At 52.8% G+C, this 141,094-nt stretch overlaps 4 protein-coding genes and 1 non-coding gene across 8 annotated transcripts in view; all 5 read right to left on the bottom strand.

The window, feature by feature from the left end:
• The window catches only part of LOC104376018 (bMERB domain-containing protein 1), an 18,734-nt gene extending 15,186 nt beyond the window's left edge, over nt 1-3,548 (bottom strand). For both annotated transcript variants that reach the window (XM_086624211.1, XM_086624212.1), the window contains exon 1: nt 3,473-3,548. In XM_086624211.1, the coding sequence (XP_086480337.1) occupies nt 3,473-3,548 (76 nt within the window). The remainder of the gene's footprint in view (nt 1-3,472) is intronic.
• An 8,088-nt stretch (nt 3,549-11,636) lies between these two features.
• Nucleotides 11,637-13,580, bottom strand: MFSD6L (major facilitator superfamily domain containing 6 like). Its single transcript, XM_009986829.2, has one exon. It carries the CDS (start codon nt 13,566-13,568, stop codon nt 11,637-11,639), a length of 1,932 nt encoding a protein of 643 aa, XP_009985131.2. The 5' UTR covers nt 13,569-13,580.
• A 7,246-nt stretch (nt 13,581-20,826) lies between these two features.
• On the bottom strand, nt 20,827-41,633 carry PIK3R6 (phosphoinositide-3-kinase regulatory subunit 6). 3 transcript variants are annotated; one of them, XM_086624127.1, is made up of 20 exons: nt 41,621-41,633; nt 38,229-38,312; nt 36,726-36,817; nt 34,333-34,401; nt 33,736-33,868; nt 32,358-32,427; nt 31,672-31,855; nt 30,696-30,872; nt 30,425; nt 29,448-29,534; nt 28,524-28,977; nt 27,631-27,730; nt 26,812-26,934; nt 26,210-26,320; nt 24,639-24,729; nt 23,869-23,939; nt 23,528-23,618; nt 22,975-23,045; nt 21,776-21,888; nt 20,827-21,027 (listed from the first exon to the last, which is right to left on the bottom strand). In XM_086624127.1, the coding sequence occupies exons 1-20, from the start codon at nt 41,631-41,633 to the stop codon at nt 20,871-20,873; spliced, it is 2,292 nt and encodes a 763-aa protein (XP_086480253.1). In that variant the 3' UTR covers nt 20,827-20,870. The 3 variants fall into 3 exon arrangements, with proteins under 3 accessions (XP_086480253.1, XP_009991432.2, XP_086480254.1); XM_009993130.2 differs by lacking the exon at nt 30,425 and having other exon boundaries at nt 30,725-30,872; XM_086624128.1 differs by lacking the exon at nt 30,425 and having other exon boundaries at nt 27,637-27,730; nt 30,725-30,872.
• A 26,384-nt stretch (nt 41,634-68,017) lies between these two features.
• On the bottom strand, nt 68,018-68,089 carry TRNAM-CAU (transfer RNA methionine (anticodon CAU)). The gene has a single exon. It is a non-coding gene; the product is annotated as a tRNA-Met (tRNA).
• Nucleotides 68,090-74,919: 6,830 nt separating this feature from the next.
• Nucleotides 74,920-137,701, bottom strand: PIK3R5 (phosphoinositide-3-kinase regulatory subunit 5). Its single transcript, XM_086624112.1, has 18 exons — nt 137,678-137,701; nt 102,728-102,837; nt 92,443-92,543; nt 90,994-91,062; nt 90,096-90,234; nt 86,908-86,977; nt 85,280-85,454; nt 84,430-84,583; nt 83,499-83,582; nt 81,573-82,323; nt 81,320-81,473; nt 80,888-81,139; nt 80,043-80,136; nt 78,671-78,747; nt 78,058-78,151; nt 76,516-76,598; nt 76,185-76,294; nt 74,920-75,121 (listed from the first exon to the last, which is right to left on the bottom strand). The coding sequence occupies exons 2-18, from the start codon at nt 102,822-102,824 to the stop codon at nt 74,980-74,982; spliced, it is 2,646 nt and encodes an 881-aa protein (XP_086480238.1). The 5' UTR covers nt 102,825-102,837; nt 137,678-137,701; the 3' UTR covers nt 74,920-74,979.
• Nucleotides 137,702-141,094: the final 3,393 nt, after the last annotated feature.

Genomic DNA, 141,094 nt, shown 5'->3' with positions numbered 1-141,094 from the left:
AGGGAGACCTTCCAGCAGCCTTCCAGTACCTAAAGGGGCTACAGGAAAGCTGGAGAGGGGCTTTGGACAAGGGCCGGTAGTGACAGGACAAGGGGCAATGGCTTTAAACTGAAAGAGGGGAGATTCACATTAGATCTAAGGAAGAAATCTTTTACAATGTGGGTGGTGAGGCACAGGAACAGGTTGACCAGAGAAGCTGTGGCTGCCCCATCCCTGGAAGTGTTCCAGGCCAGGTTGGATGAGGCTTGGAGCAACCTGGTGTAGTGGAAGGTGTCCCTGCCCATGGCAGGGGGGTTGGAACTAGATGATCTTGAAGGTCCCTTCCAGCCCAAACCATTCTGTGATTCTGTGACCCACAGGGGGTATCACCGGGGCTGCAGTCCCTCTGCGACACCCTACTGCTGTGTGCACACTCCCCTGGTCACCTCCCCTGCACAAGCAGGGCAAGAGGCTGTGTGTGCTCAGCACTTCGCAGGGTCAGCCTAAGATTTCCTGGGATTCAGGGCAGAAGCAGAGGAAGAGCAGTCCCAGGAGAATACTCCTGTAAAATGAAGTCCACAAACTCTGGGAGAGAGCACCTGGACAAGGGAACACAGAGCTATGCCTCTGCACCAAAACCATCCCCTAAATCTCACGAGGAATCAGTGAATCTGTACAGGTGACTAACAGGCAGCTGACAGGATGGGAAAATGAACTGATGCTGATGGACACTCCTTCCACTTGCCAGCATCTGCCCAGGACCACAGGTCATCATGCCAAGACCTAAACAACTGAGTGAGGGCAGGAGCTGGAGCACAGGACAGATGAGGAGAGGCTCAGAGAAGCAGCTTGAAGCGTTGTTCAGACACTGGAACAGGGATCAGAGGGGATGTGGGATCTTCATCTTTGGTCCAGGACACCTCCTAGACAAGGCTGTGAGCAACCTGGTCTACTAAGCCTGCTTTGAGCAAGGTGTTGAACTCCAGAGGCCCCTCCTGATCCAAATTCCTCTGCCATTCCATGTAATGAGATCAGTCCGTGACAATCGATTCGGATGTGCACGGATCTTCCCTGCTAGCTCAGGAGATGCTTTCCCCAGGCAGATATGCTGTGGTGATGCTGAGTTCCCAAACCCCAGCAGCTACAGGCATGGGCCAGATCACAGCTTTCCTGAGACAGTGGTGAGAGTCTCCCTTCAGGGATGGAGAAGGATGATGTCCATGTGTGGCCACGCTGCCCGGCGGTCCCTTTGCTCTCGCAGCAGCACACACGACAGCGGAGCCAGACACAGAAACCAGCCCTGTGCTGCTGGAGCAAAAGGACCCCCGACCGGCACCATTTCCACCCGGCAGACCAAGGAAGGGGAGAAAGCTTCGATTTGAACTTGAAGATGCTCTAATCATCACACATGGCCCAGGGGAAGCAAGTATCATTAATGTGGAGTATAATAGCCAGAGACTTCCACTCCATATGGCTCTGGTGAAAATATTTAGACAGCCAGCAGCAAGCCTGAGATGAGTCACAGCAGCAACCAGCGCAGGGTTGAGTTTTGAGTGATTTACTTCATGATTAAAGTTGGGCGATTGATTGACAGTCCCCTGCGGAGGCGGTCAGAGCTCTTCACCTGGGCTCCATCCCAAGAGGCCTTTAACTCAGCCGTGTGCTTTCCTCTGCCCTGCAAGCAGGACGGGCAGGGGACATTCACCCTGTCAAAATCAGCCCTTGCTCCACAAGCTCAATAATGAGAGCGATGGTGACCCGCTGCTCTGGGGCAGGTCCCCGCCACCCACCCTGCCTGCCAGGAGGGACACAACCTTCCAGCCCTGCCAACGCACAGCCAAGCACGCTGGTCCCAGAGGACAGCATCGCACTCAGATGGAGAGTTCACAGCTACCGGCAGCCTGTGAACCACAGCACCGTTTCCCTGCCAGTGCCCAGCTGCCCCCTCTACTAAACCAGGGAGAAATGTGCAGCCTTGGCCCGTTGCAGCCATGAGGGATCTCTCTGGCTGTGTTTGTACAGCCCCTGGCACCGCTGGCACCACTGGGGCCATGTTAGACAGCCATAAAAAAGACCAGAGTCCACAGAGAAGGTACCCCAGGATGACTTAGAGGGGGTATCACCAGGGATGCAGCCCCTCTGCAACACCCCTGGTCACGTCCCCTGCATAAGCAGGGCAAGAGGCTGCGTGTGCTCAGTGCCTCGCAGGGTGGGCTTGAGATTTCCTGGGATGGCAGCAAACAGCACTGACCATTGCCATGTTCTCGCCCAGCCTGAGGGTCCCCCAGGAGCCAGAGTTTACAGAACTGCATCAAACGTTGCAGCCATCACAACCCTGCTCACAGGCACCAGAAGGGGGATGCCCGGATCATACCCAGCACCCTGAGCCCAGCAAGTGTTTGACCCTTCTCTGGACCACGCTGACACCAGCCGGCTGCTGGGAGCAGAGGATCTAAGTGATGGAAGTTCTCAGGCCCCACCGAGGGCAGGATCTCTATGTAGACACTGTTCCCAGGCAGGGGAGGTGAGGGGTGGGGTGGGGAAGGATATACAGTGCTGTGCTGGAAGACACAAAGGAGAAGGACTAAAACTTCAGGCTGCTCACCAGGGAGCTGAGCAGCTTCGCAGGCAGCACAGCGGTACCAAGCAGGATGCTGGAGTTGGCTCCATCCCTCCATCCTTGCCTTTCCAGCTGTCTGTCCCTATCTCGCCAGGTGTAAGGGATTCAGCGGGAGCAGAAAGGGATGGGGAAGGGGAGAGGCCGGAGGGATGTCATGGCAGAGGGGCTGCAGGAGCCTCCCCTCCCCAGGATGCTGCCCAGCATTGGGCCCCCTGCTTCCACCCCAAGGCTGGGGACTCTGCCCTGGACAATCCCAGTTGTCGGTGTCCGCCCCCTCTGCCCATCCCGTTTCGTACTGGAGGAACTGGTCAGAGAGGGGAAAAAGGCAGCGAAGGACAGGGTGGGCACCCCAATGTCCCGGTCACAGCCATGCCCGCAGCCGGGCATGACAGCACAGCGGCTCCGTGTCTCTCCGGGCAGCACCAGCCGGATGCCGGGCTCCATCCCTCCTCCACCGGTGCGCTCCCCGCAGCCAGCCCTCCTTCCCTCCATCCCTCCCCTGCTCCAGCCATCCCTCCTCCCATCCAGTCCCTTCTACCCGTCCTTCCTCTTCCCGCATGCCCCCTCCCCTCCCTCCATCCATCCCCCCCATTTCATCCCCTCCTTCCCTCCGTCCTCCCCCCCTCCCCCCCTCAATCCCTCCTGCCCCACTCCCCATGGCCGCGGCGCGGGGGCTCCGGCGGTGCCGGTACCGACACGGGAAACACCCGCGGGGCTCCGTTTGGCGGCTAAAGCCGCCAGTTCCCCGCCAGCCCCCGGGGCTCAGGTGCCGGGGGAGTCCCGGAGCCAGCGGGATCGTGGGCGAGGGGAAGGGAAGGGGGGAAAGTTTGGAGCCGGCAGAGCCCCTGCCCGTCCCGGTCCCGCCGCGCTCACCTGGCCCCGCGCCGGCGGGCGGCCACCGGGTGGACTCCAGCGATCCGTACCGGGGGGGGGTCCGGCTGCCCTCCATGCCGCAGCCCTGCCCGTTCCGCTCCTCCGCGCCGCTCCGCTCCGCGCCGCTCCGCCGGGGCGGGCGGGGGCTCCCGCCGCTCCGCGCCCTCTGCCGGCCGCCGCCCCGCCCGCACCAGCGCCCCGCGCCCCCCGCGCCCCCCCTGCAGCCTCACCCGCTTTATCGCCCCGGGGCTCGGGCCCCCCGTTAGCCCACACCGTCCCCCCCCCCCCCCCCCCCCCGCCGTGGGGCCGGTCTCCCGCGCGGGCGGCAGCCGCAGCCGCGCACCGGGGCGGTTTTGGGAGAGGGCGAGCGGGCGAGCCCCGGCTGAGCCCCGGCTGAGCGTGGGACGGGGGAGGCAACGAGCTCTGCCCGGTTTGTGCCCACTTCGAACACCCCCCCCCGCCGCAGCCGCCGGTCCCACCCGATCCACCCCTCGCGTGTTCCCAGAGGGGTCCGTTTCGCCGCTTCCCGTCTTGAAAACAAAACCGCAGCACTAAAAATATCCCCAAAAAATAAAAGTAGCCCCGTCTGGCACAGCAGATGAGGGGTGGAAAACTCTTCTTGGTGGGTACGCCCCGGGGGGCATACCCGGGGTGTGCTGTGGGGTGAGGCAGCGACAAACCGGCCCCCCCAAAGCGAGGAGGGAAGTGAGGGGCAGCTGTGCTTTCCAGCAGAAGCCGCTTTTCCCAATGGAAAAACCCAACAGCAAATGTTTAATAAAACGGCCAAAGGTCTGTTGGTCTGAAACTCAAAGGCTGGTTGGTAGCACCTGGGTGGCACCCACAGCAACGGGGATCTCGGCAACGAGCGCTGCCCCTCTCCTCCCACCGGACGGGCTCTCCTGCCGGACACAGCAGTGACCAGTTCCACCATCTCGAAGGCTTCTCCCAGCAAACTGGCACGGGCAAGGCGAGGACAGGCCATGGATTTTAAACCCTCCTGCTTGCCGAGTGTTACGGTTCTCGCTCACTGATACCAGAAGCGCTTACTCCACTGAGGATCAACAACCTGCTGTCCTCCATGGAGGCACAGAACTCAGCACCACCTTCCCCAAAACACATGGAAGGGGCCCGTGTCCTCTGCTAGGACACATTTCTCTGCTAGGACATGCCTGCAGGTGACCCTGATGTCCCCACGCTGGCTTTGTGCAAGAGCACAGGTCCATGGCGGGGGTGAGGCTGGGCTCAGGGACACACGACCTTCAGGAGACCTTCAGGAGACCTTCAGGATGGGGATCAGGGACATGTTTTGGGAAGTGCCATGCAAAGTCACTGTGCCAGAGAGCATCAGGGTCCACAGCAGCAGAGAGGTGAGGGCCAGGCCTGGGGGAGCAGCTGCAGAGTTCTGCCCCCTCATTCAGCCACCCAGCTGTCCTGGCTGGCAGGGACATTGTTAAAAGTTGAGAGTCAATGCCATAAAATAAGCCATCAGTGAGAAAAACAGGCATGACAACGTCAGGGATGGGTCGGGAGGACCACCCCCTGCAGAGAAATACCAGGCTGTGTTACCTGCTCTCAGTACCTTGCAGCATCCTCATCTCTAGCTGCTCCCCTCCCCAGTGAAACAGGCTGTTCAGCTAATCCATATGAAACATCCTTACTAGAATTGGGATAAATCTGAGCAAAAGCTTGGAATTCCCATCTCTGAAAACCACAGAGCAGCTGCTTTCAATCTGGTCCAGTGTTTTAAACCAGAACGTGCGCAAGGGAGACGGTGCTTCATTCATTGAGGATAACTGCGGCATGTAAACAAAACAAGGAGACAGAAATTAAGAGTCTGTGCATAAAAAAAGGGAGGAGGGAAAAAAAAAGACATTGGAGCTGCTGCTCTGGGTTAGAAATGCAGCAAGCAGCATCTGAGATCCGGTGAACTGTAACCCACTCCAGAGCTGAAACGGTGTTTCTTGAAGAATCTAAAGTTTCACTATTCCAATGAATTTTTCAGGAATGCCCTGAGTTTCGTTAGGCAGCCGCACTGTAATTTTGACTCCTGCGCTCCCAGTTAGGACGGGCAAAGCGCAGCTTGAGGGACACAGCCACTTCAGGGTTCTGTGGGCTGGTTGTTTCAACGTGCAAGGTAAGAATAGCCCCCAACTGGCTGTTGCTCAGCTCATTAAATGATGAGCATCTGCCCTCACCGTAATTATGAACGCAGGTCTGAAGTGACTCACCTTGTTTTGATTGCTCCACAATGCAGAGAAAACGAACGTGTAAATATTTTAATCAGTTCTTCAGTCAGATACTCTACAGGATTACTTTCGCCATCAGCAGCCAGATCTGCCGTGGGCTGCGACTTGAATTCAACACATTCTACACGCTCACTTCATTCTTCATAAAACCACGGGATTAAATCAAACAGTCCGGAGTCAGACCCAGAGTTATGACCCAATTAACACACACTGTTTGGTCTGCTGCATTGAGGGTAATTACTACGTGCAAATCCATTTTGCAGAGGTAAATGCAAACCAAGTGGGTACAAACAGCAGATGTGCCCCATGCAAACTGCCTGAGAGGTGAACCCCGCGGTGCTTCCTTCACCCAGGTATGCTCCGTGTCCTCGAATCCACAGCTGAGAAGTTTTACTGGCTCTCGAGGTGACTTTCACATTGGTCTACATGAGAGGAGAGTCAGTAGCAGCAAGGCTTTCAGGGCCCTAGCAAAATATTTCTTAAAAGCATTAATATTTCCCTGTGTACAGTCACTTCTGCAGAAATCAAGCAGCTACACAACAGAAAGCATGCATACATTGGAAGCTTATAAACAGAACATCATCCAGCACCAAGCAACACTAACACAATCTCCCAGGCTTTTGAAAGGTGCTGAGAAATAACGAGAATTAAAATGCAGCTTGGAGAACGTTAGGATAGACACAGTCATTTGAAGCTCTTTAAAGAAACAACCTGAGTAGGCAACGGCAAACAACAGACACCGCTAAGGCACGTTCAACAAATTTGGAGTCTTCAAAACCACTCTCAAGGTGATGCTCACAGGGCCCTTCGCTGCCGACTCAATCAGGCACATCTTGATGACGGAAGGAAGCTGAGTGTTTAAATTTGTCACTTCTTGAGAAAGGACTGTGGTCCCAAGGACCTGAATGCCTGCTCCTGTGGAGGGACGCACCTGCCAGAATTACTAGTTTGGAGTTAAATTTATGAAGTTTCTTTTCCTTAGGATTTGTCAAAAAATCAGGTTGATGTTTCTCAATTCATGCTTTGAATATTAAAATTATTTGAGCATGTGATTGTGTTTCCTGGCTCAAAATGTCTTTTACTAACAATAAAAACCCATGTTAATGCCAGCCTACTATTTTCGTGTTGTAACTACCTCCATAGTTCTGACCTTCCAACCTGATTGAGTAGAAAGCTTCTCAAAGTTTCAAAAATTAAGTCGTGTTACCAACAACCTCCCCGATTGCTGTACTGGTGAGGTCGTGATAAGATAACTACGTTTTCTGCTCCTTGAGTTCTTCAGGCAAGATTTCTAAATACTAAAGGTGAAGGAAAGGCTAATTTTCAAGTTGCCTCATACTCACCTCTACATTTGGGTTCACAGTTTTATGGTCTCAACATACTCAATTTAAAGTAAAAAATTGCCCTTGGCCAGAAAAGTCATTTGTATTCCTGCAAAACCAGGCCCCAGGGAGAAAGTGTGCTGAAAAAAAATTATCTGTTCCCTGGGAGGTTTTTTTTACAGTCTAAATTAGAAGAGAATCCTTTACATTTTCTCCCTCTTGCTAAATACAGCAGTACGGACGCCAGGCAGTGTCAAGACATTTCAAGACAGACTCTTTTTTATCCCCCCTGCATTAGCACTACTTAGTGCTCCTGCCAGTAATGGTCAAGTGCTGCCTAATACTTTTAAGAAGTCTATATGGGACCTATATTATAAACGTAAAGAATCTCAGTATGATGCTGTAATCATAATTCACCTGAGAGTTCAAATCAGATTGTCTGTACTTTAAAAATGGACAAAACAAGAAATATTTTTACTAGCAGCACCTAAGGCAGCGCAGATTGTGCCTCAGAAGCATTACGTTCCGATGCAGAAGAAAAGATGATTCTTGCTTTTAAGATTCAGAACATGCTGACTCCACAGCTCTCAAAAACATCACTCACCCCGTCTTGTGAAACTACAGCTAAATGGACTTACCTTAAATGGACCATATCTACGGTTTTGGGAAACGACTCATTACAAAAAGACAAAAACCCCTCTGAGAATTCATCTGGGCAGATTTCACCACAGTTTTCCGCAAAGAAACACGCTGTCTGCTGAATTATAGAAATCTTTGGAGAACACTGGAAAGGATCTTATTATGCTGATAAGATCCCCAAGAAAAATTAACATTTAGAGATCAGTGCCCACTGAGTTTTACCTAATTTCATATTCTGGAAGTGCCACACTATTTAAGTCAATCACGGACGCGAGGTGCACACAGAGAGGAGCTGAAAGAAACATTTGCAATATCCCATTCTAAAACAACGGCCAGAAAGACAGAATCTGCAATCTTAGTTCCCTTGTAACTTGGGAACAAATTTTTAAAAAGCGAGATGATGTTTTAAAAAACGTGAGCCGGCAATGTGCGCTTGCAGCGCAGGAAGCCAACCACTGGAGTGGGTCCAGAGGAGGCCACCGAGATGATCCGAGGGCTGGAGCACCTCTGCTACGGAGACAGGCTGAGAGAGTTGGGGCTGTTCAGCCTGGAGAAGAGAAGGCTCCGGGGAGACCTTCCAGCAGCCTTCCAGTACCTAAAGGGGCTACAAGAAAGCTGGAGAGGGGCTTTGGACAAGGGCGTGTAGTTACAGGACACGGGGCAATGGCTTTGAACTGAAAGAGGGGAGATTTAGATCAGATCTAAGGAAGAAATTTTTTACACTGAGGGTGGTGAGGCACTGGCACAGGTTGCCCAGAGAAGCTGTGGCTGCCCCATCCCTGGAAGTGTTCCAGGCCAGGTTGGATGAGGCTTTGGGCAACCTGGTGTAGTGGAAGGTGTCCCTGCCCATGGCAGGGGGGTTGGAACTAGATGATCTCTGAGGTCCCTTCCAACCCCAACCACTCTGTGATTCTATGAAGATAAGGTGCCTGATGCAATGAGTTACTCAGATTCCAGTCCAGCTGCATCAGCTCGGTACCGAAACTACCTGCAGGGCCTGTAACTCGTTTCACGATAAGCAGAGAGGCCTTTGTCATTTTTTGGCGAACGGTCTCACCTACTAAAACTGCTGTCCTTGGACCCTTTGAAACCTCTCACCAAGTGCACATACATGGAGCTATGTGCAATGTAAAAGCTGAGAGCTACAAAGACGGTCATTGTGCGGAACTTGTTCCTCAACGCAAACTACGGTTTGCTTCCCGAGCTCAATTAAATCTAATTGTATTCCCAGAAGAAGGACACGGCTCAGCTTCGACCCTGGACTGACATCAAGAGGCAAAAAAGTATTTCTATATAGAAGCCTCTGAAATTTGCTTAAAGTTCACCGTGAAGTAGGCAAACAGTAAAATCTTACGTGATTTTATAATCACTTTTAACCTTACAATTTCTGTTTGAGAAAACTTAAGGAAACAGAAGTTTCAACACCAACTTTTTTGGCAAATAGTTGCAAAGTAATGCAAAAATAACCGCTGATGTGGTTGGAAAAACAACATGAGAGTCTATTTTCCCCAAAGGCAGTTTAGTTCTTCTCGGTTACATCTTATTCCCAACAGCATTAAATGTCTTGGCATGTTCTTACTTCTGCAAGAACAATCAAGCCATGCTCAGGGCGAAGAAGTCTCACACAGAACAATTTAAGTCTGCCTCCTCCCTCACCCTTTTGGCTTGCGGGACCTGTGACCATCAGAGAGGCAGAAATTGAGTCCCCGATGTGGCAGAGCTCACACATAGGAACTGTACAAACCTCAGTGGAAAATGATTTAATTAAATTGGTGCAATTTCTTCAGCCATTGAGCCCTCTGCCACACTCACTTCCATAGTGGTTTGCAATTCAGAACATATTTGAAACTATATAAATATGATTCTTCCCTGAATCAGCACCAAATGTGTTTTGTGGATTAATAACTTAAAAAAAAAAATCTTATTATGGAAGATTATTACACTGAAGTTAAGCTTTGGGCCATACCTTAAATCCTCCCTGTTCACAGCAGCACTGGCTGAGCACATCCAAAGATCCGTGGCCAAAACGACCACGGAGGTGAGAGCCCAGGGGAGCCACACCGCGGCTCTGCCAGGCAGCCGTTATCACAGGACAGATTGCACAAGCACTTTCCATTTCAAAACTGGAATTACAGCAGCTGATTTTGTGCTGAAGCAGATAAAAAGAGCACGTATTACCCATTTAATTGGCTTCAAATAAGGGCAGTCACTTCCAGCTAAAGAAGAAACTGCATTTTAAACCACTCCAGCTGTTCCTGCAGCGTTCATCCCACAAAAGCACACGTGGCTCCGTGATGTGCACCTTGCAGTTATGTTACTCAAGGCTGAAGTCAGATACTCTATTAACAAGTCATTAGAGTTCCTGAGGTATTATATGATAATAAGGCTGGGATAAATTCTTGACACTAAAATTGTTCTCGAGTTTGAATTCCTGGGAGAAGGTAACATCTTCATAAAATGTTCCAGCTATTCTTGGCACGAAGACAGTTCTATCTATAGAGTCATTGTAGTGGAGTATTCTGTATGGCATAGTGATTTGTGCCAGGAAAACAGAGAGCTAATTGCCCTGAAAGCATCTGATGTACAGATAATCTGGAATCGATGCATACAGAGAAAGAGATTACCTTCAACGGCGTTGCTTTTCCTTGTCTCCAACCACTTTGACCGAGTCCGGAACACCGTGGGGTGACAGACTGCAGTGCCACTTGCACAATGTGTATTAAATATGCTGCTTTTTGCAGCTGCCCTCCTCCTGACTTGTAAAACACCAGGGAGATGTTATTAAAATCTATCCCTCTGCAAAGGAATTATGTAGTTTATTGACCAAGGAAGTACCTAATAAACTGACAACAGCTTTTGATGGCAGTAAAAAGGACTGCAAGGCTCAAAGCTTCTCCACCAGCCCCGTTCAAGGTCTGACACAGACCTTCCAATGAGATCAGACCACCAATTTTTCGCCTGTAAGCAAATCTTACCTACTGAAGAGGTGTTGAAATCTGTGTGCTTTTTTGGTTAAGGCACGGCATGCAAGGCAGCTTGAGGAACCTTCTGGACTTAGCAGGCCTTGTTCAGGACACAGAATTAGTTCTAAATAGGAAATGTGAGAAGTGAGCTGCCCTCAGGCCAAACTGACCAGGGGAGGATCACACGCTTCCACCAGATCAACTCAGCCAGTGCCAAGTTCCTTCTGAAATCGTATCCCACGAATATCCCCCTGCGTTAATTCCCAGCCCACAGAAGTTACTCACATCAGGAGGGCAGCTGCTTCCTGGTCACCCGGAACGCTGGGTGCTGCCTTTGGTAAATACAGACAAGGAAGTGCCCAGGCTGCCCTGCTCGGTTCGGGCAGCCAGCAGGCACTGGCGGTAAGCAGACGTGGCAGGTTTTTTCCAACAGATGCCAATGCAGAAGCACACTTAAGCCCCAAAACATGAGAAGGCTGTAGACAATCTGTAGCAAAACCTGATTTAACGAATCAAAGCAGAGCAAATGAATCATTTTTTTAATTCACATCTCTTATTCAGCGAAAGGAGTTCACAGAGAGCACCTTGGAAAAGCCTAGTGTGTTATTTGCATTACAGTATTTTTCGTTCATCTGTGTCAAAGTACAGGTCACAGCTTTCGCTCACGGTTTCCACAGCATCAGCCCTGGGAAGCAAGAATTCAATTCAAGTTTGCTTTTTGACTAAAAACTTAGCTACATTCATTTCAGCAAATATATATATACCCGAAATACCTTGTTATCATTTTGGAAGCAAAAATCATTAAGTTAAAAAGGAAAAATTACTACAAAATGCTATAAATTAAGAAAATAAAAAGATTTATAATTTTTTTTCAAATAAAAATCTGTTCTGTCAGATATATACTGTATATATTTAGCACTTTAGAATTAACGGTCATTTCTGGGCATCAGCATGACACCACGTTACCACTCCAGCCCCTACATTCAAGTACAGATTAGTTGATCCCACGCTGTTGTGACCAATTCCTATTAAAGCTTTCATCCTTCATGGCGTTCACCAGCCAGTCCCTCTCGTTCTCCTCGTCAGAGTCACTCATATCGCTGGAATCGGCAGCCAGGAGACGAGAATAATTAATTTTTTTCTGCCGTGGCAATTTAGACTGGACAATTAGGAACAAGAAGAGCCACAGCAGCAGGCACACACAGCACGCCCTGTACAGAACTGCCAGGCCAAAGTACTTCACGACAAATCCCCCTGCAAAACTGCCCAAGCTCGCTCCTCCACCACGGCAGAGGCCGTGGAGAACAGCGTGCAGGGACCTCTCCATGCCTGGAGTGGTTATGTCATCCACCATGGCGTTAACCACCCACCACAAAGCACCGTTACTGAAGGCGGATAAAACCTGGACAAGGAGAACCGACCACGGAGTCCACAAAAAGGAGTAGCACAGAAGCTGTACCGCCAGGAGGCTTAGACTGACTGCGACAATTCTGCTGCTCGAGAAAGTCCTCAGCAATTTCCCTTTGAAGAAAGAAAGTAAAATTTCAGCAAGCAGCCCAACGGACACAGAGAGCCCCATGTACAGCTCACTGCTGCCTCGGTCCTGCATCTGCCAGAAGAGAAAGTTCTCCACCGCAGACCCCGCCGCGCCGGTGAGGAAGACGGTGATGGCACACAGGATGGCTCGGCCGTCGCTCCACAGGAGGGCCAAGGCTTTGGCGGTTTTGTTAACGCGGTTGGTTTTCTTGGGAATGTGGATGGGAAAAAAGACACTGACGAGCAATGAGAGCGTTACCAGGAGCGCATAGCCGTAGAAATGGACGGCGAGGCGGGTGATTCTACCGCTGAGGAAGCAATCCAGTTGATCCACGAATATGGCAATGCTGCAGGCACCTACAGATGCACCCAGGTGACTCCAAATCCACAGCTTGCCATACCTGTCAGTCGCATCAACGAAGTCAAGATACTCATAGAGACTCTCATCCACTGTCCATTTGAGAAAAGTAGCCAACAGCTCCCACAGCAGGACAACACCCAGTACCATAAGGAAAATCTGGTACTTTCTGTCCTGAAAGATGTTTTTCACTGCTTCAAAGCTGAAATCTTGACCATCTCTCCCGTGATGTGAAAGGTTCCCAGGCAAGTAAGCATCTCCAACAGTAGGAAGAGTTGTTTTAAACACAGAGAGCTGATTACTTTCAGTAGCATTAAGGCCTTCTTCAGCATTATCAGCAAGATCTACCGCAGCAGAACCCAGGCTGCTCACTTCCTTCTCGAGCCCACGTAAGGCAGGTCTGTAGGGAGCCAGCGTTTCTGGTTCCCGTGTCTCCCAGTTAACTGCTTCCACAGAAGGTGTCCAGCCAGAGGGACCATCGGCGTAGCCGTTTGTCTTCGCATCCCCTTCACCAATCCCTCTGCCTTTTTTCTCAAACGCATCCGTCGGGCCAGATAACCCCTGGGGAGCTGCGCTGCTGAGCGCTGCCTTCCCGCTCGCCGCCGAAGCACCGGCACCGGTTTGCACCGTTTCCTCCCACCCAGCTCTGGCGCTCGGAGCGGCACTGGTGCCCAGCACGCTGCGCTCCCCGGGCGCCCCGCTGGCGTTGCAGGGCGCGAACGCCGCGTCCCCGCGGGCGGGCGGGATGAGGGCGAGCAGCAGGCTGGCCCCCGCCGAGCCCAGCAAGCAGCCGGCCACCAGCAGCCGCCGCTTCCCGCGGCCCTTGGGGCAGCGGCAGCAGAGCGGAGCGCCCAGCGCTGCCGCCAGGTGCTTGGCGGCGGCCGCGGCGCCCACCAGCGGGGCCGGCAGCCCCAGGTGCCGCAGGTACAGCGCCAGGAACGGCGCCGCGCACGCCGTGCCCGCGCCCTGCAGCAGGCGGAACAGGCCGGACAGCGCCAGGGCGCGGCCCACGTCCCACTGCCCGCCGCTCATCACGCCGCCGCATGCTCCTCCCGCGGGCACCGGCGAGGCTGCCGCGCACCCCCGGCAGCCCCGCTCCCCCCGCGGGCCGCGCTGGCCGTACCTGCGCGCCGCCGCCCCGGGCCCGCCCCAGCAGCGCCGCCTGCCGGCCGGGAGGAGCAGCGCCGCGGCTGTGCCGCCTCTGGCGCGCAACAACAGAATCATAGAATCATAGAATGGTTAGGGCTGGAAGGGACCTTCAAAGGTCATCTAGTCCAACCCCCCTGCAAGGAACAGGGATATCTCCAACTAGATCAGGTTGCTCAGGGCCTCATCCAACCGGGCCTTGAACGTCTCCAGGGATGGAGCATCCACCACCTCTCTGGGCAACCTGTTCCAGTGTTCTACAACTCTCATGGTAAAAAATTTTTTCCTAATATCCAACCTGAATCTACCTCCCTCTATTTTAAAACCATTACCCCTTGTCCTATCACAACAGGCCCTCCTGAACAGCCTCTCCCCATCTTTCTTGTAGAATGGCAGAACGGTTCGGGTTGGACGGGACCTCAAAGATCATCTAGTGCCAACCCCCCGCCACAGGCAGGGACACCCTCCCTTAGATCAGGTTGCCCAAAGCCTCATCCAGCCTGGCCATGGACACTTCCAGCGATAAGGCATCCACAGCTTCTCCAGGCAAACTGTTCCAGTGCTTCACCACTCTCATTGTAAAAAATGTACCCACCGGAACTATTTTGCAGAGCCGTGGAATCACAAAGGCATCAGAAACTTGCTAAGCCCAACATTATAATCTGAATGATGACGCTACACCCTTTCTTTGTCATGAATTCCACAAAATGAACAAATCTGAACTTATAATGAGAAATACATATATTTTCAAAATACTTTGAACCTCACGCACAAAGGCAATCCTTGCCTAATGGAAGCTCAATCAGCACTCGGTCTTAGCGGTTGCTTACATTTATATACATAAGGATCGGGACCCTATAAAGTAAAACGAAAATAAGATTTCTCAGCAAATGTGCTTTTCCATGTGCCTTTCTCTATTTCCTGCCCTTCAGCAATGTTGAATTTCCACCTATGCCAGGAAAACTGGATCCCAGTTCAACTTATTATTGCTTCCGAGTTAGTCCAACTTATTTCAGTGTAAATCAGGTCCTCTCAAAGAAGCAGGAGCATTGGCACAACGGTACGGCACCCGCTTTGCCAGGGATGCTCACAGCGGCTGCAGCTGCCACGCCGGGACAGCCCGGGAGAACAGCCGCACGCTCCAGCTGCCTGTCCTCTCCTTGGATGTGAGGTGCAGCTGTGGAGCTGAAATCAGAGATACCCCTGCGCTGGGGAGAGGCAGAGTATGCTTATTAAAATGTAGAGTGTTATAAAACTATAAGAAAACAAAGGACATGAGGGATTTGTTTCCCTGAAGTGATGGCAGGAACATTCCAACGTGGTTCAGGCCCAAAAACAAGACGTTTGCTGCAGTGTTTCCCCACACGTGGAAAAATAAAAGTTTAACTCTGACCCAGAGTTAGGATGGGTTTTGAAAACCAACACCTTCCATGCTGGTCTCAAAGCAGGGAGGAAATGCTTTCCCTTTTTCCTATAAAACCTCATCGGCTCCACACAGCGCGTTTCCCACCAAGGCAGCCCCCCGGCATCGGGTCCTCCCCAGCCCGTTCCCCTGCAAAATAACCCTCCTGCTTTCAGCCCCGTGCTGCAGGACACGCTGACCCGGCCTGGGCAGTGGAGCAGGTCACTGCAGTGGAATGAGGCACCGGTCTGGCACTGGGTTTTGTTTGAGAAGCTTTGCTCAGGTGTCGGTGCTCCCTCCATCCCTCCATCAGGGCTGGCCTGGATCCCCCGCCCGCCTGCAGCATCCCTCCCCTGCCCGCCTGCAGGTGACTGTAATCTACCCCCTGAACTCCCTTGCAGAAGTCAGCCAGTCTGGCTCCCAGGGCTGTGAGGGCTTATTTCTATCAAGGTCAGAAAACAATTTTACATCCTAATCCCACAGCAAGCACCCATCCCTTTTTTGCATCATTCCTGGCTTTTGGCTTATCTGGAGTGTTCCCAAGTGAATTTCACACCTGGATGGTTTAAGCTGCTTTAAGGCAGCTGCCCCAGGGTTGCAGCTATGGCCCCTGGCCCCCACAGCCCTCCGCTCACTGCTCCTCTCTGCTCCTCTCCTTCCGAGCCCTGCAGAGCTGGGGAAGGGCTGGCTGCCCAGCACCGTGCATCTCCGTAGGGGAAAAGTTATTCCGGCGCTAGTGGCCTCCAGCAGTCCCAGCAGACATGGAAATGCCTCTGCTGTGGCAGTGGGCAAGATGCAAGGAAGGAAATACGTAAAAATAGGCTCATGAATCTCTGAATTCAGAAGCTCAGTGCAGTCACATCTCCTAAATCGTCATTCGTGATGGGGAATACACTTCTTTCGGCACGGACTCCCCATTTTTGCTCCCGTGCGTTGAGTGACGTGTTCGTAGTCCTGCTGTCCCTCAGTGCTTCGTAGCCGGCTGTTCTGCGTGTCGTGCCATGCGTTTCTGCAAACTGTTCACAGGAGCCATCATGATGCTGACATCCCACGGAGTTGTTTCCAGCTTCTGAGGTCACCCAGAAAACACACACTGTGTCGCGCAGCACAGAAAGCAGCAGAGCCTCAATTTTAATAAACCCAAACCAAGACACAGGGACATCACGTTCTCCTTGCTTTGGAACACCCATAAGAGGGGCTTTTCCCCTCTTCTGCGTTTATCCCAGCAGTGTTTAGAGGCTGCTCTCGTCTGGCTTTAGCCTGTCCTCTGAGTGCCACGGGCCAAGGGCAGGTAGAACTGCCTGGACACTGGATGTCCATGGAGTGCCCAGCAAGTTCAGCCTAGAAAAGGGGAGAGCTGCCTGAGCTGCTGACACCACCCCGGTGGGATATGGAATATGGATGGCGCTCTGAACACGGCTGTTAGGGCTGGTTTATTCCCAGGTCTCACCTTGCAGCAGTGCTGCTCGGGAGGTCAAACGATGAAGAGACATTGATCCACCGTTAACGGTGACCAGGTGGCATTGTCCTCCCCCTCGATCAGTTCCGGGGTTTTCACACAGAGCAGGTGGAAAATGAATTTTCTTTCCATACGTAAAAGTGATCTATACCAGGATTTCTTATTGCTGGGTTCATTCTGCCTCCGAAGGCTTTAATTTTGGTGCAGAATGCTCCTTGGAAAAGAGGTGATTTTTATTCTTTTTTTCATGAATTGTTTAGTAATTTACAGCCAGTGGTTGTTTTCAGGTTGTCCTAGGCAGGATTTCAGGAGCGGCCATGGAAGAAGGAGGTTGTTCAGAACGCAGAGCTCACGGGCAGCTGGCTGGGGATCGCCTTAACTACCTACAAGTGCCAAAGTGCTGCTTACCGCCCGGGCTGCACCGGGTTTGTGCAGGAGGAGGAGGTGACGGTGACTCACGGTGAGAGCCAGACCTTGCATGATGCAGCCGGGACCATGGGGTGACGCAGCGAGCCACCATGCAGGGACACACACCGCCTCTGGCCGACAGCTTGGTGTCAGCCACTCTCTGCTGGAGAGTTGTTTGTGTCTTCGCTCGACATAGCACTGGGCACAAAGAGAGAGCTGGAGGGCATTTTGGTCTAACAAAGACAAGTGTGATATGATGGCTTAAACAAACGTATGCAGGAGGGGCTCTGAAAGGCTGGGTTTCTCTCCAGTGGGCTGGAGAGAGGTGGTAAAACCCCAAATGCAGCTGTGCCAGAAAGGTTTGTGTCTGCAAGCCCTACCTCCAGGCTCTGTTATTTATGAATGTGCCCTACAATCAGGTATCCTGTGCTCTCCCAATCTCCAGGCAATCATGTCCACCCTCATTGCCTTGAGGCCCACCTGCCATGTTCCTCCAGGCATTTCACCCAGACTGTGCAGCAGATGGACCTGCCCTGAGGCTGGCAATTCCTGGGTACAGAGTGTACCTGAATGCTGTGCCTGTACTATGGATTCTCTGTGGTCTGCCTTAACTGCCCAGGATTTTATAGGGTAAATAAAACAACCTGTGAAATTCTCTTTCTCACAGCTGTGCTAATACATTAACACCAGTTCATGAACTGTTTCTGCTCTATCAGTGAGCAGCTCCTGCGGTCAGTGGGATCAGCAGGCCTTGGAGATGCTTGGAGAAAGCCAGCGTTTCACCCCTTTCCCAGCACAAGCCTACGTGTGCTGGGCCAAGCACTGGCCCCGCTAGGGTTATGGGGTGCTTTGAAGTGACAGACTTTGAGGACAACAGGCTGTGGGGACAGAGAGGCATCAAGGTGCAGCGGGCATGGGAGTTACAGACTCCTGCTTCCAAATTGTCATTTTCACGTTTCTCCCCACTCCTTCACAAAAGAGCTCTTTGGCCATGAAGTCTCTATGTAACATTGCACGTAGCCCCAAGGTGAGGAGAAGACATCAGCCATACAGTGCCTAATGATACTGATGTCTTTCTGTCCCTACCAGCTTATTCCCCACCCACAAGCAAACATAAAAACACAACCAAACGGAAGGTTTCTGTTGTTTTTTTTTCTAATTTTTTTTTAATTGGCATTAAAAGAATTGCACCTTCTGATACAGATTGTCTCTGACACCTATACAAATAACTTATAATCCATCTACATCATTTACAATTGTACAGAGTAAACTCTGACACCACAGACCGCGCTCCAACTGGGCGCACGGTCTCTTGGCTTTGTAAGCATTTGCCTTGTGTGCTGGTGCACATGAACCCCTCGGTGAAGCCGCAAGGACGCAGAGGTGTGAAGAGCCACGGGTCACCCCTTGAACCCCGTGTTACTCAATGCAGCAGCTTCCAGAGGAAAACAGCTGGTGCAAGCTGGTGTTTCCTGACTTGTTTCTGAGCCTCCTGTCTAACTTCAGCTTCCTTCAGGGCCAAAACATTTACTGCCTAAGTCTGGCATTGGTGGGCATCAACAATTGTTGACCTGTGTGGTGAAGAAGAGTACTGAAGAGCCAAACGCTGTTGCGGACACGTTGCAGCCTTGTGACTCCTGTGGGGGGACGTTAAGTCTCAGGGGCTGTGCTTGGCTCAGACGGGAGTGAGGGACCATGTCCATCCGCATTTCACGGTGGCTTCCTTAGGAAATCATCATATTGCTGTTGCCCAACATGTTCTTTCAACTGTTGGTGCTGATTTGGGATTAAATATTTCTTTGGGACCTGGAGGCTTTTTACGTTGCTAAGTAACCCATCACCTGCCGACAGCTCTAGAGCTGCTGTGCCCCCAGTAGTGTATTTCGGCAGTGCACTCAAAGTGAGAGTGAGCAAACCTTTAGCTTGGGAACAGGACATGAAAATGCCTGCTGTGCCAGGTGGCAGTGTGGGACAGCAGCAGGAATACAGCAGCCCTCTGCTTGTTGGCAAAGAGAGAGACCAAGGAAGTTTGAGGGTTGAACCCCTAAAGTCTTGTGCACGTGGCAAGAAACGCAAACAAGATTTCCATGAGGCCTAACCAGCCAAGACAACCCACAAAAGCTTGGAGAAGTTCTGCGGAAGGGAAACTCCCCTCCAGTACCCCAGACTGGGATACCTGGAGGTGAGCTCCTTGTTCCAGGTGTGGGTGGTTAAACAGAAGTTACTGTCCAGAAGTGCAGCTCCCCAGGGCCAGGCAGACCTGGCACGGACAGGACAGAGGGGTGGATTTGTCTCCAGCTATGGGGGCTAACCTAGGGGTTTGCCAGTGCCACTGCAGCTGGGTCGGCATCACCTTGTAGCACAGAGCTGGCTCCAGGGACTGCACACCAGTGACAGCCAGAGATGACTGGGAGTAGCTGCTGTGCACATGTACGAAGCTAAAGGACACTTTTGTTGGGCTGCTGATCCAAGCAAGCACCCCTGAGTGAAGGCAACCCAGGTAACGAGTTATCTGGGAGCCGAGAGGATAAAAAAATGGTAGTGTCGTAGAAGGAATGCCCCCAAATCCCCTCCAACATGAATTTAGGGAAGACTACCTGGAGACACTCCAGAAACCACAGATCACATTCAGAAAGTCAATAAATACACACTGTGTTTCTTCGATTATTTCAGTCAGCCACAAACTGGAATGAAGACAGGGTCCTCCTAGACCAAAATCCTTAACACCAGGTTGGTCAGAACCTGGGTGGAAGCAGGAGCTGTGCTGTCGCTGCTCAGCCTGGCTCATCTGTAAACCAGTGGAGGGTTTCTACACCGTGGTAGCAGCAGAGGAAAGGAACAGAGAAGTCTTGCAGGCATCCTGCCCATCCATCATTCCCAGAAGCACTACTCCACTCTCCTACATCTCTTACCTGCACAGCAGACACAGACCGAACCAGGGCTACGAGGCAGACTGGGATGCAGAGGTATTGCTGGCTGACCTGATGGAGGGGGTCCGCAGCTCGCTGGGGTTGTAGGTGGTTGTTCCTAGGGTGTACAGCTGGAGGAACGCAACCGGCGCTCGTGAGGCTCCAGACCAGACGTGGAGAGGTTGCATAGAGAAGCAACAGTGAAATCCTGGGTGGGCTCAAAGGTACAGCTCAGATGTCAAAGAGCTGTTGTGAAGCCTCTGTTGTCTGCTCAGAGAAGGTCTCTTCTTCAAGCAGATCTATAGCATTCACAGCCGAGCGTATCCTACAGCACTGCCCAGGCAGCCTGAGCTGTTCTTCTCCTGTTCATCACTGCCAAATATCACACTGGGTTTCCCATCTCTCCCACCATTCGGCGTTCCTTTGTGTGGCCCCTTGCAAACAACAGCGGGTTTTCTACGGACTTCCACAGAAGGCGCATTAAGAACACACATTGTGATCAGGCTTACAAGGAGGTTTCCTAAATCAGTCAGGGGAATAATTGCTGGTTTGCCCAAATACCTCACTCTGTGCCAGAAAGAAGAGTTTGCTGTGCAGAACCCCCGTGCAACAGGCCCTGATCCCCTGCCAGGCTGTGAGACACCACCGTCATAATCACTGCTGAGAGCAACTGCTCTGCCGTCAACAGCGAGCACCATCCCCTCAGCTGGATTTCCCCCGTTTTCCTGAAATGAAGAAGCTCAAAGGTTTTCCCTGACTCGTGCAAAAGGTCAAAACTCAGTTCTGCAGCAACGCTCTGCCCCTTGGCAGGGGGTGCAAGCCGTGGTCATCGCTGTCGCTCAGCAGGGCACGGCTCTCCGCCCTGAGCCCTATCAACTCCTGCTCTTGCTGCTTTTTACGCCATTACCGTTGTAAAATCGCTGTTGGTGGCTTTTAGTGTGTTTTCTTTTTCCGTCTCCTCTGTGATGACCCAAGGTCACGTCTCTCACACTAATTTTTTCTCGTTTTCTTCATTGGATGACGCCTGCAAACGTGTTGATGGGCAGCAGCAGAGACTTGGGCATGTATTTCACAAGCCCCACATCTTCTGTTTCGTGCAGGCTGAATTTCATTGTCCTGGTCTTTTGCAAGCAGTAGCTGGGCTCTAGGCAAGGACACACTTCTATGCTGCAAGAGCACAAGAACATATTTACTGCATGCGCAAATCTGCCTCTGAGGGCCAGAGTCTGATCTCACACTAGACATCAGGTCCCTCCACTGGCTGCTGTGGGAGTGCTGTCTCAGTCCTATGGAGATGTGCAGCTGATGTTATGCTTTTTCAACTGGTTTTGGCTGGAAATATGAGCTGATGCGTACCAGCGTTTGATGACAAAACCAGTGTCCTTAGCCTGGCTCAGTTCAATTCTCAGAAATTCACATTTCATGTATGTTCCACATGGCCCATGGCCCACCTGTCTGCTTCCAACACATATGTCACTGCAACTGCTACAGGCACTTTGATCCTTGCTATTTTCACAGGGCTGAATTTTCTCCCCCTGCCTCCCTATGCTTGAGATACCCTGGTGAGGAATGCAGTCAGGGGAGAGAGCATCAGCTCCATGATGTAATTAAGGAGGTCTAAGGTCTTGGTTTGTCCCTGGAGATACCTGTCCTTCTACTGTCTTAATGACAGCACCTTACTTAAAATGGAAGAATAATTTTGTTTCTCACACCATCACCCGAAAACATCAAGGTAGGAGAGCATCAGTCTGCCCTGCTTTCCCTGGAGAAGCAAAGCCTGTGGGTCTTTTGTCATGTATGAGGATCAGGACAAGGACTCCCTGGGAAACAGCTCTTACACCTTGGGAGCCCTTCCAGGGAGGGATGCAAGGTCACCAGTTAGATGCTCAGAGGCTGGTGTGTGGGGCATTCTCACCTGATCACGTTTCTGTAGGTTCTTCTGCTGTCCTTGTCCAGACACACCGTGAAGGGCCTCTGCTCTGTGCTCCGGATTTTGATATTGCGTGTTTTCAACCTGTTTGCCACAGCCTGGATTGAGAGAGGAGGAAGAGCCCAGTGAGCATCTCACTTCCCTTCCCTTGGCTGCACGGTGATGGGTGATGTGTGCATGCTGGGTATGAAAAGGACAAATGATGACATTTCTCTCTTTTTTTTTAACCTCAGGTGTGACACAAGGTGACTTCTTTAAGGAGGGAAGTGTCTCTCTTCTCCTTTTTCTGCAGTTACGACCTAGTCAAATTTTGCAAGGGCAAACTTTCCAAACTGGCAATGCTGGCACGGATTGCAAGATTTGGGATGTCTGATGTGGGGCATGATCTGTTCTCCAGGGCTGTGGTGTATCTTGGTGAGCAGGGTGGGCTGCAGTACCTTAGTGCTTCCGAAAGCCAGGTGAAAATAAGCAACAGTGCACTGGTGAGCTAAAAATGCCAGCTGACACTGGAGGCTCCAGGGCCCGAATGACCAAGACACAATAATACTTAATGCCACCCAAACTGCAGTGACACATTCCCATGGGGCAGTGTGTCCTCTGGGGTCTACTTAACTCTCATGTAAAACAAAAAGGGCAGGAGCCCAAGTTTTCAGTTGCATCTCTTGCATATCTGTCTTCCTGAGTTGGTAATTAAAGTCGCTGAAGTTCCTGCTTCTTGTTTATGCTTTATTAAAATATTTCTCCAGTGCCTTCTATTTTTGTGAGCTCCGTGAGGATTAACACGTGGGGTCTGGGGAGGGCACTGCAGCTGGAAGAGTGGAGCTAATGGAGCTGATTGCAAAGCTACAGACCCTGTCCTGTATCAAGTGGAGCCACGATGACTGGGGCTGAGCTTTATTTCTCCGCTTTGTCCCTGGGGTCACAGCATAACCCCAGCAGCAGCCCAATCCTCCAGGGCCTCCTGAGACAGGATTCAATGTAACATTGACCAGCAGGAATGGCATTTGGGACTTTGGCTTAAAAATCTACACTTTTCCATAGAAAGTAATTGCAAAACACTCTCTGAGCAGGGTGACCCCAAAGCCTTCTCCTCCCCACAGAGTGTTTCCCCTTTCACCGTGTCGTAAAGGATTTCCATGTATTGGCTGACCCCTCCAGGGCCATGAGCATCCACAGCTACTTACTGAGAATGATCGTCCCGACAAGTTGTTGATCCTAACGATTTCAGTGATGTTCACGTTCAGACACACCAGGTCTGCAACAGAAGCAGCGTGTTAGCCTTAGACCGTGCCACAATCTCAGCTCAGCTTTGAGTGAGATCGGTGCCAGATCTCACACTTGGGTGCCCTGCCAGGGGTCCGTGGGATACATAGGACAGTGGAAAAGGAGGACCCTAGCAAGCTCCATGGGCTAAGGGTTTGTGTGGGATCATGCTCAGGGTGGAAACCTCAGAGGCTATGCTAAGGGCAAGGTGAAAGAGGAAGGCTGCAGCAAGAGGAAGATGCTGCCAAGCCTAGATTGCAGTTACGCTGAACCACACGATACAGGGAGCCCCAGGCATGTCATTCACGAGAAAACACAACCACAGACTATGGTGACACCGATATATGTATGTCACTGATTCAGCCCCCACAGCCCAGGCAGGGTTAGCACTGAGTACCATGGTCAGATTTACTCTGTCAAGCACCAGAAAACGCAGCAAACACTCTTCACATGTTCCAAGCAGGAAAAACCCACCTTCAGCCTCATCGGCAGCGATGGCTTTCATCACCAGACCTGTGGAGCGCAGGGACGTAGCCAGCTCCTTCACCCGGTCGCTCACCACAACCTGCAGCAAAGGCTCTGTTAATTCACCCTGGCAGAGGGGTTAGACATGGAGAGGTCTGGGGGCAGTTTTTCACAAGTGCAAGGTTAACTAACAGGCTTTTAAAGTTCACCATGACCTCTCTGTCCTCTCCTGGAGTGCAATTCCAGAGGGAGGAAGGAAGGGGGGCCAGAGCTCTCCTTTTAGGAGATCTGTGCCATGCTGGGGATCTCTGTGAAAAGAGATGTTTTGGGTTGCCAAGCGCCCCACTTACCTTTCTGTATGATACTGTGAGATCTATGCCAGGGCCATCGAGGTTTGTTTTCTTCTTGGTCATGCTTAGCTCTGCAAGGAGGGAACCAAAGTTTCACTCATCCCACCTGTCTGTGGTCAGCAGAGAGGGGTTCTCCCATGGGATGAGCCATCCCCTCCATCACACAGCAGTTGTGATCTGGCACACTGGCCCTTCTCTCCTTGCCTACAGGAGATGAGGCTCTGTGCAGTCAACAGGTCCAGTGAGATGGACTCACTTGAGGGTCTGCCCAACCACAACGGCAAACATCCACTGGATCAGACACCAGGGTGCACTGACAGAAGGGCTGGCTGTGACTTCTGTAACGGTCCAGTCTTCAAGCACCCTTGTCTCATCACTGCCAACTGAAGGAAGCTGAATTTCTAATAGGGAAAATATCTGGCAAAGGGGATGGCTGTAAAGTTCATCTTGTTTCTTCAACAAAAATATGGTGCTCGTCCAACTTCAGAGGGTCCTGAAGCCAACTGAAGGCATAGTCTACAAAACCTGGTTGAGACCAGGAGCCAGTGAACACAAGGTCTCTCATTCAGATATGTGTCATGTGCCCAAAAGGGAGATGGAGATGTTTAGGGAAGCCTCCTGCTCATCAGGGAACAAGGAATAATTGCCCCATGGAATGGCCTTGACTGCTGCAGGCTAAGGGACAGGGTGAGTGGAAACTGGGGCCAGCAGGACCTCTGCCCAGTACAGCAGCCTCTGCTGCAGGGCTCAACTTGAGGGGGCACACACACCTCTGTGGGAGATGCTCTCCTGCACTTGAGTGCGCAACTCCGTGAGGAACACGTCCTCGGCGGGCTCCTGTGCCGGGTCATTGAAGAAAATCTGAAAGAGAGGAAAAATCTCGAAGAACAGCTCCTCCTCAGTCATCCTCTGACGTCACACTGGGCTATAGGGTGGAGAGAACTGCTTGTGCTCTGCCTTCTGAAGCCCAGGAGCATGGCAGGCGTTGGCAGGAGGCCGGTGGACCTGGGAGCAGAGCCCCGGGCAGTGTCCCCTGCCACTTGGTGTCACTGCGTGCTCGCAGATGGGGCTGCTCCCACCCACCCGTCCACAGGCAACCCAGGCCAAGGGGAGCAGCAGATGCTGGCTTAGCTTCAAGGCACGTAATTTCTACCTGATACACCTAAATCAACTGGTCACTTCAGACCTATTAATTAATTATTTTATTTTCCTGGGCTTGTTTTGAACAAAATGGGAAGATAAGGTCCTGAAGAACCTCTCCTAGCCCTACGTCCAACTCTGGGGACACCTGACCCTCACTTCCAAGAAGAGACTCTGCAGCCAAAGAGGAACAGTGTGGTCTTAACCAAAAAGGCAAAACAGGCTCAGTGTTTCCAGATGAAGCAGCATCACAGCCTGTATGACAGCAGGGTAGGTTAGGTGCCTTTATCTGAAAACCACATCTGGAGTCAGTTCCTCTTCCCCTGCTTGAGTCACCTGCTCTCTCACTTGCTTTTGATTTTTGTCTTGGAGGAGAAATGAGTGGAATAAAAATTCACAAAAAAAACCAAATGCCCAGCCACGGAAGGTGAGGACCAGGTGCTCCAAGTGTTTACAAGCTACATCTTATGAGTTCAAGTCCTGGTGATGCTCTACCGGTAATTACCAAAGCTCTTCCAGCTCTTTGCAAGCCACACACTGGTTGGCTCATGTAATGGCTGCTCCTTTGCTACAATAAGTTACCACATTGGGTACAAGTAGATTAAAAGGAGATGTGTACATCAGTGCCACCCTAAGCTTTGAAAGGGGAGAACTGCCAGAGGAGCAGATGGGGGTTGATGTTACATGACCGAATACAGAAGTTCTGTACTGTCACGTCAAACGCCAGGTCTCACTCTGATACCATTTCAGAGAAAAGCTGGCAGGAAATAAATAGAAAGGTGTTTCAGGAAGCCCTGCAAAGCCCCTACGAGGTACAGCAAGGTTTTGGCAAAGCCACTCGGAAAACTGTTTGCTCACAGCAACTAAAGCAGCAGGAGGTGACAGAGCTCCTGAGCAAACCCAAATCCAGTGGAACAGGAAATCTGTGTCCTTACAGAGTAATTTCAAGGCTCACTTTGCTGACCTGTGCGATCCTGAAATAGCCTTCCCGGGATCATTGGCTCCATCTGAGCTGTGCTACAGGGAGTTGCTAGATCCGGGAGCCTGGCAAGAAGGGGACGGGCTGAGGAGCACGGAGATCCAGGCTTGGATCTGCTGAAAACGCCCAGACCCCGGTGACCTTGCACAGCTGTAACAGCAGTGGGGCTCTGCAAGCCCTTGCAGGGCCACGTGAAGGCACAAGAGACGTCATGGTACCCACCTTCACGGCATAGACCTGGAAGCAGACGGGCTGGATCCCCATGCGAACGTAGTAAGCGATCACATCGGTGATGAACAGATCAGTCACAAGATGTTTGCTGGGAGAGGAAGGCTGGGGGCAGAAAAATTGCATTATGGATCAGCCACAGTCATTTCTCAAAAACGCTGCCACGAACCCCCACACCTTCCCAGATCGACAACGAGCAATGAGCTGCGGTCCAGGGCAGCGCTGAGCTCTGCCATAAGTAGTCAAAGCGGATGGGAGACGCGCAGGCTTGCGCCCACCTACCAGCCTTTTTTGAAGGCTGTCGATGGTGGCTCAAGCTGCCGGGAAGTGAGAGCCCAGGGGTATTTCAGCAAATGCCTCATTTACATTTTCTTTCTTGAAATCTGCCATTTCCTGTCCCCTGGCCAAAAAAACCCATTGCAGCAAATGGGTTTTGTGGGCCTGGCAGCCACTTTCCCAGCTACCAGGTCCTGGGGAGGGTTTGCAGGGAGAAAGCCTCTAACCAGGGCACGGAGGAGCAGGAGCTCATCCTCGGGTATGGCAGATGTGTTTGGGAAATGGGCCAGGCTGGGGAGGTGGGCAGGTTCCCCTCGTACCATGGTGGCCAACTTGGGAATCATGTGGCGCAGCGTGTTGATGTTGCTCTCGTACCACGGGTCTGCTCTGCCCAGGTACCCGGCCACCTCGCAGAGCTCCTCTTGGCCGGTGGCAGCATGGTCCTGCGGGAGAAACATACAGCTCAGAGCACGATCACGGCTCCAAATACCAGGAGCCATAGAGGATGCAGAGGGAGGTGGGGCACGAATGCCCTGGGAGCAGCTCCTCCTTCCCTGCTCGGTCCAGAGGAGATGGCAAAACATTTCTTGCAGCGCTCATTTAGCAGGTGCTCAAGAACAAAAATTAAGTGAAGAATGAAAAGAATATTCATTTTTATAATGCACGTTTGTCAGGACTCACAGCCTGGGCTAGTTTGAAATCTTGTGAGAGGTGCCACTGTTTATTTATCGCTATCTCAAGGCTGTCAGAGGGGAAGAGATGTGCCCAAGATAAACTGCAAGGTAGTGACTTGCAGAACTAAAACTGGGGCCACGCAGTAAGGGGTGACCGCTTCCCCTAAGCCTCTAAGGGGTGAGAAAAGCTTTGCTAAAGCTCCTTCCATCCTCCTATAGCTGGGTCATAGAAGCAAAATTACCATTTCTAGGCTGTGAGTTATCACCCATCAGGGTGGTTGGAGCACCTTGCACGTCTCCGGGGCTGATGGATTCCAAAAGCCAGTCTGCAAACTGGCTCCCATCCTCCTTAATCTAGGAACAAGGCACTAACGGGTGTGAATTCCCATAAACTTCCCTGCTCTTCCTCCAAAACCACCGTCAATTGTTGGCGGCAGTGCCCGGAGCTGCCAAGCCCAGACTCACCGTAACGGCCAAGGTGTTTGGTTGCCCCGTCACAACCGGGATGTAGTAGAACTGCAGGTTCAGCCTGGGAGTCAGGAAAACTCGTCGTGTTTCTCGTTTCCTTGAAATGGAAAAATAAATAGCCGTGTCACAAGGGGAAGGCGGAGGAAAATGGCTCTTGGCCAAGGCTGGGCAGCGCCAGGAGACCGCAGCTGCTCTGCGACAGGAGCACGTGCCCTCCTCGCACGCCACCTTGGCCTGGTGTCAGGGGATGGCAGTAATGCCCCTGGGTTCCCAAACTGAGCAAGGGGAAATGATGGGGGTGAGGGCCATTCTGCAGACTGGCTCTTGGCTGGGACCAGTGGTCCCCCCTGCACCCAGCTCTGCTCCCGAGGCTGCTGCCTGCACCGTGACCCAGACCCACCCCATGCTGCTCTCCTGGCCCGGGTGAACCAGCTGGAAAACAGCTTTTCTTTAGGAGGAGAGGTGCTCCAGCCCTCAGATTATCTTCGTGGCCCTCCTCTGGACTTGCTTCAACAGCTCCATGTCCAGTTGGAGCTAGGTGATCTTTGAGGACCCTTCCAACCTTAACCATTCTACGATTCTATGATTTTTCTTATACACAGGAAAACATCTTGCCTTGTTTATTGTTCATTTGACCCATTTCGTGGATAGAATGAAAAACTCCCTGTGTGCATCGTTTGGGCCAACAGAGCCAAACGACGCCATGCAGCTAGCGAAGTCAGATGTGTTTGGGTGCAAAACACCTGGGTCCCATCCTGTCCCAGGTAACGCTGGAGCCCAGCCCCATCCCCAGTCGTCTTGGCTGCTTCAACAGGCTGAAGAGCAAAGTCCCTGCTCTGTCCTCCCTTTCCTCAAGCCCCAGAGCCAAAGAAGCTGTGGCCACCGGTCACCTCAAAGAATGGTAGGCTTGGGCCAGGCGCCCCAGGATCCGGTCGTCCCCCAGCAACACGATCCGGGCAGTGTGCAGCCTCTGCAGCGGGGCCGCGGGCACCGGAGGGATGCCCGGTCTCTGCAGCTTCACCGGGGGCTTCACCCCAGGACCATTGCAGCCAGCCTGCAGGAAGGCCACGCTCTCCAGCGGTGATGGCTTTTTTTTAATGCCACCCTTCCTCTGGAGCCGGGATTGCTCCATCTCAGCGCTGCAAGGGGCAAGGAGCTCCTCGGCTGCCGCGGGCAGATCTCGCTCAATGCCGCTGTCAGTGGAGAGCACGGAGAAGCGGGTCTGCTCGCAGCACTCGCACTCGGAAATGATGTCCTGGATCTCGAAGTTGTCCAGATCCTGGCTTAGGCAGTCAGGCTCGCAGCTCTGCGACAGTGGGCGGATGAACAGCACCAGTTCCTTCCCTGTGGGCAGAAGGGAGCTCGAGGAGGGAAACACAACCAAACCCAGGCTGAACCTGCCCCGGCTCCCCTCTTCTCATGCAAACCGGAGGGCTGATATCTCCACCAGCAGGTTCAAGAGAAGTCAGTCTTTCAGTCCCATTGCACCATGAAGAGAGCTCAGTATCACTCAAATCAGGTACTTTGGGCGCATCCTGCTGCAGCCTGTCCCACAGGGGTCCCCTCATCATCTCCTTCACCTCTCTCCCCCCGAAACATCCCCTGATCTGACCTCTACCCCTCACAAGAAGGAAGGCTGGTGCAGTCAGCACAAGGCTCCACAAGCTTGGCCCTTGGGCCATGGATATGAAACTCATGGCCCAAGAACGAGGGCTACATGACGTATTTTGCCCAGGCTTCCCAACCCCAGCCACCTTGCCAACCCAGGCTTCCCAACCACAGCCAAACTTGCCGCAGCCCCCTAGGACACTCACAGAGCTGGTCGTCTTCTCTCCAGAGGTGAAAGCTGATGGTGGGGTTGGGCAGAGGGGTACCCTGCAGCCCTCCCAAGGGAGCATCGCCTGCAGGAAGCAAGGATGCTTGTAACACACGGGAGCAGGCAGTTTTCCCGGCAGAGGTGCACAAACCCCCACCACTGCTGTGCTTCGGACACCACCTGAGATAGCCTGTGCTGACCCCAAGGGCTCTCCCACACTAGTTGTCGTCTGGCCAGACCTGAGGCTGTAATCACAGACCTCTGCTCTCACAAACTGAGTCACAGGAAGGTACCTGAACCTTCAGCGAAAGGGAGAAGAGAAGATGGGGAAACAGGCACAGGCAAGTGTGCTTTGCTTTGCTGCAGGCAGCAGAGGGATTGCAGAATAAATAAAAGACTCTTCGAGTGCTGGGCCTCCAAAGCACTGGCAGGACCTCCCTTGGCAATCTCAGCTGAGTCACAAGGGAGCTCTCTGTCCCCACCATCAGTGGCTATTTTTAACCCATTACGGCTCTGTGAGAAGCAGTGAGACAATTCAATAGCTCACTGCCACCGAAAGGAAATGGTCCTGCTCCTCTCCCTGCACCACTGACTGCTGCCCCCCATACCTTGCAGTGGGACAGCCTCCAGCTCTTTTCAGGGAAGGGGTTGGGATGCAGGGACCTTCCACCAGGAGTAGCCAGGAAGAGGGAAGCATGATCCCCATTTCCCTCTGGTCTACCCCAGATTTGGTGAGGAGCTGTGATGGATGGGGACATTCGTTGCAGTCAATGTAGCCCAGCTGGCACCAGGCTGGAACAGAGCACTGCCAGGGATGGAAGGAGATGGCAGTACCACTGTCCACTACATCAGTGCAAGGAGGTTTCAGGGAGTGGTGCACAGTGTCTCCCCAGTCTAGACCAGGGCAGGATGTATCTTACACCAGCAGAGCACTGGAGAGTCTGTCCAACTGCCCCTGGTTGACACCTATGGCACCCTTTGCAAACAGCAGACATGTCTCTGGGCCTCAGGGCAGCTGAATTAGCAGCAGATTCCCACAATCCCTTTCCTTAGGTGACAAATCTGCCTTCCACTACCACGTGCAGTTTGCCATCCTGGACATCAGGACACTGCAAGGAGCCAGGCTGCAAGGACCTGATCCCAGTGACGGATGCAGACAGGAGGTGGGGATGGGCAGCTGTAGGAGGGCAACGGTGAGGACACGTCGGAGAGGCAGGGACCTGCCAGCTTGCACAGCTCCTTTAACCCACCGTGCATGGCTGGCTGGGAGCTCACCTGCTCGCAAGGAGCTGAGGACAGCGCGGTAAATCTTCTCCAGCCTCGCTGCGTGCTGGCCACGGTCTGCGCTCACCTCGTGTCCTGCACACTCAACTGCTGCCACCACTTGCCGGAACCAGTGCTCGACGTCGCCCGTGGGCATCGCCTGTCACGAGGAGCATCTATTAACACCCGGAGGCATGAAAAAGAGGAGATGCCCCACAGGCAGGGCCATGGGAGGGGGCAGAAAGAGGGCAAATGAGTCCTGCAAAAATTGTTGTTTCGCAGCAGAGGGCACAAACGTCCTCCTGTCCCTGGGAAAGGCTGGAGGAGGAGAGATTCTGGCTGCACTGTCTGCTTAAAGCTTTTTCCTGGCAGGTTTGCAGCTGATGGGCACAGTGCTCCCAGCTGCCATGAGCCCAGCAAGCCAGCAGCAGATCTGGCAGCTCCAGTGACCCTCGGGAAATGGGGACAGCAGACGCAAAAAGGTGTCCTTGGAGTGGAAATCACTGAGAGCCCCTGCAAAGTTGCCTTTCTGAACCAGACCCTTGTCTTATTGTGGCCCCACAGCTCCTTGAAGGAGGTTTTGGAGAAAACTGGCTGAAACGTTTCCGCTGAGATGATGTTTTTACAATGACCAGTGGCTCATGGAGGAGCCTGTATTTTGGCCGCAGAGCCCAGCTTTGCTGTGCAAAACTGAAGGCTCAAACTGAAGATTCAAACCCTCTAGGTCTGGCTGCAGCAACTCTTTTATATTTGAAGAATTTTTCAGTTTGACACCAGCTCTGCTCATAGCCCAGCCTTGCAAGTAACATTGGGGCTACTGGTGGTGGAGACCAGCAGTCAGGAGCTGAGGGGGGGGTGTCTCTCCAGTTGCCAAAAAACCTTCCCCTGTTCCGAGGTGCCCACCAAGAACAGGACTATTGGAAAACCATACGTGGTGCTGCAGAAGTGGTGCCAGTTACCTGGAGGCTCCTCTTCAAGTCACTGACGTCGCAGCCCTCGCCTAGGGCTGCCTGCATGGCATGGATGATCACGTAGCACATGCATGCCCGGGGGCTCTGGGACATCTGAGCTGCCTCTGTGTCAGTGACCAGTGCGTTGCAGATGGCTTCGGAGAGCAGCTCTGGGTCGGCAAAGATGAAAATCCTACGTGGGGTGGGAGGATAGGAAAAGAGGGAGATGATGAGATGAGATTGAGATGAGATGAGATGAGATGAGATGAGATGAGATGAGATGAGATGAGATGAGATGAGATGAGATGAGATGAGGAGAGGACTTCCCGTTACTGGCATCAGGACTGGCACAAGCAGCTCAGAACTCCATTATCTCATGCAGAGAAGAAGGGTTGCTGCTGGTATTCCCCTTCTCTGCCCTCCCTCCCTGCCAAGGGAGGCTTCCTACCTCCCAGGAGCACAGAAATAGATTGGGACACATGAGACGAACGTGCTCCTCCCAACACAAAGCTCATTTTAGCAAGGCGCTTGATGCCACCAAATTGTGTGCCCCAAGACCATGTGCTGCCATGTGGTTTATGTCCCAGTTGTCCATTCCATCCAACATTAATTCAGAGCGCAGGAAAAGGACAAATTTCACTGTAAGACTGTAAAAGAAATAAGAGTAACAACCCGTTTGAAAAGGCACTACTCACTTTTCCTGGTAAGGGTACGGGTCGCTTTTAAGACTCTGTTCGGAAATGACCATTCTTTGGTACAACGTACCTAGCAAACGCAAGAAGACAAACATGCAGGAGTCAGAGCACGAGAAATAACAACACACTTCACTGGGGCAGCCTGGTGCTCGTGCCAAGTCGGCAAACATCCATTGCTGGAAAGATGGTGCAAAAGAGCCAAGAATCGGGCCCAGGGTTAAAAATAGTCGATGACAAAGATAGACCACGCTACATAAAAAGAAAATCCCTTCTATTCAGGGACGATTTCCTGTATTTCCCCTTCCTTTGTTTAGTGGATTGTGAGCTTGGGAGCAGAGTCGGAAGCAGGAGGAAGAGCCCTACTCCCGGCCTCTGTCCCCGGGGCCACATCGGGGGACAGTGTTTGAGTGAATGTGAAGAACACAACATGTTTTGGAATCAAGAGAGATGTACTTTACCCTCATCCAGCTCTGGGGTGGGGAAGATACGTCCACTCCGCATTGCTCAGGTGCAATCATCTTGTGAACCTTGTGGTGCTCCAAGAGAACCCCACTGGAGATCTCCGTCTCTCCATCCACACTGAATCATTCTCTCACCAGAAGTCAGGTGAGATAAAGGTGGACCTTGGAGCTCCAGACAAAGCGGTACTGGGTGATGGTGATGGGCTGACTACCACGAATGGCACTTTGCCTCTCATTTCCCACCAGGTTTCTCATATTTTACCTCCACCTCACAAGGTGTCTGCAACTTGCACTGTTTTAAAAGATTGCTTTTAAAGACTTTTCTTAAAGAAAACTTTCCCAAGAAGAACTTTAATGAGCAATGTAGAGAAAAAGGAAAATAGAGAGTTGTCCTCTGGCTTGCTTTCTAAAAGGGACTGTTCTCTGCAGCCACTGATGATGTTTTAGTGTCTAAAACCTGATGCACAGGTAGTGGAGGGAGAGTCCGTGCTGGACAGCCTGCAACTCAATCTCAGATGGAGACTTCTCTCCGCAAAAAGGAGACCTCCACAAAATTTACGGAGGTGCCCAGGCTGGGAGCATAAGCACCTTGTTTCCCATATAGACAGAGGGTGTATATATACCTGGCCTTGACTCTGCTGGTGCCTACACCGACAGCAGGAGGACCCCAAAGTTTTCTGCTAGTAACTAAGGCTCAGCAGCCTGAAATCAGAAGAGGGGAACCCTCCTATCCAAACACATCCCTAAGACCCCCAAGCATTTGGTCAGCCCCCTGCAGAAATCCCCACCATGGCTCGCTGCATTAGGCAAAGGCCAGCTCAGGTATGGGAATCCTCCCAACCCTCCCACTCCCATTGCCTCCAGGACCCCGGCCATGCACTGTGCCATGCACGGGCAGAGCAGAGAAGCCCCCATACCCGGTGCTGTCCTTTCCATCTTCAGCCTGGTGGCATAGTCCAAACCAATGGTGCAGAAAGGCTTGGGCAGGGTGAGCAGCTTCTTACAGAAATCGTACACTCTGCTGCAGAGCTCGTCGGAGATGGAGGGAGCCTGGGGTGGGAAAAGGGCAGATAAGGAGATGCCACAGGCAGTGATCCCTAACGGTGCTCTCCCCACGACAGATCCCAGGGTGGGAGGGCACAAAGCTACATCAAATTCAATATGGATTTAAATGCAATATGTGAAGCAGAATCAGGCCCTACAACAGTTTGGAAACCTCTGGCAATACCCGCTGAGGGGCTGTGGACACATATTTTTGCTGGGTTGTGGCTTCCTGCACCATCAGGCACCTAAACACGTCCAGAAAAGGGGTCAGCTGGAGGAACTGTCACTCCCATACATGTCACAGCACTGGGAAATGCACAGTTGAGTCCACCCGTGGCAGCCCCAGGGCTTTGCTGGGCAGATACTGGGATATTTCAGCAGAGGAAAAGGTGCTGAGTGACTTCAGGTGGCCCCTCCTGTGCCTTCTGATTCCCCTGGATCTTGTCCCAGTGAAGCCCGCGGTAGCTTACCTTTATCAAGGTGTACATCAGCGTGTGCAGCAAGGGGATGATGTAATGTCTGAAGTCACCTCGCTCTGCCTGTGGAACCAAAAGGCACGGTCAGCGCAGACAGCACCTGGCAGGATGCTGGGATGGGCAGCAGCATGGGCAGCAGCAGGCACCAGAGCTGGGGGAGTCACCGGAGCCCCCAGGACGTGCTGGGTTCTGTCTGCTCAGCAGCTCAGATACACAAGTTGAGTACGAGGATTCACCTTGGCTTAGGGGTGATGCTCCCTGGGTCAACGTGAGGTTTGGGATCCCTCCACAGACGATGAGGGTGGGCAGGAGGTCCCTGGGGCAGACAAGATCCTGCATGGTGGGCACCCCATGGGAGCCAAGCCCTCGGGAGGGGTGTGGGGGGATGGACCACGCTGCTGTGGCCACTGCCGCACTACAGGGCTGGCGACCGCTGTAGGTATGGGAAGGCTTCAGGAGCTGCTGCAAGTGCATGGTTTGCACACACAAGGGCAAGCAAAAGTTTCTAACTGACCTCATTAAGAAGCAACTTGCTGTTGCAAAAACTCACGTGGAGATGCAAAACCTCTGGGAAAAGCCTGTCTTACATTTGATGGGTGTGGGACCAGAGCGAAGAGGGAGGAGGGATGCTCTTGTGTCCCCATTCCAGCCCATGGGAAGCCAGATGGATGCTCAAGCTGACACAGCTCCAGCCCCTCCCTGCAGCCTGGTGTGGCTCTAACAACAGCTCCAGCAACAGGAATGGATCTGGATAAACCTGGGAAAGATATTTCCACCCTAAAGATATTTCCAGCACTTTTCTTCAGGGCTGCTGTGCTGATGGATCTGAGTTTAATGGACCTGATGACAGCAAAGCTTTAGAAATGATCAATAAAATGAATAACACTGAATTGCTGAAACCAGCTGATGGTTGCCCAGGGCCTCGGAGGAACTCAAGCATGAAATTGCTAAATTATCATCTGCGGTTGGTACTGACTGCTCAGAGCTGCTGCCGTACCAGAGGAATGAAAAAAAAAAAAAAAAAAGTGACATTGATTTCCAAGAAGAGCTTCAGGGAGATGAAGGGAATCCCAGACCAGGAGGCCTGACAACCCTCCTGGGCCAGGGAAGATTGGAGTGGGAGAGCGAGAAGAGGTATAACGGGAAGGGACCAACATGGCTTTTGCAGAAAAGCAGACCTCAAGCCTTCTGGGGGTACCCTGCGTCCCCAGCCAAGAGTGATGTGGGTGTTCCTGTCTATCTGGATTTGCAAAAGCCCCTTGATAAGATCCCTCCCCAAGATGCTGATGGAAGCTGCACTCCATAGCCTGGGACAGATATCCCACAAATAGCCTCGGAGCTGCTTACAAGGCAGGAAAGACAGACGAGGAGTTACTGCTCGATGTTCAGAGTGCTGGGATGTGTGCACGGGGGTCTGCGCTGGGCTGACGCGGCTCAACTGCGGGATACGGGAGCGGTGACGGAGGGAGGTGACAGCCTCTGCAGAGGGTGCTTGGACCCGCCAAGGGTGCTGAGCAGCCGCTGGCTGGAGATGTGGGAGCTGGGCAATGCCAAGCGAGGCGGCTCCATCCTTCCAGCTCGGAAGGAGAAATAGTAAATGTGTAGAGAAGATGGTACGAGGAGGTTTCTGCACAAAGGACAAGTAGCAGGGGCTTGTCACCAGGGTGGGGAGGAGGAGGTGAAGAGGGGACACGGGCTCTTCGTCCCTGGATTGAAAGGGCGCTGGGTAAAATGAGGCAGGCTCGTAGGAAAGAAAAGATGCTACTTCTACACATGACACCTCACCAAACCACAAACCAGGTTTCGCCAGGATGTTGAGGGTGCTAAAGGTTTATGCAAGACCAGAAAATGACAAGACAAATCAATGAAAAAAAAAGCAACAAACCCATCACGAAGTTTCCATCCGAAGGACAGGATACTGGGTTAGATGCTTCTGCCCTGACAGCCTCTGCGGCGGAAATGAGTGACATGGAGGAGAAATTTCCACTCTACCTGGGACTACAGCTGGCTAGGGTGGGACGAGGGAGATCTGGGGGTGGTCGGAAGTGTTTTGCACTGTTATTTGCAAGCTGCCAAGCCCAGCTGCCTTCGGCTGCTGCGGCACCGAGGAGCCCAGGGAGGTTCCCTGCTCTGCCCAGGGCTCACGGTCACTTTTGGGGCAAAACCTGGTCCCTGCAACCATCAGCTGGGGACAAGCTACAGCTCTGCACTGGCGTCCCATAGGGTTTTTCACTCTGTGCTATGAGCCACAGTCCCCAGCCAGGCTCAAAGCCCCTAAAAACACCTGTTTGGGGTGAGGTTGAGTCCCCATCCCTCTGCTCCCCTGGGCACATGCCATGGAGGGATCGAGCCCAACACTCAGGGGACGTCTCTGAGGAGGCACTCACCCTTTCCAGCTCCTTCACCAGGATCTTGATCAGGACGGAGCTGTTACTGGGATTCTGGTCGATTTTTTTATGCAGGGTCCATCGCAGCATCCCTGAGAAGTGAAAGCCAAGAAAGAGGTCAGGTTGCCAAGCAGAGTGGCGATGGATCAGGGGCAGCGTTTGACAGAGGAATCAGGAGACCTGGGCACTGTTGCTGCAGATGCTACACTGATGTCACTGTCAGAGCTAAACCAGGCTTCTCTGCCCTCTGCCTCAATCGTTGACCCCCTGCAAGGGCCAAGTCGTGCTGCTGCCCTGATCCCTGGGTGCAGCATTGATGTATCGTACCTCTAATACTGGGAAACCCATGGAAAAAGGTCCTAAGACTGAGAGACAGAAGAAAAGTAAAGCAGGGCACACCGGATGTGAAGTTTGTTTCCTGTTCCTTCTGATGCTCTGTTTATGACTGCCTGTGCTACTGCCTGCCCCGAGGAATTTGGGTTCCTGAACGCTGACTGCCAATAGCTCACACTCAGAGCAAGGACCACAAAGCGTCTCAGTCCTGCGGATGTCAAGGCTCATCCCACACAAAATCAAATTTAATTAAGTGTAAAATATCCCATGCACTCCAAGTAAAATCAATTTTTCAAAATTAATTGTTTCTGAAGGCTGTAGCAGCCCGGTTGCTGGGTCAGCTAGAGTTTTATTCTCCAAAACTCTAACACAGGGGTTTCAACTGACTCAACTGGAGAGGGACTTTTTACAAGGGTATATAGTGACAGGACAGGGGGCAATGGCTTTAAACTGAAAGAGGGGAGATTTCAATGAGATCTAAGGAAGAAATTTTTTACATTGAGGGTGGTGAGGCACTGGAACAGGTTGCCCAGAGAAGCTGTGGCTGCCCCATCCCTGGAAGTGTTCAAGGCCAGGTTGGATGAGGCTTTGAGCAGCCTGGTGTAGTGGAAGGTGTCCCTGCCCATGGCAGGGGGGTTGGAACTAGATGATCCTGAGGGTCCCTTCCAACCCAAACCATTCTGTGATTCTACGACTCTTTAGTGAGAAGCCAAGTGGTGCATGGCAAAGCAATATCCCTGCAGGAAGGGATGAGGAGATTCCAACTCAGAGGTGTTAAGTGAGTTGGACAGGGCTGTGTGGCGAGTCAGTGTCAGAGCTGGGAACAGCATCCAGACTCTGGCGTTTGATGTCCTACCTCAATGCTGGACCCGCTGTGTGAGCGAAGGGTGTAAAGGATGTAACAGCCGCATAGAGGAGGGTTAAAAGCTGCTGAGGTTGGTGCACAGGATACACCAGGCACTTGCCAAAGATTTAGCACCTCCGAGAGCAGGTTAGAAAGGGCAGAGCTGCACTAGGGAGGTGAGGCCGCCCCGTGTCCCCCCACCCTGGTGCCATCTGAGAGAGGGGAGCGGCAGGGGGTTTGGGGCCAAGCAATATGCCAGTGAGGCAGTGCAGGGGACAGTGGGTGCTGACCCCCAGGAGCTGTGCCAGAGGTCCACTTTGTCTTACCTCGGTCGCACTGGCAGGCAGGGTGGTGCCCGTCCAGCTCTCGCAGTAGTGTGCGGACACGGCGCAGGATGTCCGACTCCACCTCTGCAGGGACAAAGAGGACATGAGCAGCCAAGCCAGCACCCCTGGGAGACTGGCACCCAGGGACAGCCCTGGTGAAAGAAGCACTGGTTTGGGTGTGCAGTGAGTGCGGGGACCGCGTCCTCATCGCATCCCCCAGGATGGCTGTCTCAGCAGACTTCAAGCCTGGATGAGACTTGATAAAAATAGGCCAGAGCCCTCCCCAGGGCCACTGGAGCTGGGGGGCAAATGCCACCCCATGGGCTGATGGTCTGTGGAGCCATACTGGAGCTCAAGGTGTTCCAGCAGGGATGTGGTGGTAGAGAAGCTCTGCAGAGGACTGCTCATGTGCATGAGCTCTGCAGAGCCCCTCTCTCCCCTTGTTCAAAAAAAATTTTAAAAAAATCACACATTAAATATAGAAACTAACAACTTGAAACCACAACTTGGCATGATGAAAGAGTAGAAACACCTCTTGGTACTGCATGGATTCAGCCTCAACCTTACGCCCATCGCAAGAAAAACTCTTGCAACAAGGGCTGCAGCCTGCACGGGCATCTCATTCCTCCTGGGAAACCCTGGCAGAGCCACCAGGCTGGCACGTCACCCCTGCCTTCCACCTGCGACCCCTCGCAGCCTCTCCCTGACGTGTGACCACCCACCTGTGGGCCCTGAGAACCTTCTGCTCCCCCAGGCAGGGACCCGAGGTCGGTGCCTCTGCCTGGTAACCGCCACACACGCCTCCTACAAGTCAAAACCAAACTGCATCCTGCTCTCGGCCAAAAATAAGTCTGACAACCTCAGACCCAGTTTGGGGTATGACTTGTAGGTGGGGTGAGGGCTTGTGATCAGAAGTGAGCTCGCATGACAGCTGGCTGGCCATGCGCACCGACGCACCACAGACGTAAAATGAAAGTCAGCCCTGAAAGCACGTGGGGCGTCTGCCAGGAAAGCTGCAAGGTCCACCACAGCCTGGCTTTGTGTCCCTCCTTACACCAGGCTACTCTTTCCCCATCGACAAAACAATTTTTGCTCCTCTGTAATATGAAAGAGCAATATATAAAGTTGGGTATTATTAGATGATGTCCTCCTTCTGTAGGAAGTTGTAGGCTGGAGCAGCCAGAACATGGCCTGAGCCAGGGGAAGATCTCAGATGTTTGTGGTAACCATATATCAGGGCTTTTTCTTGGGCAGGTTCCTGCCTCCATGTTCACTTTTGAGGTCCGCACCATTGCCAGCAGTGGCTGAGCAGGTCTCCTCTGCATGGCAAGGATAAAAGCAAGGAGTGATTTATCCAGGTCCTAAGGAAGCTCCAGACACATACTGCACAGTCTGAGCTGTCTCATCCACAGGGGATTGTCTTTTGGGATTGGTGTCATTACCACCACATTTCCTGCCCAGTTTTCTCCTGAATTCGCTCATTCCCTCACACCCTCTTCTGCCACAGCTCCATCTTCCCTAACATCGGAGAGATGGCTGGAGGACAGTGGTGGACACTCATCTTTACCTAAGAGAAACAGAGGAGGCAGCCAGGGTGACACTATTTAAGAGCTATGCTCAAGGACCACGAGCCTCCAAACATCCTTCCTTGGCTCTGGAAGGAGGTAAAGCCAATTGGGCTGGGTCCAGTTGGTGGAGCAGGTGGTGCTTTGGGCTTTACAAGGACCAGTGACTGGGGGTAGTGGTTTGGGAGCTGGCTGGTTGGGAGCTACAGGAGGGGAAACAGGAAAATACAGGGGGGATTTTACAGCTCAGCTGGAGGGTTAGACAAGCAGGGACATCTCCAGTGAGTGCTCCTGGGGGCAGAGGACCATCAAGACACGATCACGCAGGAGATGAGTTTGAGAAACTCAGCTTTGAGTTTCTGCCCCCTCGTCCCATGCAGACCCCATGCACCATCACAGGATGGGTTTGGAGCAAAAACCGGAGAACAATTTGTTGTTCTTCTGCTGTGGCTTTTAGAGGGTGCATGGGCCCAGGGTCATCATGCAGGGGAGTGGACATGGCACCCCAGAGTTGCCGCCGCTCCCACTGGCGATGCAGAGCAGAGAGCTTTGCCCCTTGCAGCATCCTCGCTGCTTCCTTGTTGCCAGCCCACAGGGCACGCAGCGTGGCCAGACACATAACAAGCCACTCTTGCCCTCTCCAAGCCCAAGACTGCAGTGCCATGGGTCCAATGAGATGGTGACCAGGGCCCAGGGGCAGCAGACACGAGCCTTGCATAAAAGACAGCTGGGATATGCAAAATTTAAAGTATTGGGGATGGTCTATATCTGAGTACACCCCAATAGCCAAATAATTCTCCTATTTACTGATCCCAGGGAAGTGTATCTCCTTAAGGATGCTTGTACAGAGGATTCATTCATTTCAGGCTTCTGCTGCTGCTGCTGTGGCTTCAGCCGGAGCTGTGTTAGAAAACAACCACACACGGGAGGTCCCATCTCTGCCAGCACAGCTCACACCATCGTACCCGCCCAGTGAGAAACCACAGTGCAGAAATGTCCTTGGAAACAGGATTTTTCTCATTTTGGAAGCGTCGTTTGGGGAAACATCTTGGAAATTTGTATTTCGTCTCCTTTTTGTTTTCTCTCCAATGTGTTGGTTTTTTTTTTTTTTTAAAGCGCCTCAATTTCACTATTATGTTCATTGGTTTTGCACTAGGGAATTGTGCAATAATGGACTTTTTGAAATTTCCTATTCTTTTCATTTGTGTACGTTTCTAATTACCAAGGGAAGTTTTTCCTGAGCACTGATATAAATACTGTCCTCTTTTTCTAAATCAAAGCAACTACAGTCGTGATACACTGAGATGTCTTCATGGGGGTCAGAGCGTCAAAGTGTTCGTTCCAACACAAACAAGGGGCACTTTGATCTAAAAACAGCCTCAACCTACCAGCAACAAACAGTAGTGGCTTAGAAATGAAATAAAACATTTCAGCGTTGATATCCTGACCTCGGGGTGCCGGGAGACCAACACCACCTCATGAAACAGCGTGAAAATAAAACATAGATGGGGAAAAAAAAACGAACATAAAAAATAACAATAAATGGTGAAACAGCTTTAAAATTCAAACGTGAAGGGTTGACAGATCTGATGCTTTCAGAGTGCCCCTCTACAGCAAATTTTTTGGCTGCCCCTCAACTGCTTTTGCCTCATTTCCCAACTACCCAGCAGGTCTGCCAACACCTTGCGAAGACCAAGGTCTGCCCAGTGGCGGTGAATCCTCCTTAGATATCCACAGGGTAATCGAGGCACAAGAAGGTGGATGAGGTGGGTTAATTTGGCTGGGGCCACCTCGTCCCAGCACCCCGGGGAGCTCAGCATCACCCACCTGTGCTCTCCATGGCCGGGCCACCAAGTCTGCAGCACGGGGTGGGCACGACGGCCGCAGGGTGTCTGCAACGATGGGGTGAGTGCGCAGCTGCTCCTCACTCCACATGGGCATGGCCTTGGGTCCTGGGTCTCGCCTGTGGAGAAACACAGCACACTTGGGCTCAGGCTGGCGGTGGACATCAGGATCAGCCTGAACCTGGCCAGGGAGCACAGAGCCACCGGGACACCGTGGGCGTGGGACCCCAGGATGCAGGATGTCCAACAAGGAGGCAGAGCCCTAAGGGTGAGCACAGCATGTCTCAGGGGCTGTGTTTTGCTGGAGAAAGCTTCTGCTTGAAGGTGAACCCACCCGAACACTTAGCCCCGCAAAGCCTCCGGCAGCAAGGAGGCCCCCAGGGATGAGCATCAGCAGCACCAAGCAAGGCAGGATGGGGAACCTTCTCTCCCAAGCATTTAAGAAGAAACATTCAAGGCAAGACAAGCTGAGTCTGAAATGCAAAGTCCAACCAGAAAAAGACAAAAAAAAAAAAAAAAAAAAAAGGGCCCCCGAATTTCCATGAGGTTTCTATGCCTGTTGTGCTGATCCACTGCCATCCTGATCCAGCATCCCAGAGAAACAAACCCCGAGGAAAGCTTGGGAGCCAGTTATGCTGCAGAGGGAAGCCAGCCTGGAGCCAGACAGCTTCCCTTGCCCTCAAGCGTTGTTCTCTCCAGAGAAAGAGGAAAAAAAAAATCTCACAAGCTGAGGGGGAAGGAAGGGAGCTTTGCCTGGCACACGACCACAGGCAGGCTGGGGAGCCAGCACAGGGCAGCTGCGGAGACACCGGCATCTTCTGTGTGAAGCACTGCCGCTGAGATCATAGAATCATGGAATGGTTTGGGTTGGAAGGGACCTCAAAGATCACCTAGTTCCAACGCCCCTGCCATGGACAGGGACACCTTCCACTACACCAGGTTGCTCAAATCCTCATCCAGCCTGACCTTGAACACTTCCAGGGATGGGGCAGCCACAACTTCCCTGGGCAGCCTGTTCCAGTGCTTTCGCTATAGCTCGACAACACAACAACCGGGTGCCTCCCAGCTCACAGCTCCAGTACCTGGTGGTGTGCCCTCGCAGTGCCCACAGCAAGGTGGCATCTCCTCCAGTGCGTCGTCCTCTCCTGTCTCCCCATCCACAGGCACCAGCAGCAGCCATGGGACTGTGCTGTCTGTATTTACAGCCCGAGTGAGCCGCAACACCGCTTTCAGCGTTTCTACATTGAGGCTTTTCCAGCCTGCAGGTTTTGCCCTTTCTTCTTGCCTTTAGGGATGGAAAAAAACCCAGCCCATAGCTCTGAATTCTACAGTTTCCCTGAAACACCCACATTTGTGGCTGATAACCGTCTCCAGTGGTCCTCAAACCGGCACATACAACAACAGCGGTAACACCGCAGTCCCGTCAGTCCGCATCCCTCCAAGCACAGTCAGGCTGTCAGCCCACGCTCATGCTCTTGTCTTTGCTCTATTTAGGATTCACTCTAATTTGCAGATTTAGTGCCTGACTCTACCCAGGTGGATCCTAAATCTGTAAATATCCATCACCAAACCCAAGAGCTCTGCGGCTGCCAGGGGAGATGGACGGACACGTGCGGGAGTGCCCCTGCCAAGCACCACTCGAGCATCCTGCTCTCAGCAGCTTTCAGAAGAAGTTCATTAAAGGTTTCCTGCAGCAAGTGAAGTTTTCAAAACCCACCCCAGACCCGCGTGGCCTCTATTTCTGGCCCCAGGGCTGGATAACAAGGCCTGGCACACAGCCACCGCGGCGGATTTCCACCGCCCGCCGAGCAGCAGCGCCACGGGGGCAGCTCCTGGCTGTGGCTGAAGCAGAGAGGACAATGAAGGTGAGGACAAGGGTCCTTCTCCAGGCCAGGGGCTTGCTATAGGAAAAACCCTGCCTCTGCTTGCACAGCTGGAAGGCAGCTTGGTGCAGGGCTGGGAGCGGGGAGGAGATGCCAACCCTCCTCCAGCTCAGCTGGATGCCTGATACCAACCTCAGGATGGCATCTCTGCAGCATGTGGATGCTGCTGCGGCAATGGACATGCCCTTTCCTCCAAGGCGACCGCCCTGGGGTGCAGCAGGGGTGCATAGCAGGGCAGAGGGTGTCTAGTAAGGTCAGCAAACCATTTCCCCATCCGTACCGCACGCTGATGGCAGCAATGCTGCCTGCGAGGCAGTCGCGGTGCTGCCCACAGGTTGTTCCTGTGCCTGAGTGACTCCCTGGAGATGCTCTCACAGGTCTCAAAGATGCTCTCACAGCCCGGCCACAGCTGACAGCAGTGCTGGCAGCCCACAGCAGCCTTGTGCCTGTGGACAAAGAGGCCTTTGTTTCTACTGGCAGAGATGGGATGTGTCTCCTGGTGTGCCGGGGTCTGGACCAGAGGAGAACATCAATTAGTCCTCCTAGTCTCAAAAATTACAGGTCATCCTCTTGAATCGCTGACTACAGAAGGGAAGCGAAGAATTCTCCTAATCCCTCGCATCCATAAGAGCACCAATTACCACACAGCAGTGTTGCACAGCTGGTGAGCTGGCTGGCACCGCGGTTCTCAAAATGATATTTCCTGCTGGGAAAAGCACCGGGGTCCCCGATGCTGCGGGAAACCCGCGGTGCCTGTGCCCAGCAGCAGAGCCCAGGCTGCACGCTGGGCTCCTTCACCACGCCTGCCTCGGGGCTCGGAGAGCCGCCTGCCAAAGCGAAACACAGCCTGGTGCTAAATGCCTCCGTGGTTTTCCACATCTGCATCCTACCTGCCCGTGCGTGGGAGGGGAGCTGGTGACCAAACATGGAACCTGCTCACCAGCGCTCAGTTTCTAGATTTAGGAGAGGACTCAACAGGGCCAGAGGGACATGAGCTCATCCTGTCTGAGAAACTTCGGTTCTCAGCTCACCTGTCCGCGTAAGAAGTACCAGCTTTCCTCACTGCTGGCAAAGAGGAGCTGAGGTTGAATCCATAGTCCACCTGCCTGCTTTGAGTGCTTGGGTTTCCCAAGAAAATTCAACATAAAATGCCAAAAACTGGTCCCTAGCATGTTCAAAGTCCAGTCACACTGTCCACGGGAGGACAGGTAAATGTCATATGAGAAGAGATGTAAAAGGACGTACATAGAAACAGGCTGCTGAGGAAGACTGGGGTCAGTCTGGTTCCTGCCAGGCACCAGCTGCTGACTCTCACTTGGCCTGGCCATAATCAGCACAGGGACCTAAATGAGCAGAAAATCACCCATTTGCACTGGGGACGTTTTCTGCCTGCTCTGCTCCCCAAGGCTGAATGTACCAGGTCTAGCAAAGGAGGAGGAGGAGGGGTGAAGAAGGGCTGGGCGGCATCAGCCCCAGTTCAGAGCGGCTCAGACAGCAGGGTCACGTTTGCCCTCCCCAGCCATGAGAGCCGCGGGTGCTGCCTGCCCTTCCCTCCTGGGCTTCAGCAGGACTTTCCCGACAGCAGCTGGCCCTGCAATCACCCCAACACAAATCCAAACACGGTGAGGAAGGCTTTGAAGATGCAAAAGCCTGGGCTGTAACCAAGGAGTAAGTTCAGCCTTTGGGCAGAGCATTTAGACAGCTCCTTGTCCATGGAGATGGAGGCTGCTCCCCAGACGAGGTGTGTGGGTACTTCTGAGTGCCATTAATGAAGCCAGGTGATATGACCAGATGCCAGACCAGATCATATGCCAGATGATCTGACCTTGGCACCTCCTTGGCTGAACAGGGAGGGACAGGGAGCAAAGACCCGACCTACACACCCCTAGGATGGAGACTGCCAGCCCCTGCCCTGGCAGTGACACTGCTCTGGGCAGAGGCTGACCATGAGGGATGAAGCCCATCACCCGGCAGGTCAGATTCCCTGACCACCACCTGGAAGCCATGTGTCACTGCAGGGACACAACAACCATCTGAAGCTCCAGTGACACGCTGAGAGCTGCTGGTTTGGGTGAAAAAAGCATTTTAGCAGAGGATGTGTGGAACTGCAGGGACACACCATGGAGACCCCAGTGCTGGTGTTAGGGCAGGCGGAGATGTCACCCACTGGCACCCAGAAACTCGGGCTGCTGCAGGATCCCTATCACTGCACCAGGCTGTTTTCTTGGCCTGCTGGGACAGGATCAGTCCCCAGTAGCCACCCTGGGCACCTCTGCCTGCCAGGCTGTTCCCAGGACCCAGCAGCCATAAATCCCCTGGGAGACCAGATGCGACACGCTGGGGTGTGATGCTGGGATTGCTCCTTCCCTGGAGAAGATGGAGAGGGATGTCCCTGCATCCTCTGCCTGCAGGGACAAGTCTCTTCCTGCTGGCTCCTTTGCCATCACCACTCCATCTGGTCACAGACCACGGGGCTAAAGACGCCGGTTACAGCCACCTCTGCACTTTGTGCCCATCGAGACCTGACCCACCATGTGCCACGAGCCAGCCCGGGGTTCACCTGTGCCCACGGCTTGCTCAGGCGCTGCGTGGGGATGGCAGACACAGAGACATGTCTGAGCTGCGCTGCAGCCCCCGCTTCTCAGCCAGGGATCCAGGTGAGCCAGGTTCCCTCTCCCACGTTTGCACTGCTGGCCTCGTGCCTCGTGCAGGGACACTCTCAGCCAAGGGGACTTCACTGAGTCTCCAGGACCTGACCCTCAGCATTACACAGTGCCACTTCCCGCGATCCCAGCGCAGCAGACGAGTTGCTGCAGACAGTAAGCGCCAGCGCAGTGCCCGGGAAGGGGAGCACAAGACATTGGAGCCCCCAACGACAGACAGCCGTTCCTCCCTGCCTCATCTCTCCCCAAAACGCCTCATCCCTGGGGCAAGTAGGGCGATGTTGTCCCCGTTTCTGGGGATCTGGTCCTAGTGCCTGGTGGACTAACTCAGACCATCCTGGGACCCCCTGCCCTGCTCCCCTGAAGGCTGGGGACAGGATCCCCCATCGCAGCCTGGCCCCACACCGTCCCTGCTGCGAGTGAGAGCAGAGGGACCACGCAAGGAAGGACCTTGTCCCAAACCTTCTCGACTCCGGGCTGCACTCACCTTCCCTTGCATCCTTCCAGCTCCCAGGATCACAGCTCCCTTCGGGGCACAGGACCATCCCAGCAGGCACATTGTGAGGAGGAGGAGGGAGAAGGCAGTGGCAGATCACGCGCAGCCGAAGGCCACCGAGGAGTGGCAGGTGGGAGCTAAACGGCAAAGCAGCAATTCCCGCAGCATCCGCGGCGGAGCCCACGCACGCTGTGGAACACGGACGGGGCTTGCTCCAGCTCTGTGTGCGTGTGTCTGAGCTCACCGCTGACCACGAGCTTTCTACCCAGACACAGGAAGGGCTCACGGGCCCCAGCCAACACACGCGGTCGTGGAGAGATGACAGATGAGTCGAGGGGAAATGTGACAGTGCTGGGCGTAAAAGCAAGCCCAGCAAAGGCGCCGGTGAGAGGTAGAAGCCGCTCAGTTCTCTGATCCGCACCCGTGAGGGCTCCTCTGCTTTCTGTCCCTCTCCTCCCCCCTTGGATCTCTTCCCTTCCCTGCAGCAGACACAAGACGCGTTTCATCCCGTAACTGGTTATTTTGCTGTCTGCCAGCTCAGCAAGACCAGAGTCTTCTCTGCATTCATCCCACTTCTTTGCAGAGCTGCAAATCCCTGCTTCCTCTCTGCAATTCTTAAAATACCCGTGGCATCAGCTGTATTTTATTTCGTTTGCAGGAAAAAATTAGAAAGGAAGGGCGAGAAGGGAAGTCACATTCCTCCCTTCAGTTTCAATAACTATGAGGTTTTTAGTGAAAAAACCTTAGTGACCCAAAGCCACCTTTCCCAAGAGTTTGGGGTAGTGATGGGAACCATCTGGCTATATTCTTAAAAATGAAGAACTTTGCATCGAAAGTACAGCTCACTCTGGAAACCAGCAGATAAGACCATGGGTTAAAGGGCGTTGCAGTCTCATCCTCCTTTTCCAAACTACCAGTGTGCTGGACATACCGGGAGCAGGATCTGGCTGAGAATCAGTGGCTGAGCACCCCATAAACACATCCTCAGTGTCCCACCTCTGCAGGGCAGCAGTTAATGGGGTCCCAGATGTGAGGAATGGCTTGTGATGGCTGCTCTACTTCAGCTGAGCTAATACAAGGTGAAGTGCAGTCCCGTTTAGAGGTGAGGCCACTGAGGTCCTCCAGTTTGCCTCTCTCCTCACCCCTCCATCCTCCCAATGCTCACCCCATTCAACCACCTTCCTCCTTAACAGGGTTTCCCCATTTGTGTCATGCTCTGGACAAGGAAATAGTCACATTCCTCCAGGGCTGTCCCCTCCCCAGTGCTTACAGGCAGGGAGGCATGGTGGGGATACCACACTGATGTCCTCTCCTTTCTCTGAGGGCTGGTCATTAGCAGGGCAGACACCAAAGACGCTGTGACAACGTGGGTTTCAGCAGATCACACATCACCCTGATTGCTTTTTGGATGTGTCTGGAGGGTCTTAGCTATGGGTGGCTGAGGCACCACCGGGTTGTACAGACAGAAGGTCATTGGTCCCTGTGGGGTCATTGGTCCCTACTGCACACAGAGACCATGCTGGACTGCATTGGCTTCTCTTGTCCTCCTTGAAGGAGGGTCCATGCTTACTCAGCCCTTACGAAACTGTTTTAATTATAACATGGGCGAGCACCTTTATAGGTGTTAGGGTACATCACCTGCAGTCCCAAAGGACCCTGGATCAGCCCAGCACTATGTGGTCCCACACCAGCGGAAGGTTCACCTTACCACCAGCCTCCGAGCACCCCTGAGCAGCTGAAGCCTGAGCAGAGACAGCCAGAGCAAGACATGGCACAGTCACAGCCTCACCACCAAGAGAGCCGGGGGATTTTCAGAAGTGCTGCCAACACACTGCCAGAAAACACCCAAGAGCCTCTACAAGTCACAGGGGAATCCAGCCTGACCATGACCAGAGCCGAGTCACGGGAGGCTACCTGGGCCCCTGTAGCCCAGCTCCTCTAGCCTGTTCCATTCCTCTGACCATTCCAACAAAGCCCAGCCAGGAAAACTTCCCAGCAAGCGTGTGGCACAGCAATTGGATTGCCTCCACAGCCTGGTGCACCTGCTGGAGGAGCAGTCCAGCTCTGCCGGAAAGCATGTCCCTGTCCCAAGAAAAGGATATTTCCCCTCTTAGCTCCAATCCATGGCAGGAGTTAAAGCTCAGCCCTTTTTAAGCCCTCAGTATGAGAGGACACTGGGGTGAGATTGAAAATCCCATAGTAGAAGGATGGAGATGTGTCCATCCACGTGAGTCATCTCAACCCCATCATACTCAGTGGAGAGGAGTGACGCAGGCTTTTTCCTGGAGACATTCAACATGGGGATGCACAGCCTCCCCAAAAGACCTGCTGCTCTGTCTCACGGATTATCAAAAGCTGGTGGAAATTACTAAAAATCAAAACCCCTAGACTAGGTGAAACATGTGAGACAGAGACCGAGCAATGAAGAAATATCTGAAGCTGTGAAAGAAAATCTAAACCCACACCTCTTGGTGGTGGGAGCTGGGCTAGCAGCAAACGGGTGGGCTCCCTTGGAAAGCTTGGTCACACCATCCTGCCCCAGCTCTCCAACGTGTCCGGGCATCCTCCGCTGCCCATCGCACCCTGGCTTGAGTCCCAAAAGCCATTGCCTGGAGCTGTGCTGACCATGGCCAGCCCCGGGGGATGTCCCCTCTCCCACCTCCCCGCTTCGCCCAAGGACAGCGGTGACACGGCAGGGCAAGCGCAGCCCGTGGTGCACACACACTTGCCTTCTCCGAGTTATATTTAGTCCCGCTCCAAAGCAAGTCTCTCCACGCCTTCTGCAGCCCTGTATTTAGTTACAAATTCACTACACGGGTACGTCTGAGGTTTCCTGTGGTTGTTTATCAACTCGGCTGCAGACGCTCGCAAAGAAAAACCCGCGTATTGCACAGGAACGAAGCATGGAAAGCTGGTCCCCCGGACGCGCTCCTCCTCTCCCCTCACCCTCATCCCACCACCAGTTACCACCCCGATCCCAACTCTTCCCGTTCCTGCAGCGGACACCCCGGGTTGCTCCCGATGCAAGGAAGGATCGTACAAATACCATGGGCAGCGGCGAGCGAGCTGTTCAGCGCCGGATCATCCCGAAGGGAGACGCGGCGAGCGCTCCGCTGTAGGGCAGACACACGGGCACATGTACCCGCAGCGTTTCGTCATGAGATGACAGATGTCCCCCAGAGCCGACCAGAATTCACCACCCCCTCGTGCTGCCCTCCCCCTTCTCCCTGCAGTTGCCTCCGAGAGAGATCGGTTATGAAAGTAGCACATCAGAGGCTTCGTCTAACGTTACAGAGCTCCGGGGCGGCTGCCCAACCCGCGTTTCCTTTTAGCTCCGGCGAGAGCGGCTGGAGCACATCTATCAGATATGATCCGAAGGGGAATTTCTTCACTGCCTGAATTGAAAGGCTGCTTCCCCGCCAAGTCAACCCGAGGATCTGACATTGCATCCTCTGGGCTGCTCAAAACTGCAGCTCCCCAAACGGTCTGCAACTGCTCCTCTGGATCCAGCATCGTCGCTTAGACCAGGACAAACTGATGCTGCAGCAAAAATCATCCAGGGGAGTCCATCAGAGGCAGGTCTGACATCCTGTTTGCACCCTCCTCTTAAACCGTGTCTGTCTGCCAGTGGAGCAGCTGCTATTTTTGGCCCTGATCCTGACCTCCCGCCCAGCTGCACAGCTCAGGTAGGAAAGCAGGACAAATGCAGCTTTTCAGTCTCCAGCCCTCCTTACCGTCCAGGCAACAGCATCTCCAGGCTCCCCTGAGGACCTGAACCACGGCCAAGGATAAACAGTGAGGGCAGGGCCTGGCTCCATCTTACCTTACGTCAGCCGCCCCAGAGCAAGGTGTCTCAGTTAAAAGGAAAACTAAGCAAAACTTTCGTTATGAAACTCAAAAAACCACATAAAGATCACCTGCCTCATTTCTGGCTTTGTTCAGACGGGTTTCTGGGGTGGAGGAGACCTGCAGAAGAAATGGGGAGATGACACGTGCTGTGGACCAGCCTGGATCCCCACTTCTGGACTGATTTTCAGTTTCAGCTCAAAACCTGGCAGGGCTTGTGGTTTCAGACAGCTCTGATATGAAACCAGATGCTCTCCCTCAGGCTCTCACTGCCAAGGAAACGCATCTCAAGCTCAGAGTCTTCTTTCCAGCAACGCTTTGCTGTGCCTCTTGCCTGCCGGCTGCTCTGGCAGGACACATCCCTGCCAGGAGACTCATCCCCATGGAGGGTGAAGGCGAGAACGGCTCTTGCAGCCATTTCACTAATGAAACACCTTCGCAGCTTCGCACCGGACGTTCATCTGCCCACCAGGATTGAATGAGCCCCGAAGCCCTTTGTTAAAGCTGGTGTGGAAGCTGAGCGGCTTCCTGGACACTAATGACTCTTCGGAGACTTCCTCGCCAACGTCACATTTCATTCTTTCTAAGGAAAGAAACGAGTTTTCCGGAAGCATCAGCTTTTTAGATTTAGCATCTCTTTCCATTCCCAGAGTCGGCTTTGGAAAAAACAATCAGAGGGAAAAAAATACATGGGTTTTGAAAAGCGCTGCCAGATTTGCTCGCGCAAACAGCCCAGGCAAGTGCCGTCCACCTGAGGGGTGAATGAAAGCGGGCAGAGCTCAGGGTCCCAAATGTGGCCAGCCTGGGAGAGGCTGGACAGGGAGCCAGCTGCTTCCATGAGGTACAAGGGGCTGTGGGATGGCACAGCTGCTCCCTGCCTCCATACAGTCCCGTTCCCGGAGCGATACCTCCTTCGTACGGTACCTTCTCCAGAACAGTCACTGGTGGTAGAGCCCCTTCACACTATGGGCACACACTGTGTCACCAGCACTTTTGTGTGGACAGTGAATCCTTCACCCCTCACAGAGAAATTTGGGGTTTAAACAGCAGTTTCAGAGTGTGTTCAGCATGTCATGGACCAAGCAGCTCACACAGGGCTGCAGTGAGCTGCGCTCAGACAGGAGCTCATGAACGTGGCCGAGCTGGTGCCACGGTGCCACGGTGCCGTTCCTCTCAGCACTCCGGCAGTGCAGCTGGCAGTAGCACACCGGTCCCCACCTGCCTCGCCTGACCACAGCCACAATCTGGAGACCAGACCAGAAGGGACCACCACGAGTGTACCTATATCCAGAAGCCACAGTGGTGAATCCAGCACTGTTTATAATTTAGGTCCTTTCACCCCAGATGATGTGACAGTGTCTCATTGTCCAGCTCTGCGTGGGGACACAGTGCTGCTCCCCTCCATAGCGGAGGTGCTTTCACCCAGCGTCTGCTGGAAGCTGCACTCAGGTGGCCACGTCTGCCCGACAGCGGAAGGGATGTGCCCGGGGCTCAGGGAGGGCGCAGAGCAACTGCCCATGGGCTTGGGGGGGTCACAGGAGGAGAGTGACCAGAGCCAGAGAGTGACCCCAGCATGTTGTGCATGGCACCTTCCCCTGCTGTCAGCAGGTGACCAGGCTGGTGGTGTGCTCTTGGCATTGCTGCGGCAGTGGGGAATGAACAACGTGACAACTGGTGGTAGGGCTAGCACGGAGCATAAAAAGAAGTGGATTAGCAGGGAAGGAGCAAGTATATAATGTCGCACTGGGAGGACAAGGTCAATAACGAGATTTAATTACATGGTACGGGCAACAACAGAAACCTCTGCTTTCAGTAGGACCATGATTGCCCTCTAGTAACGCCAGTCTGGACTGAAGAACCACACTAGAGACTCACAAATAAACCCTGTCCCAGCACAGATCACTCACAACATCAGCTCCCTTGGAGAGCTCCTGCCCAAACCACGTTTGATGGATGGTGCTGTCTTCAAGGCATGTCACACCTCAAAATAGAAAGACATGACTCAGCCAACACGGCATCTGCCTTCGGAACAGCCATTAACACCAGCAAAACTCACAAAAGCAAGAAAGCAACTGGGAAAGTAACTCCTGAGAGCTCCTACGTCTGGGTGGGAGATGTGGTCAGCGTCAGGAAGGCTGGACACAACCAAAATGAGCGCCCTCTTGGGTCAGCTCTTTCCCAAACACTTGGAACAGAGGAGTTCTCATTTGTTGTGAAAATCAGAGCTCCCCTCTGTCAAATTCCCACCGAGGCACACAAGGGATGCTGGGGAGAGATGCTGCTGCTGCCCACATCTCAACAGCCGGCTGCAAACCCATATGAAGGTGACTGGTAAAAGTTTGTTATGGCCCTGCCATAACATCAACGTGCCCACCCATATCAGAAGGCGGTGGGGAGGTGGGAATTCAGTACATCCCAGTGAGAGGGCGCATAGGGCAATGCCTGCCAAAGGGGCCACAAACAGGCTTACATCAAGGTCCCTGTCACTGGTGGAGCGAGACCATGTCCAACACGAGCAGGACTGCTCTGAGATAGTGTTCACAGGACTACTAGAGAGAAACCTTCTGAACGCAAAAGAGAAAATGGAAACTGTGCCAATGGGGATGTGTGAGTTGGTGCCTGGCAATGGGGAACAGCGTCCAGTTGCCTCCCCCATGGACCTTCCATGGAGTAGAGATGGTTTTATTTTTGCAGCAAAAAAGAAAATAATGTTTCTGTCATATGACAACCTCAACATGTCCCATAAGGTCCAGGAAACTGCAGTAAAACCATTGCTATCTGCCCTGTGCCATCTCACCCAGTGCCAAGGAGTCTTCTCCTCCGTTTGATTTGGGACCATCCAGCCAGGAATATGGGCTATCCCAGAACGATGGACGGGCAACAAACAGTGAAGTCTCGTAGCCCTATCTCTTTAGGAAACTGGACTAAAAGAACTAAAATATATGGCAAGTTATTTTTGGGTAGAAACACCATCGCAGCTGCTCTTCATAGTAGCCTTGATGTTAGGACACCCCCGTGCCAGTGCTGGAGCCCCGGCATCTCATGGATGGTGAGAGGAGGCCGCAGGGCAGAGCCGTGCAGGAGCCAGTGCCCACAGCGAGCAGCAAGCCCAGGTTTCACCAGCACAGCTTGAGGCTTTGAGAACTCGAGCTATTTTCTCAGGTCAAATTAATGTTTGAGAGAAAACTGCGCAGTTTGAACAGATTCATGTGACAGAGCAGCAGTTGGCCATACATTTCACCAGATGGACCCATGTTTTCTTCCATTGCTGTTATAGGACGTATCTTTAGATGTTCAGTGGGACCCTAAGCTGTATAGGCTGAATTAATGTCTCATGGATTTGAGCCATCCACAGAAGAACTCAGAAACTGGTTGAGAAAACCTTGAGAACCACGTACTCACTCCACGACCAAAGTACCAAACAAGTACACACCTAAAAGCTTGTGTAATACTCAGAGGTGATAAACCAATCCTTGAAGCCAGAGGAATTTGTTTCTGTGCTCGGGCTTAGCCAAGAGACAGAAAGAAAAACTGCTGCTAAGTTGCAGGGACACACAGAGAGCTCCCATGGGAGGGCAACAGCATCCCAGGGAGGTGAGCGGTCGTGGTGCAGTGGCTCAGGCTCGGTGCCCCTGATGCAGCCAGAGGACACAGAGGAAAACACTCAGCAGGGCACGGCGGGGAGGAGGACTAAAACCTGCCTGTTGCACAGCGTTGGCTCATCTACATTTTTTTGAAGCTCAGGCTTCGAGCGCTCGCCTTTTTGTTTCCTTTCTGGACGGTGCTGCTGCACTCACCCTCGTTATCGCCGCTGCCATCGCTGTTTATTGCCATGTCACTGCTGCAGCACTCAGGGCCCCCAAGGGACAGATGAGGCCCCGGGCCAAGGGGAGGGGAAGCCTTGTAGCCACACATCTGCACAAACAGCCAGCGCCGGAGCTTGCACCACCCCGGCCACCCCCAGGCTGCAGCAGAAGCCAGAGCACGGCGCCTGCCGCGGGGCTCGGGGCTGGAGGCAGGAGCGCTGCCCACCCCACAGGGTGAGGAGCTGGAAGTGGGGAGCCTCAGCAATGCTGGGGCAGGAGCAGGGAATGGCTGAGAGCAGCTCTGGGCAGGTGACCCCTTTCCTTGCCACTGGGAGTTGTTTCAACTCATGGAGCACAATGAATAAGCAGCCCCCCATCGGTGATGGAATTCACTCGCCCCATCTGGGCTGAGCAGCCAGCAGTTGCCGGCTGTCTGCCGGGCGTGCACGGGGGATGCGTGTGCAGCGAGCGGCCGAGGGCCTTGAACGAGTGCCAGAGCAGTAACAACATCAAAACTTCCCGCGTCTTTCCAGGGGCACAGGTAGCAAAGTCCCCGTTCCTTCTCCCTGGGACACAGGCCAGGGCAAACCCTGTGTTTCCCACCAGGATCCCGCTGGCTGGCAGGGTGCAGCAAGGGAAGCTTACACAAATATTCCCTTCCTGCAGAGAAACAGCACGTTCCTGTTCTCCGGCACCATCGGGGCCCCCTCCCCTTATTCACCCTGAGAAAGGAAATCAAACCGACCCCATTCAAGGGCTTCCCAAAGTCTTTCATCCGCAGGGATGCAGCCCTCACGCACACACTGCCAACCTCTAAGTCATAAAGTGCTCCCCAGTAAAAGCGCAGCACTGGAGACCAGTAGAGCAGCAGGTCCCCCTTGAAGGAGCAGAAACAAGACAACACAGAAGATGAGCACTGCGTTTCCCCATGCACGGACCCAGGAGCAACGCACCCTCCAGGACTCTACCTGCTTCTTCAGGGCAGGCACCGGGGAGCCCGGCGAGTCACACGTGCGCCCAAGGTCCCATCCAGTGCGGGGCGGGAAGAGTGGAGTCCCAGAGGAGTCATGGCAGGGTCCGCTCTGCCTGGCGAGGAGGTCGGTGGGTGCTGGGAGAGCGCCGGGACAACTGCCGGGCTCTGCAGCACACTTCAAAGTCTGCAAAGTGAAAAGGGAAGCGCCGGAGTTATTTCAAGACAACTTCCTCTTTCATAGAGAAGTCCCGCAAGGAGAAAGCTGTCCCCGCGTGGCTCGCACTCGCCCGGCGCTCTCCGGACGTGGAGGAGTGGATGAAAGAGGGCTCAGCTGTGCCCTGCCTCTAATCCCCAAAAACCAGCCGTGCAGGTCAGGCTGCTCTGGGATGAGCCTGTCCCGGGGCAGATGCAGTGAGTCCTGGCGCTGGCACAGCCTCTGCCATGCCGCCGACCATCCCACCATCTGGCGTGGGGGCAAATCCTCTGGTGCTGCCGCCTCCCAGCCGAGGCAGAGAGAGTGCCTGAGGCTGCACACCCGGCCCCTCAAAATAAACAGTGTTGCTACGAGAGACAAGGAGGAGTCTGTCCAAGGAGACACTTTTCCAGCTCCCCATTCCAAGACGCGGCATTTTGTGCCTCTGCCAGCATCTCCCACCCAGAGCATCTCGTGCACATCTGCTTTTGCTCAGTGCCAGTCCCTGCAGCTGCCCAGAGCAGCCCCTGCCTGCTGCCAGCCCCGGGAATGCAGGCTGGGCAGGGGATGCCCAGCCCCTTCTGGAACGCGTTTGCGGAGAAGTTTGACATCGCGTTGGCAGAGGTGTTGGCTGCGCGTTGGTTGGATCAGGTCTGGCTGTGCTCAGCCAGGCGTCACGTTGTCACCACTCGTGACTCAGTGTCAGGAGTGCAGCTTCCAGGATGAGCCTAAACGGGGCCCCAGGTGAGGCTGCTCAGGGGCTGCTGGGGTCTGTCCGTGCCCTGACACTCAGTTAGGGCTGAGACCCATTTGCACGTTGGCATAAGCCCAAGCTGGCGCACAAGAGGGATGTGTGGACCTGGCAAATCAGGAGATTTGAAATCCCAGAAATCCCAGTCCAAATCAGGAGATGAATGTTCACCCCTATGAGACGTGGGCACAGGGCTGGGGTGAACCCACCAGCTCCGTCGGTCCAGCAGCTGGTGGACCATGTGTGCAGGCCCCCACGCTTCACTATGCAAAGTGCTCAGGAAAGCTCCATAGCAGTGGCTGACCCCTCCAGCCAGCGACTGCCACAGCCAGAGCCATCCCCACTTATGGCCAGGGCCCTGCTACACCAGCTCATCATCCCAGGTGTCATCTAGAGCTGGGCTAGAGGCACTGAGCTTCTCTGGGGTCAGCAGGCTGGGGGGAGAAAGTACTTATAGAGGGAGTGTGGGAACTGCAGCTGGTTCTGTGTCGCTTCCCATCTTCTTTACACGAGAAAAAGCGTTAGGTACAGTTACATACCTGGGCCCCAGATTTAAAAATAACCTACTTCCTTCCTGACTGGGAGAGAAAGGCAGGAGGAGGCAGTTTAACCGGCTGTCAGCGTGACTTGCATTCAATTCCCACTCGTTGCGCTGGTGCCAAGTTGCTGCGCCGAGCAGCGTCCCCTTCCCCGGGTGGGCTCGCCGCCCCGAGCAGCCGTCCTGCGGGCAGGAAGGCTCCGGGGAAACAACAGCAGCACACAACAGCAGGCGATAACATCCTCATTTCCCCTGTCTTGTTTTCATTCACGTTCGCTGCCGGTCATGAAGGGCACACGCATGTGTCCCGGCCCCGGTGCAGAATCGCTGCAGAGCACGGCGGCACCAGCGGACCCTGAGCAGCCCTGCGGGCAGCGTGGTTGTGGCATATACACATGGGATCCCGTTTGCAAAAGCTTTGTCCCTGCTAGCAACAGAATTAGCTTCTTCAACACTCCCAGGCTAAGGTTTTGGGCATCACCGTTCAATAGGTGATTGTCCCGTGCCTGTCCATCGGTTCTGATGCCCTGTTGTGCCTGTCCTTCGCCAGCGGGAGGTACCCAGCGTACAGGAGCTCTGGCCACGGGCAGGAACTGCCACACAGATACTGCTTCCCATGCGACTGCCAAAGGAAAGTGGGCTGTGAAGCCAACGCACTGACACGAGTCGGGGTATGAGCCCCGCAGGCTTGCGTAGGAGGGGAAAAGGGTGGCACCGGCTACATGGCACCCCTGCTTCAGGTGTGCTCTTGCTCTGGTGAGGCTCCACAAGCATCTTTCAAGGCCGGGATCTCCCATTCACTCCCCACCTCTCAGCTGGCCACTGCAGGTCCCAAACTTTCACCCTCCCCCTTATTTTCGATAGAATTGGACTCTCTCCCACCACACAGCTGCAGAAGGAGGATGCCAGTGAGCTTCCTCGAACAGTTCTTGTAGCACACACCCATCACCTTTGGGATCCCAACCCAAAATTCCTAGAGCTAAAGGACCCTTCTGGAGACCTTCCCCTCCTGCCTTTCCTGTACGCGCTGTCTCTGGTCGTAGCAGCAGCTGGATTTCAGCATCAGCCCTCCTCCGAGCGTAGGGTCGTGTTCCCTTGTGGCGACACATGTAACCAGGAGGAAGGGGTTGGTTCTCCACATTTTCTGTAACGAGCTGCCCGTTAGCAGCTGATACCATTAGATGCTGAAACACAGCTGAGAACAGGACGGGGAACTGTCAAACCACCCCAGATAATATCACGCCTCTGCCAACCTGTGCTGGCAACGGCAAGAGGAAGCGCCCGGCACGGCCCCGCTCAAGCAAAGGCTTCAGGCAGAAGACAAAAAAAAATAAAATGGAAGAACCAAAATAGAGAAGCTCTTGTGTGGCAAGCAGCAGGGACCAGGTACAAAACAGCTCTTTGTCCCTGCGAACGCTGTCCCCTGTGATTTACAGGTACTACAGGGGCACCGTAAAGGGCCATGCCTGCACGCTGCTGTGCGTGAACGGGATACACGACAGTTTTGGACCGGTCTGAATCTCCCTCGCGTGGAAGAAGTCTGTCTGCCAAAATAAACAGAAAGACTCACCTGAAGCACTAATTCAGGAGGGGCTTTCCAGCCTGGAGAGAAACTTACTGCCCAGAAAGGGGCTTTCCTGCCATGGCAGCAGCTTCTCTTGTGTTACAGCCGCCGGTGCTTGAACTCGTGCCAGCAGCAGCAACTCCTCGCCGGAGAGCACATGGCACAACCGATGGGCCGTGACGCGCCGACACCGGCCGGGGCTGGCTCCCTCCCAGCGGTCACACTCCAGCACCTCACAGCTGCACACAGGGCCCCCGGTGCCCCATAGCCCCTCACTCCACAGTGGCACTGGTGCCAGGGCTGATAGCAAGTGGGGCTGGTGGAGACAGAGATGCTTCTCCTCCCCATTGCAGCACTGATGTTCGGGTCCCATTCCGGCCGCTGCTCCACGTTCTACAAATGCACAAAGGTTCCTGTCAAAGGGGAGCTCTGGATGCCTCTCCTCCTGCCCTGGCTTCTATTCCTGGATGCTTTCGTTTTCCCTGCTCTAATTTTCCATCATTACGTGGCTGCTTTAATAACATACCTAGCAAGTCGACCAAGTTTCTGAGGGAAGCAAAGGTATTTGTGCACAGAGAATGCTACTGTTTGAGCTCTGCTCCTTCTAAACCCCCCATCCTGCACAGAAACCTCCTCCTGGCAGATGTCCACATCTTTGGTCAGTGGATGATTTTTCCTACAGTTTATAAGGGAATGGGTCACGAACCAAGCAGTTTTGGTAACCAAACCATTTTGGTGTCGCATTTCTGTTTTCCACTCTGGAATTCAGCCTAATTCTAATTTTACTTCAGCTTTAGCAAATATAGAAGACAGGGGGATTCAGGCAGAGGGAAAGCCAAGCAAACAGTCGGTTTGATGGTATTTAAGTTGTCTTTTTCATTTCTCCAGCCAAAGCCATCTCTAACATATTTGTTATGTCGAAAAAAATCATAATAAAGAGATTGCAGCAGCAGAAGATAATATTAATAGATCATGGACTTTTCGAGTCAGAGCAGCATCTCAGTATGTCCTGCAAGGATGGAAAATATCATCTTATTTGATAAAGACTGTACAGGCACTAGGACCAGGAGACGCGACTGCTCACCTACAGGTTTGAAAATCGAAGACAACTTGATTGCGATAAGCACGAGCGAACCGCAGATAAGTGTCGTGGTTTTAGGCTAATCCAGCAACTAAAACTCACACAGTCTCTCCTTCTCCAGTAAAGTAGAGAGGAGAGAAAAAAAAAAACAAAGGAACTGAGGGTTGAGACAAGAACAGAGGGAGCACCCACCAACCATGGTCCTGGGCAAAACAGACAGGGCCTTCTCAAAGCAAAACAGTTTATTAATGATTACTAAGAAGGACAAAGGGAAACAAAACCGATTACTCGAGAGGACAGAAAGAAACAAAACCAGATCTTAAAACCGACACCTTCCCCCCCCCTTTCTTTTTCCTCCTGGCTCTACCTCCTCCCCCCAGCAGCACAGGGGGCAGGGACTGGGGGAGTGCAGGTCAGTTCATTCCGTGCTGTTACTGCTGCTTCTTTCTTAAAGGAGGAGGAGTCCTTACCCCCTTTTCCCCTGCTCCAATGGATCCCCTACCCACGAGGAAAAATCCACAAACTTCTCCAGCATGAGTCCAGCCCACTGGAAACAATCCTTCCCCACAGATTGCTCCGGTGTGGGCTTTACCACAGTCTCGGATACTTAGGGAGTTGTAGCCACTCGCTCCGGCGTGGGTCGTCACGCAGACTCCAGATGCCTCTCTGCCTTGTCGTGCATCCCACATGACCATCCTCAGGCTCAGGCATCTTCTCCCCACGGGCTGCGAGTGGGTCTCTGCTCCACCGAGGCTGTCCTGGTTGCAGGGGGGCCGCCTGCCATCTCACCATCAGCCGCAGGGGAAACTCGGCTCCGGCACACCTCCTCCCGCTCCATCCTCACTGACCTGCTGTCGATGCGGCTGTTTCTCTCAGATCTCAGTCCTCTCCAGGTGAACTCAGCCCAGTGGGCACCCTGGGAGTGGGGTGCCCCCGAGTTCCCCAGCCGGCTCTGCCGCCGCCATTCTCCGTGGGCAGCGCCGGCCCGACGCAGGCAGCTGCCCGGCCGGGAGCCAGGGAGCGGGGGCAGTGCCCTCCTCCCTTCTCTGCTCGATCCTGGGCAAAGCACCTTTTCCGGTTCTTTTGTCCTGACTTAAATAGGGCAATTCGCAGAGGCGCCCTATTGGCTCAACCCCGAGGGGGATGGCAGTGTGATCTGGTGGCCAGAACTAAGTCTAACCCGGTTCCGAAACCGGGGAGGTCGCAGGGAGCAAAACCCCTCTCCTGCCACCAGAACCACCCCCCTCCACATCAAACCATGACAATAAGAAACCAGCAAGCTTTGTCTTACATCCCATCTAGAGACCAGCTCCCACCATCCTCAGGGCTACAATCACACGCCTGGTATCACAAACCGCCCAGCAGTGCAGGTGACGGAAAACCTGCTGCGAGTCAAGGTCACCCACTTGTGAGCAGGAAACTTTGAGGCACCTGTAGGAAACGGGTCCGGTGCCGCTGGTGGGTGCCACATCCGACTCGCGCCGATGAGCGCGCTGGTGCTTGCATGGGGGTGTTGGTGACGTGCCAGTGCCGAGGAAGACATCAGCAGCTTGAGACAATGACAGATAGATTGATTTTTGTCCACATTTTAAGTGCTGCATGCACACACGCCAAGGGCTATAGGTTTCCGCTGCCAGCTACTCACACCTCTCAGGATCTTTTTCCCAGAATTTATGGCTCTCCCGTGGGTACCAAGGTGACAGTTTTGGAATGAGATCAAATCCTCAAGCCTATCGGTTCTGCCAGCGATAGCGTCCAACAGGAAACAGCTCTTTTTGATCACAGTCACTCTGCTCCACTCGTTGAGCTGATAAGCTGAGTGGAGAAGCTGTTTCTGCAGTTGTTTTTCAGGGTGGATGAGCAGGGCTTTTGAAATGCTGCTTGAGCTTCCAACCTGCTGCGTAAGGCAGAAAAAGGGGCAGGTTCTTGCTTAGTCCCAAGACTTGCTTCTTCAGAGAGTCCCAGGACAGGGCTGGAGTCAGAAACCAGCCCACAGTGCACGGCCTAGGCATGTCGACCATCTCTGCTCCCCCTACATGGCTGTCCCTGCCCGTTTGCCCTGCCCATTCGCCCTGCCCAACCTGAATGTGTCTTGCCACATCCCCTATCATCAGCCTTCTCCAGTTCAGTCTAAACATTCCATCTCCACTCAGAGGCCACGTTATCCATTGTTTGGCAGTTCACAGATGAATGAGGGCGGACCTGGCTGTTTCAGGCCAGTGATGGTCCTCTTTACACTGCTAAAGCCTGACCTGTGACACCTGGGTGGGATACAGCAGCCCAGAGCCAGCTCGTGGCGCTCAGCATCCCCACAGCTTTTCCAGCAGGATCACTACCTCCCCGACCCCTACCATGTAACTGCCACTCCTGCTCCCAGGGGAACCTTGGCACTTGTCCCTGTTGAAGAGCAGCCTATGGAGAGGTAAGAAACCTGGACTCAATTCACTTCACTTGCAGCCCAGAAAGCCAACTGGATCCTGGGCTGCATTCAAAGCAGTGTGGGCAGCAGGTCAAGGGAGGGGATTCTGCCCCTCTGCTCTGCTCACCTGAGAACCCCCTGCAGTGCTGCGTTCAGCTCTGGGGTCCCCAACATCAGAAGGACATGGAGCTGTTAGAGTGGGTCCAGAGGAGGCCACCAAGAAGATCCAAGGGCTGGAGCACCTCTGCTATGGAGACAGGCTGAGAGAGTTGGGGCGGTTCAGCTTGGAGAAGAGAAGGCTCTGGGGAGACCTTCCAGCAGCCTTCCAGTACCTAAAGGGGCTACAAGAAAGCTGGAGAGGGGCTTTGGACAAGGATATGTAGCGATAGGACAAGGGTCAATGGCTTTAAACTGAAATGGGCGATTTCGGTTAGATCTAAGGAAGAAATTCTTTACAATGAGGGTAGTGAGGCACTGGACAAAGTTTCCCAGAGAAGTTGTGGCTGCTGCATCCCTGGAAGTGTTCATGGCCAGGTTGGATGAGGCTTTGAGCAACCTGGTGTAGTGGAAGGTGTCCCTGCCCATGGCAGGGAGGTTGGAACGAGATGATCTTGGAGGTCCCTTCCAACCCAAACCATTCTGTGATTCCATGATTCACTTTAAATTCCAGTTCTCTAGTGCAGTCACCATCCTGCACAGCCTCACCTATGAAGGTAGTTCAGATGCTCTTTGCTCCATCTCATTAACAAATAGATTGGAAAGGCTCACTGTGATAGTTCGATGTGGGGGGTGTTCTGGCGGCAGGAGAGCGGATTTGCTCCCTGTGCCACCAGATCTGAGTCCCATCCCCCTCGGGGGGTTGCGCCAAATCGGCACCTCTGCGAATGGCCCCATTTAAGTTGGGACAAAGGGGCGGGAAAAAGGTCTTTTGCTCAGGAACGAGGAGAGGGGCGGGGGGCGCTGCCCTCGCTCCCGGCTCCCGGCCGGGCCGGCGCCACGTGCTCAAGATGGCGCCGGGGGAGCCGCACGGGGGGCTCGGGAAGCGCCCCGCTCCCGGGGTGCCCGCCGGGCCGAGCTCCCCCAGAGGGGATTAAGATCCCAGAGAAAACAACCACAGCGACCGGGTCAGTCAGGATGGAGCAGGAGGAGGGGCGCTGGAGCTGAGGTTTCCCTCGCAATCGGTGTGAAGATGGCGGGCGGCCCCCTGCAGCCAGGGTGCGCTCAGCGGGGCAGAGACCCACTCGCGGCCCGTGGAGAAACCCCCGTCGGGGAAGAGATGCCTGAGCCCAGGAGAGGCCGTGGAGCAGGGGGTGCACAACGAGGTGCTGTTAATAATGGGCAGGGGATGCACGACGGGGCCGTGGAGGCATCTGGAGTCCGTGGGGCGGCCCGCGCCGACGCCAGTGGCAGCAGCTCCCTGAGGGGCCGAGACTGGTAAAGCCCGAACTGGTGCGATCCATGGGGAAGGATGGCAATCCTGCGGGCAGGGCTCACTCAATCCTGCGGGCTGGAAAAGTTTGGGGATTTTTTCCTCGTGAGTAAGGGGATCCACCGAATCAAGGGAAAAATGGTGTAAGGACTCCTCCTCCTTTGAGAAAGGAGCGGCAGTAACAACATGGATGAACTGACCTGCACCCCCCATTCCCTGTGCCCCTGCGCCGCCGGGGGGGAGGTAGAGCCGGGAACAAAAGGAAAGGGGGGTGGGGAGGTTGTTGTGTTTAAGATCTGGCCTTGTTTTCTCTTTCTCCTCTCAATTAACCGGTTTTGTTCCCTTTTGTCTCTTGTTAAGTAACTGTTAATAAATTGTTTTGTTTTAAGAAGAAAGCCTGAGTCATGTTTTGCCTGGGACCATGGTTGGTGGGTGCTCCCTCTCGGTTCTTGTCTCGACCCTCAGTCCAAAAAAACCACGACACTCACTAGCAGGACAAGTCCTGCACAGCCACCTTCCTCCATCATCCCAGCCTGGCAATGAACCTGTGCTCAGTCCGTGGATGCCAACCTCCCGTCCAGCTTGTGGTGGCTGCACCAGGTCTGCCTTTCCCCAGTTCCCTGACAGGCAGTACAGGAGAGGTGGTGCCAGAGACTCCACCGTGCTCAGATGCCTCTTCGATGTCCTTGGGGTTCGTTGTGCTGCCGTAGAAGCAAAACCCCATTGGTTTAATTCGGTTTGGTTCTGATAAATAACTCACTTCCCTGTTGTTTCCGTGTACTTGCAAACATTTAGTTTGTTTGTGCTGGCGTTTTCCCAGCAGTTGAGTTAAGCTGAGAGAGGTCCAGCTCTTTCTCCTTTCTAAAGGCTGGACCTTCACTTGTCCTTCCCCAGTCTCACAACTTCACTTTTTCTCCACCCATTCCCAAAAGCCACTGCAAGAGGGAGCCCTTAGCTGAATCCTGAAGCACCTGGGCAGGAATTTCTTCCATGTCAGGTGATCTTAAATGATTCCTGTTGGCATAAGGGGACCTGGCCCTTGTCCTGACAGCTGTACTGAAACCTCCAGCTCCCAACTGGGCTCTTCTCAGTTCATACAAACATGTCTTTAACACTTTCAACATCGTCCATGGATAGCTTTCCCTCTCCAGCAAGGACTTTACCAGCTTTTCCGTGTCTGTCTCTCACTGCCTACATGCTCCCAGGGACAGCGTATGTTGCTGTTGTGCTCCTGGAGCCCAGTGTCTCCTTTGCCTTTCCTAAGGCTGAGATGCTCCTGTGTCTGCTGTTTGCCACCTGCTTTCATTCCAGCTCCTCATCCATGTCCTCCTCGTGGCAGGTCAGCGAGGATCTTGCGGCTTAGTCAGGTGGGTCTGGCACCGTACATCCTTCTCTTTCCTCCACAACAGGGAGATCTGCATGTCTAGGATGAGGAAAATGATATTGTCCTCTTGGGTGAACCACAGGGAGGTCTACTGGTGTCATGCAGTGAAAGCAAGGGATTGCTGATGCTCTCAGAGATACAGAAAATTGCTTCCTGAAGAAGCAAAAGCGTTTGTTGATACCAACCACGCTCTCTTACCTTTGTAGCCATGAAGGATTTCCCCTCTGGAGTCTCTTTGTTGATGTTGACTCATCCTCGTTGGGCCTGTCTCTGCCTCTGCTTCACAGACCAGCCCACTTTTCTTAAACAGAGACACCACAGCCTAAAACAGGTTTGTTTTAAACACATCGACGACACGACAAACTATTGTATTGATTTACTATTTCCTTTTCCTCTTCCCATTTCCTCACTGCTGGGGATCTTCTTCCTAAAGTTCAACACCGTAGGGATTATATTTCTTGGAGCTTTGTAAAGCCAGGGGTGGAGCTGGGAAAAGAAGACAGACAGGAGAAAACCACAAAGGAGAAATGAAATATGACAAATGAGGCTTAAAAATTCCCCAGAGAAAAAATGGAATTTGGGAGGAATAGCTGAAGTGTGTCGTCTTAGCACCCTGCAAGGAACTGATCGCACTTTTACTCCTATTTTCCCAGGTTTTCAGTCCGCTCCATCTGCTGGCAGCCAAAACTCATCCTCCCCTTGGCTGTGGGAACACCCTAGCAGCCTGGGTGAGATGAGATGAGACCAGGCAGATCCTCCAAGGCATCTCGACGGGGCGAGGACGCGCAGAGCCCCCGCAGATGTGGGGCTGGCTGCGGCAGGCGCGAGCATCTCTGCCCCCGAGCACCCACAGGGCAAACGTGTCCCCCACCCACGTCCCACCTCGGGGGCAGAGCTGAGTGTGTGCTGGAGCAAAACTTTCACGGTTCGAGATTTTTCACTGCCTGGCTGCAGCTGCTCGCAGAGCAAGGCGCTGCTTAGATGTCTGGTTTTATTGTTTTCACGTGTGTATTGAAAGAGAAACTTCATATAAAGAGCACGTATACACACGTGCACCCACCTGCTCTGTCTGGCCAGGTTGTATGTCAATAACCAAACCAGATCTACCTATGTCACGTTACTCACTATACTTAATAATACACCTGCAAGGGTGGAGCTGTTTTAAGTAATACAGTAATAATTCCCACTGCACACTGACCCACACACGTATCTACACTTTCTTACCATACAAAGCGTGTGGAACTATTTTATATGCTAAAATAAACGTGCAGTGTGTAGGTACATACCCACCCACCTGCCTGCATCCGTACTGTATTTGTCATTCATATTTCAGCACATATGTGCATAGACATGAACACGAGCCGCATACGGATGCTGTACAAATGATTCATTGAGAGATACAGAGATAAGCAGGTAAATATAGTTTGTGCATTTCCTGGCATGGTTGTACGCACAAGGGGTTTTCAAGGGCTTTAAAATTACTAATAGACGACTCAATGCGTGCAAACCCGAGTCCCACCACTTGCATGTTTAGACACACTAGTCATACTGGGAGAGTTCAGAAAACATTTCTCACTCTCTTAAATTATTTGTAAACACAGCCTAATAGAAAGTGAGAAACACAAAGCTATCACAGCCTCCTTTTGGCCACATTGTACAATGACCCATCAGCAGCCACTAGCTACACCCACTGCCAGTCAGTGAAGAGGATGAATAATGGGCTGCATCCACCCTGCAGGTGCCCATCTCCACCCAGGCATCTCCAAGCTCTGGCTAAATACTCATATGGTTGCTGAGAGCCGTACCCCAGGATAGGGGACAGAGGGAAACGTGGGCTCAATCTGTTCCTCCATCCTGCCTTAGGCATGCTTCGTGTCATGGGGGAAGGAGCCCCACTACTCAACCCAGCCACCATGGCCAAGGTGGGGCTGGAAGGAGACGAGGGGACCTGTAGCCCAGCCACAATGACAGGCTCTAGTCCTCAGCACACAGCCCACCAGACTCCTCACTCACTCACTGCATCAGAGATGATTTGTCCTGAGCACCCCAGGGGAAGAGGACAGCATGGGAAGGCTGCTGAAACACCTTGGCTTGGTCCCACAAAAACTGTCACGTGCATAAGGCAAGTTGCTCTTTACTGATGGCTTCCAAGAAACAGAAGAGCGGAGACAAGTTAGAAGCCAGACGTCTCCATCCTTGCTTGCATCCAGGTCAGGCTACAGGCATCATTTCTCCTTGCCAAAGTGTCTTTCCCTGAGATGTTTCTGATTAGGATTGATGTGTCTTCTGCTCTTCCTTCAGCAAGAAAGCAGAGAAAGCACCATGAACACCAACATCCTCCCAGTTTTTAAAGGCTTCAAGCCTCCACCCCATCTGGGCTGCCTTTGGCCTGAGGGATAGGCACAATTACTGTAATGGTCTTGGTTACGCACGGGCTTGAGTCACATGCTGAAGTACAGGTGTCTCCATAGGACGGGAAGGGGTTGGCTTCTAACTAGAGATTAGCTCATATTTCCTTTTGCGATGGCTGTGAAGTGCTGTGAAGTTAAACAGAGGAGGAATCTCAGCTACTGCTCAATCTCACCCCTACCCAGATCGTTCATGCTGGTTCCAGCATGTCACATCTCAGAGGAACCACACGCCTCAGTCACCCAGTCCGCAGTAGGAAGGGGTTCAGATGATGGTCTGGAGCATGTAGAGATATGAGACGGTGCCTGCACTTCTTTCATCCCTTGCCCAGTCTCCCAGGGACTGGCTGCAGAACGCTGCATTCACCACCACAGCTGGAGCTACCCCATTGCTTCCAGTACCCAGTGTGCCATTAAAACTAGCTGTAAAACAGCAGCAAAAATTGGATCAGTGGCTGTAGGATTACAGTTCAGCTGGGTCGGTGGGCAGGAAAACCCTCAGTGGGCTGAACTTTCTTCTAGGAATCTGTCACAAGAGCATCCTGTCCTGAAGCAGTTTCACCCAGACGGTGAGTCAACACAGAGACCAACTATGGGAAAAAACATGCACTGTTGTACAGGAAAAGTACTGATGATGCAGGGTCTCACTTTTCTCTGCAAGCCAGCCCCCAGCCAGTGCCCACAGACGGTGCAGAGGAGCAGCACTGTGTGACCCACTCAAGGGAGATGTGACATTGCCTGCCATCAGCCAAGATCTCCCAGTAGACCAGAAAGTGGAGGACCCAGGGTCATAGAATCACAGAATGGTTTTGGTTGGAAGGGACCTCGAAGACCATCTAGTTCCAACCCCCCTGCCATGGGCAGGGACACCTTCCACTACACCAGGTTGCTCAAAGCAACTTGTCAGGTACAATTTGCCCTTAGTGAAGCCAAAACAAGATCTGGCTAGCAGAGGATGGTTTCGATCCATCGACCTCTGGGTTATGGGCCCAGCACGCTTCCGCTGCGCCACTCTGCTGCTGCTCTTTGGTATTCTGGCAGATCCATCCACAGATTTCTCATTCCAAGGGCAGCATCTCAGCCTGCAGTTCATAAGTGTCTCCTAGAAAATCTTCAGACACAGTCAGACGCTGGACTAGTCCTTGTGAGGACAGAGAGCATTCAACTGGCTGAGGTCCTCTCTGCAGATGGAAACACCAGCTAAATACACCGCATGACACCGGCCCGTTGCTGTCCAGAAAGTTTTATGCAGTCAAACACAAATCCAGGTTATCCTAGAGATGGGTAAACAACACAAAATATTTTTTCATGCTTTCTTTGATTTAGATTTCGGGTTTTGGACATGTTCACTTCGGCTACAACCCTTTAGCTTTTGCATTTCTTTCTGCGAGTGTTGCAGGAGGGGTGTCTACGGAGGGGGGTTGGGATTACAAGGGCACAGAGGCGAATACTGGAAGAAAATGAGTTGGGGATCAGCACCGAAAGCCCACCCCGCTTCTCACGCTGCCAGCTGCCTGCACCAACTGGCACAGGCACATGGGCGGTAGGGCATGTGCTGCATCTAAACATATTGATAATGATGCAATTTCCCATCATTAGCACACCATTACTCTTCTCGACTGAATTTTCCCTGCTAGGAAAACTCCGTTCCTCGTGCAGGCACTGGGAACCTTGTTAACTTTTAATTTATCATTAATTAGCACAAGTAAGATGAGGACAGCGGAGTGGCAGGCATTGCCAGGAGACATAATCAGCTGCCTGCAGCCCAGAGATGTTTCACTTGTCCAGCTTTGCTCTCATTAGTCCTGAGCAAAGGTCAGTCCCGAGACAAGCAGGGAGCTGGATGCCCTTTTCAGCCATGGGTGCTGGCCAAAACCCCTAAGAAATCAGCAAAATTCACAGAAATTTCCAATCTTTTCTACTTTACAACTGCCTGTAAGAGCAGTCAAATCATGTACATGGGAAACGGCCCCATCTATCAGCCCAGAAACCTGCAGCTGCAAGAGGGAACTAGGGCAGGGAGTTTGCCAGAAGAAGATATTCCCTGGACTTTCTTCCCCTTCTCCCTTTTCTCGTGAAAGTGCTGGATCTCTCAATAAACCCCTCTGGGTCAGGCAGATCCTGTCCCTGGCAGAGGGGTGGATTTGGCTATCATGCCAGGGCTCAGATAGCCCATCACCAAGCTGCAGGCATGGAGCCAAGCTCAGGGCTTGCTGCCAGCAGGACCTGAGCTGTGGCCAGGTACCTCCTGAAGGTAATCTGAGATGCAGCAATGGGAGCAAACAGGCAGCAGGCGAACAGAATGGACAGGACGGTGCTTGTGGGGCGGCGACCTCTAACAGAGGAGACACCCTGGGCATGTTAATCCTAATCCTAATCCTAATCCTGTAATGGTATGTGAGGATTGAGGGCTGCTGGGAAACCTGGCTGCTCTCTGCTATTCTTGCTACAGCTGGGAGAGCAGATGAGCACCTCTGAAATACCTCCTTGTAAGAGATCTCCTAGAAACAGCCCAAGTTCAGTCCCATAACCCCAATCCCCAGGTCCTCGTGGGCTTCCACACTCCATGTGCTGGTCTGTCACGGGCATCTGGAAATGCCACCCATGAGACCACACATTTGTCTACCAGGAAGCAAAAGTGCCCTGGCACTTCCAACAAACACCTAGTTGAGCACGAGGATGGGATCAGGGGTGCTGAGCTGCACAAGCCTGTGGGCAAGTCCCTACCCCCAGGTGAAGTGCCCCACCACCAACCAAATGCTTGGGCTAATTTTTTTCCCAGCACACCAAGCCTGGGTGCAGGTTCCAGCTTTCTCCAGGCAGCTGTCCTGATCCTGGTCCTGGTTGACCTCTGCTTATCTCTGGAAGACCATGTGAACTTTCTCCCCAACGTGACAGTAAAGCTAAAAAAAAGTCAGTCTAAACAAATATCACATTTAGGAGCGAATGTATTTTTGCCCCTCACTCAAAATGCTTCAAGATGCAACTGTCCTTGTTTGGAAGCATTCATCACACCTGACAGCAATGTCTCCATTCAGACAACCTCATGATGACCTATTGAGACCATGGAAGGTGGGTTCTACTGCCTCACCTGCCAAAAGAGGACGGTATCTGCTTTTTATGCCTTTCAGAGAAGTATCTTAATGATTTTAATAGAGGTTCCAGCACAGGCAGTCTCCTTCCTGCTTAGTGATGCTAATTTATTCTGTACTCCTAATTAGCCACCCAAGCAGGATTGGCCACTTAAGGACCCCTTCTCTGGATGACAATTGACTTATGTTGTTCTCCACCTCATGCACTAGAACATCTCCATCCTTGAAGCTATTCAAACTTTGGCTGGGCCCTGAGCAACCTGATTGACATTGCCTACATGTGTTAAGCTCATTGCTCCCTGCTGCAAGCATCCCCACTGAAACGTTCCTTGTGGTGCTGGTGGGGAGAAGCTGTGGGGGTCACACCAGTGAACATAGAATCATAGAATCATAGAATGGTTTGGGTTGGAAGGGTCCATAAAGATCATCTGGTTCCAACCATGAGGAGCATCTATGCACAAAGTGCCATTGGAGAAGAGCAGAGGATAGAGGGTCACCACCAACGGTGGGTGTTGAGAAGTCACCCCACAGTGCGTTCCCACAACACATCTCCATGTCCCACCTCACCGGCAGTGGAGCACATCCGACTCCAGCTGTGCTGACGCCAGCAGCTTCGGCTGAGGTGGCTGTGGGATGACAACCCCTGACAAAGCCAAGGACCATCTCAACCTGCCACTGCACCTTGATAAATTAACAAATACCAAAACGCCAAAGCACTTTTTGTGGTATAACCTATCTCATTCAGGAAGCCAACGTAAACCAGTGCTCCCAGCCTGAACCACGGAACCCCCCTTACCCCTTACCCCATCCCTCGCAGATGCGGACAGGCCACAGATCAGCTCAGCTTTGGTGCTGTGAGAGTTGCAAAAAGCTCCGTCGAGTTGATTTGACCATATCTACGAGAGGCAGAACTAGTTTTGTTAAACAGCCCGGCCTTAACCCGGCCTTGCTTATTTGCTCAGCAGCTGTTGGCTAAACCTTTTGTACTTACGAGAACAAAACCCTCCGCTATGCAGCACTTCAAGGATCAGACTTGAGCCCTGATCCTAAACTTTTCGTCATGCACGTTTTTAGAACAAAGTACCTTCTTTCTGCTTCGGATTTAAGCATGCGTGTTCCTCTTTCCACTTTTCTTTTTAAAAAGAAAAGAAGAGGGAAGGGGGGTTTGTGGTTTGGGGTTTTTCTGTTGTTGAGAACAAACAAAAGCAGATTATCATTCCAGCTCGGAAAAGAAAGTATTTTCCTTTTGAATTTTATTTGCCTTTTCAAAAGGCCCTTTTCTTTTTATTTAAAAAATACCTTTTGTTATTCTCTAATCAGAGTGGAAAAAAAAATGATAGCTAGCACATAACAAAGTGCTGATTAACATAAGTTATTCTCGTCTGGTTTTTGGCTCGTCTGAGCTGAAGTGACTTTTCCCACGTTGTTTATTTGATTATGACACATTGGCCCTCACACCTACCAACTAAGCCTCTCGCCTTCAACATCCACAGGAAGAGAAGGGCGACACTTGAGACAGCTGAACATCTGCAAGTGTCATTTCGTATTTCAGAGCACTTTTGGCAAGCTCTGTCTGCAAAGTCTGCATCCCCAAAGATGCAGAAGAGGTTTCCAAGTCAGAAATGTCCCAATACCTGACTGCTGGGCAAAAACCTGCCGACCCCGAGCAGTCACCCTCCGTCCCAGGGCTCTGCTGTGCACCCCGGGGCAGGACCTTGCCCATCGCCCCAGGAGCTGCCCAGCACTTGGCGTAACTCGTGTTTTTCTGCAAAGCAACGCTGCAAAGGTCAAGGAGCCTCCCAGAGGGGAAGGGTATGCACGGATATCACCTTGCACGCACAAGCTTTGCTCATTTCCTTTCTCCTTATCCATCACAAAACCAATTTTGGATTTACAGCATCAAAATCTTTTTCACTCACAGAACAGAAGCAGCTCAGTTAACCTCTGCAGGTCTCTGTGTCGTGGCCTCTGGGACCAAGCTCATGAACATAATATGAGCCTTCTCCTCCTCTCAGGTCAGCTACTCTGCAAAGGTCCCAGGTGCTCCCTGCCCTCCTCGTGGAGATACGGAGCCTCTTCCTATGCCACTGCCTGCCCAGGAATCACAACACTGTACTTGTACTCGAAATAAATCAACGTTTAATATTTTACAATTACCTTAAAAGTTCTTGGAACGGTATTTTACAAATCAGCACAGACTTTACATAGATTTGGTGAGGCTGCACATATGTACAAGGATGACCTGAAAGAACCTCGGACTTCTTTCATTTCCAGAAAGCATCAGAGGTCAAAACCTTAGCCAGGATTCTGAGTGCCTAGAGTTCGTGCTTGTTTTTCTCCATGAGATGGAGAGTCTCTTCTCTAGTATTTCTGTAGGGCCAGCTGAAACCAAAGAGGTTTATACCATTAACAGCGGCAGGTACATATTCAGCTGCAGATAGCAAGGTCACAATAGCAATGTTTCGACAGGATAAGGTGCTATTTTAAAGTATTGGACAAAAAACCCAGCTGTCACATTCAGCCCCACGTGAGACGGTGCACACAAACCTGGGTGGAAATGAAAAGTCAGTGGGATAACTTTTTCCAAGTGCGTTGGAAGAGCTATTAAAATCTGTTTCTGATCCCTGGAGCCTCTTGGACTTAAAATACCGATGTGCAGAAGTGCCCAGCAGCGACCTCAGCACGTTCCCACGTCGCCCCTCTCGCGCCCTGTGAGAGATGGGACAGCCCACCACGACTTGGCAGTGTCTTGGTGCCTCTGTTGAGTCTGTGCAGTGAGCAAGGGATGGACACTGCTCCACGCACATCGGAAAAGATGGGTGTTCCCGGAGTCAGTGCGCGGCCAGGGAAGGTGGGTCCTTGCTGGGAGTCCAAGCTGGCTTTGCATCATGGTGGAGCCAGAGTGCCTATATATATGTTCAAGTGATGCTTTTCCCTGCACAAGGATCTTTTCTTGGGAGTCCACAAGACAACACCATCCTTGGGATGGTTTATTCAAGTAAAAGGATGAAGCGCAGAGGCCTCAGGAGCATGTTCACGCCTTGTTTTTGCTCATCTCTGGCCATTGACAGAAGCTGCATCCAGAGCTGCTGAGGACACCAAAGAGCCAGCTGGTACCTTCTTAACCTGAGATGTTCACCACGGGGCCCAGTTCAAGATGTCCGCACACAACAGAGGCACTGGGGCCAGGATCAGAGTTGCCAGCACAGGAAGGATTCTCAAAATGCTTCCAGGAGGGATGTGGAAGAATCCAGCAGACAAGCCTGACCCATTTTCCCCTGAGACAACTAAAGCTCCCAGGGGCTCTGGCCCTTTTCCTGGCAGATTTAACCTCAAATGACACAGCTGCTGTGCCACCAGCGCTTGGGGACAGAGCCCAGCCTTGTTCTAACTAGTGCTAAGAGCTGACCAAGTCCCATTTTCTGGAGGATCAAGGGACTCACAATGAACTGATCACACTGTGGCTGGGCCCTGCAGCCCCCCAGCAGTATTGAGGGTCCTTTCCAGACATTTCCCAGGGAGCACATGTCCTCGGCATTATGATCCTTTTAGCCTGCAGCAGGCAGCGTGCTCTTCTGCCCGTTACCATTAGTGCAATCACCAAAAACTGCCGAGAAACAGCTTGAGGGCTACGTAACCAGGCGAGGCTTCTCCAGTCTCATTTTTTCCTCCCAGGGTCAACATACCTCTAAATACCCCCAAGTATTGCACCTTCCTGTACCTACGGCCTTGCAGAGAGAAGGAAGAAGACATAGTCTCTTTGCAGGGGAGGGGAGATCTCAAATCCTATCATCACTGGCGAGTGTCACTAGTGTTTCTGGTGCTAGGTCGTTCTCTAGCAAAGCTGCTTCTTCAGGGGAGCTGAAGCCAATCCTGTGGTTTCCCTAGTACTTCCCTCCCTCCTATGAGTTTGAGCATGGTTCCTGCCATCTTTCAAGCAACTATTGAGGATTCAGCCTCTGGGATGTCTCCAGCGCGCAGTGCTGGGGAGCAGGATGCAAGGGCATGGGCTGAACAGGGATACATCTCCCAGGTGGACTCTGAAATTCCACAGAAATTGGAGGTTCACCTCCTGCAGGCCTTAGGTTTACAGTAAATGCCAGCTGTCCATGCCCTGGTGCGACCTATTCCACTCAGTTCACTGAACACAAGCAGAAGCCTACAACCCGTGCTGGGCTCTTTCTGGGCCTCAGCTGGGCAGCTCTGCTCTGCACTGCTTCTCTGCAAGACACTCAACCTTCACAATTTAAAAGCAACCCTGAGAAAGCCTATCCCAATCCTCAAAGAACTATCCTGAGCATCCCGGGCCTGTTACAGATGAAATGCCACCAGGACATCGGCTGGGCGCTCTGCAACTCTACCTGCATGGAAGGCCACCTACCACCACTCAGCCAAGGACATTAATTTTCTAAAATATCTCCCCGTGAGCTCCCCCCATATCACAGTGGCCTTGCAGTCGCTGTCAAATACAGCCACAGTACCATTTGCTGGCAGGAGAATACTGTCCTTGCCTTGCCTTCTCAATCTGGGTGTTGGCAGTCTGCTGAACCAGGTGGAGATCTCAAGGAAATAATTTTCCTCCCATTTCTGAGGAACCCTGAGAGGTACCAGAGCATAACACCAATGTTCCCATTTCCCAAGGATGGGCTAAGCCCAGATCAGGAGAAGCTCAGCCACCATGCTAACGCTTCAGGCTGCAGTATGTCTTGGACAAGAATAGATGGGTCTCCAGCCCAAAGGAGGACACTCAACTTCCTTTTCCTGAGGCTGTTTTGGTGTTGGATGCGAGTCTGGCCTGAGATGACACAGGGTTCTTCTATGGCAGTGCTCCACTGAAGGTGGCAATGGGTAAACAAAGGAGAGAATGAAACTCGGAGGGGTCCTGGGGAGGCAAAGAGGACCTTCTCAGTGCAAAGAGATCGCTGTCCCTGGGTTTGTAGCACACAGAGATGTCACACCTGCAGGGGAAGGAAAAGAAACCAAGATAGAAATGAGGTGTGTGGTGGAGAATCACGGTTCTCAGGTGCAGCAGAAATATCTGCAAACAAACAGGAATCAGTGCACTCTTAGAGGAGTGGAGTTTGAGTGCTGAGAGTTCCGGTCTTTAAGCTGGCTCAGATTGGGACCTAGAGCAGACATCCATAAAGAGTAACTTAGGAAACCTATTAGGGAAAATGAGAACTTTTGCATGCCCAAAGTTTTGGGAAGGGAGAATTAGATCCTTTTCCATTTCGTGCATTGAACTCTCCCACTAGCCCCTTGAGTTTCACAACAAACAAGTTCAGAAAACACTTCTCTTCAGGGTATTTAATCCTTAGAAATAAGATCCGAAATCTTTTGCCATCGAAGGCAGCGTAACCTTGTAGAGTTCTGCTCTCTCTGAGGGAGAAACGAAAATGCTTGCTCGTTTTTAATACCTATGGATCAACTAGTTTGATCTCTTTGTGCTCATGGAAGTATGCTGTCTACAACGATTTTTCAAATTCCAGCACATGGAGGGCCAGCTTGATGCCCTGGGGACTCAGCTGATGAACAGTCAAATGAACAATTCTTGCTCTACCCTAGTCTCTCCCACGCAGATCATGGGTTCCTTCTGCAATGGGCATGCCAGAGATGGTGAAGAACCCAAATGAGGTTTAGAAGTTGAAGGCTCTGCTCATATGCCCAGTGCTCTTCAAACACCTCATTTATGTTGCGTACCTTTCCTCTGGTCCTGCTGAAAGAGCTGTCTTCACAGAGTTTAACAGTTGACTGGAGACCACCCTTTAGACTGTGGTAAGTCATGAAGGTAAACTACTGCTGGGACCTCAGCAGGACCATCCATCCCACCTGAGCTCAGCTGAACTACAGCACTTGTAGCTATGTCACCCAGCTTGGGTATTTGGCACAGATCCACAACAGTGCTCAGGACCTTGTCCCCCCATTGGTCACCAACACTTCACGGACAAGTCCTTACGCACAGGATGCACCGTGCCAGGAGCGCTGACTGCGGTGGGCAGCTGGCCATGTTGTAGTTCCTACCTGGTTACGCTCTGCAGGATCTTCTGCTCATCCTGGTCCAGGCATACGGCAAAAGAGGACTGGAGACCAATAATCTGGACCTTGTCTACCTTTATCTGGGACACACTGATCTGCTAATAGAAAAAAAAAAAGAGTCCGAGTGAGGGATCTGGCAGGCTCAGCGCATTATCCCTGTGCAGGAAAGGGGAGCAGGGGAGCTGGGCACCCCTAGGGCAGGCTTGGTGGCCAACAGCAAATGGATGCCCTGAGGAGCTGCTGTCTCCTGCCCTGCTTCCCTCCCAGCTGAGTAAGGCTGACTTCCTCTTACCAAATGTAATTTGATTTGAGTTACCTGATTGAAACTTTTTTTGGATTTTGAGTTTTGCCTTTTGACTACCTCCGTCATGGTCAAGTTGAGACACTCTGTCTTTGAGGCTGTAACAAAAGAAAACTGTTATCACTTGAGACTTCTGGGCCACTGGTGGGAACCCAAGTGGTCCTTCCACCCCTCAAAGCATCCCAGAGACTAGTTCTCAGCAGGACACCACTGTCAAGGGAAATACAATCCAGTTCTGGCTTTCCTTCCCCAGTGCTAACCTACACGGAAAGAAAGAAATCAGAGGGACAGAGGTAAACCTCCGATTAATTTCCAACTGCTTTCCAAACACAGCAGCAAAGGGCATTTAACTCTCTTAGGACCTAAACAGAAGAAAACCCATTGCCCCATCGTCATGAGGAAATTCCAGTTCTCCCAGCGTGGCTTTTCCTGCAGTCCACCTGGAGATGCTTTTTCATGTCTGGAATTACAGTGACATCCTGTGGTCAAATGCTGAATGTGAAAACCAACAGAGGCAATCAAGGGCACGGGGTTTCTCTTGGAAGGAAGAGGTTCATGAAGGAGAAGCTTCTCCCCAACGTGGAACTGAGGACACCCCCTGAAGCAAACTCCCAGCACTGGCAGCACAAGCGAAGCTCCTGAACTAACGCAGAAACACCCAACACTAAATGTATAGAGGAGGTGAGAAATCAATTCCTGCTGCGTATTTTTCCAGGGTTGTCTGCATGGCTTCATGGATGGGGTAGGGACAGGAGGGACAGATGTTTAAGTTGAGCTCCATAGGGCATATAGGAGCTGTCTCCTATTTGGTAGATCACCCGTTTGTCCCGACTGCTCACAAACTATCCATCTGTCAGCCACAAAGCACACGAGGAAAGAGGAACTAAAAAAAACCCTCAGTTTACTCAGAACTGGGTGTGTGATTGCCAAACCAGCAGTTCTTAAGCAAGAACAAACAGGTATTGCTTCTAAAGACGCACACGGGCTGAAAGCCTTGCTGCTTTTAAAAGACTCAAAGCCTTATTAATACCCTATCGGAAACCTGATTAGAAAAAAAGTTAATGAAGTAAAAGCACGTGGCAGCCAGCTCACACCGAGCCGCAGAAAGGAACCGGGGCTGGAGCACCGGCTTCGTGAGAGCCTGCTGCAAGGTGCTGCGGAGGGCAGGACAGCGTCCTCTCCCTCGGTCCTGCTTCATTTAACAACAGTTTTACCCTTTTCTCCTTCTGCTTACTAAACAAGTGTTGTTCTGGAAAGCACCGCCCTCCAGTGACCATCCTGCTGTTTGGCCCGTGCCAGCCCTGTCCCTAACGGACATCCCATCTCCCTGGCTGGAAGCTTTAGGGCAACGGGAAATCAAATGCCTTTTGTCCCTGATGCGGTGTTAAGGACATCCAAGGACTACAGTGTGCCCCAAGGAACACCAGGCACCTTCCACGTATCTTCTGCATCCACACATCCCTCCTTTGCCCCAGCTAGATGATCCACACCATCCTTTTGCTCTACCAGTCCCTCCCATTGCCCCTACACAAAGCCCCAAAGGCCACCTCTACTCACCTAGTTCTTCGTACTTCTTGCAGGCTTTGCTAAGGTTGACGGATGTGCAGACCTTCTCAACGTCATTCCAGTGACTTCTTCCACTGATGGCTGTCTGCAGAGACCAACCAAAGCCCATGAGATGCCATGCTCCAGGCTGACATTACCCTGCCTCCCACCCCATACCATCTGGCTGCACTAGCTCAGATCTGGATTTACCTGGAGCTGCACAGACACGATTTGAGTAGGCATTAAAATCCATTTAAACTTGGATTTACAAAAATTGCCCAGGCTCAACACTAAATAACCGCAGAGGGACCAACAAAACTGGAGGACTGCTGTGACCAGCAGAAGATCACTCCCTGGAGGCAAAGTCCACCAGTGTAAAGTGGCACCCAGTACACATCCAGTATGGAAACTGGCTGCACATTCCCTAGTTTACCGGGCTGAACAGAAGTGGAAAGCCACCCCCAATTAGCCAGTAAGTAGACAATTAGCTTGAGTTTGGCTTGTCTGGGCTTGGATTCAGGTTCCTCCAGCACAGTGTCAGCGTTTGCCTCTCCCAGCCCCCTACAGAAAGACACCTTTGCCCAGCACTGAAGTGGTTTTCTGCCCGGTTTGGCTTTGCACCCACCTTGCTGTAGGCAATCTGTAGTGTTAGCGGGATTGCTTCTCTGTCTCCATCTATGCCCAGCCTTTTGCTGCCTGGACCTGCACAAAAACAAGGAGCAAACGTCACACGGTGGCCTTTTTTCCCCATTCTTCAGCGGGCTCCTGAGAACACCAGCACACCCAGCACCTACAGAAAGGGGGGAAAAAAAAAGGGTTTGCTGAACACAGCCGTGGAGCGAAAAGACGAAAAGAAAAGGTGGCTTCAGAGCTGCCAGAAAGCAATTAATCCAGCGGAGAAATTTCAAACACAAAGCGCAACAAGCAGCTCTGCCAAAGTGAAAGCAGTGCTGGCTAAGCCGGTGCAGAGGGGTCAGGGCTCCAGGGAAAACACAAAGCAAGAAAAGGCCCCGTTGCTCACCCGGCTCCTGTTTTTCCAGGCGTGTTTGTGCCCACACTAAATTAGCCTTGAAATACCGTGCCCGACACTTCCTAACTGGTTTTTTTTTTCCCCTGGATAATTTTTTGCAGATGTTAAGTGGTGTGCTCCCAGACAACCCAAGGGAAAGGGAAAAATGCAAAAAAAATCCGAGTCAGAAAGGATCGGTGGTTTCATGAGTTATTGGGAAGAGGTCTTGGCCAAGCCTGTATTTCCAGGGAGCAGAGTGGTGACACATGGAAGATATTTTATGAGCTCTGCTTAGAAAGACAAGGCGAGATCACAGAAAAGCAATTGGTTAAAAAAAAAAAATAATAAGCAACATGTTTAAAGGCAGTATTGTTGGTTGGCCATGAGATGTCTCTGCAAGCTGCCCCGCACCGGGCAGCACGTTGTCCTTGGCACCCAGGAGAGCTGGAGACCACGCGCAGGCAGGTGCTTCTGCCATGGCTTTTTGTCTCCACTCATTTTATAAACTCCCGGTGTGAAAGCTCATGGATTCCCCTCGCAGGAGGGCTACAAGCACATGCACCAACCTTGCTTTGCCCAGTAAACTAAGGAAAACAGAAAAAGGGTTTTTATAAATGACTCTCCTGGACAAAGCACAAACCACCGAAAGCAGCAAAAAGAAAAGATGAAGAGCTGCGCTGGGCCAGGTGCTGATGAGAGGAAGGAAATGGGCTTGAAGCTGGTTTATTGCAAACACGTTTCGGAGTTCACCGCAACAAAAACAATAAGGTGTCGCCGCAGCTTCGCTCGTGAAGAGGAAGAGGAGAACCACGCCGCCTCGCTTCCAAATCCGTGAAAAGGTGTCTGGATCTTTGCTCGCGATGCAGCCTGGGCTCAGACCCCTCTTGCAGCCCACGCTCCCCCCCCAGCCCCTATTTCCATTTATCTCCCAGCCCAGCGGTTTGCAGCCCTCTGGCCCCGCGCTGTGGCTGCAGAAGTGGCTACAGACCTGACGCTTTGATGGCCCGCGTGGCTGCCGAGTGGCCCAGCTCCAGGGAGTGGATGAAGACTTCGGTCATCTTTTCTCCTCCGATGAAGGTGAGCTGCCCGGAGGGAGAAGAGAGGAGATGTGGTGAGAAGGAGATGCAACCCATGCCAGGCAATGTTTGCCCCTCTCACTCCTTTCCAGAGAAAACAGGTCATTTTGGGGAAAAAATCCTTGCACGTTTTCAAAATACACCTTTCGACCACTGCCTTGGGCGACACTTGCCTTTAGCTGTACTTCCGACTGTTTTAACAGACCACCAGCAAGTACAACAACCCAAACCCCTGGATTTTCACTTCAAGAAAAAAACCCAAACCCACTGGAAAGAAAAACTCAGGATGAGCCTAACAGCAGGGTCCGGGCATGGCTTTGGGTGACGCAAATCCCACCACCAGCAGCGATTCTGCTCACTGTGGCCCCACACGCCGTGGGGCGGGGAAAACAGGCTTCGTGGAGGGGCTTGGTTTGGAAAGCAGAACACTGGAGGGATCTCCAGGCATGTGAATAACCTATCAGCACTGACAGGAGTCATGTTGTGTCACGGGGAACAGGATTTGGATGGAAAACTGCTCGTGTGACTTAAGGGTTGTCTGGGCAGGACCCGCATGGCCTCAATCCCTGAGCCAGGAGCATCACCTGGAGCACCGTGGGCACCTGGGGAATAAAAGGAGACCCAGCTCTGCCTCACCAGTGTGTGGTGGCTGTGCCACATCCCCATCCGCTTCACAGGGAGGTCCCAAGTTGGTGGCACAGGCAGAAGACCCCTCCATTTCCCCCTCACCAAGACGGTGCCAAGCCCCTTCACCTACCTCCGTCTGGTAGAGCTGCAGCAGGACAGGGCGCGTGGCGAAGCGGCAGTAGTAGAGGATCATGTCAGCCAGGATGGGCAGCTGCTCTTGGGAGTCCTCCTGGGGCTCAGCCTCCGGCTTGGCAGACTGACACAGGACATCCATGGGCAGGTTCATCAGCCCGAGAACATTGCGCTCGTACCATGGGTCCAACATGCCAATGTAGTGGGAGATGTCGTTGGTGCTGCTCTCTATCCCAGCCAAGGTGGGATCCTGAAACCAGACACACCGGGGTCACACCAGGGGCCTCCCAGGCTCCTCACCCACCCTTGGGGCTGGTGGAAGACACATCAGCACTCCCCTCAGCCTGCCCTGCCAACCTCTCCGCACACCTCTCGGGGCCAAGCGGAGCGCTGGTGGCACCATGAGCTCCATGGCGAGCAGGACACCTACCACCTGTGCTGAGGCCCGGAGCTGCTGGTCCCCCAGGGATGGGGAGGGATGCATCAGCAGGGTCGATGGAGCCAAGCAGCTCCTCTTCACGGGGACATAGAAAAACTGCAGCTTGAAGTACCTTGTCAGTGAGGGGCAGGTGCTCTCCTTGAGCCTAGGAGAAGGTAGGAGAGGGCTGAGTGAGCCAAGCCCTCCAGCACATCCCAGCAGGGCCAGGCACCTGCAGCCAGGTCCCCTGCACCACCCAGCTCACCTGAGGTTGCTGTAGGCTCGCGCCACTTTCCCCGAGATGCGGTCGGAGCCGAAGACCACGACGCGCAGCGTGGACACCTTGGCATCCTCATCGTAGCTGAGGAAGGGCCGTCGGTGGAGGCTGAGGTGCCGTGGGGAGAGCGGGGCCGGCAGCCGCTGGCTCAGGACGTGCTGCGGCAGCGAGTGAGCGCGCCGGGAGCGCGCCGGGACGCGGTGCTTGGCTTGGGGGGTGCAGAGGCTCTCGGCCCGGCGCAGGGGCAGTGGGAGCGAGCTCGTGTCCAGGCAGTCCTTCAGGTCCCTCCTCAAGACCAGTTGGCTTTTGCTCTTGAACAGTTTGTAGATCTTGTTGGTCAGCGTGTGTCTGTATTTGTGGTGGGTCTTCTCCACCTTCAGCTCCGGCCTCCCCACCATGTCCAGGGAGTTCTCGTCGCTGTCCTCCGCGTACCCACTGTCCATGCAGTCCTTCAGGCTGGAGACGAATGACTTCAGGGACTTTCTGGAGACCACCGTCAGCTCTGAGATGGAGTCCTTGGAAGTGGCGAAGAGGGACACTCGCGAGGGCTTAGATCCTTCCTCCGGCAGCGCCGAGTACATGGAGTCTTTGGAAATGGCGCAGATGGGGGAAAGCAGCGAGTCTCGCTCGGGGGAACAGCCATCGGTTTCCACTTCCTCCTCTTCGTCCTCCTCCTCGTTTTCCGAGGCCATAGGCTCAACAATGCTGCACTCTTTGCTGAGGACATCGTTGAGGATATCTGAAAGGCAATGGCAGGGAGATCAGGTCTGGTCCAGGATCCAGCACAGCTGCTGGAAATGTGATGACCTCAAACAAGGATGCTATTACAGTGTGGCCAACGCTCTCTGATCCTGTACAGTTTCAAACAAGGAGCTGAAAACCTCCTCCTGAAGGTTTTTAGATTGCCAGAAGGTGCTCAGATGCAGTGCAAAACAAAACACGTTTTTCTCCTTGAGGTCACGTTCTGTTTGGGTTCTCGAAAGGCAAACCCCAGTTGGGGTTTTGCTTCCTTCCTACACAGATTTTACCATGTGCCGGTGTCTGACCTGGGTTTAACTGGAGGGCAGGAGGAAAGCAAGGTATTTTGATAATCAAACCCCAGATTGCCCCACCGTGGGTGGCCTCCTGCAAGGTTAGACTCACTGCAAAGCCCAAGCCAGAGCTCCAGTCCAGCTCGCTGGGGCCAGCACGCAATGAACACTAAACCTTCATGGGAACAGAAAAGGTCTTCCAGGAATGGGGAAGCCGAAGAGACCAGCTCAGCAGAAGAGGAAGCCACCATTTCCCCTGCAAAACTGCTGCGGCCGGGTTGAAGGCACAGCAAAGGCACCCACTCCTCGGCCATCCCTGCTGCGGGTGGGGGAAGAGCTGCAACATCCAAGGGGTCTCAACCCCACAAAGCCTCAACATCTCAGTGTAGTCCAGCTTTTCCAGCAACAATTATTCCCAGGGCACAAGCAAGCTTTATTCCTTGCAGAGGAACTTTCTACCAAAGAAAGTCTCCATCCTACCAATATCCCCATGGACTCGGGTGCGATGAACCTCTTTCAGCTTAATGCAAGGCACAGCTTTACCCAGGAGATTCAGCCCTGCATGATTTGTCTCTGGCAACATGTATTTGAGGCTACCAGTGTCTCCTACCCACCGCTCGGAGGCGGGTTTTGCTTAGGATCACAGTGGTGCCATGCCCGAGCTGATGCCCACGACCTCTCCCATCTAGGGGACATTGGCATCCACTGCATGACCTCTCCCTCCAACACCAACAACTCCATGACGCAGCTCTTTCAGTTTGTGTCATGGACCCAGCTGCATGTGGCAGCCGCAGCCAAGCTGAAACGCTGCTGAGCCGCCCCTGCAATGAGAAGCCAAGGGCTGTGGTCTCACCAGGAGGGATGAGGGACCCCCTCCACTTACCAAAATTATCCTGATCCCAGCTGTAAGTGTAGCAGCGAGCGGCAGGGATGGGGATGGTGTGGAGCTTGCGGGGCTGAGTGTCGCCTGGGAAGAGAGGAGGGAGAAGAGTTTGGTTGTAGGGAACACAAATACCACTCTTGACAGCTGTCAGGGCAGGTGGGAGATGTCCCCCCCGCCCATGCAAGCATTTTGGGCAGCCCAGGTCATGCAGAACACTGATGCTGCTGTCGGTATCCCCATGAGGTCACATAAAATTGGGATGAGGGGACATTTCACACCTCTAAGAGCCATCAGACATCACTGCTACCATTGGTTTCTAATTTAACATTTTTTATCTCAGTCAAGGCTTGAGAATTGGGGGGTCTACAAGAAAGCTGGAGAGGAGCTTTTGACAAGGGCGTGCAGTAATAGGACAGGGGCAATGGCTTTAAACTGAAAAAAGGGGCGATTTCGATTAGATCTAAGGACGAAATTTTTTACAATGAGGCTGGTGAGGCACTGGCACAGGTTGCCCAGAGAAGCTGTGGCTGCCCCATCCCTGGAAGTGCACAAGGCCAGATTGGATGAGGCTTTGAGCAACCTGGTGTAGTGGAGGGTTTCCCTGCCCATGGCAGGGGGTTGGAACAAGATGATCTTTGAGGTCCCTTCCAACCCAAACCATTCTATGATACTATGATAATTGGGTTTTTTCTTGCTGTTTTAATGAAAGATGAGAAACAATTTCTGGCTCATCACATGGTTATGAAACAGGACCTGGATTGGTGGTTTTTTGGTCATCATCGTTGTGCTGGGTTGAAACTTTGTGCAAAACAGGTTTCACACTTCAAAGGGCTGATCCCAGCACCCACAGCGCAGGGGAGCTTGTAGGGCTGCAGGGGCTGAGCCAGCAGAGAACTCTGGAGGAAAGAGGGGGACGGGGGTGGATTCTCACCCACGACGGCAGGAAAGGATGCAGCCCCGGTGATGTCCCGCAGCACGGACTGGAGTCGCTCCCGGGCCAGGACGGGGTCGCTGCTGGCAGCTGCAATCTCCTGCGCGTCGGCGGCGCTGGCGTAGATCTCCGAGAGCTCTTCCAGTGTCTTGGACTGGGGGGAGCAGAGCCGAGGTGAGAGATTGAGGGTGTCCCTCCGCAGAGGCAACACACAGGTCTTTGGGGAAGGTCACTACCTAGGACACCGGGCAAATCTCTCTCCCTCCTCTATCTCCTTCCCCCTTTTAGTCCCCCCAAAACTTCTGCTAAGAAAAAAAAAAGTGTTTGAACACACCTAAAGGATTTTCTCCACAAGTTTTTGGCCCCCCAAACTCCAAAACAAAGCATTTCTCTGATCAAACAAACACTTTTGCTGCATTTCAAATCCAGAGGCTCCTCCTCTCTCCACTTAGACATGGGGAAAGGAGTTAAAAGGGTAGAAGGTGAGTCACCCACCCCAGCACACTTCACAAAACAGAAGCGTAGACGTCAGGTCTGACCTGAGAAGAGACAGCAAAGATGGGTATTTTTCCCACAAGAAGGTATGGAAGTGTTCAAGGCCAGGTTGGATGGGGCTTTGAGCAACCTGGTGTAGTGGAAGGTGTCCCTGCCCATGGCAGGGGGGTTGGAACTAGATGATCTTTGAGGTCCCTTCCAACCCAAACCATTCTAGGATTCTATGATTATCAAAACTTTTTTTTGTCTTTTGTCAATCAAATGTTGTTTCGGTCAGGAAATCCACCAGCCAACTGTGTGGAACTGCTCCCAGCGGCATCATGGCATGACCAAAGTTGAAGCTCTGGGAGCCTACCTTGAGGAGGTGGCGCAGGCTGTCCAGGTCGCAGCAGGTGCCGAAGTTGGCCTGGTAGAGGTGCTCGAGGAGCACGAGGAGCGTGGCGCGCTGCGGGTGCTCGCTGCCACTCAGCTTCTCGGCGATGGAGAGGAACTCGCTCTGCACCTCGGAGCGGTTGAGCAGCAGCACCGTCCTGGGGACAAGGGGACAGCAGTCAGTGTGGGCAGCCAGGCTCGGACGCTGGTGGCACAGGAAACTCTTGGACAAATTCACACTAGATGGCAGTGGTCTCTCACGTTAGTCACAGCCAGAGGGTCTTGGGGCTGCGAAGGGGTGTCAGACCCAAGCCAGAGTGCCAGATAGGGGCAGGGAGCAGGTAATGGATGAGCATCCTCCATCCTGCCCCTTGGCACCATCCTTGCCACCACCTCTCCTGCCACATCTGCGATATCACCAGCCTAATAATTGTTCAACGAACCCCAGACAGGGCTCCAGTCCAGCACCCAGTTGTCCTAAGTGGACATCCAGCACATGCAATGAAGAGGGATGTGGTTAGAAAAAGCAAGCGGTCCCTGAAACATCTTCCCCCTGCAAGATGCAGGTCAGAGCACCACTTCTGGGCTTTAAGAAGAAGAGCCTCATCCTTCAGCTGTGTTTTTGCTCTGGACCACAACATGACTATCCACAGGCTTTGAATTCCCAAACCTGCAGCCTGGAGAGCGTGTGCTTCTGTTCATGGAGGAGAACACTCCACCTCACTGAGCAAAACCGACTCCAAATTATGGATGTGCTCTGGTGTGCTTGGCTCTAGAAAGCTCAGGCCATGGGCACAAGCTTCCATTAGCCCAAAGTTCAGTCTGCGTTCAGCTTTGTGCCAAGTTTTCAGGGCTTTTTACGCAAATACAGCCACCGTGCTGTCAGTCAGCAGTGGTTGCACTTGCACCAGCATAAGCCTGTAGAGCGGAGGAGCTATACTGGGAGAGCACCGCAGCAACACCGGCACAGCTGGATCGGATACAGGTGCAGATCCAGAGCTGCACGGCGTGAGCGGACAGGGCAGGACCCCCGTCCTGCTCAGAGGGGAGGTGGCTGTGCAGGGAGGACCAGCCCTGGGGCTGGGGTTGGCACTGCAGCCAGGGCGGGCACACACCACCCGGGCTCATTTTCCTATTTACAAACGAGGTGCCCTGGCAGGATGAAAGGTTCAGCTCTCGAATAATTAGCGCAAAGTCTGACTGTGCTCGGAGCTGCAAAAGGCTTTCACTGATTGTTGCGCTGGGATGGACTCGCTTCTGTCTCCCACTTGCGCTGGTGGCTCCCAAGCATGCAGATTGAAGCCTCTCCTGGCTGTTCTCCAGCCTGTACCCAGATCAGCAGCTCCCTGCAGAGGAGCCTGTGCCTTCCCCAGCTGTTTTCACCCAGATGTGCAGCCCTGCAGGATAACGGACATGGGGAGCCCACAGAACCTAACCCATGGCTGTGGAAATGTCACGGCCACTTTCTTCATCCCTTCCCACAGCTCAGCCCAGCTCTCTGGCTATTCTCCCCAGCACCCACCGCTACACCTTGGAGATGCTGCTCAAGCAGCGTGGGATGGTGCAGATGCTACAGAGAGAGACGTCAGCAGCACCCATGGCCACACTTACACAGTGGAGCTCTGATAGTTCTTCACGGGCAGCCCCTGCTCCGTCCTCACCAGCCTCTGGAAGGAGATGCCTGGGGGAGAGAGCAAAGGACAGGAGACATAGCACCACCAAAGACCTCTCTGCTTCAGGACCACGTCAGCTTTGTCTCCTAACATAGTCCTGACCTGGCTGAGTCACACCATGGAGTGGGCACGGCAGCACCAAAAGTCCGTATGAGGACAAGGCATCATGCAAGGGGACCGGCCCAGGAGCAAGGGAGCCTTGGGATGGAAAGGGTCAAAGCCGAAGGGGATGGGAAGGCAACCAGAGGATGGGACGGGAGAGCTTCTCCATCCCCAGTCCCTTCTGCCCCACTGCTGATATGGGATCTGTTTTGAATTGCATGGATGATGTTTAGCAGTTTCTGCCAGTTGCTTTAGTCCCTCCAGCCCTGGATCTCACTATGGACAGCAGGTCACTGCTGCCTTACCTCCCGCAGAGATGGAGCCCAGCCTGACCTCCGCAGAAGCAAGGCTGGCATGAGCAGCCCCCATCCCTGGATGTCTCCCTGGGACCATCCCCGGGATCATAGAATCATCGAATGGTTTGGGTTGGAAGGAATGTTCAAGATCATCTAGTTCCAACCCCCCTGCCATGGGCAGGGACACCTTCCACTACACCAGGTTGCCCAAAGCCTCATCCAACCTGGCCTTGAACACTTCCAGGGATGGGGCAGCCACAACTTCTCTGGGCAACCTGGTCCAGTGCCTCACCACCCTCAGAAGGAAGAATTTCTTCCTTAGATCTCATTGAAATCTCCCCTCTTTCAGTTTAAAGCCATTGCCCCGTGTCCTGTCACTACACACCCTTGTCCAAAGCCCCTCTCCAGCTTTCCTATAGCCCCTTTAGGTACTGGAAGGCTGCTAGAAGATCTCCCCAAAGCCTTCTCTTCTCCAGGCTGAACAGCCCGAACTCTCTCAGCCTGTCTCCATAGCAGAGGTGCTCCAGCCCTCGGATCATCTTGGTGGCCTCCTCTGGACCCGCTCCAACAGCTCCATGTCCTTCTTGTGTCGGGGACCCCAGGGCTGAATGCAGCACTGCAGGGGGCGTCTCACAAGAGCAGAGCAGAGAGGCAGAATCCCCTCCCTGGACCTTCTGGCCACACTGCTTTGGATGCAGCCCAGGATCCAGTTGGCTTTCTGGGCTGCCGGTGGACATGGGGATGCCATTGGGAACCTCAGTCAGACAATGTCTGATGACCTGGCGTGGGTGGCAACAGCAAAGCCCGTGTCACTCCCAAAAGGCAGAAGGACTGCAGTACATCTTGGGAAAGATCTTAAAGCATCTACAAGATCCACCATCCTTATTACTTCAGGCAGCCACATCCCCACCCCAGCTACTGCTCTGTAGCCCAGAGGCAGCACCCATGGTGGGGGCCAAACACCCATGGGCAGCTCATGTTGATCCAGACAGGCCTCCCAATTACAGCAGTGTTCATCCCTCTTGCAGAGGCATCAGCCCCAGTTTGCAGTTAAAAGCCATTGCATTCTTGGCAAATACCGACAGCAGCTTGTTCTCAGTTAATGTTTACCCTCATCTCAATAAAAAGTTTTTGCTTCGGCCTCATGGCAGGTCACGGAGGCCATGCAACAGGCGTATAAGGTCCTGGACAGCTTAGCAGCAGTGGACACATTTTCGCTGTTCTTGGCTTCAGGTGGGGGGAGAGTCTGGGCTCCCCAGCCCTGGCAGGCCAGCGCCTCCCACGCGGCATTTTTGGCAGGGCTGGGGAAATCTCATAGGCTTGTAGGAAGGGAAGAGCTTTTGGACCAAAGTCCCCAGCTTGCACAGCCCCAGGCACCGGTGACGGTGGTGATGGCACAAGAGCAGGATGTAGCAAACCCCCTCCCAGCACTGGGGCTTTCCCAGTAAAACACAGCCCCGACTCGTGTCACAGCAAGAGATGACCAGGAAGGAGCTGGGGAAGTCCACGTCTGCAGAAGCATGAGACAAGCATCTCCACGTCCGTGCTGGCCCTGCAGCTCCGGGCTGGAGTCTGGATGCAGCACAACCACCCAGCCAGACCTTGCCTGGTGGCCATGGCCAGTTATACCAGTGGAGCCTTGAGCTGAGGGTACATCAGCCAGTCCAGTGCCAACACTGCAGAGGGTTTGGGGTTTTTTTTTAATCTTTTGGTTCCTTTGAAAGCATCTGTCATGCTACCTGCACCTACAACTCTCAACTGCGCAGAACTTTGCTGCCATGATGGAGATTTTGGGGCTCTCCAAAGCAGCTGCCTGGTTTGAGGAAGGGGGGGAAGCATCCCCAGCCTCAGCCACAGCCCATGTATCCATCTGAGGCCTCCCAAATCCTGCTCAGAGCCGGTCGCATTGCCATGGCCCTGCGCAGGATTAAACAAGGGCTGAAATTTGTTCTGTGTGATAACAGCTCTCCATGAGCCACCAGAAGATGGGGAGCTTAGGAGAAAGGGCCTTTTAGAAATAATTGGAAGAGCTGCTCCATTGGGAACAACGGGACATCTACGAGGAGCCCTTAATTAAGAGGAGCGCTGCTGCTGCTGATAGATGTGCCCAAAGCCGTATCACAAGGTAGTGTCTTGGCTGTAAAGAAAGAGCCAGGGAGTCCCTCAGCCCTATGGAAATCTCCACGCAAGGGCAAGCTCGAAGGCTCCGGCCACCTTGATCCCGATGAATAGACTCACTGTTGTCACCCCAGTTACACCACCGAGCATCTCAAACGGAGCATCTCAAACAAAGGCCAGGGCTGGGCGGGAGCAGCCAGCATGTGCTTTGCCACGGAAAAGACCCACCAGCATGAAAGGCAGCCAGGAAATAGTTACACGTTTTGCTAATTCACACCAGTCCAGAGCTGGGAGTCCCTGGGAGGCTCCCAGCACCTTGCACGCAAGGCAGCTGCCACAAACACAACCCTGCCCTGCTCCTCCAGAGCAATCCCTGTGCTGGATCACCAGGAAAAATTATCTGGAGGATGGAGGGTAGAGATCCTCACCTCCTGGAACAGCTGTGGTGTGGGATGCACAAGGTAAATGCCGACACCACACTCAAGGGATTCGTGGGACAAGAGACAGCGACACCAGGGGAGCCTCTGGAAGGAACACGGGGCAGTCATGGCAGTGGGTGTTTTTGGGGAAGCAGCACACGAAATCCCCGTGGCGGGGTGGGAGAGCGTACCGGGGGCCTTGAGCTCATCGCTGATGAAGGTGAGCAGCTCGCGGAAGATGTCGCAGTATGGCACGGGCCAGGTCAGGAAGCTGTGGTATATGCTGGTGGCCTTCAGGAGCAGGTCGGAGTCCGGTGGGAAGTGGGGAGCCTGTGGGGAACGGGGACACCTGGTTAGAAAGGGAGCGAGGACACGGGCCTCGAGCGCTGTGTAAAAACTCAAGGGCTTAGGCTGGAAGTGAGGAGGAGGAGGAGCAGATCGGAGCAGGGCTTCATCCTGTGACACCCTGTCCTCTGCCAAGGAAGGGTCAAAGGATCCCCAATGGGCACAGCTTCATCCACTCTGCACCCTCCCGGCCTCCTGGCTGTGGCTCGTGGGCCAAAGTCTCTATATAAATTTCTTTTTAACAACCACAGATCCATGCAGATGAATCGCGTTACAGCCTGTGCTTTTGCAAGGTCTGGCAGCAATGATTTCCTTGGGATAATGATGCATTGTGCTAATAATAATAATAAAAAAAGTATTTCCTGTGAAGGCTCCGCTCCTCCTTTGCGTTAGCGTTGCCTATATATTTTGCACAACTATTAAGGGTAATGAAAAAAATTCGCCTTCTCTGCACAGAGATATCATCCGTCTCCCTTTCTCATTAGCCCATCTTTAAAGAAAAAGATTAAAACCCCTGAAGTTCATTTTTTTCAGCTCTCAGCTTGCACAGCGGTTGCCTGGTCTTGATCTCTCCAGATTCGGACAGGATTTTTTTTTAATTTTTTTTTTTGAGATTAATTGATCAAAGCAGATTTCAGTGACCATCCTGCGTGGCTCTGCTGGGTCCAGCACCCCGTGTCTCCCCGCATCCCACGTCTCCCCAGGCGCTGGGATCAAGCCGCGTGCGGCAGCCTCCGGACTTACACACAGGACCGCGTAGTAGAAGAGCAGAGCCAGGGGCGTTACGAGGTCGTAGTCGCACTTCTCCTGCACCTGTAGGAAACAGCCCGAGGGAAAAAGGATGAGCTGGGCTCCTCGCCATGAGCATCACTCAAAACCAGCCTTGGAGGTGCCCAGAGACTCCCCGACAGCACAGTCAAGCGCCCATCCCCAGCAGATTCCCGTATCTCCCAGGAAAATAACCCCTAAAGCCCCAGTAACCCCCAGTGATGAGACAGGCAGATCAGCACAGGCTGCTGCTCCACCGTTACCCTCAAGAAGCCGGATTTGGCCAAGCTCCCAGCCCTCCAGTGCTCCCCATCCTTGCAGAGTTGCAGGAAATCCTAGGAAAGCGGCTCAAAGCAGGCAGTTTGGGGAGGCGAGCAGGCAGCCCAGCACAGCCCAGCGGCACAGTGCAAACCCCAGAGTTTTGTCCCAGCCTCTGCCAGTGAAGAGCCAGCAGAATTATTTCCCGGGGGACATTGTGACGGCTCGAGGATGCGCTTGCAGACACTGTCTCCCCTTGTTCACGAGCACAGCATGAAGAGCAATAAACCCTTAATGTAAACCCTAATGTAATAAAATGCTACTGCAACTAGATCAATTCCAGCCATTAAAAAAAAAAAAGTGGATTAAACTGAGTTATGCTAATCTTAACTGGTATCAACTCCGTAGTCTGGCAGCTAGACAGCCTTTCTTTCCCCAAAAATGAAAGGCAGCATTTACCCCATCACATGAATCCCAGTGCTGAGGATTTAGGAAACACATCACCATTTCCTGCCACATCAAGGGATTCCTCCGAGGTCTCCCTGGCCACAGCCCAAGTCAACCCTGCTCGACCGATGATGCCTCGAGCTCCTCCAGCACATGACGGGACCATGGCTGGCCGATACGATCGGCCCCGCTGCCGTTTCGCCTCCCTGCCGTGCTTGACCCGACTGTTGCATTGCTACAAGGTGCAAACCCTGCTCTGCTCCTGGCCCCGCAGGAAGCCCGGCAGAGCCGTGGCAAAGTTTCCATCAAAAACAACAGGAAACCTTCAATTTGCTCTCATTTGGACTAGAATCCCAGCTTAGGTGGAGGAAGGACTGAGGAAGGCTGGCTCCATCCGCACAGCCCTACGACCTGGGCTGCTCCTGCGCGGCGCCGAGCAGCGCTTTGGGAAATCAAACCCCTTCCCTATGGATCTGTGGTACTGCCTGAAGAGTAAGGATTGGAGTTGGGGGTTTCCTTTGCAGTTCCCACATGCTGAAAGCCAGCAGGGCACACAGAGCTGTTCCCACCAGCATTTCAGACCTGCTGACCCAGCATCGCTCAACCCCGAGCTCCAGTGCTCCAGACCCAAAACCATCTGCAAAGCTCCAGTCTGGGCAAGTCCCAGAGCTGACATCATCTCAAAGCCCACAGCCCTTCTCTGGCAGCCCCCTGACTCACCTCCTTGGCCTTGCCGAGGATCTTCTCCACCAGGATGAGGTAGTTGCCGGCGTCTCGGTTCACCAGCTCCTGCAGGCTCCAGCAGTTGAGGCACAGCCCAGCTGCAGGGGAGACAGAGCCACCATCACCCACCATCCCGTTCAAGAAGGTCGCAGGAGAGGGTGAGGGCGAAGGTGTTTGCCACCTGCGTCAGACCACGGCGGAGGGGAAAAAAAACCTCGTGCCCTCGCTCTGGACAGAGCTAATCTTGCCAAGCGGTGCTTATCTCAGCAGCATCGCGTTGTACCCGAGCACCTTCGTGCTCTCGCTCACGCAGCCCAACACGCTCAGCTGAGTGGGATGTCTCTGCCCCAGGGAGCTGGGTAGCTGCCACGTGCCCTCCGCAGAGGCCAGAGGGATGTGCGTGGCATGGGTGGATGCCCACCTTCAGTCTGCCCGAGCACAGAAAACCCACTAATGCCACCCCTTCTTCTGCCACCCCCAGGATCAAACGCCCCAGATTCATCATCACAACCACAAACTCACTCAAACCCTGCAAAATTCAGCTCCCCATCAAGCACACATCCAACCTCCCAGCGGAAGATGCTGCATCCCCCCTGACCAGTTTCCCCACACCCTGGAGATGCACCAACACACCAGCATCACGGCAGTCAGAGCTCACACCAGCATCATTGTTAGGCCTGCCCAACGTTCATTCCATCTCTTAGCGCCTCCTGATTTTCATTACATCTATTAAAACTCCACCAGAAGACCAGCCAGATCGAGAGAGGATAATTGCCATGCAAAAGGATAGAGGGTCCTTCACCCCAGTTGATTGAATCCCCCTCTGGCCTCCATCCCCAGACATCCGCCTCTCACTGCTGGGACCTGACCGGTGACAACGACCCAAGGTGTTTCCCAAGGCCGTCGCTTTCTTTGGCGGTTAGGGCCACCTCCTAGATGGCCTTAGAGAAAATGATCTGCGCGAAGGCTGCCGGGCCCCTCCATTCATCCCGGCCCCACATCCCAGGGGAGGAGGCAGCGCTCCCAGTGGACCAGGATCTGCAGACCAAGGAGAGAGCAGCACCTCCTCTTCCTCCCCTCTCCCAGGGACTCAGGCACTGCCTACAGCCCCGTGGAGAAAAGTCATAGGGAAATTTCAAGCAAATAGGCTAACAAATATCCAAGAAGGGTCCATACTCTGCTCTCCTGAGACACCCCTGCAGTACTGCATTCAGCTCTGAGGTCCCCAACATCAGAAGGACATGGAGCTGCTGGAGCAGGTCCAGATAAGGCCACAAAGATGATCCAAGGGCTGGAGCACCTCTGCTATGGAGACAGGCTGAGAGAGGTGGGGCTGTTCAGCCTGGAGAAGAGAAGGCTCCGGGGAGATCTTCCAGCAGCCTTCCAGTACCTAAAGGGGCTACAAGAAAGCTGGAGAGGGGCTTTGGACAAGGGCATGTAGTGACAAGACAAGGGGCAATGGCTTTGAACTGAAAGAGGGGAGATTTCGATTAGATCTAAGGAAGAAATTCTTCCCTCTGAGGGTGGTGAGGCACTGGCACAGGTTGCCCAGAGAAGTTGTGGCTGCCTCATCCCTAGAAGTGTTCAAGGCCAGGTTGGATGAGGCTTTGAGCAACCTGATCTAGGGGAAGGTGTCCCTGCCCATGGCAGGGGGTTTGGAACTAGGTGATCTTGAAGGTCCCTTCCAACCCAAACCATTCTATCATTCTATGTTTGCATCTCTCCCATCCCACATTGCCAGGGATTTTTTCACCAGGAGTGGACACGGTGCAGACATCACACACAGCTCGGTCAGAGCACGTGGCCCGGTTCAGGGGGTGCTGGCACAGGTGTTCTTCCAAGATCAGTCCAAAAGCAGAATCAAGAGAAACAGAGCATCTCTCACTGCAGGGGAGTGGGGCTAACGATCAGAGAGGAAAAATAAATATAAATTCAGCCGCTCTTCACTCACATCGTCTATTAAGTGGCACAAAAACATAACAAACACCAACCCACGCACATTGGCTGTTACATTGGAGCTAACAAGGAAGAAACAATGCCGCGGGCTGGAGAGGGAACAGTGGTATTCATCACAAATCTACAGGTCACCTTGTCCATCCCTCAAATATTATTCCCAGCTACAGAGGTTACAAATTCATCAAACATACAGACATGTAAATGCCATAAAAATACCTTTATGCACCTTCTAGGTGTTAAAACAAGGTGAATTTAAACCAGAGGAGAGGTCTGCCATGGCCCAGCTGGGAGAAGGACGATGCCAAGACTGGTGCTAAGGTTGCAAAAATAGCCTTCACTTGTGTCCCCACCATGGACAGGCCTTTGCTCACCAGGACACACACTATTTCTGTGGTTTGACGCCTGGCTCGTAGCTGAACAGGGCAGGAGCCTTCCCCCATGGGACAGCCCCCCCACTGCCATGCAACTTTTTTTTTACTTTCAATGAATTGATGTTTTCCAGCAGAGAAAAGATCCTGCTGGAAGGTTTCCAAGGAGCTCAAACGCACTCACTGTTCATTACAGCTGTGACTTTTAGTTTGCCTCTGGCACTCCTGGCATCCTGGTGTGTTTTGCTGTCACCCGGAGCGCCACCTTAGATCATGATAACTTGTCAGCGACGGCGTCGCCCACAGTGACCTGGTAATTCGAGGATGCTCCAGTTTTCCTTCGAGCTGCTTTCATAAACCAGCGCGATGCTACAAAGCCACAGCTCTGCCTAGGCTGACTCCAGCAGATTGCTCAAATAAATCAATATTATCCCAGACCACAGCATCCTCCAGGGAAAGCCCCAGCCCATCTGAGATAGTCAAGAAAGCAACCGAGCCAGCAGAAGAGGCCAGAGCTGCCAGGAGCTTCGCTGACCTCGGCAAGAAGCGGTTGGACTCACGTGGTGCCTCGAAACAACCTGTCCTGCTTCAGCCGGGAAAGCCAACTGGGTCCTGGGCTGCATCCAAAACAGCGTGGCCAGAAGGTCAAGGGAGGGGATTCTGCCCTTCTCCTCTGCTCTCATGAGACCCCCCTGCAGTGCTGTGTTCAGCTCTGGGGACCCCAACATCAGAAGGACATGGAGCTGTTGGAGCAGGTCCAGAGGAGGCCACCAAGATAATCCAAGGGCTGGAGCCCCTCTGCTATGGAGACAGGCTGAGAGAGTTGGGGCTGTTCAGCCTGGAGAAGAGAAGGCTCTGGGGAGACCTTCCAGCAGCCTTCCAGTACCTAAAGGGGCTACAAGAAAGCTGGAGAGGGGCTTTGGACAAGGGCGTGTAGTGACAGGACAAGGGGCAATGGCTTTAAACTGAAAGAGGGCAGATTTAGATTGGATCTAAGGAAGAAATTCTTCCCTGTGAGGGTGGTGAGGCACTGGCACAGGTTGCCCAGAGAAGCTGAGGCTGCTCCATCCCTGGAAGTGTTCAAGGCCAGGTTGGATGAGGCTTTGAGCGACCTGGTGTAGTGGAAGGTGTCCCTGCCCATGGCAGGGGGGATGGAACTAGACGGTCTTGAAGATCCCTTTCAACCCAAACCATTCTATCATTCCATGATTACTTCACCCAAGAGAGCCTGGCCCCACTGTGGCTGCCCTGGGCAAAGCCTGGCCACGCGGGACAGGTTCGGCGATAGCAGCGGAGCTGAGCTCCGTCGAGTCCGTCACCACACGAGGAGAACGCTGTTTCCTGCGCGAGCGTAACCGCAAACACAAATAGCCCAGCAAGACACAGGCTCTTTCCTTCCCCTCGCTTCTAGCGAGGGAGGAGGAAATTGCGGCGGCAGCGGCTCGTTGCGTTACCCTGGGGCACAGGGAGAGGTGCTGGGCTCCTTCCCTGGGGAGGAACTGGGGCAAAACCCATGGTGAGCGGGGTGGGGGGACAAGCAGGTAGCAGGGACAAGGGCAGGGCTCCAGGGAAGTGTCTTACAAATATAATTTAGACCTGAGGTCTTCTGACCTGGTTTTGGGTCTCCTACAGTAACCGTGCGCTGAAGCCCAAGGATGCAGCCAGGTAGGTTTGACTAACGCCGCCCAAAGCAGAATTTCTGTATAACTCCTGGCAAGGCACCGGGATTACCCTGGGATTAAGCCAGATGGTGCTGGGAGGCAGCAGGCTGCCAGGATCTGAGCTCCTAAATTTGGTGAACCAGAGACACACCAAACCAGCTGCATCCTTGCTAAAAATAGTCTCAAGCACAAAACGCAGCTCGGAAATCCTGGACACAATAAAGACCACGTGGCAAAGCAAAGTGTCCGGCACCACCAGGCATCAGTCAGGAGAGGGGATCCGGACCTGGGTGAGAATTCCCTTCCCTCCACACACAGTCCAGGTGATGAGCACCCACTTTCCAACCCCTGGGCACAGAAGTGGTCCCTGCAGCCATATCCCCTGTATCCAGACTAAAAACATTATTTGGGCATGGAGGGTGATGCTCCCAATGCACTACAAGCAGAAAGGAGCCACCCACCTGCAAGCATCCTCTCCGTCCCTCTGCAGATGTCCTGTGTCCACCTGGGACACAGCTGGGTGCTGCGGTAGCACCCGGGGACTTTTATGAACTGCAGAGCAGCACTTGGTTTATTCCCAGGCCAGGGAGAAGCTGCAGCCAGGTGAGAAACCGACTCCAGAAAGTTTTATTTGCAGCCGCTCCCCTGTCCCGGTGCACTCAAGCAGATGTTCCGCTGCTGCTCCGCTGCGATGGTGAATCATGTCACCGTGCTGGGTCAGGCCACAAATCACAGGGACACCTCACCTGTGGCGTTTTACAAGGGGTCAGAGCAGCACCGAGCACAAAGCCCAAACTGGGTTTGTTCCACTGTGCCCAGTACATCAAAACCAGCAGTGCCAGCCCTTGCCAGGCACCCTCCTTGTCCCGGGGTTGGATGTGCACCAAGGGCACACAGAAAGCTTGAACCAGGCTTTCTCCTGGGCTTTGCACTTGCTCTTTAATTCCCAAAAAAACATTTCTCATTATGAGACGCAAGGGAGGCCCCGAACCTGCATGGAGCACACAGCTCGGGGACGCCCTGGGATGTCCCCCGAGGCGAGCGGAGGGATGGTCCCGGTGTGGCTGGAAGCAGGAGCTGCGCTCCCCATCACCCTCTTCCCTGGAGTTGTGTGAGTGCTGGAAAGTCCAGTGATGGTGGGGAAGCGCTCCCCCTTGCTCACCTGGACCCGTAGCACGGCAGGGTTTGCAGAGCTCAGCCAGGTGCCTCTCGGCTCTGGGAAATAAAATCCCACACACAAACCGCTCAATGCCTTAAAGGTCCCCGTGGCACCTGCGGAGCCACCTCTGCCTCTGGAGGTGTCGAGATCAGCTTTTAAAGATGCACCTTGTGCAGGCAGCACAAAGCAGAAGTTCACCTTCCAGCCCCTAAATCCTATGAATTTATCACAAGAGGCACCGGAGACCTCCCAGCATGGCAGTGGGAAGCTCCGCAGCTAAAAAAAACCTGCTTACATCCACCCTGCCCTCACGCTCTTCCATCCATTTTTGCTCCACTAAACCAGCGACCCAGCACTATTAATTTTTAATTTATACAGGGAGAACGAGTCAGATTGATCTGCCAGCGACACGGGCAGCCCAGGGCACATCGCGGCCGCGGGACGCTGGGGCTGCGACACACGGAGCCGCAGCAGAAGTGGGACTAAGCTGGGCTTATCCCAGCACAGCTTAGACTGAGCCCAATACGACACAGATCCAAAGAAAAATCTCCCTTTGGGAGAGCAAAACCCACAGCAAAGCCTCCGAGTGGGGACCCGGCGCCGGGCAGAGGCTGCACCAAGACCCCCGCGCTGGGAGGGAGCTCGGGCGCCGCGCGTGCTCGGGCTTTGATCGCTATCGATGCCGATGAAGATGCCGGCAGCGTGCCGGGAGCCGGGTGGCAGCAGCCCCGTGGGCGGCTTCGGAAGGATGAGGCTTCGCGATTTCTTTTCTGAGAAGTGCACCGAGATGCCCTCCTCCCAGCGCGGCTCCTTCCTGACCTCAGCGGTTGACATTTCCCCTCCGCCGCTCCTCGCGGGGGGCAACTGTCATCGGCGGAAAAAGAAAAAAAAAAAAAAAAAAAACAAAAAGAAATCAAGCAGAAATACCACATGCCAGAGCTGCCTGCGCCCACGGCGCTCGGCCTGGGCATCGGCTCCCGGTGCCGTCAGAAGCGACACGGTTGGAGAGGCGAGAAGCAAACATCTCCATTTCCTCCCTCCCCCAGACCCGCTCCCACCATTTCCACTCCGCCCTCACCAGTACAAGATGGTTTTCCAAGGGACTGCCCAGTGACTTTGTAAGCAGGGGGGGGTTGGAGGTGCCCGAAGCGCAGGGGACAACCGAGCCCCACCGCCACAGCATCCTCTTGGGACACATCCCGCACTGCGCAGGAGTCCAAACTCCAGCCCCCATCACCCAGCAGCTGCTCAGAGCTCCCTGAGCAGTGGCACCTCCCAGGGCTGGAGTCACCCCACCGTGTCCACCTAGCCTGGGCAGGGATTTGAGCAAGAAAACCCACCACAAGTCTGGAAAAATCAGTTCAAAAGTTAAAATTTGCAAGGTTTAGTAACCAATTGCACCTTAATTCTGCACTTACGAGCTGGAAGTATTTCAGACATTGCATGTTGTTACTTGGTGACTAAGCTGGTCCCAGGCCAGGTTGGATGAGGCTTGGAGCAACCTGCTGTAGCGGAAGGTGTCCCTGCCCATGGCAGGGGGGTTGGAACTAGATGATCTTTGAGGTCCCTTCCAACCCAAACGATTCGATCATTCTATGATCCCCAGACTTCTGTTCATTCCCCACGGGGGTATTTAGACGCTGCAATCGAGCAGGACCTTAAGCTTCCCTTTGTTAGAGCTGAGTAGACTGAACTCCCTAGGCAAGATGTATCATTGAAGACTCCTCTCCTCCTCTGGCCCACCAGTGGCCTTCATCCATCCTCCCTCACCAGCATCCTTCATCCTCTCTGACTTGTGTGCAGAGACAACAGCTCCTTCCCATCCCTGGGACCTTCCTGGCAGTGGGCTGTCCTACAGACTCCCCACCCATCACCACCCTCCAGCCCTTCTCACACCTCTGACTCCCCAGTACAGCCTCCCCAGCACCACCAGCACACAGACCCAGCACTGTCCTTCAAAGGTTCCCCATTTCACTGCTCATCAGCAAGAAATAAAATAATTTTTTCCTTCTAGCAGGCTCTGATTTGACTCTCATCTCTCTCCAGAGACACAGAGGAAGGCAAATTCTCTGAAGAGGGTCTCCACGAGGAAAAGGAGGTTGTCTTTCCTAGCACTTCTCTAACAGGGTTTTTTGTGAGTCAGAGATGATTAATTTTAATTTGGTTCCTCCAAGAAACGCTGCAGTTGAGGAAAGATTTTCTGTTTAGACCCCAGAGTCATCCAAGGGATCATCCAGGGTATAAATCAGTGATGGCCAAAGCACTCTCACTTCTCCTTTGCTGACTTCATGGACCTCAGCTATTCAATCACTAATGCAGTGGGAGGGAAACGACGCATCGGAAGCAATTACTCACCCCCTCTGGAGCAACCTCCTGTAAAATTATCATGTAAAAATAAAGCATCAAATAATTTTAATTAAGCGCTAAATAATTTTAAACTGGACAAGATTCCACTGAGGCCTCAGCCCAAAAAGCTGTGACGTGGTGCGTGTTATTTTGGGATAGGGAAATGGTAAAAAGGAGAGGAAAGTAAATAAATTAGGAAACAGAAGTGATATAAGAAGTTAAAAACAAGAAAGGAGAAGGCTACCGCACAGTTAGGAACAAGATGGAGGGATTCCTTGACTATATGAGGAACAGAGCCCTGCCATAAATAACAGCCTGGATCCGACATAGGACAGCAATAACTCAACTGCCGCTTGTAACCTGGGGAAGGCAGAAGAATGTGAAAACATTTTTGCTCTTTTGAAAAGAAATAGGATACGCTGTTAAGGGCTGAAGGTATATCTGTGCATTATGCTCTATTCTCTCTTAATCACATAAACACAGAATGGTTTGGGTTGGAAGGGACCTTCAAGATCATCTAGTTCCAACCCACCTGCCATGGGCAGGGACACCTTCTGCTACAGCAGGTTGCTCAAAGCCTCATCCAACCTGGCCTTGAACACTTCCAGGGATGGGGCAGCCACAACTTCTCTGAACCTGTTCCAGTGCCTCACCACTCTCAGAGGGAAGAATTCCTTACTTAGATCTCATGGAAATCTCCCCTCTTTCAGTTTAAAGCCATTGTCCCTTGTCCTATCATGACATGCCCTTGTCAAAGCCCCTCTCCAGCTTTCTTGTACCCTTTAGGTACTGGAAGGCTGCTGGAAGGTCTTCTCCTTTCTCTTCTCCAGGCTGAACAATCCCAACTCTCTCAGCCTGTCTCCATAGCAGAGGTGCTCCAGCCCTTGGATCATCTTGGTGGCCTCCTCTGGACCTGCTCCAACAGCTCCACGTCCTTCTTGTGTTGGGGACTCCAGAGCTGAGTGCAGTACTGTGGGGGGGGTTCCCACGAGAGCAGAGCAGAGGGGCAGAATCCCCTCCCTTGCCCTGCTGCCCACGCTGCTTTGGATGCAGCCCAGGACACGGTTGGCTTTCTGGGCTAAATCATGCATGTTACTGCAATAACGAAGTACTTCCTACTCCGACTGCAAGGGGGTAGGATGTGAAACAGCAGCTCTTCAAAGCAAACATGCTAAAAATCAGCAGGGCTGGACAGCCCACATGGAAGAGCACTGAAGGTGTTGGCCAAGGAGCACTGCTCCGGGGACTGTCCGGCCGCGGTACCCAGGGCACAGCGGAGCTGTTAATGCCGCGTCCACCAACAACTGCAGAAACGGGGCTCGCCAGTCATGCTGAAGATGTTTTTGGCAACGGCCCAAACGCTTCTGATGAAAGGGAACTTTCTGATGTGTGAAATGGCTGAGATTCTCCCAGGAGTGCCAGGTCGTTCTGCCAAACCCCTCAAAAGCCACATGAAGAGGACTGAAAGCCAACAGGCAGAGAGATGGGGGGGAAATCCTTCGAAACCAGGAATCACTGGGCAGCGCAACCGCTTCCACCGCCCGACCCCTGCCCCATCCAATTTTGTCTTTGCTAATGAGCCAGAAAAATTATGAAGTCGTTTTTTAAAGGCTACCCCAACACAAAGAGCAGCGCTGAGGGGCTGGGATTAGAGAAGGGCAGAGTTTGTGAGTGACACAGGAATTGATTGATTATAATTGCAGGAAGAGGTGAGTTATGCAGCACACAATGAATCGCCTGGCGAGATGGGCTCCTTTGGACACGCGCTGTAACGGTGCCAAACGCGAGGTCGCGCTTCCAGGAACCAGGAATGTAGGTTCACGCTTCAGGACCTCTTTCCCAGAAGGTGGGGAGACCAAAAGGACCCAGGAGTCCTGGTCGTAGCTGGGTGAACCAAGAGCCAAGGTGATGCTACAGCACAGGGAGCTGACATCACGCTGGTGGGTGTGAGGTAAACGGGCACGGCGAGAGGGATCACTCGAGTATCTGGCAGCAGGTAGGATACTGCCTGCATCTCTTTCTTGACTTAGAGGTAAACGAAAAAGCAGAGGGGGTTGAAAGAACTGCATGGACAAAAGGAAATCCGAATTTCACAGCTCCCCACATTACTTTAATTTCTTTAATTCGCAAGAGGATTTGGGAGTGATTTAATCATGGCCCATAAGTGCAAGTACGAGGAAGAAAGGTCAAAATGACATTCAAAAATTACTTCTGCTCATTGCTGCTCTGCCCTCACCACCGTCATCCCAAATCCCTTCGCAGCCCTCTGAACATAGGTCTTGTCTTTATGGCCACCATGGTATCTGATCTAGGTTTAAACAAAGCTGATAACAATATCTCCACACTTGCTTCTGACAATGCAGCCGAGATTACGCCCGTAGGTTTTGAGGACTATACGCATGAAAGCAAGGCAAGGCTGGCTGATTACACAAAGGAGCCTTTCCTCGTGGTGAATGAAGACTCCTCCTCTCTACAGCTCACGCGTGGACCACTGGCAAGATGTACAGCTCCTCTGTTGAGCTTTACCCAAGTAAGAACTAACATGACTTCTTCAGTGCCTCAGTACATCTTCCTACTGTGGGAGGCTCAGAAAGATGGACTGGGTTGGATCCCACCTCTAACTTGGAATGTTGGAAAGGAGAAAAGGCCTCCAAGCCTCTAGTAGCATCAGCAGTTCTCTCTTACCCAAGTGACCAGGTAGGTCAGCAGATCATGCAGAGATAGAAGAACAGAAGAGTCTTGACCCCATCGAGGCTGTCAGGTGTCAGGCTCATGGCCGACAGGTCACTTACCAGCCCATCTGCTGGAGACAGCATCTCTGCTAAGCCCATGTAGACATCTTTCCAGTGCATGGTAGATCCTGTCCTCTGTGCACGTGGTGTGCTGCATTTTAACTCATCTCCTAAAGAGAAAGAAGGAAGAAAGTTAGTATACCAGGCCCTTAGTTAAGTGCAAGGAAGAGACCACTGCAACACTTCTACTGCAGTGCTGACAAGATGCTCCAGGTGAAACATCACCCCGGAACTGCCTCCTGTCACCCTTGTCAACGATGCACCTTGCTCTGCTAGCTGTCATCTTCTCCTCTGCTCGCCCAATCCCTCCCAACCATGGCAAAGAAAAGGAGGTGCACATCCATGACCTGATCATGAGAGGCTGTGGGGCTGAGGCACCCTGCCCCCGACCTGCTGCAGGCATATCTGCTGTCTCACAACTTCCATCTGCAGGACAGATCAAGTCTCGCTTGTGTGTTTGTGGCAAGGAAGTAATCTCGGGTTGGCCTCCCTCGAAGATAACACTGCCAGAGATTACAGCTGCAGCACCTTGTAAGTGGGTAGATGGGAACCATAGAACAGCCCAGGCTAGAAGGGACCTCAAAAGATCACCCAGTCTAACCTGGGGAAAGCGACAGCAAAGCCCAAGCTCCTGCTCCTTGCATTAGATACGATTGTCCTTGGTGGCTCTAATGTCCACTGGTGATGGCCACAAACCCACTTCCAAGTGCCAACCCTGCACCAGCCAGGAAAGCCTCTGGCATGGTCACCTTGCTGTCATACAGCCAACATGAAGAAAAGGTCCACGTGCTCTTGTGGAAATGCAGGAAAATACAGAGGGGACGTCAGCCCCAGCATTCGAGCACATTGTGAAACTGCGGGTTGCGTGCCTGGCGACAGCCTTTTCACAACATCCGTGCATCTCACCTCTCCTCCACGGATCAGGGTGCAAACCTAAACCTTGGGCTGGCAGAGGCTGTGCCGGGGGGAGGAATCCCACTCAATTCATACGCATCTGTCTGGGACACCATGAAAATAAAAGCGACTTGCCCAGCAGGTTTACTTCTCAGATCTGCCGCAACCATGAGCAAAGTGCCCAGGGAGAGATTCCCTCCTCCCCTGCAGTGCCAGCCCTGGCGTCCAGAGGGACCCTGGGGCAGGTGCATCCCTTCTCCTGATGCACAGGGAAGGGTTCATCCCACAGACTCTTTGTCTCTTGGTTAGAGGCAGCACAAACGTACAGAAATAACCCAGGAAGAAGAAATAAAACCTGCCAACACTACAAGAGACATCTGCCCAGGAGGTCTTTGCTTTCACCCCAGACAGCACATTCCTGTACTTCTGCCATACGCTCATGCAGTTTCCAACAATACCCCAAAACCACTCAATTCTCTGCTTATTTGTTCAACGTTTGACACTCGGTATTCAGTGGTGGCTGTGCCTATCACAGCTCCCCACCTTCACCCTGACAGGAGCAAAAGCCGCTGTGATCTCGGCAGAGGCTCCACCCAGTCCCCCCTGCTTGGTGCACTTGGCACGGCCACCTCCACTCACAATTTCCAGCAGTTCCCCCAAAAGGGCTTGGTAAAGTCATGCCCAGCTGCTGGAGCTCCCCAAGAGCCAAGAGAGTCCTTCCAGTGTAGGAAGGACCGAGTGGTGGGGCTGGAGCCAGCCTCACCACTCGGTCCTTCCTACACTGGAGAGAAGTCACCAATGGCTCCAACCAGATGAAAGCAAACGCACAACGAGGAACCACTGACCTGCCAAGAGCAAGTTCTCTCCTTCACCCCAAAGAGGCTCATAGGCTCCTGCCTCCCGTGTCCCGCTGCCACAGCCTTTTACTATGGTCTTCACCAAAAGTTTTATCCATCCACAGTGCGTGCGTGAGGAACGCCCGAGAAACGCTCAGCCGCGGCGCCGAGGACTGAATGAGCGGGGAATCTGCACATCAGCACCTTAGTCATGACTTGTGGCCAGAGGAAAGCAGTGACTAAGAGCACAGTGTGACTCATGAGCGCCCTTTACAACACCCAGCTCACAAAAAAATACACCTCCCCGCACATCGGCTTGTTCTAGAGCACAGCTCGGTGCTCCGAGGGGAACACGCTCCTCACCGCGCGCACCGCACGAGCCACGCACCGGCCCAGCCGTCCCTTCCCCACGCCTCTCGTATCCCAGCACAGAACAGGCAGGGAATTTAAGGACAAAACATGACATTAAAACAACTTTCAAACCACAAAAGACAGTTTTTTGGTTTGTTTTTTGGTTTCCTCTGGTGTGCTACAGACCACACATGAATCTAAATCCCGTCTCCCAAGGCAGTGCTTATGGAAGCATCTTTCATGGGAGAGGACTCAGTTTGTCCACCGCAACCGAGCAGGAACTTTTCAACCTCTTCTACTGTTTATTCCCCAAACTCTCCCTTCCTTCCCACCCACGCTGAGCAAAATGACAAGGCAGGGGACGGTTCTGGAGGACGTAATCAGACTTTCCAAGGAGCTCTGTTAAGCATCTCAAGGACACTGAGAAAAACAAGTGTTGAGGTCAAGGTTTTTAATCAACGCTTTGCAATCCTTAATGAGGGCATTGAGCAACTCTGTGGAGAAAAAAAAAAAAATCTGTCCCTTCATCATCTCGCTCCAGCTGGACTCCCAGAAGCAGAGCTGCTAAACCAAGAGCTGCTTTGGGAAAGGTGGAAGGTATTCGGAGCGGGTGGAAGGGACGGTGCAGTCTCTGTGCCGTAAACTGCCTGCGGTCACATTTCACCACACACGTGGAGCAAACACTGAGAGCGGTCATGCCCTGGCACCCTTCGGGGACACCCTCGTCACCAAGGCTGGTTGCTGCTCCGCACATTTCCAAGCAGACCAACATGTTGCAAAAGACGTGGGTTCCTCTGCCTTCTCCCCAGGTGTCAATCACACTTTCAAGAGAGACCATAACCACCACCCGGGGAAGAGGGAAGGGTTTTGATGGACCAATTGAGACAAAACAGCAGGGAGGATAACAAGATCTTCTGACATCAGAGTGTCACAAATCTGCTGACAGCAGCTCTGCAGGTGACGCAACATGAGGCCCACACACCTCTTCAGTCCCTACATGAAGCATCTAGAGATGTTACTCCTAGGAGGCAGGAACAGAAAAGACACCACAGCAGTTGTGAGGAACATTCTCAGGCAATGATTGAGTATCACCCTTGGACAAGGCAATAACTACTTCTCTTCAGAGACCATATTGCATACGGAAAAGCGTGGCCAGGTTGACTGGAACTCCTGCTCGGCACAGTCTTAGCAAGAGCTGAGCAAAGCAAGCAGAAGGGCTTTACCACACCTTGTTCATGCATCATGTAGGAACCCAGCCCTACAAAATCAAGCTATGGGACTTCAAGCACTGGATGTTCTCTAGGATGAGATTGGTTACCCTTCTCCAGTAACTTTGAACCTTAAAAGCAGCCTCCAAACACCGTGCAAATCATACAGTCACCATTTAAGAGGTATAGAAGCCAATGTTTGGAAAAGTTAAGCAATTTTTATGCTGTGCCACAGCTGGGAGCAGAAGACAAATCTCAAATCTCCAGCCCTCCAGGCATGTTCCTTACCCTCCATGCCATCCTCCTGCCACCTGCAGTATCAACACAGACTCGACTTCTTGCAAGATGATAGCTAGATCTCACCTAGACAGAGCGCCCATCGCATCTCACTGCTCCAGTCCATACACGTAGCTGACCAACCACGATAAACATCTACCACCGCACTCCCCAGGAAACACCTTCCTCTCTGTCTCTCCCATGCAGGACAGCCGCCCACCATCAGTGGGGTGCATCGGTGGCAAGAGGAACTGACAGAGACCGAGAGGGGAACCGGGAACCACAACCACGCTGATCCAGGCATAATGAGGTGGCTGGTTCACAAACAGCTCCAGGACAACGCAGGTCGAAAGCAAAGCTTGCTCTCGTTAATGGTACATCGTGCCAGTAACATTACGGCACTCTCGGCCACAGCGGTGACAACGTTTAAGCCCTCTGGTTTTAAGAATCCCATGTTCTGAGGGACATCAATTTGCTTCCAGGTTTTGCCTTGATTTTGATGAATGGCCAACAATTTGCAACGTCATGGGCATGGGGCAAGGTCGAACCTACCCCCTCAGAAGGCTTGATTGCCCAAAAGGCACCTGATCATTTTCCAATAAGACAAAAAAAAACCCAAAACCCAAACTATTAAAGTGAGTGAGAAAAGGCATAGAACATCAAAGCTTAGTTTGGAGAGTATCTTGAGAGTATTTGTGAAATTGTCCCAGCACCTTGCACGGATGCATGATCTTTGGAGAATTTCCATCTGAGATTGCATAGTTCATCTCTGTCACAGCTAAAAAGGTGGAGAGATAAATTACAGTTTTCCTCTTCACTAACATCGAATAGGTTTATTCCTTGGTGGTAAGCAGGAATTGGCTGATCATTGTTTTTAGATTTTCACTTGTTGTCCTGCTTTGAGGCACAAGGTTTGCAAAAATTCCAAAGTTTTCGAAGAATATGAAAAAACTCAACGCCAACAAAAAAGAATGTATTTTCCTTCTGGGCTGTGAAGCCCGAGGCCATGAGGAGCCCTCAGAGGGTTACAGCACTGTGTCAGGGGCTTTCCACTCAGCTAGGACAGCCGGTAGTTCCCCCACTTGTCTTCACCTTCCTGGGACCTTTTTCTTTCACGGCTTTTCTCCTGCTCAGTATCTGAGCAAAGAACACCTCAACTACTTCATGCCCAGGACAATACTGCCCCAGGAGTAGAGGGTCCCTCTGCATACAGCAGCCAAGTTGAGGAGACAACAGAGGCCATTAGCAGTTCCTACATGTTCAGGAAAGGGCACATGAGAAGACAGATTGGGGGTCACACAGGCTTTTCTGCAAGTAGAAGCACTATTCTTATATTAAGGTCCACGTGACTCCTATCTCCAACATCCAAAGGACTTCTCTCGTCTCCTTCTGTAGTGGTGGAGCTCAAGACACCACCATTAGATGGAACAGAGCTCAAAGATCAAGTCCAAAGTTGGTTTTCCCAAATAAAGTAGTGAAGGGAATTGGACCACCCCCTCCTAGGACACCAGTCACCTCTGACCCAACCAGCAGGGCAAATCCCTGCCCACCCACTCCAGACGGCTCTAGTATGATGCCCTGGGGAGGCACTATCCCAGCCAGCATCCTGCCCTGCTTTAATCTCACCCCAGGAGAGGAAACCCAAGGTGAGATTTGCCCTTCCACGACAGCAAACCCCAGCAGCACCTTCTTGAGACACCTATGGGCAGGAAAGGACCTGGCTGAAGGTCCTCTACCTTCCTAGAGGGGACCTTGTGGTGGGGAAGGAAGGCACCACTCTGCCTGCACTGGAGAAAGCCCTCAGGTACCATCACAGCAGGATAATGCCCTTTCCTGCTCCAACCACTTAATTGAGAATTAAAGCAATTGGATTCTAACCAGAGCTTTTTTCAGGGCAAGATCCTCATACAAGCACCCCAGCAAGGTCATCATCTCCCTCAAGCTACATCTCAGCTTTCCACCTCCTCCATGTCATCCTCAAAATGGGCAGTGGGCAGCAGGCAGCACAGGAGCTTTGGAAAATGCATCCCCATTGCAGCGGCGGAGCTGGATACGTGGCTGTGCCATGCAGTGGAGCAAGCGCACACATGGCACCTGGTCCTCCAATGAAAGTGTCTGTTTTTTTTAGATTACACAAGAAATCTTGGGTTTGACTATCCTTAGCTTGCAAGATCTTACTGCCTCCTCTACAGCCCGCTCGGGGACCAAAGACAGAAACTCAGAGCCGAGAGAGGGAGTAGCTGGAGGATGTCTTTGTAGAAATCAAGGCAACGAGGGGAGGAACCTGTAATTCTTAAGATTCAAACTTCAGCCTGCGTGTGTTTACTACTCAAGTAAGTGCTCTGCAAAGAGCAGGGAGATGAAGGCGATAAGATGTTCGTTCAAACCACACAAAGGCAGCGTATCAAAAGATCCAGGAGGCAACTGGTTTGACAAACATCCTTTCAGGGCGCTTGCAAAGGACCACGTACCATCCAAACACCCCGGCACCACGCGACTTCCTTATAGGGCCTCGGGTTCCTGTCCTGAGCAAGGATGAAAGTTGCTCTTAGGCCGAGGAGTAAGAGCACCCCAGGACACGGCAGGGACCACGAGTGGCCTTCGCTCCTTGGACTGCAAAGCCTCACCTCCAGGGAGCCTCCTCTCCCTGAACCAACAGAGGAACATGCAGCAGAGGAACGACATGGAGAATCTTTTCCAAAAACTGCCTGGCAAAACCCAGACCAAGCCCTCACTGAGTCCTGGCCATGGAAGAACTGACCAAAACCAACCACCGATGAGGTCATGGAGGGCAAACGTGAGAGAAATACGCTTAGGTGCCAGCATCCACATCTCTGCAAGTCCCCCCATACACCCACTCACCCACCTACGCTGGGTTGGCTTGCCAAGATCTTCGCCACTACCACTGCCAGGTAGTGGAACGGGCTTGAGAGCCAGGGATAGGACTGAAAAATTTGTCTTTAGGTCTGATTTCTTGAGAAGTCCATCACAGTAGTTCCTGGGTACCCCACGGGACTGCCCCCTTCCCTCATCCGTAAAGCAATGAGCCAACTTAATAGGAACAGGACAGGTTATAAATGTGAACCACAGCAAGGTCCCCATGATGCTATCTGCTGTACTTACACATAATAAAATATAACCAACAAAACCAGGAATAAAGATGTTATCCCCCTCTGTTATCTTCCTCCTTTTCTTGGGGTGCGGAAGAAGGAAAGGAAGAGGACACCAGAAATTAAGCATCTTCTGCCAGAATATGAAGGAGAATCTGAAACAGAAAGCTATAATTTAATGCTGTCTGCACAAGTCCAGCTCAATCACCTTGCACCATCTAGTTTGACAGTGGGGAGAGGAGAGGCGTGAGAGTATGTGGCCATCATTCATGCCCTACTTCAAGGTGGGACATGACAACCTCAGTGAAGGGTCTCTGAGCAAGGCACATCCAGAGCAGGACTTAGAGGGTAAACAAATCACATAGGCTGTTTCAAAAGGGCAGCAGGACATGATCATAGAATCATAGAATGGTTAGGGTTGGAAGGGACCTTAAAGATCATCTAGTTCCAACCCCCCTGCCATGGGCAGGGAAACCCTCCACTACACCAGGTTGCCCAAAGCCTCATCCAACCTGGCCCTGAACACTTCCAGGGATGGGGCATCACCCACCACGGGGCTGGAAAGGCAAGCTAAGGGACAAACAAATGCCACTGGGACCAATGCTGTGAGTATTTGCTGCCATGAGGGTACCAATGAACGGACCAGAGCAGAAACAGCTCAAAGGAGCTGTGCAGACTCAGGGGTTTGGTGGTGAGGATTTACAACATAAGTCTGCAGCAAGCAACACATGCCAAGGAGAAGTCATCCAGACAGAAGTCACTGAGTGGTGCCCTTGTAATTAAGACATCAAGACCAAGGCAGTTTTTCAGAAGACCAAAACTACCAGGAGGTCAATTGGGCATTGGTTTGAACAAGCAACACAGAAAAGCATTTGGCCTCCTGGACACACAGGGTGTCTGGTGGTCCAGTGATCACACTGATGTGCAAAACTACCTCCAGGAATGGAGCAGCCCAGCTCATGACTGGCAAACTCCACATTTGAGGTGTCCAGCTACAGGGATGTATCTCTGCTGGGAAGGATGGGACGATCTGCTGGGAGATCCCATCAGCATCTGAAGCAACTTATTCCTTGAACTGCTCTAGAGGGAAGATTTTCACAGCAATTAACCCCCTACTCTGGGACAGCTAGAGCAGCACACGTATAAAGTCTTAATGACTGAAGATGAGCAACCAGCCGTGATATGAACCAGCAACCTTAAAGTTGTTGAAGGATTTGCACATAATGCGGGAGTGAAACGGGAAAGAGAGGTTTAGGCAGCGGTTTCATCTTGAAGTGGAAGATCAAGGTCATGGCACAAGAAGACAACCTGCTTCTGGAGTAACAATGACATCTGTGCCTACAGGGTAACCACGCTCAGAGGCATCGCTTCACTTCACGCAGGTCATCCCCACCACGCGAACAGTAGGAAACGAAGATCTGCTTTATCAATGGCAAATGCTACCTCGGGAAGAAGAGATATCCTTTGAGACAGAGATCTTCAATGCACAGCAGCACCACAGGCCTCGAGTCCTCGAGCAGAAGAGCAACACTGTCATCTTGCTGAGCTGCAAAACCTCATTTACACCAGAAAACGTGAGAACTGGAAAGCTTACTAAGACGCAGAGATGGTCTCTTGTTCTCACCGCGTCTGAGAACCGGCCTGAATGAGAGACTCCCACCACAGAGCAGGGAAAGCACCTCGTGCAAAAGCGGTTTCACAGTCCCTTTAACATTAAACAGCACCTACAGAAGGTGCACAAAAGGGGTAAAGCAGCATCCAGGTTTTCTGTCCAGGCTCGGCTGCCTGCTCCCTGCTGGGTGCCAGCCGGGCAGTCCCACAGCGGGCACAGTGGGTCTGTCGGGGCTGGGGGCCGGGGGGGCTCCTCGCAGCGGTGCGGGAAAGGGGGGCTGAGCCCAAGCCAAGAAATCGAAACACGAGATGTGATTCATCTCACCAAACTGCCGACAGCTAAATTCAGACATTTCTTTGTGAATAACTCGCCTGGGGGTGCTCGGCTTATGCCAAGGGGTGGCTCAGAGGGTCACTTGTGTCCTGCAAGGACAGGCCTGTTCCTCTCCACTAATGCAAGGTGAGGAGCTCCATCCAACGCAGTCACTCAGCTCGTGGCTACGCAGAGCTGGACTGGATGAGCCCAGCCATGGACTGAGATCACAAGACACTTCTTTGCGGAAAGAAATCCGAATTAATTCACAAGACACATTCACGAAAGAAAATGGCTCTGTGGGAAGGCACAGTGGTGGCCGCCACATAGTCCCACGGCCAGGGCACAGAGAGCACCCCTCAGCAGCAGAATGTAAGATGGTTTGAAAGTTAAGTCTGCACGTCCGTACGGTCACTTCTGCTGCTGCTGCTGGTCCGTCAGGCTGCTGACCGCGGACACAGCGCACCAGCGTGCAGCAGAAAGAAACATCTGTGGTCAGAGGCGAAAGGTCTCCAGCTTAGAAAAGGGCTTAAAAACATTCTGCAACAGAAGGATGGAGCATTGTCCAAGCTGAGGGAGAGAGAAAAAAAAAAAAAAACGTCCAGAAGAGTCAGAAATAAGGGAAACTGCTCAGCTGCCTTCCTCTGGCCATCGATTCTGCATCTAGAACTTTGCCTGCAACAGCAAACCCACTGAGAGAGCGTCTAAGGTGTCATAAAACAGCTAAAACCCGGAGCTACGGAGCGCTGCGAGCCCCAGGGCCACCGTGCCACGCAAAGCTGCAGGCAGGGGAGTGGGGTGGGGGGAAATTACGGACCCAGACAGACATTCTCCCCAACACAAGGCAGGATCGACCTTTTATCACTCGGTGTGACTTTCCCAGCCCTGCGCCACGAGGCAGGAACGAGACCCGGGGCAGCACGAGCAAGGAAGAGGGGAAAAGAAGAACCACGAACCTCCGCGCACATACACACACGTGACGTCGGAACCAGCAACGCTCAGCATCACGTAGCCCCGAGCGACACCACCAAAAAAATAAACAGAAATACGGCGTCCCGTGCATAGAAAGCAGGACTGCCACGGGAAGCAGGTTCCCCCGGGGTGCAGGTCTGCACGGACGCCGCAGCTCTGCCGTGCAAACAACACCTCTCTGCAGAGCCACGGGAGGAGGAGAGGCTTCCGGAGCAGCTGGGGATAAATATTTTGAACCTTCAGTGAAGTAGGGCAATTGGGTTTGGGGCTGTAGATCCCACAGTAGCGGCGCTTTTTAGCAGTAATCACAAGTGGTTTATCACCCCGGCTCCCTCCAGTACAGCTTTGCTCTGTTCAGCCAGCACTAAGTACCCCCAGCTCAGGGGGTCAGAAGAGAAAACCAACTGGAAGTTGAGAAATGCCTAAGACACGTCAGCTCCACACAAACACCTCCATCCAAGGCCTTCACGTTGCTGCAAATGGGAATTATTTAACAGGATTTCCTAAATTCCACCCCCAAGATTACCCGTATTAGCAGCCGGAGCTGAAGGCTAACGCTTATGTGGCGAAGACACTGTAAGCTCCAAAAAAAAATACACCCAAGAGGTGCAAACAAACACCAGCTCTGAATTGCAACCACTTTCTGCTTCTGAGACTCAGAGATGGAGGCTTCACAGAAAGAGAAAAAAAAAAACAAACAATAAATATCAGAAGTAGGGTCCCAATACTGCACACTTTTGCTGTCTTTTGCTCTGAGATCTGCTACAGTTGAGCTGATAAAGTCTCAGATGTGTTTTACATTATCAAGAACAGGATTCATCAAGCCCGTCCGTCCTCCAGGCGTTGGGTACCAACTGCCAAGGATAGAGATTTGCCGTGTCCTATCTGCGGGTTGGCACATGGGGTGGCTGTAGGACCATCCCCAGTGATCCACAGAGATGCTGCTCTAGGGTCAAATTTTCAGAAGGGTGTGCGTTTAACAAAAGTAATGAATTAAAATCACATTAGGAGCAAAAATAGAGACGCAAGAAACTTAGCAAAAAAAAAAGAACAAAGTAATTGGAGAAGCTGTTTCAAGGTGAGCAAATTCCTCAGTGGATTGGACTGGATTTCAAGGAAAAGCATCTGCTCAGAGGGTGCACAAGGTGAGGAGTGGAGAGAGGGGGGTCTCGAGGACTCAGAACGAAACCTTTCGACCCATCATTTCGAAAGAGTGTTCGCACTCATCTGACTGTGATTCAAAAAGTAAAAATCAAGCCAGGGAGAAAAAAAAAACACTTCTCATTTCAATCAAATGAGACATTTTCCTCCACACGTCAGGGTTCAGGTTCACGTCGCAATGAGTAAGCCCCCACCAAGTCAGCTCTCCCAGGGACCAGGATCACACCACTTCTCAACGACACCAGCTGGGAACACCGGTACCCAGGTGGGTACCTGCCACCAAGGATGCTTCTGTGCCAGTTCGCCCACCTCTGGCATCCCGGAGGCAGCTGTAACCCCGAGCACTGACTGCACTCCTGCACCTCCAGAACTCACCAGCCATTGTTCCTCAATTCCTCACCCGCTTTGGGTGGCTTCTTCCGAGCTGGGGCAAGGCATAAACCCCACGGCATGGGCAGGTGAAGCATCTCGCCCGGATCAGAGCGGTGAACTTGGGGCATCTGGGCTGAACATGCTCAGAGGAGGAGAGTCAGATGCTCAGCTCACACTCCGACAATTTTTTTTTTTTTTTATGAATGAAAAAGCTTTTCAGTCATTTCCCAGCTGGTTTCCCTGGTGGGAAGAGCCGAGTGGGAGAGTTGGGCTTCCCCGAGCCCTGCTGCTGCCTCGCCAGATGGTTGAGAGCAGGAAGGAGCTCAGCTCAGCACCAGCGGCACCGGACTATTGTTTATCTGCTGGTTCCTGTTTTTAGTTTTGCCTCTGTTTTCTTTCTTTGTTCTAAAATCGTGTCGCAACGGCGATACCTGGTCTGAATGACACGGGGATTGCTTTGAAGTAAGAACCAGCCCAACGCTTCGTGCCGTTCGATTTTCTTATCTAATAAAAGAACAGAGGCCCCAACCCCAAAGCAAACCCTGATCAGATTAACCCCAAACCCTTTGTTTTTAAGATGAATTGGAGCCGAGATTAACGGCACTCGGGAGCCCCTGGTATGAAGGCACACCCCGTGTATGTCCGATCCTCCCAAATCTGAGGCTGTCAGCATGGATACATTTCCAGGGATGAAGCAGGGCTGCCACCAGCTCTCCATACTAGAAGACCAGTTCCAGTGATGATGGGATGTGTCACCAGCATCTATTTGGGGGTAGGGAGCCGATCAGCAAACTGTCGTTCCAGTGCGCCCTTGTTGCAAAAGGTAACTACGGGAGCATCGCTGGAGCTGATGCAGGATCTGCTGCTGATGGGCACCCAAATCCTCCTGCGGTCCCACTTGCCAGGGTTTCCTCTGAATCTCAAGTGTGAGGTGGATGAGAATGGTCTTAATCATGAGGATGCTGCTAATGGAGACCTCTTGGTCATGCCCCTCGTGGGCTCATCACCAGAGTCTTCCTCCTCTTACCAAGATAAAGGGACAAACCGTGGTCAAAGAGGTGGCCCATGGGCAGCTTGGGGACTTGATGCTCCTTGGTTTTGGGTCCCAGCAGCCCAGAAAAAGCCCTTTATCCCCCAGAACCAGCAGCACCTCTGAAGGCCATGGGGACACTGATGCAACAGGCTCCTCCTTTGCTTCCCCTGCGTTCCCATCGCAGCACTGACACCCTTGAGCAGGGCTAGCCACGTTCCCCTCCCAGGGTGCCCAGAGGAGGGCTGGGAGTGTTTTGGGCTGGCGCAGCACAGGGCTGAGGCTGACCGCACCCTGCGACAGCAGCAGCTCTCGGCTACTGAAAGCGGGAGCCCTCGCAGCCCCAAGCCACAAGCCCAGATGGGAGCGAGTTACGCTCCAGCTGCAGCTCACAAACGCACGTCCTGCCGCTTGCCGAGGAGGGGCCGGGCTATGACAAGCTGTATTTTTAGCAAACCAGGACTGAGCCCCAAGAAACCATGATGGCTTAATCATATTCCTCTCCATGTGGTCCCTGCCTGGCTCTGAAGACTCTGACCTTGGCTTCAAGCCTGCGGGTCTCCCCACTTTCATCCTGCAGCCTCAGGGAATGGGTGCCAGCCTCAGACTTCTCCTTTCCCATCATTTTGTCCTCCGTTCCTAACTCCGTGCCCAGTGGTCCCGAGAGTCCTGCTCGCCACAGCCACTTCCTGGAGCAGCCTCAGATGAGGGTGATGCATTGGAGCCCTGCGAGGGGCACGGGTTTGGGCAGAGCCCCTGCAATGGGACACTGGGCACATCCCGCTTTATTAGAGAGATGCGGAAAGACAAAACGGCTCCAATGCTTGGATGGCTTTTGGAGTTTAAAAAAATGCACCATTTCCAAGCTGTGCTTGAGAAACCACGTGTCACAGCCCTAAGGCTGAAACACTTGATTCCCAAAGCCCAGATTAGCACCAGCTCCCCCAAGAGCCACAATCTTTGGGAATTATTCACCCTCCATTCCCTCGGCACCAGACTGGGACATTATTTAATGCCCTTATCCTCAAATCACTGCTCCAAGGAAGAAAAAATCACTACTGTCCATGCAGTGATGGGGAACTGAGGCTGATGGGGAAAGGCAAAGTGACTTTGCCCAGGTCACCCCATGCCATTATCCCGACAGCACCTTAAATCCGGATCATTTCACCCTCAGAGCTGCTATAAAATCCAGTGACCATATTTATTCTGCGCTTTTCTCAGCTTTTCCACCTTTTTTATCTCATCTGCAACATTCACTGCTCAGGTCACACCTGAATTTAGCTGGTCACTCGGGGACTGTTTCTTGTTTCTGAGAAGTGCCTAGATGGTCTTATTGAATTTTATTAAAAAAAAAAAAAAAAAAAAGAAACAGCATAGTTTCAGCAAAGCGAGGCCACTCTGCTGTGCCCATGCATGGCTTTGGGAGGCTCGGAGCAGATCTGTGGGCTTCCCACCCCAACACTGCTGGGCTGGCAGCAACTTATTCCCCTTCTCTCTTACCTTCAGGGAGACCTCAAGTTGTTTCTTCACTTTTAACTTCAAAATGTTAACTGAAAATAACTCTGAGGTTATTTTGACAGAGATCGAGCTCGTGTCTCACATCTGCCAGCTCCCAGCTCACCCCTGGAGAAGGATCAAAAGATCCAGACAATCGATCAGGTCACCTCCCTGGGAAGTCCAACTCCCTTTGGGAATATGCTCTGCTCTCTAAATTAACTGGGGAGGTGTAAAGACTTGTCTAATTAGCTCGCCTGACCCCTCTGCCTGCAGTAGAAAGACCAATTAGCAGGCAATTTGCCTCTAGCAGCGGTGGGTCCGTGGCAGATAAACAGTTGCCGCTTTTCTGGGAGGGCAACTCTCAAGTGGGTTAAGTGCGAATCGCTTTTGGTCGCAGCTTTCTGACCTTCTGCAGCTACTTCTGCTCCGCTCCCCCAGCTCTTGCCAACAAAACTCCTTCCAGTAACTGGCAGCTCTCCATCTCTGAACACCGTGATTGCTTGTACAAGTGCAAGCGGTTCTTGCCCCAAATCACCACGGGATTTTGCTCTGTGCATCGAATCTGAAATGAGTTAGCAGGCAGGGTAACGAGTCACTTCCCGGGGTAGACCTGGCCGCCCTGCCCGTCCCCTGCCCCTCCATGCCCCGGGCAGACCTGATGGCCCTGCCCGATTCCGTAAGACAGTACGCATAGCATCGGTGGTTGGTTTTGCCTGCAGCCACCCTCTGATCCTTAGAGCTGCCAAGGGGCAAAGCGGTTCCAGGTGCCAAGGGTGTGACATCAAAGCCAGCCCTTTCCTCCAGGCAGCAATGCCTGACAGCACAGGGAGCCCGTTTGGGTCGGGTCTGTTGGAGCTGGCACCAATCCTGGCTTTTGAAACGTGCTGGACATCCTTCTCCCTTCAGAGCCTTTAATTAGTTGTCTCCCATTGGTCACAACACAATAGAAGTTCACAGAGATGGTCACTTTAGGAAGCCTGTGCGGAAGGAGCTGACCTCTCCTCCATGAGCACGGGCTTTGCAGTGCGTCACCCCACTGCTCCCAGCCAGTGATGGGGATGCAATGACCAGGAAAGGAGAACCAGACCCTCTCACATCCAACAACACCAGCTGATGGGCCAAACCCTGCACTGGGCACGGTCTGGAGCAGCCAGAGGTCTGAGCCTTCATCGCTGCGGGCTGCGCCCAGGAGAGGAGCAGGATTGCCTTCCCAAAACATCATTTCACAGCATGCAGCACCCCTTCATACCAGCTGCTGCAAATCTACTTGGGTCAAATGCTCACCTGAACACAGGCAAAGGGACTCTGAGTCTTCTCCTGTATGTCCCATTTTATAAGGAAAGCCTTGGCAATCTCAAGGACCAGGAGACCAAAGCAGAGCCACTCCCCATAGATCTGCAGGACTGGAGAAGGACAAGCCAGCAAGACACATCTACGTATTTTGCATCACCTCATCCAATAACAGGTAAGTCATTAATTTTAGGTTTAGATGTTTATACCAAAAAACAAAGCACCCTATACACAAGGAGCTTGAATACTGCCCAGTGTTGCTGCTCTTTCCCTGGAGAGACCCTCCTCCCCAACACAGGCTGAGTGACCCCCACTTTGGTCTCTCCATGTCCCAGTTGCTTGTTTGTAAACGGGACGACAGCAACAGCAGCACATGAATATCAGGAGCACCCACCAGCCTCCACAGGGTGCCCCAACGCCCTGGCACTGGCTTCCCAGACTGCAATAGCTGACGAGACCCCCGACACTCGCCTCCCTCCCACACTGCTCAGAGCTCGAGCCGAGAAAAAGACAGTGTTGTCTGGTGGTTACAAAGGGAACCGAAAGTCCGCAATAGAAACCATGAGCTCCGGTGCCCTGGCATGGTGAGTGACCTCTCCGTGCCTCAGTTTCCTCCTCCAACAGCAGAGACGGGGGCTCCTGCGGCAGCGAGCTCCGTTTGCCACCAGCTGCAGAGCAGCAGCAGACAAAGGGGAAAGCATAATTTTCTTCCATCCTGTTCTTTTTATTTCCTAATGCAGCCTTCACAATCCTGTTTACAACCCTGGCAGGTAAGGCTGGCAGAGCAGGGCATGTCAAAAAGCATATTTATAACACATAAAAACATACTAATATTTCACGGAGGTTATTTCTAACCCACAAGAACCACTCGCCTTAACCAAGATATCCTGCCGCAGGCACCTCAAGAGCAGAGTTCCCAGATACCCATCCTCAAAACTTTTTCAGTGGTAAAACGATGACAGGCAATCAGAATCGCTCAGGCAGCAGCAGAATTGCAGAAATAAAGCTACGTGTAAGAAAAACACGTCCTCAACAGCGGTGCAGGCGGGGGGAGCCATGGATTCGCCCGCTAGAACCAGAACTGCCCTGGAGTTCTATTTTTTTTTTTTAAACCCCAAATTCCTAAGAAACAAAATACAGAACTGCCTTGTCCAGACTATTGCAGCGGCAGCAGCGACAACCACTCAGCTCAGTAAATCTAATTAATGAGCCAGGAAAAAGTGTCGTTCGTTTGCTAACTACTTGGCCCAGGGTTGCCAAATAGACAGATAAAGGATTTAGCTGGGGCCTGTTCCAGCCAAAGGAGCTGGGAACCTGGCAGAGATCGCAGAAGATTAGAGAGGGCTGAAAAGAAAAAAAAAAAAAAAAAAAGAAAAAAAAATCAAAATAGATTAGCACTTTGAAAATGCAAGCATGTAAATCAGCTTACGTTTTATATAATGCCACCCTTGTGAGCGTCTGGTCGCAGCCCCGCACAGCGGCGCGCGGGAAGCCTCCGCCGGGCGGAGTTTTATTTGGGCTCAGGAATCTCACGCCACCAACTCCCTCGCAAAAACCAGCAGGTTTTGGTTTTTTATCAGCTTTGTAAATTCTCGCAGGAAGCCAATTAGGGGAAACCTGGGAACAGAGGAAGATTCGTAATTGCAATTAGGGCTTCAAAGCACTTATCTCAAGCGCGGCTGTTAAAATTAGAGCTGGGAAAGGAAAAAAAAACAAAACCCAAACCTTTGAAACATGGAGCTTTCAGATACCCCCCAGGCTGGAAGAGCTTCTCACTCCCATGAGGACGCATCACCTGGCAGACAAGGAGCTGACCCCAAGGGGACCCAAGCAGGACCCGCTCCAGGCTGCCACCGGCCCCGCAGGCACCTTCGCCGGGGTGCTCAGAGGCTGGAAGGAGGCAGGAACGCAGTGTGCGTGCGTTTGCCTCCTGCCTCTGGTTTTGGGAAGAAAGTTCAGTCCTGCATTCATGAAACTTTTCCCCACTGGAAATTTTGGTGTCGAACAAAGCCTTCACTTCATCTATTTGATGTTCTCAACTCCTACATTCTCAACTCCTATGACCACTCTTACTTTCTCAACTCATACAACCACTCCTAAACCATTGCAGCATCCCTGGCAAGGACGGAATGGCTTTGTAGACTAGGCTGCCTGCTCAGATATGAGAGATTTGGGTTTAAATCTACTGTCAAAGCGATCCAATGTCTGTCACTTAGTGCTACAGACCATGATCCTTCACACCACCACAAATGAAGACATCCTTTAGAAATTCAGCAGCTTCAGCAGTAACCTGGATACTAAGAAACAGTGTCTAAACAGGCCCAATAACTGTGTTTGCATCACAGCAGAGCTGCTCTGAACGTGCACCACAGCAGCTCAACAGCCCGACACAAACGCTGCTGCGGCTACACCGAGAGCTGGGAAATTCGGCCCTGCAGACACACCCACAGCGACACTCGCATGGACTTCACTGTCATGACGGGATGGAGGTGGCTCTTCTGGTTTTGCTTTGACTTTCAAAGTCAAAAGTTCCAGCTCAAGGTGAAACATCACCGGGGAGATGCTCTCCATGCAGGAGTTTATCCCCACTTTCTCAGAAAGCTGCAGCCATTTGTCTTGGCTTGAGATTCACAACCCAACCAAGCAAGCGACGGGAGCTGAACCACAGTTTCTCGTATTAGCACCCCAAGACAGGCAAAACCTGAAAATGATCTGCCCAAATTGAACACATTTTAGCCCATATCCTCAGCTTGGCCATTCTAGCTTGGAGCAGAGCAGAACAGCCCCACTTGTAGAAGTTCAGTCCTCCAGCAGCAGCTGATCTAGCTCAAGGCCTTTTGCATGTTGGAAGACGTCAATGATACACAGAGGACTGGCCAGACACTTCCAACCAGGGCTACAAACTTCTTACATCTGGATGAGGGTATGTGTGTGTGTATTCCATAATCTTATATCTAGTTGTCCTCTTGCAGAAAAGCTCAAGTAGGGGACATAAAATTTACAAAAGTAACATATCTGCACTAGGACATGTTGCAGCCCAGCACTGTCAGTTATGGATTGCCCCCCTTCATATCCCTCAGCAGCAGAAATGATGGTGGCAGCCCATGTTATTGCCCCAAACACGTGGACTCGCTGCTTCAATGTGCCCTTGGCAGGAAAAAGGGTTGAGAAGAGCCACGAGGAGAAAAAGTAACTCACCCACAGTGTCAGGGCAAACCCCTGGTAGATCTGGGAAGAGACCACGAAGGTCCTGCACCAGCTGTACTATCGGACACACAACCGCTCCGCTCCGCCTGCTGTCACTGCCAATGCTCACGGACACTCCCCTCGTGACCGCACCTCCTCTTTAGACAACACTCCCAACAACAGCTCATCTTGCAGCCCCTCCCAACCTCACCCTCTCTCTAAATAGACTTAGAACATCATGCTGCAGCAGGCAGCAGAGCCGAGGTAAAAGATACAAAGGCTGCTCTCCTCGGGGAAGATGCATAGAATGGTAGCATGGTTTGGGTTGGAAGGGACCTCAAAGATCATCTAGTTCCAACTGCCCTGCCATGGACAGGGACACCTTCTACTACACCAGGTTGCTCAAAGCCACATCCAACCTGGCCTTGAACACTTTGAGGGATGGGGCAGCCACAGCTTCTCTGGGCAACCTGTAATGCTCTTCCTTCCACAAGACACACCAAAGCCCCCAGAGCTGCAGCAACACTTATGCCCAGCACAGTCTGGAGGCAGAAAGGCTGCTACGGCTCTTCGTGGGACCCAGGAGCCCACACAGGCAGTGACTTACCCTCAGTCATCGTCCTCCCCAGCGTGCCCTTAACCGCATCTGCTTTCCCCCACGTGCCCACACCTACTTTCCCCCCATGGCCTCGCACACCCCATCAGCTGCCTTATGGCACAGTCAAGTCGTTCTCAAGGATTTTGCTTGTGAGGCTCAAGGTCGACTGCAGGATCTGCCGCGTGACCTTGGAAAGTCATTTGTGTATCTGGAAATGTATTGGCTGTAGGTATTTTTGCATAAGCTACTTTCCCTGTGGTGTTTCTGCCCTACCGCTGAGCACGTAGGACTCAGTAATCAAATGAGGTCAAAGAAAATTCCAACCAAAACCCCGGCAGCCTCAGTCCCTCCCTGGCAGCAGCCACTGCCAACAGGCAACAGCATCCAAACGAGCAGAGCCCAGGCTTGGACGACGGCTCTCTCTGCCTGGTGGCACAAGACACCACCACAGAAAGTGGGATTCATCCCATGGGATTAACCAACCTGCCACAAGCAGGGCTGACATCTAAAACAACACATGGGCAAGCAAGGACACGGACTGCTACTTCCCAAGGGCAGAAGAACTGGAGAAGGCAATTGTCAGGAGCAAAGGCTGCAGAGCCTGCAGCTCACCCATCCTCTGCCTCTCATTATGCACCGAGTAGACTTCCCGTCTGGAGAAGCAGCCACGAGCCATGCGGCTGAATCCATCCGCACACAAACAAGAGCTCCACCGCAGGCTCGCCCAACAAGATGGTTTCCAAGAGCAACCTGCACTTCTGCATTTTCAACAGAGATCTTCTTACTTCACCTTCCCGCGTGCTGGTGCCAAAAGGAGAAGTGCTCTGGAGCCGAGGGGGGGAAGTTGTGCCACCATTTCCTATTCGGGATGATGATTTCACTCTCCTGCCACATCCGAGAGCCACACATGGCACCCGCCACGCTGCGCAGACGAGCTGGGAGGCTGTTAACATGCAAAGGGCTCTGGTTTGGGCCAAGCAGTTCCAGGAAACTCAACAGTCGTGTTCAAGAAAATACAAAAATAAAGACCACACACAAGTGATTCCGCCAGAAGTAACCGTGCTGTCCCGTGGCGCTCGCGAGGCTGCAAGATACCAAAGCAGGGCGTGTGGCTCAGTGATGGAGAGGCTGGGGAAGGACAGACAGGTGAAAGCAGCAGTCCAGGACCAAGCAATGACTTTCTGCGCTCCCCTAAAGGACAACACACACAGCTAGGTTGGGCTCAAGCAATCTTGGGGCCCTCTCTTCTTGTTTGAAGGGGGTCAGCTCCCTTGGCCCCTTCCCATGGCCACGCAGAACTGTCTAGTGATGGGAAGAGCAGATCCAGAGCAGCCATGCAATCCGCTCCTCCCCACGCATTGATGGAGCTGGACTCTTCGCACCTCGATGCTAAAGGAACAGCTATGTACCAACTGACCACTGAAACTTCTGAAGGAAAGACTCTTTCCACCATTTATTGCCAGGCTTTCCCTCCATTTGCTCAGTGTGGGCATGGGGGCCAGGACTTACACTCCCCTCAAGGAGCTTGGGTCTGTCTTCCAGTCTGGACAGCAGATTCAAGCATCACTCCATACGTACAAGGCTTTCCTTGCAGCCATAATAGCTTGGGTTTCTGCTGACACCAACAGAAATATCATCCCCATGCAGCGAGCAAAATCTCCTGCCTCTCTTCCCCAAGGGAGTCTGATAGGCCCCATCACCAGAAGCTTTCTACAGCACAGCTAACGAGTGGATCAGGTCTTAACATATTCCCTGCTTAAAAGTCATTGCCGTAGCCCTATCACCAGAGAAGCACCTCTAGATATTTTTAGAGGTAATATCTGCTAGCGCAGGAATTACAGTGCATTAATTAGCAGAGAGATGCATACTGACAGTCACAAGTCAAAACACGACGTCCATAATTTACACCTCATTGGGAGTTTCTGAGAAAACAGAACATGCAAGTGTCATCACAAGATCCACCGTCTTGAAGGGCTCTGAGCACAGAGGATCGCATCTGCCCAGAACAGACGGGGAACATTGACTTTCTCAGGTGGACCAAATCTTCATGGACAGCAAAACTCAGTGGGGGCTCTATGGACATGTTGAGTTGGTCCCTAGAAGGTAACTCACGGGTTTGCAAGGCTGTTGTCCAGCAATTTGATGACTTGGGGAAAAAATAAAATAAAATAAAGGGTGGTCAACATTTGCTCTTCCACAATAGCCACTAAGAAAATTTGTCTGCGTTTTGGTATCAGTGGCCATTCATGCTCCTCAACAGACACACGCAGCCTCAGCCTTCCAGATGATGGAGGTACCTCGAATCCAAGAGATGGAGCTGCCTTTCTTAATGCCTTGTTAAGACTAGAGAAAGTTATAAGTTGATTGGTCGTACAGATGGGCAGATTCACTTTCCTGAGCCATCTAGATCATTCCTCAAGAAGTTCATAGCCCAGCCCCACCCTAACCAGCCTCTCTTCTCCCAGAGCTTCCTCCACTGGGTAAAAGTTACTGGCAAGGAAGCGTCACAGTGAGTCGGGCTGTGACAGGACTTCCCACACTTCCCACTGCTTGCACAGACAGCATCAATGCAATAACCAGCTGCAACCAGAGCAACGGACCACGAGAAGGTATCACTCAGTTTCACCACTGCTAAGCAGGACAACCCTGCTAGATGAGTGGATTAAACAGGGTAACTCAGTTCCCCTCCAAAAAATCCCCAAAACTCAGAGAGAGAGAGAGAACCACTGTGAGATTGACAGCAAGTCAATACTGACCACCATCTGAAGAAGAAAACTGTGCCGTTACTTGCTCACAAAATGCTTGATCGTGACAAGGATTTGGACGAAACGAAGGCATCCAGAGTTGGTTGATGGCTAGGTCAGGTTCACTGTGCTTAGGTCCAGAAAGGGCTTATTCACATGCACAATGACTGTTCAGTTAGACTTTGTACCAGGGGGTTTACATCTTCTCCTCTGAACACCCTGGGCCACCAGTAGCCCCACTGGCATCCCCACAAAGGCTCTTACCAGCACACCAAAGTGCATAGCAAAATGATGAAAGCCTCTAACACCCTGACTACCTTTGTAAACCTGCTGCAGAGTCAACAAAACATCAAGGTCAAGAAGACCAGCCAAAACTCTTGGTATCTTACTTCTTACAACAATGTAATTAAGGCTGGTAACTTCAGGATTATCATCAGAGTCAAAAAAAAAAATTAATTACGGGGTCCAAGACATGAAGCAAGATAACAGAGTGACTTTGGAGACCCTACATCAAATATTTGCTCTGCTGTAGAGCTCCGAGGAGACACTGGGTCTATCCCAGGGGTAGGATTCATTGCCTCCATCTTTACCTACGCAAAAATGAGATGAATCTTTAAGCAAATCAACATCTACAGACAGAGTGAGCACCTGGTATGGAGATCAGCTCACCCCATCCAACTTGAACCCCTCTTCAGAAGGAGCCCACAGATTCAGTTAAATTAGAGGCCTAAATTTCTAGGCAGGCATCCTTAAACAAGACAACTCCCATCCTTATTCTCCTAAGCTGCTTCCCACATGCAAAGCAGGAATAATCACACTTCCTTCCTTAGCCAGCAGTTGCACAACCAACTGTTTCAAAGCCTGTAAGAAGCTCAGAGAGTGCAAGAATGGGGACATGGACATTGCAATAGTCCCACTTAGTTTAGCTTTCACTTCTTTCAGCCCCGAGTTTGATTCATAACAAACAAAAGCAGAAGCCAACTTTTTGCAGGTGACTTTGTCTACTCAAGATCCCTAGGACTCCTGGCTTGACTTCCACCTCTGAGCAGTCAGGTGTAAGCTCTAAGGAAGTGTGCTGGAGGCCCAACGAGCAGCTCTCAATAAACCACTGGTCCAAGAAAGCTTCACAAGTGCGCCACTTTAAAATCTCTGCTGTAAAAACAGAGTTATTTCCACCTTTGAAGGTGGAGTGTGCGCTTTAAAACTGCCTAAGGTCAATTTTATTGGGCTATTTCAGAGATTAACTACATCAGAGTCCTGAAAATCCAGAAAACACAGACAAATAAGAGAAAATGGATGGATTGTTACTCAGTTATTTGGAGCACATGAGGGCTAGCAACAGATAGTCATAGACACCAACAGTCCAGCACGTGTGGGACAAGGCAACAGAGGTCTCACTTCCACACCGAAGCTGCATTAGCTCTTCAGCCAGCAGCAAAAACCCCATCAACTGTGGCAGGACCAGTTGTGGACCCTCATCTGAGGTTATTGAAGAAATCAACAGAACAACTGCACTGTACCTACAACCAAGCACACCCCTCCTTCACCCCTGGAGGAAAGATGCAATTTCTTACCCAACCTGCTAAGGCTGACCTAAACAAGCAGGATTTTAAGTGATGGCAGAGGAGCAAGGAAGGCTCCAGCACCCAAATGCCCATGGGAAGATCATCGTTGAACGCTGCTGTTTGGGGCTGTCACTGGCTCTCCTCTCTTGAGTCTTTTTTTTCACGAGAAAAAGTTAGACAAGCAGGTGAGGCTGCCCCTAAAACATGCAAAACTCAACCACAACAAAATTTTAATAATTTCAGAGTGAAACCACCATCATGTTACCATCCTGGTAACGAACTTCTCATGACAACACTACCAACTAGACTCCAGCTCTAGGGAGCTGCTCCAGGAGTTTATTTCCACTTTATGAAGCAGAAAAGACAATCTTCTCCAAAGCCCGACCAGAGATACCGAGGTAAAGCATACTGCAAAACAGTGCAAGAGCTGGAAGGAGACACACAGCACCCGGGGTTGAGTTTGCAGCCAGGCTCCACTTCTGGTCAAACCAGGACGAGCCCAGAGCAATGCACTGGTTCTAATTTTAGCAAGGAAGTCACAGCAGGTAGCCGAAACCTGAATGTGGACCAGCAGCCTTGGAGGTGGCAGGGCTGAGGGCAGCGCCAGCGACCCCCAGGCAATTCTTAGCTATTGGAGAGGAACGAGGGTCACAGAAACAAGGTGATGTGCATCTGACATGATGTGTATGAACCACTGACTCCATCATTTGTAGGGGGTACCATGGGATCTGCTTCATGGAGACCATATGCTGCTCAGGAGACCCTTAGCACTCACACAAAACCCCTCTGATCCCTCCAGAGCTTGTCCCTGTGCAGTAATTGCTGCAGTTGGATAAAGTAACAGAAAAAGAGTCTCAGCAACGTCTAATAAGAACCATCTGGAAACTGCAATCCAGTCAAGTTCAACAAACGTTGGATTAAAGACAAGCACACGCTGGTTTCACAGCATCACTACCACCTTCCCCATCAGCAGTGCTGGCAGCAAGTGAAGGCATGGGATGAAAGCAAAGGAGACCCCTTTTCCAGTCCCAAGCTCTCATAGGAACTGGTGGGAAAGAATGAGAACAGCAGCAGCTCATCAGTTGTGGGTGCTGGGTTCAGCCTTTCAGGTACCCAGTTTGCAATGGGGGCACAGCACCCATCCTCCTTAACACTGGACACTGAGAACACAAGTAGTAGATTTTAGGAAGCCAAGGGACCTCTCAGAGACAGATATTCAGCAGTAATCGGGTGGGGATTACAACATTTTGCATCAGCTTTGCATCTCAACTGACCTGACCTCAAATCAGTCAGTTGAAGGTTTGTTGCTTCCATATTCAGGCCTAAATTTTAGACTAATTATGCATTTCCTTGAGGAACAGAAGTAGCCTGCGATGCATCGCAGACTCGTACAGGCTGAAGACACTTGCAAACTGTTCTGGGACTTTTTCTGTAAGAGAGCGACTCCCTTGCTGTGAGGTTAGCAACGTGGACGGGGCGGCTACGAGGAGACCATGGCCAGCATTAGACCCTAGCAGCAACACTTAGGGGAAACTGAAACCACAACAGCACAATATTGTCCAGCGCAGAATTGTCTGCCAACCTCCCTACCACCCATTCTGCAAACTGAGACTTCCTCTTGACTTATTTTTAAATTGTTCTTTTTTACAATTACCATTTTTCAGGACAGGATCTAGTGTATTCTTGACAAACAGATAACAGGGGAATTCCACTCGCTACCCCCTTTAAAGCCAAGATGTATTTTGATGCCGAGAAACACAAATCTCTAAATTAGTCCCACCAAGCCATCGCCAAGAAGAACAGTTGAGATGGTACGTTCTCTCTTTCTCCAAAGAGACACATCTCTGTATGAGACTGTGACTCACTGCAGGTCCTTTCAATCACAGATGCTCTTAACAATTGGCAAGATGCTGCCATCATCTCCATCTCCAGCTAAAAACACGGACTGCACCCTTCATCTTGATATCCTGTGTCCATATCCATCTCCATCTCCATATTTTTAGCTCCTGTAACACAATGCTCTTGAACTGTTCAAGTATCAGGCTTTGGGAAGTGAAAGGCACAGGGAGGAATGTGTCTCCTTGATGCTGTCTGAATAAGGTCTATTACTTTTTGCAATGGTTTCTGAAGGAAACTGCAAAAGCCCCATTCCTGGAGATGCTGAAGGACAAGCCTCATATTGAAGGACGGGGAGAAGACAGGACGAGTCCTGCTCTGCTTCAAATTGAAGGGCATGTGACCTGCTCTGCTGCGGGTGGGAAATGGGATAAACTCAATCACTGCTGTAATGAGGAGACTTATCTGTGCTCATGTCCTTCAAGGCAGAACAAGCAGCAACAGACTCCAATCAAATGACAGAGGGAGAGTGGTCCCTGCCCCAAGGCCAAGGAAAGACCCTCAGACCCTGATGGCCCTTCTAGTCTGCACTCCTCAATCCCCGTTGCCTTTGCAATCCTCCTGCCTCGAGGAAGATGAGCAGTTACAAAGGTCTGTGGGAACTTCTTGGATTTCACCATTGTAAAGTACGTCTTGATGCTGAACAGTAACTTCCTACAAAAAAAACCACAAAACCGAAGGACAAAAAAAAATTCCATCCCTACCCTGTTCTTCTTTCTATCTCCCTTCCATCAATGCTGCACTCACCTCTCAACACGCCAGACCAAGGCTGGCAGGTTTCAACAGCCCGTGCTTCACTTTCTGGCCAGGAGCACAGAGCCAAGCCCATGTCTTCTCTTGCTCTCATGGGCAATAGCAGCTCTGCCACCAGTGCCACGCCGCCAGCTTCACCTCCGCACCTCCCTGCCATCCAAACACCCCTCTCAGCCAGTCTGTGATGGGTGCGAAGAGGTGACCCAGGACATCAACTACCCCAACCCCATCCACGACCACTCAATGGGCTGCGTAGGTTTGGCAAAACTCAGCCAGGGTAAGAAAAGCCTCTATTTTTCCTCCTCAAAAAACCAGCAGAGATGACACATATCTGATCTGAGTAAGAAAAGACCAGTTACATATACTCACTTTTCAGAGAGGAAATGTTCTTGTTCCTGGCACCAATTATGAAAACCCCTCGCCTCATGATGCAAGAGTTAATTTTAGCTTGTATCAGTCTTTATCACAATAGTGAAGGTTTAAGTTTCACCCAACATCACAGACAATTACAAGCTCAGTGTCAAGTTAGGCCCCAAGAAGATTTAGGTTGGAGATAGCGATGATGTTTGGCACAGCCTGGCTGGGTGCTGGGTGCCGTCAGCAGTACGTAATGGAAACTCCAGGGCTGCCCTTCAGGGAAAGTGGAAGTTCAGCGGAGAAGTGGCTGTGTGTCAGAGGAGAGGACTGGGGGAAAAAATAAAAAATTCAGCAAATGCATAATTTAAAAAAAAAAAAAAAAGCATTTCCCAAACGAAAGGCAGGAGTCCAAGCTTCCCCTGCCAAGAAGGAAGTGAAGGACATGATGCAGTATCAAACGGTTCCTCCCAACACTCCTTGGGGTGGTTGTTCAATCTGGTAGGACAGACCAAAGGAGACACCCTTGTTGGAAAGGTCTTATGGCCACTTACGTGGGGCAAAGGGGACAAGACTCCAGGTATTTCCATGCTCAGCAGCAGACACCCTCTCAAAAGCATATGGGACACTTGGGGTTGAGGTCCACACCCAGATGTAGCAGGAACTGAGCTCCGTCCCAGGCTGAAGACTTCACTGAGGCTGAAGACTTCACTGAGGCTGAAGATGCTGGGCTCCCTCCCAGGCTGAAGTCTTCATTGCAGCTGAAGATGCTCAAACAAAGTCTTCAGCTTGGGAGAGATCCCAGCACCTACTACCCTGGGCACCCAGCTGTCTCTCATGCTTTCTACAGCAGTTGCTGTGTACATGGGGCTTTTTTGGACGTGGCCCTTGGGGAAAATCCATTTTTACTGCGTAAGGTCACACGTGGGTGGCACTATCATATGTAGGATAGCATCAAACACAACGGGAAACAGCGATACCACGATATCACGAAAAATTCTCATCAGCTCTTCTTTGTTCCACTGACCCAGCACTTTCCTGTGCCTCTCCAAACTCTTCCTAAGACTTCTTGCCCACGAAAAAACATGTCATGTAGCTCCCTAGTCTGCTACACTGGCTCACAGGGAGGGGTGATGGGTTTTGGGTTGGTTTTGGTTGTGTTTTCGTTTTTTTTGTCTATTGCAAAATCGTCTATTAGTATCAATAGAGTGTGGGACCACCCCCGTCCTGCCAGCAAGCAAAGTGGCACAGAGCACACACAGACAAGGGTCCCTCCCAGAGGGGACCCCAACCTCTGCCCCACGCGGCCTTCCCCCCGCAGCTCCCTTGCAACGGAGGGCAGCGAGAGCTGATGCTAATTCCTTCAGCCTATTCGGAAAAACAAGTTTACATGGGAGATTTCAATTGGCTCTGTCTCTGCTTAACTACTCCAGCTGTGAAACAAAGTAAGGGAGAGACAAAGCACTACAAACAAGCAGCGTGACCATTTCAGAGGACTTTTTGTGAGCTTTAATGCCAAACCCACTAAATAGATTAACTTACAGCATAAACAAGCGAGTAAATCTTTCCCCCAAGGCCCTGTGTATCCAAAGGAAGCTTTAGAAGTTGCTTCCTGCCATTGTGGAGGCCCTGCTGGGAACCCAGGAGCCTTTTCAGTCCCTGGCTTGGTTGCCCAAAACCTTCAAACTACTTCCAGCACCACTGGCTGCAGCACCACAAAAGACATATGATGGCAAGGATGTTTTTGGCTGTTCTACATCACCCTCAGGCCAAGGGCAAGCAGGACCATGATTCACAAGCACTTCCAAAGCTCACAGAAGGGCATGAGCCCCACTTTGACCAGAGGACTCGGCAGAACCACAGCACCACCATCATAATGGAGGAGAAGAAAGGAAGTCTCCAAACAAGGAGACAGACCAAGGAGAGGTGGGTGGTCATCCAACAGTGGGACGACCAGCAGTGCCCAACCCCACCAGGCTGTTCAGCCCCCAAGCATCTTCAAACAGCCTACAGCACTGAAATATCACAGCAGCATCCACACTCACCATTTGAGAGGGGAATGACAAGCCTGGGGAACCAAACCTTTCCAAACCCTGTGTTCATCTCTGGGAAGAAGCAGGCTCAAGCCATGCTGGAAGCCACTGCTGCATCCCAGATGTGCCAAACCCTGCAGATGTGGAGAAGGGCAGGCTGCACAAAGGGAAGATGCTGGGACTGGAGAGCTTGGGGCCATTCCATCACAATGAGCGAGGTTCAAGCCCCTGAGCTCTCTCTGGCTGAGGGCAGGACCTTGAGCTGACCAGCCTTTGGCCTGGCCTAGTCCAGTCATCAGAGCTACATTGCTATTAGCCCCAAAAGCCATGGAGAAGACAAGCTGAAAGGTATCCTCTTCACATGAAGGCCCTATCCAACCACTCTCCATCCCTTCTCCTTGGCACGGTGACTACATTTGACAGTGACATGACAGCTGCAAGGGACACTGAGAGCATCCCATCCCTGAAGTCCCTCCAGCGAGGTTGGCACAGTCCCCACCAGCTGGTATCCCACATACAGAGTAAGTCCCCAAACCCCCCAGTCACACATTACAGGAGCAAGGGGTGTAAGAGCTCATGCAGCAAACGCAGCCCGAACCCTTTCAGCCCCCAGTTCCTCCCATGCTGGGCAGGAGCACCACAGCACACAAGGCCAGTCCCCCGGCTCAGCTCTTCACCAGGAGCCAACCTCCTGGGAACTGGCATGACCGCGACTGCAAGTGCCAAATTTCCACTGAGCCAAAGGCTCCTCCCTTCATCCTAAAGCATCGCACTCATGGTGGTGTCCTGGTTGGAGACCACAGATTGTAGGTGGGATGCTGTTAAATACCCGCTAGCCTGCCAGCACTTCTAAACCCAGCACCATGAGCCAGCAGCTCAGGACTCACCACAAAGGTCCCCAGGCTCTAGATGTGCTCTGTACCAGCAGACAGGGATTTAGAGACGTGTAGCCATTTCTTGACTCCTTCTGAGTTCCCAAAAGGATTAGACACCCACCGGCATTGAGATCAAATCAACTTGGAAACAATTTGCATTTAACAAGCAGTTCTTTGGGAGAGGGCTGGAGCATCTCTGCTGTGAAGACAGGCTGAGAGAGTTGGGGTTGTTCAGTCTGGAAAAGAGAAGGCTCCGGGGAGACCTTCCAGCAGCCTTCCAGTACCTAAAGGCACTACAAAAAAGCTGGAGAGAGGCTTTGGACAAGGGTGTGTAGTGACAGGACAAGGGGCAATGGCTTTAAACTGAAAGAGAGGAGATTTCGATTAGATCTAAGGAAGAAATTTTTTACAATGAGGGTGGTGAGGCACTGGACCAGGTTGCCCAGAGAAGTTGTGGCTGCCCCATCCCTGGAAGTGTTCAAGGCCAGGTTGGATGAGGCTTTGAGCAGCCTGGTGTAGTGGAAGGTGTCCCTGCCCATGGCAGGGGGGTTGGAACAAGATGATCTTGAAGATCCCTTCCAACCCAAACCATTTCATGGTTCTATGACTTGAGGCTTGTTGGCTTTGATTACAATTCAGCTAATTGCTCCAGGGAGGTGAGCCTCAAGCAGAAGCCCTCTCAGATAAGCAGGATTCACACACACATGGATGAGGAGCAGCAGGGATGGTGCCCAGCCTGGATCTGCAAGGCTGGAGTTTGCTCAGTTGAACTGCAGAGCCTCCGTCCCCGAGAGCCGCCTGCCCTGATTCGAGAGGTTTATCAACACAAAGACAACGATACGAAGAAACATTTGTGAAGTTTCACATGTACAGACTGCCAGAAACAATGAGAAAAGGGAAACGCCACCTGAAAGGACGAGAGCTCGTTTGCAGAGAAGCCCCTGAGCCGAGGGTTTAAATAGACACAGAGCGATAGGGGAAGCAGCTGAAAGGGGAAGCGTTTCATCCTAATTTGAGACAACAAAGAATGGGCCTTTGTGGAAGGGATGAAAAACACTTTTGCAAGCTCCAGACGACGCCGTCTTTCCTACAGCGTGCACACACCGGCCGTACGCCCATCCACGCGGCGCCCCGTCAGAACAGACGTTACCGGGATATTGAAAATTCCTTGATGTCACAGCGCAAAACCCTCCAACAGAGGGTAAAAAAGATGACAAATTCCCCACCGCAGCAGCTGCTAAGGATGGTCACAAGATCGGGCTGAAGTTGAGCCTTTCCTGATCCGCCGGAACAGCATCGGGCAGCCGTGAGCGGCATGACCGGGGAGAAGATGCTCCAGCATCCAATCCCAGTGAGCTGTGCATGCCAGGATCTGATCGATTCTGCTTAAACTCACCCCAAAATAAAAACCAGCAGTGTTTTAGGAGCACCGGAGCTGCTCCGACCCCAAGTGCTGTGGGACTTTTGGGCAACGAAACAAAGCATTTGTGGGAAAGCCAAGCCCCATTCCCACCTCTCTTACAAACGGACGGTCCCTCTGCAGCGCTGAGCATCATTAATAATTGTCACAGCACCCCAGGACCACGTCACCCAGCCAGGTATCATTTTCCTACTCCTCTTCTAACTCAGCAAGAGGGTCACGCTCTTAGGGTCGGCTAAAAAACATCTGCAGCCCTTTGCACTGCCCGGCCAGCCTGGCACAGCTGGAGCCCACTCCTTGGCGGGCACACACCGGCGGGCTCGCCAGCCCTGTTCCGGGAACGGTGCAGCGCAGGTGGGAGCGCTGAACCACACAGCTGCCCCCGGCACGATCCGGCCTCCGGGCTCTTTCTTACCAGCAGGAGACTCAAACCTGGGTGAACTTTCAGACGTGGCGAGTTATGGTTAAATACAGCAGTCGCGCTCGCGAGGAGAGGACATCTGAGACGGAAACGGCCAAGCCTCGAACACGAAACCCCGCCACGCTGTTTCCAAACAAACCGCGCTTCCCGTAGCATCGCCGCCGCCTTCGCACCCGGCGGAGCCAGCTCTCTCCTCCGGCTACGCATCCGCGAACTCAGCTGAGCATCTCCCGCTGCGCCACGCCGGTGAGGGAGTGGATCATCCGACTGCAAGCTGAAGCTGCTTTTATTTTTATTTTTTTTTATTTTTTTTTTTTCTTCTTTCAGCGGCGGAGCTTGAAATCAGAGATTAACAAGTCTGAAGGAGCTCATGCCTGGCCACTCATGTATTCCAGATGCACATGCTACAATCGCGGCTTGCCAAACAGGATACAAGGCGTAAGAAAATAAAGCATTTTATCTCCAAGCTTTTCCAAGAGGGTATTAGAAACAATGGGGAGGAAATACAAAATTAACACTAGAGAAGAGCAATTGGCAGTGCCCCTCGCGAGTCTGTTCTTCATTACAAGGCTGCCTATTCAGTAGCTTTCATTAGGAAAATCGCATCACAGAGCCCTTCCCAACACTGTCCCTATTTCCTAATTAAGCTGCGCCAAAGAGCCGCGTCTTTTAGTTACCGCGCGGCATACAATCCCAACAATTACCGTTTCATCGCGCCCCGGCTGCTGAAAACCCTGCAATTAAAGCATCCGAGGAGTCACACAGGCGCGTCATCGGGGGAGACAAGTTCTCACGTCGTGCTAATTGGTGGCCAAAGACGAGATCAGAAAAACGGGAACGTCGGTTTTTGGTCTCCGTGCTGGGAAAGGCGCTCGGGAGCTGCAGCCGCTCCGCAGGCTCCCACCCAGGAAGCCGGTGACGAGGGCTCGGTGCCAGCAGCGAGTGACGGGTCCTGTCCACCCCTCCGGGCTGCAGCGCAGGGCGATGCTCAGCGTATCCCCGTGTGGATCGCACCCATGGCACCAGCTGTGCTTTCAGGAAGGCGAACGACCCCGACCCAGCACGGGCAGCGCAGGGTGGATGAACCTTGGGTGGTTTGCAGAGGTCACCTGGAGACCCCCGACACTGGCTTTGGATGGGTGAGACCCGTGCAAAGGAAGGGCTGGCAGCGGAGCGGTGACAAAAGTGTCCCCACGCTGCAGCCAGCCACGACAGGTAAGGCAAGGACAGGGAGTCTCGCAACATCGAGTGTCTTCGGGAAGTGAAAAGGGAGCCTCGGAGAGAGGAGGGAAAGAGCACGAGCTGCAGCTATGGAGCCTGGATCACATCCGCAGGTCATGTTTTCCTCCACTGCAGTCAGGAGTGACATTTCCAGCCCAAAACACCTCCCCAGCTGAGCACAGCTGCAAAATGCGGAGCTGCAGCGAGGGAAGACCTGCTGGGCTGCACAGTGATGCCCATGGTGGGGGCATAGTTTCTAGAGGAACCTCATCCCTGTTCCCCATCCTCTCACCTACTGCCCCGCACAAGTTCAAAGCGCTGATGACAGCAGAGTTCAGACGCAGCAGGAGCCTCTGGCTGCTCAAAAACAACCCCGGGGCACTCACCTGAGCAGCTCACCCCCAGCAAACTCACGCACAATTTTCCACTTGCAAAATAATAATGCAAAAACGGGCAGCCCCGTCGTGCCAGGAACAGCTCAGCGGTCACCCCAAAAAAGAGAAGTCGAAACCAGCCCAGGTGAGCTGCAGCACAGCAAGGCCACAGCAGTCCCTGTGCCACCAAGCGGGTGTCACAGCCCGGTCCTTGCCGCGGCCGCAGCATCTCGCTGATGGCAAAGCCGCTGCCACGTTCGGCATCCCCCAGCCCCGTGGGCTGCTGCGCAGGGAGCGCGCCCCGCCGGAGCGGCGTGCGGTACTTCTCTGCCAACGCTTTCGTCTGGCTTCGGTTCTTCTTTCTCAGTGCAAAATTCACGTCTTTGTTTTCACATTCAGCAAAAGGCACAAGGTGATGGGTTTGATTTGGTTTTCTCCAAATTGGGGTGGCCTGATCTCCAGGGGGGAGGAGGGACTGGCCAGCTGCACCATTCTACAGCCCCAGAGATGTGGGGGTGCTGGTGAAGAGCCCTAACCCCCTACCCCAAATCAATGCCCACCAGCATCACACGCTCTCCCTCTATACGAGCACCTCCAACACTTTTTGTCCCCTTTCCTCTCGCCCCGGCCAGGCTGTGGAGCTGCAAGAGAGCAACAGCCACACGATGCCGGGGAAGGCAGCCCAGTGAGCTCCCACTCCAATTCAGCGGGACAATATCGTGAGGTTGGATCCATTCTGAGACCGAGCGCAGCCCTGGTTCGGAACGCTGCGACCCGCAGCACTCCCTGCAGAAACCCACAGTGCATCACCCGGCCCAGCTCTGAAGGATGCACCCAGCCATCACCCGAGCCCTCCAACCTTCCGCAGTCGCTGCAACCGAGGGATGTAACCGCTGCCACCGCCACCGCCAGGCTCTCGCTCTTATCTTCTCATCTTTCTAGGTTTAAACTCTAATCTGAGCAACACCCGGAGCTCTAAAACACTTCGCAATCATGTTTCGGCAACAATTTGTAACTCTATCCAAGTTTTTGCTCCGAACAAAAAAAAAAAAAAAGAAAAACAAATCAGCTTTCTCCAACGCATGCGAGAATTAAAGCATTGACATCCTGCATATCCCTGGAGTTTGCAGGCTCTGCATCGAACCAAGATTTAGAAAACTAATCGAAATGGAAAAACTAAATAAATTGCAGCTGCTCAGCATCAGCCTCTTCAACAGCAGGATAAGCAGCACCAGCCTGCAGCTGCCTGAGCACGTTCTTGCTGCACTGAAAGCACCAGCAGCACCGAAAACAAGCCACTCGCAAAGTTAACGGGTGCTGGGGTGACAGCAGTGAGATTTTAATAAACACGAAAACAAAGAGCTGAAATCTCTTTTCTCCCGCTTTCATTAGCGATTTGAATCAGCCTTTTCCTCCCTTAGGGCTTACACCGTCCCAAGCAGCTAAACATCCTTTCGGGGAGGTTGTTGCAGAAGTGAGAGTAGCGTGAGGCCGGGCTGGGTCTGGGCACCCTCCAGTCAGCGCTGGCCACTAAACCAGAGTGGCTGGTGGCACCGTAAGGCCACAGAAGCGCCCGATGGCAGATGCTCCTTCGCACACACAACTATCAGCACAGGCTGGTGCATGAAGCAGCACGGGGACATCTCAGGGCTGGCGCGTGTCCAGACGCCACTGAGCTCCTCACATCCCAAACCACATCCTGCCGCCGAAGCACAGCCCACCCAGGGGTGACACCTCCAACCCCTTGGGCTGCAGGGACCTGGACGAGGGTGATGGGAGCAGGAGGTGACTCGTTGCCCTTGGGTCCCCGCAGCCTGGCAAAGACGGGCTCCTGCGGCAGTGGCAAGGGGTGACTCACTGCCATCCTGCCAGTGACCCACCAAAACTCCATGTGGGTGCTGGAGAGCCCCTGGGATTTCCCGGGGACCCAGGCACGGTGGGGTGGTCCCCCGGGGCCAGGCAGGGCCCCACACCTGTGCCCCGAGCAGCAACTCTGTGGGGCGGCGCAGAAGAAAACAAGTAGCTCAGTCCAGAAATGAGTCACGGCCGCAGGGCCCACCCCCCCCCGCAGGGTGACACCGGCTCCTCCCGGCCAGGGGCACGGCCGGGCACCCACCGCGCTGGGGGGCAAGGGCACCCGAGGGGGACACGGCACAGGGTGCCCCCTTCCAAGGTTGCAAGGGGAACCCCCCCACACCCCAGGGCTGGTGACACCCCACTGGTGGGTTTAAATGGGACACTCCCCACCCCCAGCACACCGGGTTCATTCCCCCTCCTGTTACTTGGACACCTCGTTTACAAGTAGCTCCCCAAAATTACCCAGCCCGCTCCCTCCACACGGACCCCCCATGCCCACCGGGTGGGCACGCTCCTCGGTCACACAGACACCCCGGTTATACGGAACCCCGGCTCACACTCCCCCCACCCCCCATTTACAAGGCCACCCCGGTAACACGGAGCTTCCTGGTTATACCGGGCACGGCGGGGGCACGGACGCCCTGACCCGGTTACACGGAAGCCCCCCGGCTACCGGGGCAGCCGCGGGCTGCAGCACCCCCGGCCCCGCTCCCGGCCCCGCGGCTCTCCCACCTGGAGCGCGGCTGCCGCCGGGGCTCCCTGCCCATCCTCGGCGCGCCCCGCCGGGCTCCACGCCGGGCTCGGCTCCGCTCCCCGGCGGGCGGCACCGGGGGGGGGGGCGGGGCTGCGGCGGGCCCCGCCCCGCACGTGTGCGCCGACCGGCCCCGGGCACCGCCCGCCCCGGCCCGCCGGGCCCCGGCCCCTCCGCCCCGCCACCCATCCGTACCCCAGCCCTCCGCGCCTGCCCTCCGTCCACCCCTTCCTCCTTCCGCCCACCCCTTCACCCACCCCTCCGTCCCTCCGTCCCTCCATCCCTCCATCCACCCATCCACCCACCCCTCCATTCCTCCATCCCTCCATCCACCCACCCCTCCATCCCTCCATCCACCCATCCATCCCTCCATCCACCCATCCACCCACTCCTCCATCCCTCCATCCCTCCATGCCTCCATCCACTCACCCCTCCATCCCTCCATCCCTTCATCCACCCATCCGCTCACCCCTCCATCCATCTCTCCCACCACCCTGCCGTTCATCCAGCTAACCATCCCCTCAGCCATCCACCCACCCATCCATCCATCCATCCATCCATCCATCCATCCATCCATCCATCCATCTATCCATCCATCCATCCATCCATCCCAACACTCAACTGTTGCACCACCACTTTCCCTTCCACCCTTCACTATTCCATTCACCCACCCCTCCATCCATCCCTTCCTCCTGACATTCTTTTCTTCATCCATCCATCCATGAATCCCTCCATTATTCTATCCATCCACCTCTCATCTACCCATCCATCTCACCATCCTGCTATTCACCCTTCCCTCCATCAATGTCTCCTTCTCTCCCTCCATCCACCACTCTATCCTTCCCTCCATCCATCTGTCCATCTTTCCAGCCACCCATCTCTCCATTCTCCCATCCCTCCTTCCACACCTCCATCCCATGTATGGTGTGAGCTGTTTTTCCTTCCCTCCCTACATAGCCCTTTAACCCATCTCTACTGGAAAAGCCCTCAGCACCTCCCCGACAGCCACCCACAGCCTGGGCTGGGTGACACCAAGCTGGGGACATGCTGCTCGTTTCTGCTCTGGTGGCACCTGGGAACGGTCTTTTTCTGCTGCCTTCAAGGTTGTCCCTGGAAAAAGGCCTGTGCCACCTCGATCGCTGCCAATACTTGCCCTCCAACACCTTCCCACCGACTCATCGGCCGCACAGGTCTCGCAGCCGGATCCAGCCCAGCCGATGTCGCGTGCAGGGGTAAGAATCTGGCTTGGGGTTTCTTTGCGGGTTTCAGTTTTTCAGAAGAGAGTGACCGCTGCTACCGATGCTCCAAAACTCGAAAGCTGCTCGGGGGCCGAAATAGTTGTGGCTTTCGCAGTGAGATTCCAGTGAATTTTAAAAAAAGCAAACCCAGTCAGAGCCAAAATCCCCTTCAATTGGTGACCCATCGAAACAACCACCCGCCGTGCAAACGGATGCCGGTGCTCGGAGCCCCGGCTGCCTCCCGCTCCGGCAGCAGTGCCGAAGGCAGGTGACACCCCTGCGGCGGGGGCACGTGGGCTCGAGCTTCACCAGCTGAATGGCCACCAGCAATTCAGAAGAAATCCTCCGGCAGCAAAAATAACAGGAAGGGCAAAGTCTCGTGTCTATGTCATGGTGCCACCTGTCCCGAGGCAAATAGCCAAATACTCAGGTGGAGCAGGTTTTGCACCGCAGCCTCCTCTCGGCTTGGGATCCTCACGCAAGGTTTAAAGGCTGAGTTCAGTTTTTGGGATGCCGATCTGACCTCACCCACCCCTTCTGCCCCAGGCTCTTCTCAGAGGCACCCAATGATAGGACAAGGGGAAATAGATATAAGCTGGAACACAGGAGGTTCCGCTTAAACACGAGGAAGAACTTCTTCCCAGTAAGGATAACAGAACACTGGAACAGGCTGCCCAGAGAGGTTGTGGAGTCTCCTTCTCTGGAGATGTTCAAAACCCACCTGGACGCGTTCTTGTGTGATCCGATCTAGGTGGTCCTGCTCAGGCAGGGGGATTGGACTAGATGATCCTTTGAGGTCCCTTCCAATCCCTGACATTCTGTGATTTTGTGATTCTGTGATTCTCACCTCCTGGTTTCAATTTTTCAGGTGTATCCCTGAACCAGAGATTCGGGATGTGTCAGAGGGGCTAAATCTGCAGAGGCCAAACTTCTCCGGGTGTCAGAGCTGCAGCACGTCCCCTCCCTTCCCATGCCCTCCCCACCTGACGTACTGTGAGCTGCTTGTTTTGCTCCTCGGCTCATGCTGCAGCCTGAGGAAGTTACCAAAAATGGTGTCTCAGGGGGCTCGTGCCGGAGGAAGGAAGCGGAGGAGCACAGGGAGGTGCCGTGCCATGCCCCAGCCACCGCCAAGGAGGCTGCTGCAGCTTGCAGGGGCAAGAATGACAAACAGCAGCGTGGCAGCCACTGGGCTGGAGCCACCTCAGGGAAAGGGCTCCAGAATGGAGGCATCTCCAAGGGTTGCCAACACCACCAGGCTCGTGGGACCTCCTGGACACAGGGCACTGCGCTCCTCCTTATTACTCAGTTTTTCTTGTTTGAGTTCAGGAGATCCTGGGAACACCGGTGCCACACTCCGGGGTGACAGCAGGGCAGCGGGAAGGGATGCCAGGTGGCTTTTAAGGACCGCAGGGGAGGCGGCCAAAGTTGCTCCCACCCATGCGGTGGGGTGGCATTCAGGGTGGCTACAGTGAAACCGACAGCGATGCCAAAGCTGAAGGAGCTCCAGCCGGCGCGGTGCCGCAGAGCGTGCCAGCAGCCTGCTGGGAGCATCCCAGCCGCGTGGCTCCAGAGCTCGGCTCCTTCCCCTCGAGCAGCCCGACCAGCCCCGGCTGGGGAGGAGGAAGCTGAGGCTGCGCTCTGACGACACACTTATTTAGACCTTTGGGTCCCCAGTACTGGAGTAAACACGCCAACGGCACGTGATGTGAAACGCTGACCTGGGGTAAACTCCCTCTGCCAGGGAAAACGCGGGGCCAGCCGGCTCCGACGGACAAGCTTAGCGCCAGGGACACGCGAGCTATCAGCGCTGCTCTGCCTTTGTGCTCAGCCGGTCTTGTTTGTCCTTCCACAGCTGATGCCATGAGATAAAAAGACCCAAATACCAAACTGCAAATTCCAGCTAACTCGGAAAAGCTGATGCAAATTCAGAGGGCAGAGAGCTGGCGGCATCGCTGCTTATGGGTGCCCAGAGAACACCACCTCAGCTCCGAAGGATGCTCAACAGCCGATACAGGGCTAGAGAGAACGTATTTAAATATAAATGTAATTTTTCCACAAGCAGCTCCAAAGCAACTCATGGAAATGCGTGGCTGGGAGGAGAGCAAAGTGATTGCCACACAAAGCCCCTTTGGTGATAGAAAGTGATTTCCATAGAGAACA

This window comes from Tauraco erythrolophus, chromosome 20, assembly GCF_009769465.1.
Source record: "Tauraco erythrolophus isolate bTauEry1 chromosome 20, bTauEry1.pri, whole genome shotgun sequence".
Classification (NCBI taxonomy): Eukaryota; Metazoa; Chordata; class Aves; order Musophagiformes; family Musophagidae; genus Tauraco; species Tauraco erythrolophus.
Note: the sequence above shows the minus strand (reverse complement) of the source record. Positions and strands in the feature narration are given on the sequence as shown.

Excerpts from the sequence above, each read along its gene's own strand:
- MFSD6L (XM_009986829.2), bottom strand. The coding sequence starts at position 13,568 with ATGAGCGGCGGGCAGTGGGACGTGGGCCGCGCCCTGGCGCTGTCCGGC.
- PIK3R6 (XM_086624127.1), bottom strand. Across the intron at positions 30,873-31,671 it reads ACTTGAAGAGGAGCCTCCAG|GCGATGCCCACGGGCGACGT; the intron begins GTAACTGGCACC and ends TCCTCGTGACAG. Across the intron at positions 23,619-23,868 it reads TCACAGTATCATACAGAAAG|GTTGTGGTGAGCGACCGGGT; the intron begins GTAAGTGGGGCG and ends CCTTTGCTGCAG.
- PIK3R5 (XM_086624112.1), bottom strand. The coding sequence starts at position 102,824 with ATGCAGCACACCACGTGCACAGAGGACAGGATCTACCATGCACTGGAA. Across the intron at positions 82,324-83,498 it reads CTGGGATCAGGATAATTTTG|ATATCCTCAACGATGTCCTC; the intron begins GTAAGTGGAGGG and ends ATTGCCTTTCAG. Across the intron at positions 81,140-81,319 it reads TCCGGGCCTCAGCACAGGTG|GATCCCACCTTGGCTGGGAT; the intron begins GTAGGTGTCCTG and ends GTCTGGTTTCAG.